General features: G+C 50.1%; 5 protein-coding genes across 9 annotated transcripts in view; 3 read left to right on the top strand and 2 right to left on the bottom strand.

The window, feature by feature from the left end:
* The window catches only part of VAC14 (VAC14 component of PIKFYVE complex), a 62,857-nt gene extending 18,979 nt beyond the window's left edge, over nt 1–43,878 (bottom strand). The window contains exons 1-14 of one of the 4 annotated variants that reach the window (XM_057415208.1): nt 43,765–43,878; nt 40,299–40,449; nt 38,167–38,334; nt 37,432–37,494; nt 36,351–36,458; nt 35,488–35,597; nt 33,648–33,754; nt 32,544–32,678; nt 32,120–32,272; nt 29,745–29,802; nt 23,024–23,168; nt 22,654–22,719; nt 14,015–14,165; nt 2,594–2,726 (exon numbers count right to left, since the gene is read on the bottom strand). In XM_057415208.1, the coding sequence (XP_057271191.1) occupies nt 2,594–2,726; nt 14,015–14,165; nt 22,654–22,719; nt 23,024–23,168; nt 29,745–29,802; nt 32,120–32,272; nt 32,544–32,678; nt 33,648–33,754; nt 35,488–35,597; nt 36,351–36,458; nt 37,432–37,494; nt 38,167–38,334; nt 40,299–40,449; nt 43,765–43,868 (1,652 nt within the window). In that variant the 5' untranslated portion in view covers nt 43,869–43,878. Of the gene's footprint in view, nt 1–2,593; nt 2,727–14,014; nt 14,166–22,653; nt 22,720–23,023; nt 23,169–29,744; nt 29,803–32,119; nt 32,273–32,543; nt 32,679–33,647; nt 33,755–35,487; nt 35,598–36,350; nt 36,459–37,431; nt 37,495–38,166; nt 38,335–40,298; nt 40,450–40,643; nt 40,665–43,764 lie in introns of those variants that run through there. The other 3 variants (XM_057415209.1, XM_057415211.1, XM_057415212.1) reach the window with 3 other exon arrangements.
* A 23,085-nt stretch (nt 43,879–66,963) lies between these two features.
* On the bottom strand, nt 66,964–96,130 carry CMTR2 (cap methyltransferase 2). Of its 2 annotated transcripts, XR_008972893.1 has the most exons (3): nt 92,716–95,688; nt 89,916–90,154; nt 66,964–66,978 (listed from the first exon to the last, which is right to left on the bottom strand). XR_008972893.1 is itself a non-coding variant. In XM_057415213.1 (2 exons), exon 2 carries the CDS (start codon nt 95,061–95,063, stop codon nt 92,769–92,771), a length of 2,295 nt encoding a protein of 764 aa, XP_057271196.1. In that variant the 5' UTR covers nt 95,064–95,082; nt 96,022–96,130; the 3' UTR covers nt 92,487–92,768. The 2 variants fall into 2 exon arrangements, 1 of the variants encoding a protein (XP_057271196.1); XM_057415213.1 differs by lacking the exons at nt 66,964–66,978; nt 89,916–90,154 and adding an exon at nt 96,022–96,130 and having other exon boundaries at nt 92,487–95,082.
* Nucleotides 96,131–104,765: 8,635 nt separating this feature from the next.
* Nucleotides 104,766–114,134, top strand: PNP (purine nucleoside phosphorylase). The gene is made up of 6 exons (XM_057415214.1): nt 104,766–105,187; nt 108,051–108,220; nt 108,504–108,607; nt 109,817–109,992; nt 113,159–113,349; nt 113,777–114,134. The coding sequence occupies exons 1-6, from the start codon at nt 105,165–105,167 to the stop codon at nt 113,992–113,994; spliced, it is 882 nt and encodes a 293-aa protein (XP_057271197.1). The 5' UTR covers nt 104,766–105,164; the 3' UTR covers nt 113,995–114,134.
* A 6,942-nt stretch (nt 114,135–121,076) lies between these two features.
* CALB2 (calbindin 2) lies at nt 121,077–126,880 on the top strand. The gene is made up of 11 exons (XM_057415167.1): nt 121,077–121,199; nt 123,432–123,508; nt 123,701–123,790; nt 123,923–124,003; nt 124,811–124,867; nt 124,972–125,049; nt 125,190–125,245; nt 125,720–125,759; nt 125,887–125,940; nt 126,146–126,217; nt 126,657–126,880. Exons 1-11 carry the CDS (start codon nt 121,109–121,111, stop codon nt 126,771–126,773), a joined length of 813 nt encoding a protein of 270 aa, XP_057271150.1. The 5' UTR covers nt 121,077–121,108; the 3' UTR covers nt 126,774–126,880.
* A 7,448-nt stretch (nt 126,881–134,328) lies between these two features.
* GOT2 (glutamic-oxaloacetic transaminase 2) overlaps nt 134,329–140,661 on the top strand; it is a 6,536-nt gene continuing 203 nt past the window's right edge. The window contains exons 1-9 of the mRNA XM_057415178.1: nt 134,329–134,507; nt 135,704–135,832; nt 136,193–136,252; nt 136,366–136,527; nt 136,738–136,842; nt 137,722–137,872; nt 138,119–138,284; nt 139,224–139,374; nt 140,053–140,661. The exon at nt 140,053–140,661 is cut by the window's right edge and continues 203 nt beyond it. Coding sequence (XP_057271161.1) covers nt 134,373–134,507; nt 135,704–135,832; nt 136,193–136,252; nt 136,366–136,527; nt 136,738–136,842; nt 137,722–137,872; nt 138,119–138,284; nt 139,224–139,374; nt 140,053–140,175 — 1,182 coding nt within the window. The 5' untranslated portion in view covers nt 134,329–134,372 and the 3' untranslated portion in view covers nt 140,176–140,661. The remainder of the gene's footprint in view (nt 134,508–135,703; nt 135,833–136,192; nt 136,253–136,365; nt 136,528–136,737; nt 136,843–137,721; nt 137,873–138,118; nt 138,285–139,223; nt 139,375–140,052) is intronic.

Genomic DNA, 140,661 nt, shown 5'->3' with positions numbered 1-140,661 from the left:
TTGCCTGTTGTTTTAAAGGCAGTTTATTTCCATTTAGCTCAACCCTGTCTTCTTTGGCATTTCGAGATAACCAGCTTGAGACCAAGGTCACTGATGGTGACAGCACCAAATCAGCCCCCAGCTCTACCGGAGCCAGGCTCAAAGGTGAGATGACTGAGAGGGCTGCAGGTGCTTTTTCCACCCATCTCCAAACGTCAGGCAGGCACCAGAACAGCTCTGCATGTATTGGGAACCACAGGTCCCTACAAAGCAAGAGATGGTCCCATCTCCACAAGCTCCTGCAGAGTTCAATGCTAAAACCACACTTGTGTCCTCAAGCAAACAATGTACTATAACCTCTGCCTCTGGGACTGTGAGGCTGTATCAGGAGAGAAACTAAAGTCCTTTCAGAGTCAGCAACCACACATGAACAAGCTTGAGCAGGGTTAGAAATAAACTACTTTTAACCACAGACCCTCCACCTGATCTCATGGCTGTTTGAACTTGCACACCGACAATGTGACAGGGAAAACTGCTGTGCTGTGCTTGAATAAACCCCTTGTTCCCCATTTCCCTTCCCCTGTGTGCTAATCCTGTAGCTGGAAATCACTGCCTAAACTTGACAGGTCTATTTTGCTTCCCTGCTTTGCTATTCCCAGGCCAGTCAGCAGCAGAAATGGGCAGCAGTGGTCCCGGAGGGGAGAGGAAAATGATGGGGACAAAGGGAGCAAAGGGCTTGTGCCAGCGAGGACCACATGGGGGAGGACCACGCTTTAGCACATGCTGTCCTGGTCTCTCAAGCATCCCCTTGTGCTCCCCAGTCCAGGATGAAGCACCACCAGCATCTCCCAAGTCAAAAATTATGCTGGCTTCTCACCCTGCTGCACAAAACAGCTGAGCTGGCCTGTGGACAGGGAGGGATGTAACATGGGAAGTCAAATACGGCTTCAATTGGAAACGTGTCTAAAAATAGCACCAGGAGTCTCCCATGTTCACTGGGTCTCTCTGGCAAGAGATCAGTCTTTCCCAGAGAATCCTGTAAGTTTCCCTCCCCTATTCCCATCTTGCCTTTTCCTGAGGTAGCAGAGATTTAACTAACACCAGCACTTCAACTGCCATCAGTAGGTTTCAGAGTTAATTGCTGGTACCTGAGGGCATGGCTCACCCCTCCCAGAACCACCTCTATCCCCTGTGACCCACGACATGACTTGACAAAGGGCAGAGTCATATAAATATATGTATTTTTTTTTAGCTTTAGTGGATTATTTCGGGCATAAATCACTGTACAAAGCTCCAGCATGTGACTTGCTGTGAGCCAGTCCTGCTGCACTGCTGGCTGGCTGCTGGGAAAGCCGGGCCAGCCAGCCAACCTCATCCTGCCAGAGCCAGAGGGAGATCTGAGGTGGCCATGATATGGGAGAACCTCTAAATGGGCCCCTATTGCTCTAATTGTCCACTCCATTAACACAGAATAGGGCTACTTCCCCTGCCAATGGCTGCTCAAATCCAGGGCTGCGCTAACTGGGAAGACTGGGGATTCTACGAGTAGGATTTTGTCTCTGTCCCATTCTTAGATCCCCATATGCACCTCTTTGCACCCCAGAGCCATATATTAAACCCAACATTTCCAGGCTCCTATCAGAAGAAACAAAACAGATGCTCAGCTAGATTTTTCTGGGAGCAAATGGAATATATTACATTAAAATTTAATGTAAGCTGGGGGAAAGCTCTAAAATTCTCTTCAGCCTAAACAGCAGCTACAACCCTGCCCTGGTCCCCTTTCACTGTTTTTGCACCACTTTGCCTTGATGCTTACCACTCACAGGATGAATCTAGCAGCTCTTGGCTGCCCGAAGGCTTGGGAACAAACTGCTGCCCAACTCAACCCCCAGCTCAGCTTAGCAGAGATAGCTCTGCATGCTTTATTTTGCAATTACAGTTACCACCCCACCAGTACCTCCTGCTCCCCTCCACTTTTGGAGAGACCTTTCTTTTCTTACAGGAGCAGGACTTGGGTTTCATGCTCTCCCCATGTTTTGATGTGACCTCCCTGAAAGCAAGGGATTAAAACCCAGAGTCCTGCCTGCTCCTCCCACCAACCCCCTCACTGATTTCTACACCATTAAGCATGTTATTTCCCAGTGTGCTGAGGAATTGGTGTCCCTTGCCCCAGATTTCACTGCACTAAAGATGATGCCCTGCCAGCTGCCACAGCACTTGGCTTACCAGCCTCTACCACAAAACCTACCAACCCTGTGCATTGAAACATACAGCTTCGGGGGACGACAGTTTTGCTGGGGGAGCATCAAGCTGAGCGGGGTGTAGGGATTCACTTGACCTGGCACCCTGAGTACAAGGCTTCATGCTCTGGCTGGTTTACTTGTTTCTTAACTAAACAGACTCTCACAATGCTGTTTAATAAGGAGCTACATTGCCTCTGGAGATTCGTGTGAGTAATATGGTGCTTTGACACGTGAAAGGCAAATCCCATTTGCTCTGAAACAGTGTACCAGTGACTGAAGGAGGCTTGAGGAAAAGGTTTTGGCTTATTCCCCATCCCACCCTGCCCTGGGGGTGCCTGTGGGCCTTCGGTGAGCTGGTGGAGTGCTCTGACCTGATAATGAAGGGTCCTCTGGTCTCCAGGAGTTTCCGTTCGCTGCTGAAGCGCTTGAGCAGGTTGATCATGAACTTGTGAAAGTAAGAGTTCATGGTAGGAGTGGAGGGCGAGCACTCCAAGCCTTTCATGCCTGGGGAGGCAGGGAAGAGCAAGTTAGAGCAGCCAGGGCCCTCCTGCCAAAGCAGTTTCAGTCAGAGAGCAGACATGCAAAACATGAACACAGCTTTTGGCAGAGGAGCTTTAGGCTTTGAAACAAAGATTTCCAGGCCTCATATAACCTTCATCTGCTCAGTTCAAGCGGCTCCAGCCCTGCCACAGCTCTCTCCATCCCAGGAGAAGTGTCTTTTGATGATCCCAGACCCTGACAGAGCACATGGGGGTAAAATGGGCTTTACAGGCAATCATCCCAAGAGCTGTTCAGCTTCAGTAGCTGATAGCAGAAGAGGTGCCTGAGGCTCTGCATCAACACGCAATCCCATCTCCCTGGATATGGCAGGTACACTCATCCAAAAAACCCAGACTGCTAGTGACTTGAAGAGCCTTTAATCCAGCCCCATAGGCCACAGATACCCCGAGCCCATCATGCACATAGCAGCATCACACACATGTTCAGGCCTGGATCACGGATGGGGGCCATCGTTTTATGCTTGGTGACATGATTTCCCCTGAGTAGGAGCCATTTGGTGCAACAGTGTCACACACAGCTTGCCCTAGAGCTAGCACAAAGTACTGGTCAAACAACAGAAGAGTTTGAGGCTTAGAGACTGTACCAAAAAAATGGATTTTTCTTTGTTCTTCATTTGCAAAGACCCTTTTTAACAAAAGAAGCTGAAGGTAATTAGAGTGGCCAGACTCTGAGCATGGAGGGTGTGGGAAATGCTCTGACTGGAAGGAAAGGATTGGGTGTGAAAGCAGAGACAGCGTGCTGAGGAGAGCCTCAACAAGCTCTGACATATCCAGACCCAAAGCACTTTCAGGCGTTTTCATCCTTTCACCTTAGGCGCTTTGTCTGGGACCGGAGGATTTCCAGTGGTATAGGGGAGGGATGCTCTGCACCCTCTTGTCACACAGGGCACCCAGAGGTGGCAAGCCTCTGCTCACAGCCTCTGCCAAGTGGCCAGCATATCCCTCTGCACCTCTCAGAGCCATAAAATCACTCCTGAGAGACTCCTATTGCTCATGTAACAGCAAACAGTGCTCCAGGTTGTAAGGGGCATGGGCTGCTGCAGGACCTGCTTGGTAAGACATCCTAACATGGTCTTAGTCTTTATGGGGTGGGTAAGCAGGGAGGACTGGCAGAGGGGCATCTCCCAGCTCAGGGTACACAGCGAGCATTAGCCAAAAATATCCCTACAGACCCACAAGTTCAGGGAGCTGGCAGGTAAAGACTACTTTTCCCACAGCAGCACTCCAGGAGAGGTGGTTTATTCAGAAGGACAGCTCTCAGAGCAAATGTTTGGAGAGAGAGTTCTAAAGGTGACTTTGCAATGAGGGGCGCTCTCTCCCTTAATTTCTCCTTCAGAAAGACCACGCCTAACTGGAGGACGGAAGCCAGCACACATGAGCACTCCCAGGCTATTCCCCCCATCCTGAGAACAGCCAGTATTTCCATCAGCTCACTGATGGAAACCTGAAGAGTTTGATTTATGTATGTTGTCTGCTTCTGCAGAGACTCAACAGAGCATGGAGCAGCCAATTAAAGATGTAATCAAACTGCTAAAGCCCAGGAAAGCTGATGAAAGAGCCACTGGGCTGTTTTCCACCCTGGCTGTCCCACTGATACAGGTACAGGCAGGGCAGCTTCCTCAGAATCACATTTAGCATCCAAGAGGACATAGCCAAAGAAAAAGGAAAATGAAATAGTGAATCATCTGGACCAGAACCTGGAGTCTCCTCCCACCAGAGTTGTGTGGTCACCCCCTCTTGGTACATCTGAAACCTCAAGCCAGGCTTTGAAGCAGGCATCTCGAGAACACAAGTGTTTGCCATAGCATCGTGTTTCCCCTCAGCTGTGGGAAAGATGATCTGGGCAAAAAGAAAAGAGGATCTGAGCCAACATGCTCCAAAACAAAGGTGTGCTTGTTCAGAGGCAGGGAGCACCCGGCTTGAAAATACAGCCATGCCCCACGTCCTCACTACAGCTGCTCAGAAGCAGGCTGGAAGAGACATGGTCTGGACAAGGGGACACAGAGCAGCACATGGTGGCTGCCTATCCCTCAGCCTTGTATCTCCCACGGGCAGAGCCTCAAAAGCAAGCTCTGGTTTTCTTTCTGGTGATTAGGGGAGGTGAAGAGCAGATGGAAACTGCCTTTGAAAGCTGCAAAAGTGGTATTGTTTTGCCTATTTTGTCAGCAGTGCTGAGGCATCCAAACCAGAGCTGCACTGCAACCCAAGATTCAGCAGCACACCTTTATCCCCACCTGCTAGTAATGCCCCAGTGCTGTAGCTTGTCCAGGAGAAGGTCTGATCTGCGAATTTCTTCTTTCTCAAGATCCCCAAAATTGGCTCTCTGACCCTCCACCCAGCAACGAGAACATTGCCGCCAGGACTGACGTAACCTGGCAGGAGCACACGCAGCAGCTCCTGCCCAGCACTCCCTCCACATGGCACAGACAGCGTTGCACTTTACCACAGCCTCGCTCGTCTTCTGGTGATAGCCAGAAAGCCCAAGCCTTTACATATTATAAAACACATCCCAAGAGAAAAACAGGAGGTGGTAGCAATTTCTCTCCTCCCTGGAAGGTCCAACATTCCTATTGCTGAGGTGCTGGCAGTGGTGTGCACTGAACAAAACCCAGGAGCCTAGGAATGCCAGTGCAAGACAAACCACCCAAAAGAACCCTCAAATATGTGCTCCTGACATGATGCAGCATCTCCTGCATCTCAGACTGGAGACTCAGAAGGACCCTCTGGGTCAGCCAAGTACCCAAAAAGCCAGAATCACCTTAGAAATCAGATCCTGGCTACAATCTGTAAGACAACCAATCTCCAGTCCTGCTGATTTCTTCCATCAACTCACTAAAAAACCACCGAGCCTGGAGAAAGCCAGGCAGTGGTCAGGAAGCAAGGAGGGACTGGGACACAGAGATGACAAAAACAAATCTTATCCCTGTGTTTTTTAGGAGAGGAAAGTGCTATGATGGTCTGCCCACCCCAGGAAGCTGATCCATCATCATCCTTTGCCTCTGGAAGCACTGACACCAGACTCCAAAGGAATCATTTCTCCATCCCTTGCCCACCTGGCACCCAGTGAACCACTTTCTACTTCATCTCCTTAGGGAAGGTTTCTGCCACAGCATACTCACTGGAGCAGCCTTCCCAGTGGTCTCCAGGGGTGATACTGGGGGTGAGAAACCAGCCTGCAGGAGTCTCTCAGGCTGAAAAAGGCTAAACCAAACCTCAGCTGGAGTTCCAAAACCTCCCAATCCTCCAAACTTCTTGTTTGCTCTGTGTTTACAGGATGCCTGGAAGTGGCTGGCACTTTGCTCTCGTGTAACCCTTCCTGGTGTAACCCAGAGCTCAGGACAGCGGCATCTCTGGCTCAACAGAATCAGAGGAGCAGCTTGTCAAGTGTTTCTATGAAGCACGAGAGACAAGCAGAGAGAAGTGTTAGGAAAACTGCTTAATTAATGGAGGCTTGCACTTCTCCCCCTTTCCCTGAAGTGAGACTTTGCAGATCCGTAACCTGTCAGATCAACTGTTAACGTACCCAGAGAGGGGCTGGTAGCACATCACGGCTCTGCTGCCTGTTTTTTTAATCTGGCATGGAACAGAGAGCTGGAAGAAGAAAGATCCCTGCTCAGAATGATGAAACTCAGCCCAAATATCCACTATAATAGGAATAAATGGGAATTCTGGTCCCACAGGAACATCAGAGCGGTGAAACAAGAGCTGGCAGAAACAGGCTACAAAAGGCACATGGAAATTGCAGCTCCATGGCTGACGTGACCACACAGCCAGGAACCTTGTCAACAACTAGAGGATCCTCCTGCCAGCAGGTCGAGGGAGGGGATTCTCTCCCTCTGCTCCTCTCTAGGGAGACCCCCCCCACACAGTCCTGCATCCAGCTCTGGGGCAACAATACAAGAGGGACATGGAACTGCTGGAGTGAGTTGAGAGGCCATGGAGATGCTGTGAGGGCTGGAGCACCTCTGCTTGGAGACAGGCTGAGAGAGCTGGGCTTGCTCAGCCTAGAGAGGAGAAGGCTCTGGGGAGACCTTGGAGCAGCTCCAGGCCTCTTCAAGGAAAGGCAGTGCAGGGCTTGTCTCTGCCTTCCTGAGATCTGCACATCTCCTTCATGGATCTGCACATCTCCTTATGGGATCTGCATGGGATCAGTCTGAGGAGACCTTAGAGCAGCTCCAGTGCCTGGAGGGCTGACAAGAAAGTTGGAGAGGGGCTCTGGACAAAGATCTGCAGGGACAGGACAAAGGCAAATGGCTTTAACATGACAAGGGGGGAGGTTGAGATGAGCTCTTAGGCAGTTCTTCCCTGTCAGGGTGGTGAGGCCCTGACACAGGGTACTGGGAGAAGCTGCAGCTGCCCCATCTGTGGCAGTGTTCAAGGTCAGCTTGGATGGTGCTTGGAGCAACCTGGTCTGGTCTGGTGGAAGGTGTCCCTGCCTGTGGCAGGGGCTTGGAACTGGATGAGCTTTGAGGTCCCTTCTAACCCAAACCATCTATGATTCTATGATCCCAGGATGCCAGGCTAACAAATCCTTTCCCAGGCAAGCTACTGCTTCTTGGATCACTGAAACCAGCACCGGCATCAGTCCCCCTGACCCACAGGTGCTAGCTCAAGCACAACAAATATCTGCCAAAAGCCCTGCTTCATCCCAAGTGCTCACTGGTGGTTCATGCTGTTCCCATCACTTGTGTGGACATGCTATAAATCAACTGAGACAGGCAATTAGGGATCTATATTAAGACCCTTATAAATACATGTTGTACAGCAGCATGGAAATTCTACCATCTGGCTCCTTGATGGGCTGAGCCATCTCAAGACCTACAGTGGCCAGAGTGTTCCCAAATTGTTCCAGGGGCGCCTGACAGACCCTGACATAACTTGGATTTTTCTGCCTCAACCACAAAGCACCAAACTTCACCCTGACATACAATGCAACTTCCACTAATTCACCATAATTGGTTTCAAACTGGTCTTAATTAAAACCAGCGCGGACTTGCTTAACTTCACTTAAACCAAATTTAAATAAGATTGGACCAGAACTGATTTCCTTCCAAAGCAAGCTAAAGCTGGGTAAGCTGGTTAGAGTATCCACATGGGAATTTGCAGTGGTTTAAGCTAAAATGATTTACCACAATCCCTAATTGAAGCAATTTTAGATAGAGGGAGGGGAAGCTAAAAGCTGGTGGGGCCAAGCATCCTTCCCACCTGAGCATCATGTTTCCAGCTCAGCCCAGAGAACAATCTCCCTCAGCTCCTTTGGGAGCAACAGAATAAACCCAGCAGCAACCAGAGCCAGTCCATGAGTCTTCAACCCGCGTGGGGCTTGGCTCTGCCAGATGGTGCTTGGAGAAAACCTGGGTGGCGACGTGGGAATCTGCGCGGCATCTCCCCTCTTCCTGGGCAGCCTTCCCCAGGATGTTTTGAATTTCAGCTATTACAAACACAGGGCGGTGAAGCCTCATCGAGTGGGATAAAAACAGAGCTGTAAAAAATGCAAATATTTCCCCTTCCTGCTTCCCAAAAACCCGGCGCAGGGTGCAGCTGGAAACAGATGTGAATGTGTCAGCAGCTCAGCTGGGCTCTGCAAAACCTCCTCTCTCTGGACCACAGAATGCTGCTGAGGAAGTAAATCCATTGAAATTATGGATTGCATGGTCAGAGGCTCTGCTCAGCCTGCTTTTGCAGGGCTGCCTGCACACTTGAATGTTTCTCCCCTTCCTACCTGTCTAAAGAGCCATGGATTTGCATTTCCCAAGACTTCAGCATCTTGCTGGCAAGGGGGTCCCCACCGACAGGCCAGGGTGTGCATTTTTCTGCCAAATGAGGTTTTTGCTGCACTGATCCTCTGGATGCCCCCACTCAACAGAGTGTGGGATTCACAGGATCACAAGCATACACCCCAACACAGTGGGGGTGTGTGCTTGTGCCTGCCTTGGAAGAAGGCAGCAGGCAATGATCACGCTTCCTAGGAAGGTTAGCAGACCACTACTAGCTCATTTTTCTTTGTTAAGGTGAATCAATAAGCACAAATGCAGCAGGGGTACAGCTGAGATAACATACAGCACAAGAAAATACCCAGCAGAGCTGAAAAAATATGACTGGTTATGCTTGGTGGTGAGTTTATATTGCGCTGAGGCTACTGCATGGAAAGGTGAAGCATATGGAAGAGAACCTGCAAACACGAACAAGCAGCAATGGGCTTTGTCAGGCCATTTCTGTACCAATATTCATTCATTTTTCTGGTTTCATGGTTCTCATCTCATTCCTCACACCACTTTCCAAATTCCTTGCAACATCCTGGGGAAACTGAGGTAGCCAAGCAAAATAACTGTATGAAGGGCATACGCTTGGCTAGGAGTGGTCTTACCTACAATTTCAATTCTGCAATTCTAGGTTTTCTTTGGGAATCCCCAACCCTTCTGGCCCACCATGTGCTTAACCACCTCAAGAGAGGTTGATACTTGGAGGCGTGCCAGATGAGTTACAGCTATAGTCTGGATAGCCTCTCCTGGGGCTGTCCACGGCATCCCAGCACTGTTGCAGCAGAACACCCAGAAAAGAAATGCATCACCCTTTTGTTCTAACTCTCCTCTCCAAGAGGCAGAAGAGCACTTTTGAAATTCAACCCTCCTGTTCAGCTCCATGCCAGTAGGGAAGAAGATGGTGAAGCCACCAAGCATCAGGACATGAAGCGCTGAGCTCAGAATACTCAGGAGCAACAGGTCTTTCCTCTCGTGACTACCTAGCTCTTCCACTCTTGTTCCTGCAAAAACTGTTGGCAACTGGCTCCTTCAAGAGTGAATGTCCATGGTGTGACGCCAGCTGACTCCTGGCCTTTTGTGGAAAGGATGAGTAAGGAGAAGTTTCACTTTTATCCTCTCCTACCATTGGAAAAGCTAGTGTGGTAAATCTGAGCCATCTGACAACAGGCCACCTTTTCTCTCCTACCCTTCACAGATCCCTGCAGTCTACAGACTCTTGTCTCATGTTTTCAGAGGCCACCCTAACATTTTACAGACTGTCTAGAGGTGGGACCTTGTCCTACCCTGCCACCTCTGCAGATCTATGATTACACAAACAAAGTGAAAAGCAATGTAAAGGGAGTGGTTTGGCTCATTGAGAACAAAAACCTTCAAAAAGCTGTCAATAGGTAACTCCACAGAATATCTCAAGTTTGGTCCAGGCTCTGGACCTATTCTCCTGCAGGGATACAGCAGGTCAGAACTCAACACACTACGTTTCTTAGGGACTTTTAGCAGCCTCCTCTGGAGTTATCCACTGACTCATGGGATATCCATGGACTGCTGTTAGAAACCAGTGGCCACAAGCATGTTAGCATACCCTTGTACAGAGTCAGCCTCCCAGTAAACATCTGGTGGTGCTCAGAGCATGAGGTGCTCAGAGGGTACGCCACCATTCCCAGCAGGAAGCCGGGGGGGAGAGACTGGACTGAGCAGGAGGAAAGCGCCTCCTGTGAAACAAAGGGTTGTAACCACCTCTCCTTACAAAGCTGTGGAGAAAGGAAGGAAGAGATATGTGCAAGAGCTACCCTGTATGAGGCAGCAGATGGTACTGATATCCTTTTGGAGGGAGCTTCCTCCTCCCATGAAGAGCAGAGCTGGAGACCAGGCTGAAGGGTTTGCACTTATGCTGTCACAGAATCCTAGACTGGTGTGGGCTGGAAGGGAACACTAAAGATCACCTAGTCCAACTTCCCTGAAATGAGCAGGGACACCTTCAACTACATCTGCTGCTCAGAGCCCTATCCAGTCTGACCTTGAATGCTTCCAGAGGATGGGGCATCTACCATCTCTGGGCAGCCTGGTGCAGTTTTTTACTCTCCTCATTGTAAAACATTTCTTCCTTGTACCTAGTCTGAATCTCCCTCTTTTAGTTTAAAACCATCATCTCTTGTCCTACTGCTACAGACCCTGCTAACAAGTCTGTCCCCATCTTCCCTATAAACCCTTTAGGCACTGGAAGCTGCTCTAAAGTCTCCCTGGAACCTTCCCTTCTCCAGGCTGAACAAGCCCACATCTCTCAGCCCATCTCCAAGCAGAGCTGCTCCAGCCTTGAAACATCTCCATGGTCTCCTCTGGACTCAGTCCAACAGCTCCATGTCCCTCTTGTGCTGTTGCTCCAGAGATGGAAGCAGGACTGCCGAGGGGGGTCTCCCCAGACAGGAGCAGAAGGGGAATCCCCTCTCCTGATCTGCTGGCCTTGGTGACAGCCACTCTTAGGTCATCTGCTACTTGTCCCAACTTCTATAGGGTTGGCAAAACATTTCCAAAGCAAAGAAGACAGCTGGATTCCCATCACAGAAACCAGAAAGGCATTTGGATCATCATCCCAAAGACTGGGAAGCTCTTGGGCACAGCTCTACAGACCTGGTCACAGAAAAGCAGGCAAAAGATAACCAAGGAGAGACTGAAGGAGGCCAGCAGCCAGCAACCCTCTCCCAGGGCAGTCAGAGCAGGTCGAGAGGAGCAATGTTGGTCTCCCAGGAGGTACTGGCCCCAGCTCATTGTGCTGGAGAAGACGTTAAGGGCAGCTGACCTTACGTAACTGGAGAACAAAGCAGCTAAAAACAAACTGGAGCTGGGAACGGGCTGCGGAAGTGGGACACGGCTTTCCTGACTAATCAACCAGCATCTGAAGGAAATCGAACTCAATGGCAGGGAAACAACTGCATAAACACATCCCAAGGGAAGAAAGGGAGTGAGAGGAAGTGGGGGAAGACCACAGGGGCACCAGCCCCTTCCACCTTTCCTCCTGCCATCACGATTCAGGTGGCAAAGCCTGAAGCGCAGAGATGGAGAGCACGGCATGGAAACCTGCCGCAACCCCAAGGATTTAAGGGGTGTTCATGCTTGTTTACCAACTGCAAACTTGGATGGGCCTCAGAGATAGGAGGGGAGAGAACCTGACATGGCTCAGCAGCTCTCTTCCCACCGCCAGCTCCCATAGCATCTCTGTAAAAAGTGGGATGAAGGGATGAAAGAAGTGCTGGTACCCTGCAATGCTGCAATAGCATCCTACTGCCTAGAAAGCACTGTCTCAGCAAAGGCGTGCTCACTAGGGAGGTGTGCTTGGGGAACACTCCCATACACCCCAGTACAAAACCAGTGACCCCAGAAAGGTGTCTTGCTGGTGTCAGCACCTCGTGATTTTTGCCTGGGAAGGGCTGTACTCACAAACACATCAGCCTGCAGGGCAGTGCTTGGGTTCACTTGCTCTCACCGTACATCACTCCCCCAGAACATGCACAGGTGGAGGGATTTCCATTAGCTCCCCAACCCCCAACCAACCCTCTGACAAAAAGAGTCTTTTTCAGGAGCCTCTGCTTTTCCAGGCATAATCCAGGGGGCTCCTGGCTCAGCTGCGACACCTCCATTCCCATGGAAGCCTGAGCCCAGCAGCCAATCCAGTCTCAGCCCTTGGTGGTTGGAGCCAGATGGGACCAGGGCCACGTTAAACATTCAAGGCCAATGAACCAGCTCCTTTTCTCCTCCTCAAAACCATCTGCTTTGGGTAAAAGCCAGTGACCCTGCAAAGCTCAGCCCCAGATAAATTCCCAAAGAAACAATTTGCTGGGGCTTTACAAGGAAGAGGAAAGCAGGTGAGGAAGCCAGAGTCTTTTAAGACCTGTGTAGGGTCAAGCTGCCCCACACTGGGGCAACAGGGGCTCTGGCCCTAGCAGATCTGCTCAGTGTGGGGAGAGCCAGACTTTTCAGGCATTATACTTGAATATGTGAAGCCAAATTGCTCTTCCAGATAGCTAACAGGGGCCATGGCAGCCGTTCGGATCCATGCCATCCAGCATGCTATTTTTAGATCATCCACAAAGAAGGAAACCTCAGACAACCATCAGTGTGAGCTGAACTGCAGCTCCTCAGCTGCTTGGCCAGCACTGTAGGAGCTGCTCCACCAAGGCAGTCTCAATTCTGACAATGGGAGGACAGATGAGACATGCAGAGGCCTTGGGGACATCACCAACATTGCAGCCCTCACTCCTCCATGGCAGAACTAAAGCTGCCAGCATGAAACAGGTGATCTGCAAAAAAGCTTACAACCCCACACCAAACAAGCCAAAACCTGAGCTGGTTGCTGGTGCAGATATTCCTAAGCCTGGGGAGGGGTGAGCGATCTGGGATTGTCAGTGAAAACAAAGCCTGGGGAACAGAAAGCAAAGCTTCCCTCTCCAGGGGTGATTTAGCAAGGCTCTGTGGCCACATGCTGCACAAGGAGAAGCAGCCTTGGCTCCATGCTTGGGGTGCAATCCAAAGCTGACATGAAATGTGCTTTTGGCTATGACGACCTGGCCTGGGGAGTACAAAAGGGAGGTCCTTAAACAGCAGCAGCAGAGGAGAAGGGCAGCCAAGCAACTGCAAAGGATGAGCCACAGACAAAGGAAAATGGAAAAAACTTCCCGATGTGCTGGGATAATTGTCCTGCCAGACACTCAAGAGCAATGTAGCAGTTCACAGTCAACATGGGCAGCCTTGGACAGATAACATCATCTGCACAGGCCGAATCCTCTGCAGATCTATGTGTTTTGGATACCTGGGTTTGCAGCCACCATCTCACCCTGGACTCAATTTAGGGCTCTGAGGACTTTAAAAAGGAGAGAGGAGGCTAGCACCCAAGGTCCCCTAAAAATAAGACAATAATCACACTGGAGAAGGACTTTCTACAGCGGCCTGCCGTGACAGGACAAGGAAGAATGGCCTTAAACTGACAAGGGGGAAGACTGAGAAGAGCTCTTAGGAAGAAGTTCTTCCCTGTGAGGGTGGTGAAGCCCTGGCACAGGTTGCCCAGAGAAGCTGTGGCTGCCACATCCCCGGCAGCATTCAAGGCCAGGCTGGATGGGGCTTGGAGCAACATGCTCTAGTGGAAGGCATCCCTGCCCGTGGCAGGGGGTTGGAACTGGATGAGCTTCAAGGTCCCTTCCACTCCAAACCAGTCTGGGATTCTATGACCCCTCCACACCATCCTCTGAAGCATCCTGATGCTAAACAGAGTTCTAAATCCCCAAAACATGAGCTAGAGGAAAGAGCGGTAATAATAAAAGTGGTGCCCTGGTCTGCACCATGGCAGACTTGATCCCCAAAGCTATGCTGAGTTGTGATGAATCTACTGATCTACTACTGCAGTAGAGTCTTCTCCTTCTGCCCAAGGAAATCTGACCAGTGCCATGGTGCATCAAAGAACCCAGGGCGAGGGGTCACTCACCAGAGGAGCTCAGCTGGCCGGCCCTGTCTGGGACCTGAAGCTCCACCAGGTTGGGTTGTGCATCGGAGCTGTCGGAGGCACCATGACCCTCTGTTTGTCCCGCTGGAGAAGAAGCAATCTCAGCCAGCACTTCCAGGTCCTTCAGGATAACCTGCGAAGAGATGAACAGCGTGGGGTGAGCTTTTCTGTCCAAACCCATGGCTGGAGACAGTGAGATGGGAAGCAAACCCCAGAGCACATCAAGAAAACTGTAAGGAAAAAAGGCTACCTAAGAAATTCAGAGTGGAAGTTTCAAATTATTGCAGAGGGGATGGGGCAGGAAAGAGAAAAGGGGAGGGGAAAAAGAGAGTTGTGAAATTAAACCAATGTGCATGAGGAGGTCTAGGTTTTGCTTTCCCCCTCCCCTTCACAACCCCAGGTTTGGGATAAGTCCAGCAAAAGCATGAGGATACTCTTGGGCTCTTGGGGACATACACCCATCTGCCTGCCCCCTGCACCTCAGCTCTCCCTTTTCAGGGCAGCATCCCAGAGCAGACAGAGCTGCCATTTGGATTTCATAGCCTTCCTTTCAGAAGTCACTGAATTAACCTATATATAGCATCTCTGGACAAGTTATTACAGGGTTGGTTGGGTTTTTTTTGTTGTTGTCAACCCTTCTCATGCCTCAGGCTATTTTGGGTCCCCCTTCATTCAAATGTCCTTGGGTCTAGATGTTTCATCAGCCATACTCAATACTCTGAGCGTGGCAGAGCTGTGCAGAGCAGAAAGGCTGCCAAAAAGGGCAACTGCTATGTCTAACTCATCAGAATCTAGCGCAGCACTTCCCTAATCACCCCTTGCCTACCAGCGCAGTGTCCTAGGTTTCCACATGTTTTCACAAGGCATCTTTCAGAGGAGCTTCAGTTATATGGGAGTTTTAGCTCCTGAGTTACAAAAAAAATACCCTTAACCCCGAGAAACAAAATCTAATTACATCTTTTCTTTTCTTGATCATGGAGAAACACGATCAAAACAGAAAACATGACCCCTGAATCAGAAGTAGGAGCTCCTAGGTTTTCGAGCAGGCAGCATGGTGCTTGGGAAGACCCTGTGCCTATAAACATAATGAAGTCCCAGCCTACAGCTCCTCTGGGAGGAAATAAAATAAGACAACAACAACTTGCACCGCTATCCCTGAAGAATCTAGCACCTCTGTCATGCTGTCAAGAATGGGACCTTGTGGCTAGCACAGGAGGTCACTGCCATTGCCAGCCTTCATGTTCATCCAGGGAAGGGAGTCTGTAGTTGCTGGCAGAGGAAGGGCCTTGGTCCCATCAGTGGCTCAGATAAAGCAATGCTGATGCTGTTTTTGTTCCAAGCAGAGGATGCCCCTGAGCAGACCTCATGATGGGTTTGGGCTGGGCACAAATCATCCCTTTCAAAGCATATAAAGTCATTTATATGCTGTAAGGCTGGATCCTTAATCCAGTCTCCCAGAGCTATCTGAGACGCTGCTTTGGCTTGGGATACTCCACGCAGGCTGCCTCGACAGCAGTGACCAGCTGAGGGCATGGCTGGACTTCTTGAGCTTTGGAGAGATTAAGGGGTGTCCCCCCAAACCAGCACATAGGTCATAGGCAGAAGGTGGAAAAAGCAGCGTGGGCTGAATTTGGTGATTGAAAAGCATAGAAGAAACAAGAAGCAGGAGGGATGGCTCCATGAGCACCTGGAGGGAAGAGCAGGCAGTCATGAAGGCCTTGTTTTTTCCAGCCGTGGGAAAGAGGCAGGGAACTCTGGCTCCTGCTGCTCCTTCCCTGCATGGTCCGGAGTGGGTTCCCAGCCAGGGATGAAGGAAAGCCAGGAGTGCTTGGTATGCACTGCACATCTCTGCACTAAGCAAAGCTGGAGCTGGCGGCTGGCTTTGTGCGACCCAGGAGGCTGTAAGAAAGCAATATCCTGCCATTGCCATAGCAACGAGCTGGCTGCACCAGGAGAGAGCTGGTCCCATCGGTCAGGAGCCCAGCAACTGTCAGACCCAGCAACGCTGGAGCACAAGGGCCAGAGCCATTCCCAGCTATTGGGCAAGGGCATGACCCGATGAACAGCCCAGAGGAGCTGCCATCAAGGAGGTTTTCCTGGTGCTGATGAGATGTAGGGTGGTGTGCCCCTGCTCCAGGCTTCCTGAATTGGAATGAGCAAGGAAAGCAGCATCACAATGGATGGGGAGACCTGGCTGACTTCACAAGCCATTCTGAGCACTGGGATGGAGCTCTTTGCACAGCTGGGAGATGAAGAGCAGGTTATCAGTCAGTTATAAGCTATTACAAATAAGCAGCTTTCTCCTTGCTGGGAATAGGCAAGATTTCTCCCTGTATTGCCTTCAGAGCAGGAATTTTAAGGGCACACAAACCAGCTGGTCTCTCCTTAGCTCTTCCAGATCTAGGTCAGGTTAATTTGCTGCTTGTTCTGGTTGAAAGGAGCAGAGACTGGCTCTGCCAGTGGCGGTGCAGGGGAAAAGCAGCATCTCAATGGCGTGTGCTGGATGGGATGCACCTCTTGCATACAAAGCATTGCCTTGATGCTCCTCGAGGAGTTTGCCTCTGGCCAAAATTGTGGACTGGCCTGGAATGTTGTAGAGCACGGGGGGGTGTTCCCAAATCTGCTACAGACCCCTGCAGAACAAGACTCAACACTCTGCAGTGTAGCTGGGGCTGCAGCAGCAGCTCCTGGGGCACAGATGAGGTCAAGGATATGGACTGAGCTCCTGAAGATGCTGTCCTTACTGGTATTTGTAGCAATGTCTCAGAGGGTGAGGATTCCCTCGGCAATAAAATAGGGCACACAATACCAGGGGCAGGGTTATTCCTGCCAAGAAGATAGGAATTCAGCTGATGGTGCTACCAAGATGGAAACCAAGAAGGTTTAGGGCTGCAGAGCACTTTTTCAAGGGGGATCAACTGCCTTATATCATCAGGGAGGCTGTAGAAAAGCCTACAGCATTACCAGTCCGGCAATGCCACAGGAGTGACCTGGTGGGGACCAGGAGAGGTGAGGATGCTGCTGGGTGCTTTCTGCTGCTCCACCACTCAAATGCAGCTCCTTGCTGTGGCAGTGTGCACTGAGGCTGCCCCAGAGGACTTTACTTGTTTTATATTTCTATTTCCTTCCTCCAAACCCTCCCTCCTGCTTTTAGAAATCCTCCCTAGGAGGCATTTCTTCATGCATTAGAGGGCAGAAAAGGAGGCAGGACAAGGTCCATCCAGTGGGTAGTGCTGCAGGAAGCTGGAACTGCCCTGGAACATCCCTGTGTGCACACTGTGTGGGGCTGGATACCTACAACCCCTTCAAATTCAGCTCTCAGAGAGTCCCAGAGCTAATAATATGTAAGGGGTTTACTTTTATTTGCTACCTGTCTCCATCCAGCATCTTCCTCTGCACCCTGAGAAGCCAGGTACCCAAAGCCAAGCTCACCAAATCTCACATCCTACACCTTCTCCTCTCACACTGAGCCAGCTTCCCAGGCCAGGACTGCCAGTCCTCCACTGCAGGTGGGTTTAGTCTGCTCCATGATTTCACCCAGGAATGCTTCAGGCATCACCTCAAGCCCAGTCTGCACCTTATCGCTAGTGTCTGGATATACATACAAACCGTATATACATACATATAAGCAAGCCATGCAATTACAGTCTGGAACTGGTGCTGAGCCAAGAAGCTCCCTGTAGATCACACTCCCCACAAGAAACTTCCTACTCCTGTATGATGCAGTGCAGAGATTATCTTTCAACCCAATGCCCTTGCAATACCTCAAGTCCTTGGAGAAAGTCTCATTCCACCCTGCTTTAAGACTTCTGCTTATGAGCTGCTTCCATGTATGGCAGGCTGGGCTAACCACATTTTTCCACCATCCAACTGCAATTACATACCTCTCTCTACATCCCATCATTTCAGCCCTAAGCTCACCCTTAGTGTAACTTCTCTTTTCAAAACAAGCAGCCTTTCTGCTTTGGTATCTTATAGCTTTGAGGCCCAACCCAGAGAAGCTTTACCACCAAAAGAAATTAAAATTAAAGCCAGGCACATATACATGAGAGTTCTTCGCAGTCTTTGGTGTACATCCTCGCTTTGCATGGGGTCACAATATTATGGCCATGGTGGATTAGAGCACAGTGGCTCTAAAACCAACAGAACAAAGCTCCAAATCAAACCACGTTAAGATGGCTATTTGCTTTGGCACAAGCTTTTGTTCAGCTTCATTGTACTGGGAATTGGGAGTGGTGGAAGAAGTTTGGCAAGACTTAGTGTGACAGCAGAGCTTAAAAGAGCAGGGAAGAGACCTGGGCTTCAAAACCTTGCAGTGCTGTAGCAGGACACACAGGAGAGGTATAGGAGGTAACAGTACAGAAGAGAGAAGAACATGAGTATTCCAACCTACAGGGGGCTCCTCCTTTCCTAGTTTAATACTGAAAACCCAAGAGAGGGGCAAAATGTTTCAACTTGTTATGGAGAAGTTGGCTTGAAGGTCACACAGATGTTCAAGTCCATCACCACCTCCACAGGCAGTGGTGGCCCAGGCTCAGCTAATCCTTGTGAGGGAAGGGTACCAACTCTTGCAAAGTACTAGGAGCAGACTTCTGAAGGATGCTCTGTGAAAAACCTAGGGAGTTCCAAGCTGATCTAGTGGAAGGTGTCCCTGTGCATGGCAGGGGATTGGAACTAGATGATCTTAAGGTTCTTTCCAATCCACACCATTCTATGATTCTATGATACAGCTGCAAAAAGCAAGCTAAGAAACCATTTAAATCTTCTTCCTGCGTTTAAAGCCTTGACTGGCCACTGCAGAAACAAAGGTAGTTTTTCATGTTAGCAGAACTGAGAAGAAGCTGGAGTCTATCCTGCTTCACAGCAGACACCAGCTCCACCTCACCTGTCATTCCTGCATGGGTCAGACAGAAGTCCCAGCACAACTTCCAACCCCCAGGAAGATTGAGAGGAGCAGATAAGCAAACAGGAACACACACAGCTGTAAAGAAACAACTCCATTTTGGAGCCAGAGAAAGGCAAACAGAGCAAAGGAAGAAACAAGCAGCATCAGTGCTCCATGGTTTTCCCAGAGATGCCCTCACTGCCTGTTGTGTCCACCCGAACTCAGTACCTGGGTCTAGATGGGAAGGCCCAGGGAACTGAACAACTACCTCAGAAGCTGCCTTTGCATGAAGAGCTTGCAGAGGGAGATAACCCAAAAAACAGGTCTTCTTTTCAGCACTGCCTACCGGCAGTTGTGCTTTTAAACTGTGGGTGGAAAGGTCTAACCCACTGCTCCCAAAGAGCGTTTGGGCTTTAACTTTTCACCTTTTCTAACATCCATTCTTCAACCAGGTGTCTGGGCTGTGGGACTCACAACGAAAGGAGCAGCTTGTGCAGAAAAACGCACTCCCAGCCCAATCCTGTTGGTCTTGGAGCTATGAGGAAGTTTTTACCTACATCAAATTTTAACCAGGGCTTTTAAAGACTGCTTTCAAAACGAGGTCTCAAATGCAGGATGGAGCATCTCCCTGCCAGGGAAGCACAAGAACCAGCATGAGGTGATGCAGTGCAAGAGTACAGCATCTGACAACCAGGAATCCTGTATCCGGACTTGCTTACATATCAAAGGGAACCACTTGCTCCAACTTCTCTGAGTGCCTTTGTGAATCTTAACTAGGTCTCCTGACCATTTCTTTACTGGAGCAGGAGAACTGGGTAGTAAGGGGAACAGGAGAGAAAGCAGAGATGACTCAGGATGCCACAGATGCATTGTTAGATTCTGGCCTCTGCTCAGCATAGTGGAGGTGGTGCAACACCTTGTACTACCTGAATGATAAAAACAGGCATGACAACTTAAAGGGCACGGAACCAGCTCCATCCAGTTCAAGTCTTTCCTTGCTTTGGGCCTGACTGATGGCAAGTACACAGAGAGACTCAAAGCAGCTCAACAAGGCCAGACCTTAAAAATAAGCTGCCTGAGCACAGTCTTTCAGTCTGATGCAAAGCCCTGACTAGCACTGACCCTCCAAAGCCAGATTCTCCTTTGGTGATGAGCTAGTGAGAAACAACTGCTCCAAGACAGCTTCAGAGCACACGAGGAGAGCAACAGCAAGCCTCCAAACTGTGCACAGAGGACAGGAGATCTTCATGCACTGCAAAAGGATGTTGAATTTTGCTGGGAAGAAAGATGGGACTGACACCACTGCCCAGCTGGATTCCCTTTGGGAAGGCAGCACTGCAGGAAGAAGACAGCAAAAAAACCCACTGAAGATGTGTACATACCTTGTGCTACACCATAGAACACATAAAGCCTTACCTAGGAGCTGATGGGTTAGCTTACACAAGATGCCACACCAACCCTGCAATCCCCAGCCTGTTAGTCAAGAGCTCCTGGGGAATCCCAGTCCAGGAATCTACTTCAGGACAACACGAACAGGGATAAAATATTGTACTGAGCAGGGTCTAATGGCTAACAGAGCACCCTGCATCCCCTTTTCTAATAGCCATGAACACTGCAGGTTAGCCACCTCCATCTGTCCTCATGATTTCCCAAAACACTCAGCTCCAACTCCCCTACTCTTCCAGTCATTTCCATTTCCTCTGCAGAGAGCAGCAGATCTGGTTGGGAGCCAGCTGAGCAGTGGTGTTTAATGGATTGATTCGTCTATAGATTTCCTCTAAAAAAATAAAGGAGAGCCAAACATTTCAATAAATAGAAGACAGGATTAAATAAAATCAGCTTAAAATTACTTTTGAGCCATTCCCAGTTATGTCACATGGAGGAAATGCATCACCAGGGTCCCTTCTTCACTGCTTTTTTCAAATATTAATAAGCAGTGTAATTGCAACATGAGTCACTGCGATCTCCTGCCAAGCTGGAGGGACTATCTGCAAGATGCAGGTTTTCTAGAGCCTTGCAAAGGCAGATGTGTGCTTGGGGACTCTTTTGGAAAGGTCTGTATGGTAAGCAGCAGGGTATGGAAAATGGCCAGGCAGTTGCTTGCCTTTGCAAGTCATTCCCTTGCTTGCTCATTCCCTTCCCGCCTCTCTTAATGACCCCCTTGCGCATAGGATTTATTGGGGGGTTGGGCTTTGATGCCCTGAGTGTGTAAGGCAAAGCAGATAGTGTGTGATTTTTAGTTTGTGAGGAAGGTCACGGCTGAGAAACCAGACATTCACAGGTCTGGGCAAGAAGTATTCAGCTGACAGTAGAAGTGCTACCACTGGCTGTACTGAAGCTGCCAGATTCCAGTCAAACACTAGAAATGCTCCAGAGTGCCATGGAGAAGGGGAAAAGATGCCACAGATGCCAAAATGGAGACGACTGGACCCAGAGAAGAGGGGTGAGGAAGTAAAACAAGGAAATGGGAAAATGGTGCAGCACTTCAAGAAAGGAGCAGCCTTAGAGATGAACAGGAGAAGTTTAGATTGGATATAAGGAGGAAATTCTTTCCTGTTAGGGTGGTGAGGCACTGGAATGGGTTGCCCAGGTAGGGTGTGAATGCCCCATCCCTGGCAGTGTTCAAGGCCAGGCTGGACGAAGCCTTGGGTGAGATGGTTTAGTGTGAGGTGTCCCTGTCCATGGCAAGGGGGTTGGAACTTGATGATCTTAAGGTCCTTTCCAATCCTAACTATTCTACGAAGAACACTGCCTTGGGAGGTTGTGTACCTGCAATGTACCTGCACTGTACCTGCAAGGCACAGGGCAGGACAGCAAAGTCAGAGCAAGCTGGCTCACTCATTGCTGCCTGATTTTCTTCGCGCACTTCGAAACTGAGCCAAAATGATCACAGAATCATGGAATGGTGTAGGAAGGGACCTTAAAGCTCATCCAGCTCCAACACCTCCAGGTGCTCCTAGCAAACCAGGTTGCTTGAAGCTCTGTCGAACCTGGCCTTGAAAACTGACAGTGATGGGGCAGCCACAGCTTCTATGGGCAATCTGTGGCTGGCCCTCACCACCCTCACAGGGAAGAGGTTCTTCCTAATGTCTCATCTCAATCTCCCCTCTGTCAGATTAAAGCCATTCCCCTTTGTCCTGCCCCTTGCAAAAAAGCCCCGCTTCAGATTTCAAAAGAATCCTTTAGGTACTGGAAGGTTGATGTTGATGCTACTGGGCATCTATTGCGGCCCCACCAGGCAATGCTGATGCTGCCCCGCTAGCAGAGGTGCTGCTACCATTTGTGACCTCCTCAAGAGTCTGATTTTGCAGTGCTGACTGGACACAATCTCCCACACGTCTTCTCTACAGAGATGCTGCAAGGTGCCCGAATTCCCACTTAACAAAGATCTGACCACAGTCCAGGGAAAGACACCAGTGCTAGGGACATAAAGCCCCAGATCTCTTCCCAGGCAGGCAAAAAGGCATTTTAAGAGCTGGCTTTGAAGGACCAATTCTCAGAGATGGAGAAGAAGGTTTATACAGGGGGCTCCAAACACACCAGCCTAACCGAGGCTACAGAGCTTTCAGCTGGGCACTACCTGCAGGCTCTGCATTGGGCCAAGAAAGTTAAACTCCCCAGTCCCAACACTAGCCAAGCCTCAAAAAATCCCTCAGTTGAACCCCAAAAACCTAAAGTCCAGCTGGATGTGGAAACGGTAAGCTCTCAGGAGGACTTCAGCAGCTGTTGCACTTACCTCATCTGACTCATCTGAGAGGGTTCGCAGCAAGTTAGGGAGGAGGCTGTCGGTGTGTCGGAACATCTAGAACCAGAAAGACGGATGGCATCAATCCTACAAGCCTGGTCACCCCCTGCCATAGGAGCCCTTACCCTGGGGAGGCTGCTGGGGCTTCACCAGCCATTTTCCATCTGAGCTGGAGAGCTCTTCTTTCTTAAGCTACTGGGTATCCAGCAACCAAAACCTTCTCAGAAAAGGAAGAAGGACACTTGGTTGCAATGCTACCAAGATAATTACAGCCAATTCAAAGGCATGAAGCAGGCTGGGAGTGGATAAGCTCCGTCCCAGGGGGGAAGCAGAAGGCTCACAAGCTGAGTCTCTGACCTACCTTACGAGGAGTCTTGATATACAAGTGGTAGAGCCATTTCAGGACTGCAATTCTGGTCATCATCCCAGTGGACGTGTCATGAAGGTGGCAGTCTAGCACCTGAACTATTCCATCCAGGTTCAGGGTCACCTGGATCCTCTCGCAGCTGCATGGAAAGAAGAGAGGCTGGTTCAGTGCTGTAATGCCCAACTTCTTCCTCCCATGATGGAGGGGTCTACAACACACCAGAGGCTGCACCAAACATCTCAACCCTGAGAAAGCCCAAAACTTTGCCTCTTCCTGCCCCATTCAGCCTGGTCATCCACATTTCTTATTCTGTGTACCCAGATCTGCTCAGGGCAAATCCACAATGTTTTCATGTCTTAAAGAGTTATGACAGCCAGGAAGAAAGCTTCAGGCTTGCAAGCCTGGGGGTCATGGCTGGGACTGGCCAGGTTTGCCCATGTGGCACTATGAGACAGGGAAGCACAAGAGACAGCAACACACCAAAAACTTGCTTTGGAGACAACAGAAGTCTTCCAGACTTCAAGGTTTCCCACTTTCCCAAAGCAGCTGATACCTATACATGGCAAGATGCCACGCTAAATGAATCCATCTAGCACATGGCTGTGCTATTGAAGGCACCAGGTTTGGGGTTCAAAGACTAGAGATCCATGAAATGCACTCAGAATCCAACTCAAGTCTGACCAGCTCAAACATCTCCAGAGAACAATAATCTACATGTCCTCAAAGTCCATGACTTGGGGCCACCCACAAGGTGAGGACACCCAGTTTCTGCTAATCACAGCAGACTGATGCTGCGGACTGCAGAAAGTGCCTTGGGTGGCAATGCTTTTAGGATGCAGCTCTCTGCTACAAGGCTGCCCTGAGAACATCATCATTTCTCAAAAGCCATCCCAAAAAGATGAGGATAACCCTTGGTCATCAACCAGGAATGAAAGCAAACAACTCCTTTTGTTAACCAGGACACTGCCTCTTTTATAACACAATCAAGGCTGTAGACCCTTAATTCTTATTCCCCAGATTTCTCCCCAAATAGCTGGGACCTGCATCGGGCCAGGAGACTCCAATGCAGAGGAGGTCATGTTAAGGCTCTTATTTGTCCTGTTTGTGATCCTGAAGACTACATGATGGTTTCCCACCTCTTCAACAGCAGAGAGAGATGGCTGGACCCAAGATAGGTGGACCTGAAATGGAGCAGACTTCCAAGAGAAAGATGCACTGAAGAGCTAATTCACTCCTGTCCTATCCAATCTACTGAATTATTCGAGGCTGGACCAGACTCTTGATGACTTTTCTAGAGTGCACAGAGATGCTCTGCATCTCCTTTGATAAGAAATCCTAAGGGGTAGATTTCTCAGAGTGTAATTTGCAAGTAGAGCTGTGGCTTAACAGGATTTGATCTTCCACAGGACACACGTTGTAAGGGCGAAAGGAGGAGGCTGCAGCCCCTCACAGCCCTGGAGATATCTGACTCTTAATGTGCCTCATGGAACAGATGCCAGGGTCTGCAAATTGCATTTTGAGTTAGAGTAGGTTTTGCTTTGATGTTGCAAACAACAGCCAAACGCTCAGAACTGAGAGGAAGGAAGGGCTCAGAGCACGGGGAGTTTGGGAGAGATGCACAAGGGAGCAGTGTTCCAGGCTATTAAAGCCAGCCTGATGGAGCTCCGTGTCTGGTCTTCCTGCAAAACCAACTCCTGCTGCAGCAGCACAGCCTGCCACCCACCCCGCATGGGACTCCTGATGGAAGAGGAGCATGAATCCTTGATCAATGCCAAAATACACACTGCTTGTGCAGAATGATGAAAAAACCCTCAGGAGAACATGTGTTTTCAGGAGGAAGTGGTCAAAAGGAAGGCACAGAGAAACAGCGCATGAAGCCAGCTTGTTTAGAGGTGGCCCTGATGCTGTCACATCCATCACGTCCATGCTGCTGTGAGGCAGGTCAACAGCACGCAAGGTGACATGGTCTGCCACAGTGCCGTTAGAGGAGGATGCTGGACTTCTGCCAGCACAGCAACAAGCCATTTCCTAAGTTAATTGTGCCAAAATTGTTTGTGGAAATCCCTTCCCCATGAGCCAGTACCCAGGCAGAGCCAAAGTCCACCTGAGCTGACTCCAGGAAGTAGTTGGCAGTGCTATGCTCACCTTGAGTGAGCCAGACCTCAGCCATGCCATGTACCCTCACCCTTCAGCTCCCTGGGCTCAGCTCCTGCTAAAATGGCTGGTGCTGGACAAAGCTCCTGGCTTGCCATCCTTTCCCACATCTGCCAAGATAAACTTTTTGGGGGGGGGTTGCTGCTGGAGAAGTAGCTTGTTTATTCAGCACAAAGCCAGGACTCCCATCTTGAAAGGCAAGAGGTCTCATGAACGTGTGAAATTTGGCTAAAAATCTCCCACCAACCATGCTCCTCTGTCCCTGAGATGGAGCAGCACATGCGCTGCCACCTTTCCAGGGCTGAAGGCAGAGCTGAACACGGGAAGTGCTGCCATGACTGCAGCTCTAAAGAAGGATCAGAGCTTGTACCAGCTCTCCTTAATTCCCACCAGCACAGAGTGGGAGCACCAGTAATGGCATTCCCTTAATGTGATCCTCTGGGCTGCCATGCCAGCTCCCACACCAGCATCTGCATCAGGGCAGATGTCAGACGTAATTGCTTCCATCTAACCCACTACCCCAGATTCTCCTCTGGAGGATGAATGTGGCCCTGGCGCCGCCTCTGTCGTTCATCTGTGACAGCAAGAACATCTTTTTAGAGAGCGCTGAACAATGATGGAGGCTGTACCAGGCTCTGACCTCTGGATACTAGCACCCTTTGCTCAAGCTGAGTGGTGGGGCAGGAGACTCACCACCCAGTACATCCCTCCCATCTCAGAAATAATCTTCAGCATAGGAGCAGAGCTCACTTTTCCACTGCATTCAACCCACGGTGATGTTTTTTACCCCTTATCAATTAATTTTCTTACTTTTCCACTATCAAGGGCTTCTGTGATCTCTCTCCTCAGCAGTTACCTTTTCTCTGCCAATGCCTGAGCTGTCATCTCCCTCCTGGCCTCCTGGCAATCCCAGCTGCTTTCCTGTACCTATTTTCAGACAAGGTTAAGCTCCAGGCCAGGCTCTAGCCTTTAAGCAGGCTCAGTGAAGTGGCCTTGCCAAGGGTGGAAATAGCCAGGTTCTTTCATTGTGGGCCAAGTCACAAGCGCAGCTCCCATACCACCTGGCAGCTGCGCTGCTCAGTGGGCTCAAGCCAGCAGCCAGGAGGTAATGAGCTCTTCTCTGCTATGGGTCCCACAGGCTGTCGCTTTCTCATACTCCATCACTCTCCTTTTGGTGCTCTTGGCTTTCTTCTGCTTACTGTGGTTTCCAAGGACTGGAAATGCCTGCAGTGCCAGCACAAGCCGATCTCCCAGAGAAGCAATGAGGTTAAGGCCTAGGCAGAGGCATCCAGTCTAACGAGCTGTATATCACTATGACAAGCGTGCCTATGGTCCCCTCCAGCTCCATCCAATGGCATAGTGGGAGCAGTGAAGGGAACCCACCTCCTTGCTCCAGTCTGGAGAGGAGGGCCAGGAGAAGCCTCCTCGAGAGGACATCCTCAGCCTGAAGGCTGAAGCACGATGAGCTGCTGGAGAACGGGATTCCAAGGCAGGCTTGGTGCATGAGCTCAAAGCAAGTCATTGTGCTGCCTTTGACCAACCATTCCCTGGGTGCTGTGGGGCACCCAGCACCATCCCTAGCTTCCACCCAAGTGTTCACCACCTTGACAGGCTTTCCATCTTGGTGGCTGAAAGCTGAAGGTGTACCAGGCTCTGTGGATATGGGGCTACAGAAATTTCCGGCACTAGACAAGCAGCAACAATTTTGGCTTTCAACTAAGCCCTAACTACCCAATTTCAAAGTCTGATTTAAACGTGTCCTTGGGCGGTTCAGCCACAATGGCAGCTGTTTGGCCTTTCTGCAGAGCAACAAGCAGCTTTATGTGTCCATTTGCTGCTGAACACCACCTAAAACAAGAAGACTTGCATCAAGAAGGACCACAAAAGGATCCCCCACCTCCTTTATCTAGCTTGGTAAGGTAACCTGGTCCTATCACCCTTGTCCAACTGTCATACATCTAACCCAGGCTGCTGCCTGCCAGCCATGCCTTTGGAACTTGTTTCAAACTGCCCAGATCTTGTACTGAAAACACCAATGCAGCTACAAGAGCCTAAAAGGCACTTTCCAGCTGCTTTGGTCCAGTGACACAGGACAGACATCTGCATCTTCTCCTGCAGCAGTTCAGACTGACAGAAGAAAGCCTGGACTCTGCTCCAGCAGCCATACTTCCCACCTCCCCTTCCTGACCCAGGCTCACAGCAGCCATCGCAGCATCAGCACAGTCAGCTAGGCCACAGAAAAAGTCCACTCCCTCTGAAACACAGTTCTGGTCCACCTCTGGTGAGAGATTTTGCAGACACTGGAAGCAGGGACCTCCACCTGCATGGGGAGCCCCTAATCAACTCCAGCCTCCTGCAGCAGGGCTTTCCCAGGAGCCAGTTTCTGTCTTGGCACACAGTCCTCATTTTCTAGTAACTGCCACCAGGAAGCTCCCTCCAAGTGAAGCTGACAATTACCCTGGAAGCATTTTGGGCTGCCAACAGCACATTTTAGGAGGGGGGGTGGGAGGAAGGGGGCTATGTGTGTCAGTTTGGGGCCACAGAAATGTGCCCAGCATCCATGTATCAAGCACTGAGGCCCTGTCATTTTCTTGGATGACATCTTCATGGAAGACAATCCTCTGCAGATGCTGGGCTGTAGCTCCTCCACCTATGCTGATAGAGATCCTTCTCCTTCACTTCTCTCCACTGCTGCAGTCTATCCCACTGCAGACCTCAGCCGTGCAGGAGGGCAGGAGAAGGGGGTGTGAGAGCTGGATGGCAGGAGCTGGATGTCTGGCACCAGGCCATTCTCCAGCACTCACTGGGGAAGACTGGGGAAAGCAGGGGGGAACCAACAAAAAAAAAAAAAAAAAAAAACAAGCAAAGAATGAATTCATCTTCAAAGGTAGCTGCAACTTCCTCCTTCTGCAGGCCTTCTACCTTTCCAAAGCAAGGACACGATTTCTTGTGGTCCTGTCATGACACCCAGTGGGCATTCAACATGCAGGCAGCTGCCTGCTCCCTGGTATGAATTACAGCTGCAGCTGGTGCCATCTCTCACCTCCCAGCACCAGGGACAAGCCAGGCAGCCTAAGCAACAGATGGAGCACTGGGCTGATGTCCATGGCTCCTGTCAGCCTCCAACAGACTCCAAACCATGACAATCCCCCCACAGTGGATGCCACAGTGAAAAGGTTTCAGGTCCTGATGCGGGGACAGCAGAGAGGTCCCACAAGATGGCCTGAGACTAGGTAAACCCCAGGATAAAACTTGGAGTCTCCTTTTCAAAAAGGCTTAGAATGGCTCAAGAACAAGTCCTTCTGTAAAACCAGGTCTTCTCTTAGAGAGGCAAAGGATCTTGCCAGCTGTCCTGGATGGTTCTCCCTGTTTTTTCTTTTAGCTTGGGCTCTCAGTGACTCTATGACCAAGTCACTCCAGCTCTCCCTGCTTTTATCCCCCACTGGTCTTCTCTCCCTCTCTCCCCCCCACAACTTCTTCAGCACAGAGAAGCAGTTATCACTTGCCCTCCTGAACTTAATGCCTTTCCTTTTCCTTCCCCTTCCTAGTTTCAGTCCTATGTACTCCCACTTCAGTACCTGCTAAACTTTAAGGGCTGAGCAGGGCCGGGACAGATGCAGCAATCACAGGAAAGCCAGGGAAAACCATTTAACAGCTATAAAATGAAATCCAAGTGAAAATGAAAAGACCTATACTATCAAGAGAGGAAAAAAATTAAGGGCATCATTAAGACCAGGGAGTAGCTGGGCTTTGCAGGAATGGAAAAAAGGGAACTGAAGATACAGACCATCCAAACTGAAAAGCAGATGCTTGCATTGCTCTAGGATGCATTATGATGGGCATCACGCATCAGCCTCACTGATACGATGCAGCTAGAGTAGCAGATCCTAGTTTGGGAACCACACCAACCAAATACATGCATCATCACAATAACAGTGTTGGAAATCACGACCTCTTAGGAAAAGTACTGCAGGCAGCAGTAGAAAAGTAAATGCGATTTAAAATCAGATATATTTGATTCCAGATTAACTGACAGCTGGATGGGGAAAAAAGGTATTTGCAGGAGAGATTATTCAGATGAGATATTGTGCCTCCAGCAGACCACACACCGCTGTTCCTCTCCCACCACTCCTCTGCAGAGGCAGGAGGGAACCAAACGCCTCCTGTTTTGGCCAAGCGAGAAAATCCATAACTAAAATGACCATACACCTCCCAATCTTCAGCCTGTCTTCTAGGCAGAGTGACCAACCATGGGGGTTTAAAGATAGGCAAAGTGCAGAATCCTGAGTGCACTGCTGCTTCATCAGACCCACCCCAGGGGGCTTTGCAAAGTCTCCTGAGGGAGCAAACCCCTCAGTTTACGACAAAGTCAAGATATTTTGGTGCAGGTGCATCAGAAAGAAACAGCAACTCCTAAAGCATCCACCCCACTGTGGACCAGAAGACTCCAACTGCTTTCCAGCCCAGACCATCATTCCCCAAAGTTATGTCAGTTGCTGTCTGCACCCTGAGAAATTTCTCCTTCTTTCCAAGCCCCTCTGAAGCAACAAACAGACCCTACCTGGATGCTGTTAAGACATTGTCGCTGAAGCTGGAATCACTGGCTACGTCCAGAAAGCCTGGGGGCAGGTAAATAGGAGACACAGTTAGTGGGATGACAGGGAAGGCAGAGTATGGAGAGCTGCATGACCTTCTGCAAAGCCACCATTTGACAGTCTGGGGACCCTGAGGATCCCTTCTACCTGCACTGAGCCTTTAACACTCCATGCTTGTCAAAGTCTTCTCCACTGCCAGAGGTACTGCACAAAGCTGGCACAGGCCTGCACTTACCTGGCAAAATGCAGGCTGCACAGCTTCAAAACTCTGCCCCAAACTGGGTCTCCTCTGCAACAGAGACCCACAAACATCCTTCTGATGGTTTCAACCACTCCCAAAGAAGGAGCTCAGAATGGTGTCATAGAATCACAAGATAGTTTGGGTTGAAGGGACCTTAAAGTTCATCCAGTTCCAACCCCCTGTCATGGGCAGAGACACCTTCCACTAGAGCAGGTTGCTTCAAGCCCCGTCCAAGCTGACCTTGAACACTGCCAGGGATGGGGCAGCCACAGCTTCTCTGGGCAACCTGTGCCAGGGCCTCACCACCCTCACAGGGAAGAGCTTTCTAATATCTAATCTAAGTAGATAGACACATAGATATTATATATAAATTATTATGTATAACAAATATTAAGTTATCTGACATGACTAGAACTAGTTATTCCAGAAAATTTTGTGTTTCAAAGAGCTTGCAAGATCTCCAGCCACACTTCAACTCACTGGAATTTTAAATTCAGAAGACTCATTAAATTAAAATAGTGCAGAGCTGGCTTCTACTGTACAGATTTCAAGGCCTAGAGATACCACACAAGCACAGAAAAGGCTGAGTCCAACCCAGGACATCTCCACTTGGCCAGCATTGCTATAGCATGACTCCATGTGGAAGCCAAGCAACCCAAATAGCTTTTCAGCCTCTGCTCTGTGCTAAAACTGGGTCTTACAAGAATGGTGAAAACAGGACAGGATGAACTTTACTCTTCATGCCCCTTTGTACCCACGGCCTTTACTCACACATGCAACAGCGCCACCACACCAGCACAAGGGACCAGACCTGCAATAGCATCACAGGTTTATCTGATCCTGGCCACTTCAAGGTACAATCCAACCCAAAAGGGGTAGAGATTGAAGTGGTTGAACTTTCTGTTGATGTTTTAAAGGTCTTCTGCCATAGATTTTAATAAAAGGAGGTATTCTTGGAACAAACAAAGAATAAAACTTTTTGGTGCTGTGCTACAGCCCTGAAAATTTTCCCTTCCAAAAAGCTACTGCATTGGCCGGGAATCGAACCTGAGCCTCCCAGGTGGCAGGTGAGAATTCTACCACTGAACCACCAATGCTTCCCTTTGCAGTATTTTGTGCACATCCATCTGTGGATGCCTGCACAGCTCCTGCCTCTTCGCCTTGCACCCAGCTGCTGCTGAACAAGAAAAATCCTCAGCCTTTCAATTTCCACTTTCCTGCTCCCTCTTGCAGGGAAGTGGGAAACCCTTTGACAAGATTTTCCAAAAGCCACTTGCAGGCATGTTACAGAACTGCACCGGGCTGAAGGTGCAGCCCCAGAATACAGCAGATTAGCTTGTGTGATGTAAATGTTACATGTATTTCACACACCTGGACAAGAAGATGTGCCAGATGCAGCATTTAGTCATGCCAGGACAACAGCATCAAAGGGATGCGGCTGGAAAGCTAAAGCTGCTGCTGTTTCCAGGCATTGAGCCACTGGGAGCTTCTCGGTTTAGTTTCTTCTCACTTGAACACTCTTTCAGGTCTCCCATAACACTTGCAGACTTTACCTTTTCCATTCTGGAAACTTTAGGGCTGGAACAATACTTCTGTGAGGTGATGGCCACAAGAACACCATGAATTCTGGAAAGGACTGAAAATTCTTCTCCTTTCTGTTCCCTACCCTTACCCAACACAGACACCCCCCACAAAGGTGCTGGTGCTGGTGCTCTCCCTAGACTAACACAGCTCCCCAAGCTCTCATTTGAGAGCATCACAGCTCCTTTTAAACCAGTCAGTGCAGGACAGGTGGGCTATTCTCTTCCTGTGTTATGTAGCAAGGCACTAAACATTTTAACTATAAATTATCATTTTCTGGTCAACTTAATGACTTAAGTTGAAGTGCAGCGTGGCAAGGGGATGCTCACCAGGGAGTGCAGCAGTGCCTGCGAACCAGGCCTATCAGTGACTCTGCTACAGCACCAAGGCTCAAAGAAAGCAGAAGGGTCCCATGTGCCCTGAGTTGCCACAGGACACCAAACCAACTCAGAATTTCTCTTGAGGACCTTCCTTTGACCTTCTTCACACTCTAATGGATCAGAATAAGGAGAGACTCACCACTGGATCCTGCCTCTGGCTTGGAGACGAACTCCTCCGAGGTGGGCTCTGCCGATAGGGTTGTCAACTGCCTAGCTTCATCCATTTCATCGTCCTCTGGGATGACAAGCTTCATCAGGCTCTGGTTGCACACATTCGCCACCTGCTTGATATCTGAGTGGAGCCAGTGTAAGGAACACACAGTCCCACACACAGAAGGGGCAACATCCGGCCAGCCACGGAGAAGACATCACAGCCCCACCATGGCTGCCCCAGCCCAGGTACTGCAACTCCCCATAGTTCCAAAGTGCAGATTTCAGCACTTGGTGGGACTTCTGCTAGCCCTGTCCAGCTATGTAGCTGGCCCTGCATCCCAGAGGCAGGGAACAGGCACTTCCCTGTGGGTTGTAGCAGGAATGGGAGCAGCTCCAAGTTACAAGGATACTCTTCTTGCGATCGTCGTAGGAGAGACACGGCAGGACAGCAGTCAGAATTCCTGAGGAGTAAGGCAGCATCACCCGGCCAGCCAGCTGGATGAACTCCCTCATCCAGCACATAGCTGTCAGCTGGATCAGGTCATCTGGAAGACATGTGACAAAGGTAAGGGAAAGGACAGCACTGGTAGCTGAGCAGACTCCACAGCCAAGCACCATCTGCAAGCAGAAATGCCTCAGCTCCATCCAGAGTCACTAGCTCAGAATAACCATAATCTGCGACAGTTTGGTCTCAGAGGAGGTATATAAGACCTAGTCTGCAGTGAGGTTGAGATTAAACAGAAACATTAGGTTTCAGAGTTAACCCAGTTCAATCCATGGTGTTTCCTCATTTACAAGTATTCTGTCAAATTTCCGAATGCATAAGGTTATTTCCTCTGTCACACCCGTAGCAGCTGTTGTGTGTGGGTCAAACATCACTTGTGGCTTTAAACTCCCTAAATTCTGGAATAGGGAGCACTGCTGGGGCAGTCACCCAAGGCAAGGCTGAATTTTAGGCTTAAACACTGTAAATTCATGGGGCATCAGTTCAATCAGGAGCAAGCAGTCTGGGTCTATTTCTGCATTTCTGTCTCAGAAGAAACCCACTCCCATTCAGCAATGTTTAAAGAGCAGCTTAAGTTCAATGAACTCAGCTCACGGGTAAGATCCTTCTCAGGAAATACATCCAGCTGCAGCTGTAACCCTCTGCCACTGCCTACAGCAGACCTGTAGGAGCTAGAGCATGGTGTGGCACACCAAACTTAACTGTCTGCCTATGCACCCAGTGCCAGCAGAGGTTAAACCCCTAAGGAGATCCTTAGATGTACTGGATATCCCCAGCCAGATATTTTACTTTCAGGCACTTCCACTTCAGGAGGATGCCAGAGCTGTATTTGAGGCTGGGGATGAGCAGTACAAGAGCAGTAGCTGCCTGTTCCTCCCTTTCAGTAGGATTTGCATGCATGATGACAAAGAAAAGCCAAGTAGGTGAGTGGTGAACAGCCACTGGAAAACTCCTGGCCTATGGTCAAGCACCACAAAGACGGCGGTGGACACTGCTGCTTGGTCCTTACCTGCTGCCTGGCAATGGATCACCAGGATATTGGCCATTTCTGCAAACTTGACGCTGGAGGGATTCTTCTTGATCTCCTTGAGGAACTCCCCTAGAGCCATCTCACACCTGCAGAAAGGCAAAGCAGCTGGTCAGTGCTTGAGGATCTTGCATGAAGAAGTTATGGGGACCATACAGAGAAGTTACAGATATCAGCCTCCTATAGGCATAGCACGCAGGCTCTGGTGAGATCAAGATGTGCCTGGGATGGGGAGCACGGGGGGGGAGGGCAGAAGATACCCAAAGCTTTCAGTGCTTGCTCCTCAACATGTGGACACTGGGAAACAAAGAAGCAGGGATGATCCAGGAGAACTTGGCAGTGGGACAGACCCAGGCCAGCTGTCCTGGGCTTAGTGGTAGCAGTCATTTTTTCCTCTTTCTTAGTAGCTGGTGCAGCACTGTGTTTTTGACTTTTGGCCTGGGAACAGTGCTGATAACACTGATGTTTTTAGTTACTGCTCAAATGTTTACTCTGACCAAGGACTTTGTGAGCCTCATGCTCTGCCAGGGAGAAGGGGAAAGCCAGGAGGAAGCAGAGACAGGACACCTGACCCATACCACAGCACATCATGCCCAGGATGTAACTGAGAGACCCGGAAGGGCTAGTTCACTGCAGGGTTGGACTAGGTATCGGTCAGTGCTCGGTTGGGCGGGGTGGGGCGAGGTGGTGAGGTGTTGTATTCTCTTCCCTTATTATTTCCTTTATCATTATTATTGGTAGCAGTAGTGGCTTGTGTTATACCTTAGTTACTAAACTGTTCTTATCTCAACCCATGGGAGTTGCATTCTTTTGATTCTCCTCCCCATCCCTCCGGGAGCAGGGGGAGGGCAAAAAGTGGGGGGAGTGAGAGAACGACTGCGTGATTTATGGCTGACTGTGTTCAAACCACGATACCAGTCTCCAGGTGCTCAGGCACTACAAAACAGGTCCAGTTACCCTCTCACAATGCAAGAAGCCAAGATCCTCTGATCTCCCTGAGAACGTGCAGCCACTCCTCCACTTCACAATGCCTCTGTCTTGAGACTAGCAATGGACCTGAGGAGCAAGCTCCCAATGATTGCTTCTTTTCTCCACCCAGGAGATGCTGGGTTGGTGCTCTATCTTGCTGACAGAGACTCACATGCTGCAAGCTTGTTCAGAGAGCTCATACTCCATCTGTGAACCACAAATGAGCCTCTGCAGCTCCAATACTGGGTGCAAGGGCTGGGAAGGCAATGGCTAAACTGAGCCAGAACAATTTCTCCACCAGCACAGACCACAGTGCCCTGCACAGCCACTCCAGCCACAATTCAGGGAAGGGATGTCCTTGCCAAGGACACTTTGATCCACTGACCAAGCCAGTCAGATCACTGTCTCCCACCACATGCATGGGATTTTGCTGCAGTTACACAGAAGAGCAGAAAACAAGTCACAGGATCACAAAACCACAGAACAGTTTGAGCTGGAAGGAATCTTCAAAGCTCATCCAGTCCAACCCCCCCTGCAGGTTCCCTGAAGGAACACCTTCAACTAGATCAAGTTGCCCAGAAACACATCCAGCCTGGCCTTCAGTGTCTCCAGGGACGGTGCATCCACCACCTCTTTGGACAACCTGGACCAGTGTTTCACTCCCTCATTGTAAATAATTTCTTCCTCACATCTACCCTGAATCTCCCTTTTTCAGTTTAAAACCATCACCCCATATCCTGTCACAATAGGCCCTGCTAAAATGTCTTTTCCCATCTTTCCTATAAATGAAGAGGGTGATGGACAGACAGGAAGCAAGGGACAGCCCCTGCACCCAGCCAGCTTCCACACTCACATTTTCCGTATCTCCTTGTTGTTGTCTCCCAGGATCTGGAAAAGCCCGTCCAAGATTTCCGGGAGGTAATCCAAGAGGTTGATGTCAGGCACAGATTCCAAGACCAGGATCTAGTTCAGGGGAAGAATAAGAAACTAGAGGTGAATTTTGGAGAAGCTACCTAAGATCTCCAGCACAAATCTGGCGCAATACTGAGGAATTCAGAGCTGAGCTGTGTGGGATGGTGGGGAAGGACAAAGGGACAGTGTGGACTTGTCTGTCTTGGAAAGAAGCTGGGTTAGCACTGGAAGTAAGCCATCAGCCTGCAGCTACCTTTCCAACCACAGCTCTGTAAACCAGAGCAGGGATCAGGAATGATTTCCAAGAGGCATGCAGGTAGACAGGAGCCAGCAAACAGTACACCTGAAAGAGAGAGCGCAGCAGAGGCACGCATCCCTCCACAGACCGAAGCCAAGCACAGAGAGCTTCTGCCTTGCACAAAAAAAGAGAAAATAAGTAGATTCCTTGCCTCCTGGAGAGCAATAATCCTGTCACTGTTGGGTGACAGAAGCACTGTCCCTTGGGAGACTGTAACCTCCACACCACAGTGTGCCTATTTATACAAGCAATGCTTCGACTTTGTTTTCTAACTTGGTGTGCAACATCCTGCACCAGCATAACATCCCTACAACCGCAGCACTGTCGTGACAGGGAGATGGGATTTTAAAGAAGCAGGTGAAAAATTCTGCTGGCTTAAACCCCCCTGTCCAAGTAAATTCAGGTGCCTGAGCCCACACATCACTGTGGGTATCTGCTGTCTGCCCAGACATGGGATGCTGATGGATCACAGGATTTTGCAGTTCAGACTGGCAGCGTGCACCTACCCAGGATATGATGAACTGGCGGGCATACTGGTTGTTGGAGTAAATCCTCTCACGCAGCAGTGGGATGAAGCTTACCAAGTCAAATTGGTTGTTCTCTGTCACAATGTCCTGCAGAGCCCAAGCAGAAGATGTTAGGAGGGATGGTCACCACCTCACGCAGCCACTCCTATCCAGCCTTTTTTAAGGCATATGACAGGAAATAGCATGACAAGCAGTTGACACATGTGTCTGTGGGTCAGGAGACCTGGGGAGAAGAAATCACACGGTTTATTCAGACCATGACCTAGTAATCTCCCTTGGGCAGGGATTAATGTGGTGTTAATCCCTGTTGTGTGCCAGCTGTGTGCCAGCCCTGCTGGACAGGAGGAGGATAGGAGCTTCCCCAATTCATGCCTCAGTGGTGTTTTGCACACATGAGCAAGCATCTTTGATACAACCATGCACATAAGGGGTGGCAGAGTGCCCTGGCTTTTCTTTAAAGCTCTTCCTACACACTTGATGGATTCTGCCATGTGGCCAAGCCTCTTGCACCAGTGGTGGAGCAGAACTCCCATCAGGAAGGTTTGCAGCAGGCGATGCACATCCTGCATTAACTGCTGTGATAATAAGGAGTGAGGGCAGAATCTGGCAGGGAAATACTCACCTCTGAACAGCAGAAAAAGAACTGGGAGCTCTGTGAGAGTAAAAGCCCATCAGCAGACAGAACGGGAACTGAATCACCCAGCCTGAAGCAGCAGCAGAGTAGCTCTGCTCACATCATTACTCACTCAGGCAAGGGAAGAAAAGCAGAGGAAGAGCCCTTCTGCTGCCTGGGATGGAGCTGCAACCCTGATCAGATTAAAACCTTGCTCCCCCAAACACCGGGCTGCCAAGATGTGAACACTCATGTGGCACTGTGATAACCTACCAGCCCCTCAACCCAGCTGCCCAGGATCATCACCAGGCCCTCAATCTGAGAGGCTATGGCCAGTGAGAGAAAAAAATGTTTTGACAGTAGCCACAGGCTTGAGAGACCAACACATCCCAGCCAGGACATGCCTGCAGCCTGCACCAAGGATTCTCAGGTGGGGAGGAAAAATACCTTGAGAAGGCGATCAAGGAGCTCAGAACCGCTTTTGACATTCGGGTCAGGATCAGCAGCCAGCTGTGAATGACAGACAAGAACCATTGCAACAGTGGGTCCCAGGGCTGCTGCCTGCTCCACAGTGGAACTCCCATCAGGCTCACAGGACTGTTTCTATCATTTGGCATCACAGCGACAGACACAGAGAAGCTCCTTTATCTTCAGCTCTGCATTAGGCTCAACAAATTCTCCTGAGAAACTTCCTAAGGGGGTATCAAGCACCCATCAGCTCCTGCAGCTACACAGGTTTTCATGGACCAGCAGCCACGCTCTCAAGAGGCAGAGAAATGCAAGCTGACAGTGAAAAGCTGCAGACAGGCATGTGTAGACCTGGTTTTGACCCCACAAAGCTTTAGTGCTGCAGAGCCACCTCACCTGCAGCAGTTCTGTCAGCCTCATTTTCTAATATCACTCAAAAGAGAGCAGGAAAATGCATCCTGGAGGTGATGACAGAGAATAAGGTATCTTACAGTGAACTCCAGCACCCACAAAATCAGTGGCTACTGTACTGCTGCAAGAACTACTCATGTGGTCCTTCAGACCTGGCTGAGTCAAAGCAAACAAGTTTACTTGGAAAGAAGACCTCGGACAACTTGGTTTGCTTGATCCAGAGAAGAAAATGACTAGGGGACAAGCCTTAGTTCTCCACTGTGGGAAAGAAAAGCAGATGGGGGTTGTGAAGAAGCTTCTTACCCTGCTGAGGCCATCAAAGAGCACGTCGAAGTGTGGGAGGACAGATCCCCTGGCCACCTTCACAATGTTATAGAGAGCCTCACAGGCGTAGTACCGCAGTCGACTGTCGGCATCGTTGAAACATGTCAGCACTGGCTCAATCAGCTCCTTCAGGTAAAGCCCAGAGTCCTAGTGGGCAGGAGGAGACTGGTTAGTTGAAGACTATGCCAGAAGGAGATGGAAGAGATGCTGCTGCCCTGTAACATAATGCAAAAAATTCAGGCCCATAATGGCTTAGGGCATCCTATGCTGCATAGGATTTATTAATGAGCTTTGGATTTTATTAGTGAAATTATTGTATTTTGTTGTTCAGGTACAGCTGAATTACTCAGCCAGCTGAGTAAGTGTTTCAAGGGAGTCTATGCCAGCAACTGAAATGCTACCTGCAACTTGCCTGGTTTTGATTCCCAGAGATATGGAAGAAGTTTGGGCAGCTGTTCAAGGGCTTGAGTACCCTTCTCTGTGAGTCAATCCCTCCTCTGCTGAAGGCTGATCCACAGAGAAGTCCATCCCTGCCTCTCTGTGTCCTGCACACAGGCCTTGAAGCAGACCCCAGCAAAATCAGCTGTTACCAGCCCTTGTAGCAGTCAGCCAGGATTCATCCCACTTTGCCAGCTGATTTTGTCTCAAACCCACCAAGCTTTCCAGTGCCCAAACAGTGACAGACCAAGCCCACCTGCACCTTCACTTAGGCAAAGAAAGTCTGTTGGGCTACTGTTTGTAACATCAGGAGATGAGCAGCACAGAGGAGCTGGTGACATAGGCTTCACAAAAACACAACCGCTGGTACCCAAAGCACCTACCTGCCCTGTTATCTCCAGAAACACCAACACAGCCGTGGTCCCAGCTACCAGGAGAGAAGCAACTCCAGCCAGTGCAGCTGCTTGTGGACAAGGAGCTACAAGAGCTAGTGAAGTCAAGCTGGACACATCTGTTGGCTGAAGTCACTGTAGGGGCTCTGATTCCCCAGCAAGATTCATTTTATGTGCTGAGGTTTGTCTTCCTGGACCATGGAAGAGCTATGTCAGGTTGATCCTGGTTCTGCCCACAAGTGAATATGTTTGATAAGGTCTCCTCTCCACCCCAAGATTTTTTATTTAAGGATTTAAGATTTTTGCTTAAGGAATCATTGGCACAGCAGGAGTTTCAGGCAGACTTAGAACTGGAGGCAGAATCACCTTCCTTGACCTGCTGGTCACGCTCCTTTGGATGCAGCCCAAATCCAACAGGCACAGGCTGCTCTTCCTGCACTGCTTTCTTTGCTGTATACCTCTCTACAGATCAAGACGACTCCTTCCCTTGGAGGTGCTGTCAAAAACCAGCTGCATGGTTTGACTCAAAAAACTGACATAGCCATTAGCCTTCAGAGTCTGTGCTCCCCTTCACTTGGATCCAGCTGCTCTGGCAGGCACCTTAGAGGCTTAGACCTGGAGGCACCTTACTGAGCTTGTTCTTGTTAATGAGAGAAATGTTACAACGACCTTAACTGGGACAGGAATTACCCAACATCCCCATGCAGAGGGACATCAATATAACCTCCAGAATCAGACTGAGTGATCCACACGTTGAGCAAGTGGAACTTCTACCAAACCCAATAGAAAGCTGCTAGCTCAGACTAATGCATCCTGACACGTGATGCTGCTCCCTCACTTTGACCATGACTCTGCCACTGCTGGGCCCATTCTTCAGCGCTGCTTCCCAAAGGCCCTGTCTGCTGCTGGAGCTGACTGAGCTGGGGTGGGAGTTGGAAGGGTTTCAGTTTTTCTCAGCTCCATTAACACAAATTAGTACCCAACCTGCTGAGTCAACTGCTCAATGCCAGCTGCTGGAGACTGAGGATGGACAGATGCACTTCAATCATTCCTAGGGAGCTGCCAAGATGCCACCCAGGCCAGCAAATGTTCTTATGCCCAAAGGATGTGGCTGGGTGTGCTGGAGATACTTCAAAACAGCCCAGCTGTACGCTGCAATCAGGGAGGGAGCTAAGGAGCTACAAGGCCACCAGCCTGAGTCTCCCCGTTACACTCACAGAGGAAGAGCCACTGCTCTCCCACTACAGCTCACACAAGCCACAAAAACCCACCTGCACTTACCTTGCCCAGGGCAATGGAGCAGGCTGCCAGGCCAATGAGTCCTCCCTTCCGGCTGTGGGGGTGCAGGGAGAGCGCAAACTCCTGTGACAGGATCTGGATCACGTGCTTGATTTGAGACGTCTTGGCCTGAGCTACAAACTCTCGCACCAGCCTGGGAAGAGAAGAGGAAAGCACCCAGGGGGCTTTAGGTCCTGCCAGACACAAACGTTTGGGGGGCCTCAGCTCCCCATGGCTGTCAGAAACAGGGAATTTTCCCACAACAAATACCAAAGAACGTGATACCAAAAAGGGAACCCTGAAGGAACCCACAAGTGAAACTAGAGGTCCTTCCTCCTCCCCACTCACATCCAACAGCTCCTCACTGTCCTCCTGCTGCTCCCAGCATGCAGCCTCCTTTACCATTTGTGAACTCCAAGCCTAAGGTAGACTCTCAAGGGCAAATCACTGCAGCTGTGTGCTTACAAAGAAGTCACCAGGTCTTCAGACTCCCTCTCCAACACCCACATCATGGCACAAGAAAGCAGCAGAGACCTGCTCAGCATGCAAAAGGATCGTGACTAGCAGGTCAAAGGAGGTGATCCTGCCCCTCTGCTCTGCTCTCATGAGACCTCATTTGGAGTACTGTGCATGATTCTGGTGTCCTCAACATAAAAAGGACATGGAACTGTTGGAGCCAGTCCAGAGGAGGGCTACGAGGACGATCAGGGGACTGGAGCACCTCCTGTATGAAGACAGGCTGAGAAAGTTGGGGCTGTTCAGCCTGGAGAAGAGAAGGCTGCGTGGAGACTTCATAGCAGCCTTCCAGTACCTGAAGAGGGCCTACAAGGATGCTGGGGAAGGACTCTTCATTAGGGACTGTAGTGACAGGACAAGGGGTAACAGGTTAAAACTTAAACAGGGGAAGTTTAGATTGGGTATAAGGAAGAAGTTCTTTACTGTAAGGGTGGTGAGGCACTGGAATGGTTTGCCCACAGAAGTTGTGAATGCTCCATCCCTGGTGGTGTTCAAGGCCAGGTTGGACAGAGCCTTGGGTGACACGGTCTAGTGCCAGGTGTCCCTGCCCACAGCAGGGGTGTTGGAACTAGATGATCTTAAGGTCCTTTCCAACCCCAACTATTCTATGGTTCTATGCACTGGGAGTGCTGGTGGCTGTGTGGGGAATTGTGGCCCACCAGACCCACACCACTGCCAAGATTTTGGACCTTTCCAGCCACACACACATCACTTCAGCCCGTATTCCATACATTTAAATATTTAAATAGACTCTCAAACAAACAAACCTCAGCAAAAAGCAAACAGGGTTTCCACAGGCCATACCTGCTCCTCCAGAGAGGCGGAGGCAACTGTGCAGGCAGTCATACAGGGAGCTGGAGCATTGGTGGTTCAGCAGTAGAATTCTTGCCTGCCACGTGGGAGGCCTGGGTTCGATTCCTGGCCAATGCAGCACTGCTTTTTCCCCCTTTTTCTTTGGACTTCTATTCATACCCTCGAATCAAGCATCTCAAAATCTAAGCCTAAAGGATCTTTATGTTCATCTTCAATAAAGGCACACTGCCCAACTCCATAGAGGTGTGTTTTTGACACTATATTGAATCTCACACCAGCCTCTCCCAGATGGGTGCCAAAGGCTAGACACTCCCTTTAAAATTCAGGAAAATCATTATAGGAAGATGTTAATGAACTTTTTTCCCCAAAACCAGTTCATGGCAGCTCTGTTCTCAGCCTGCTCCGAGCAAAGCACCTGCTCCCTTTCTCCCTAAGGGCATCATAGAGTCCCTTCTCACTCTCCCCACTCCAAAGCTGAGGTCTCCAACAGTTACAGCATGACCCCCTCTCACAAACTGCTGCTTTAGGGCAAATGGCTCCATCTCCAGTCCCGCTCCAGCAAGAATGCACCGAGCTCCAGCATCATGGGCCGTTGGGATGATCCTTTTGCTGCCTAGATTTAGTAGACAGAACTTTGTTTGAACAGGAACAACATAACTAGCTTCCTTCAAAAGTTTTAAAGGCTCAGAATTTAACTAATGAGGCAAATGGTAGCAAAAAGCATTGTGCAGTATCAGAGAATCTGCAAGCAGCAGAAGCTGCTCCACGAGGAGGTACCTGAGCTGAGAGGCAGCGAGTACCTCCTTGCTTGATGCCACAGACATGGAAGACACGCTGCTGGTGATGTTCTGTGATGGGTTTTAGCTGATCTAAACCCATGTATTTTCAGAAAGGGTTGGCTCCCCCTCACACTCTTACCAAACTGTGTTTGGGAAAATAAGGGAAAGGAAAACACCCAGAAGAGGCTGGCTGTGTTGGGTTAGTACCTGGTGTGTATGCTTGCCCTGTCCCAAGAGCCATTTTCCCCTCCTGCCCATGCACAGCTTCCCCCACAGAATCCTCTGTGTTGAGGCAAGCAGTTTCCATCCCTCATCCTCCCACATCTCCCAGTGACTGCTACGCAGAGCAGCTTCATCCCCATGGCACAGGCTGCTCCCCTCACAGGCTCACCATAGCCACAGCTCCCACCTGAAACTCACTGTCCTGCCTGGGTCAGCCTGACCCTGGGTTGTCCTGAGGGGATGCTTCAGCTCTGCCCTCTGAGCTGAGCTCCCAGGCAGTGCCCTGGGAGAACACAGTCCTTCCCAGGCAAAGCTGTGGGCCGGAGCAGCACAAAGCACCCTACCCAGCACAGGAGCAAGAAGACACAGCACAGGGCACACATATGGGCAACACTAGACAGGAATGGCCATGCCTGGGAGAAAACCCCAGCTCTGCCCAGATAGCAGCAATGCAGGAAGAGCTCCAGGTACACCCAGTGGCCATGGCTGAGGCAGGAGCTTCCCATCTGCACCGGCAGAACCGAGTACAGAATAAGCTTGGGAGACCCCGGTGCAGAGATGGGATGGCCCCAGGAGGAGACAAGTCCACCCTGACGAGAGATAAGGCGACACACGATGGGCACCGCTGCCCAGCGCCAGACTGCTGCGGCTCCTGCCTCTGCCCAGTGAGCCCCCGGTGTCCCCCAACCCCGGGAAGAAGCCGGGCACCTCTGGGAGCACCGCAGCAGCACCGGGCCCCCAGGTCCAGATCGTTCCTCCAGCTCCGCTCCTCGCTGGACGCACCATCAGACCAGGGACGGTGAATGGAGCCCAGTCAGGTTCACGGTGTCACCCGAGCCGTTCCAGGCGCTCCAGTCCGCTGCTGCCCCGGGGAAACCCTGTCCCCGAACTTCCCGGGGAGCCGGTGCCATCACGTGGGCAGCTCCATGGGTAGGGCGGGACCACCGTGAGCACCAGGGGCCGGGACTAACCCCGAGTACCGCGGCCCGAAACCCCGAAGCACCACAGGCCGGAATCCCATAGGCACCACGGGCAGGAGTCGTCCCCTCACCACGCTTCCAGCCCCGAGGGCGGCCACAGGCCGGCCTTCACCGCTCACGCGGGCTCCCCCCCCAGGCCCGGTCCTTCCCCGCTCTCACTTCTCGATCTCGAGTGCCGCCACCTTCCTCTTCTCGTACAACTTGTCGTTCAGCGCCCGAACCACGCCGGGCGCCAGGGGCGACAAGTCCCGCTCGGCGCTCATCCTTACAACGCCGCCGTCACCGGCACCCGCCGGCGCCGCACACGTGACCGCGGACCCACGTAGTAAGACACCCCCTGGCGGACCGGAGGGCTGCCCGCAACCGCCTCATCAGCTCTTGCAGCTCCAGAGTAACAGAATCCCAGGCTGGTTTGGGTTGGAAGGGGCCTCAAAGCTCACCCAGTTCCAACCCCTGCCATGGGCAGGGACACTTTCCGCTAGACCAGGTTGCTCCACGCCCCGTCAAAGCTGGCCTTGAGCATTGCCAGGGATGGGGCAGCCACAGCTTCTCTGGGTAACCTGTGCCAGGGCTTCACCACCCTGACAGGGAAGAATTTCTTCCTTCTAGCTAACCTGAACTTCCTCTGTTTCACTTTAAGCCCATCACCCCTTGTCCTGTCGCTACCGTCCCTGATCAAGAGTCCCTCCCCAGCACCCTTGTAGGCCCCCTTCAGATACTGGAAGGCTGCTATGAGCTCGCCACGCAGCCTTCCCTTCTCCAGGCTGAACAGCCCCAACTTTCTCAGCCTGTCTTTGTACAGGAGCTGCTCCATCCCCCTTAGCATCCTCGTGGCCCTCCTCTGGATTTGCTCCAACAGCTCTATGTCCTTCTGTTGAGGACACCAGAACTGTACACAGTGCTCCGAGTAGGGGTCTCATGAGAGCAGAGTAGAGGAGCAGGATCACCTCCCTTGACCTGCTGCTCATGCTGTTGGTGATACAGCCCAGGACACAGGTGGTTTCTGGGCTCAAGCGCACGCTGAAGCCGGCTCATGTTCCCACTCCCAGGTCCTTCTCTTCAGGCTGCTCTGAATCACTTCTCTGCGCAGCCTGCAGCTGTGCCTGGCATTGCCCTGACCCAGGGGCAGGAGCCTGCACTCGGCCTTGTTGAACTTCATGAGGTTGGCCACCTCTCCAGCATGTCCAGGTCCCTCTGGATGCCATCCCTTCCCTCCAGCGCATCGACTGCGCCACACCGCTCGCTGTCGTCAGCAAACTTGCTGAGGGTGCTCGATCCCACTGTCTGTGTCACCGACAAAGATGTTGAACAGGGTCTGCCCCAACACCGACCCCTGAGGGACACCATTCATCACAGGTCTCCAGCTGGACATTCAGCCATTGACCGCGACTCTCTGCACGCAGTCATCCAGCCAATTCCTTATCCACCGTATGCGTGTCCACCCAGCAAATTCATCTCTCCCGTTTAGAGACAAGGACGTCGTGTGGGAGGATGTTAAATGAAATTTATTTGCTCCAGAGAGCACGAACATGGCGGGAAGGGCCGCGGGCAGCTGGTCACTTGCAGGTGGAGGGCAGGCCCCGGAGGTGGTAGATCCAGGAGCCCCCAGGGCAAGAGACCACCAGCCTGCTGCTGACAGGAGCCTGGCCCCCCGTGAAAGAGACGATGATGGTGGTGCTGCTCTTGGCGCGCAGCATCTCGGGGGCCCTGACGGTGAAGGCCGGGTGCTTTACTGCATACCAGAACGCCGTGGCCTTTGGGAAGATGTTCCTGAAGGAGACGGAGGTGGTGCCACCGGCTGGGATGAGGAAGGGGCCCTGGGGTGCAGGGGGCAGCGCAAGGCTGATGACTGGGATGCAGTACTGCCCACCCAATGCGGAGCTGAGCTGTAGCGTGGCCTTGGCTTCTCCCAGGTGGCAGGGCTCAAAGGTCACTTCCACGTTCAGGTCTGAGCCCCCAGTGCCGGCAGGTGCCGCACTGATGGATTTTGCCGTCTGGAAGTCGGCACGGTCGGTCTGCGCAGGGGAGACAAGAGACCATGGAGGGTGGGTCACAACAGCAGAGCCAGCACCTCGGGAAGAACACGATGGTCCCCTGGCCCTGGCCTCTCCCACCCACACCACAGCCCTGGTGAGTGCCTGCCCTGAATGGGCACGAGAACTGTGCAAACGTGCCCAGCAGGGACAACCCTGCACCCAAGCCCCAAGACGCCTGACTGCCAGACCTGGGCTGCAAGGGGGAAACAAGCCCAGCCACCACAAAACCCAGCTTCCAACAGAGAGCACAGGACACCTTCAGCTTGGACAGGACCTCTGAAGGTCATCTCGTCCAACCTCCTGCCCAAAGCAGGGGGAGCTACGAGGGTCATGCCACGAGGGTCAGCACGCTGGCCCAGCTCACGTACCTGATGCTTCTTGCACTCAGAGCTCATGCTTAGGGGTCTGTAGGTGACCTGGTAGGCCTTTTCTTTTTGCCTGGCCTCCAGACGGATAAATTCAGGCCCTTTCCAGTATTTCCCCTCAATGATGGGCTGCAGGGTCCAGGCCTCGCTGCTCAGGTTGGACAGGAGGATGGTCTGGCTCTGCCTCTCACGCACATTGCAGCTGAAAGTCAGGGTCTGGAGCAGAAGAGCACAGAGGCTGCTGGCTCACACCCACAACCCTTCCCACTCTTCTCACGCTGGCTCTACATCAGCACCTGGAGCACAGGGAGCAGCCTTCCCTTGTCACGTGCAAAAATTACACTTTGGCCATAGCTTTTGGAGTAAATCGAGCTGCTTGTTGTTGAAGAAGGGAGCAGAACAAGCCTTTTGCATGCTGGCTGAAAGGAAACGGGGAGTCCTGAAAGGAAACTCCAGTGCAAGGACAAGATCTGCAGCCACACAGCCCCTTCCTTCATGGGCAGGATGAAGAGGAGCTCCACGCTCTCTTTGGGAGCAAGAGCCAACAGCTGCCCAGTTGCCCGCTCCCAGGGGTTGGATGCAGATGCCTTGCCCCTTCCTACTGCTGAATGCCCTCCCCTGGCCCGGCAGGGGGGAGAAGTGTGGCTGCGGGTGCAGTGCTGGCATCCAGCGGGGTGGCTCTGTGGGGAGGGTCTCAGAAGAGCCCGGCAGGGTGTTCCCATGGCACGAGTGCTGCAGTGCAGAGCCACGACAGCCCAGCTGCTCACTGGAGGAGCGGCACCTTGAACAGGGGAGAAAGGCAACGACAGGGCTCAGGAATTCTGGCAATCATGCCCAGCACTTTCTCTCTGGGATACCCCGGCACGAGCGAGTCTGTGCTCACAAGTGTCCTTCAGTTCCTGCCCTGGGAGAGATGTGGTGCAAATGCTGGCTCCAGGGGCCCATCCTGTCCCTGCTGCGTTACCTCTTTGGGGCTGGGGGCCTCCACGCAGGATCCTGACAGCGTAAGCCGCAGCGCCTCACTGCCCTGGATGAAGCACCGCAGCCCCTCGCACTGGACAGCCTGGCTCAGCTTCGAGGGGCGGAAGGTTACAATGAATGGGACATCCATCCCTGGGCTGATGTAACCCTTCGTGGGGCTGATGGAAAAGTCCGGCTTGAAGCTCTCCACGTCCCACGTAAACCTTGCCCAGGAAAGCACAAGCACAGGAAAGAAGGATTAGCCACGGGGAGCTCTGAAGCAGGGTAAGTCTCAGTGTGAGGCTCTAAGTCTCTTGCGGGCTTTCCCACCACATGTCAGGCCTGATGCTGAGCCACCTGGCAATAAGGCTTCAGGCTGGGCAGGACCCACTGCACCCATCCCTAAAGAAGCTTTGGCTTGTACCCCCTTGCTAACTGCTAGGGCCTGACTGCACGGCCACGGCTGCACGACTCTCCACCGGGATGGAGAAGCAGAGAGGAACTATCTGGGCACACTACGGCCCCACACAACCCTCATCCAAGCTCTCAGCCCTCAGAGGGGGCGGGCTTCTGCTTTACCTGACTCCTGTGTCGCCCACGTTCTGCATGGCCACGCGCCGGCACGTGTAGCTCTGCTGCACCACGGCTCCAAAGCTGAGCTGCTCCTGGTCCAAGCTCACGAGGCTGCCCTGGCAGGAGCCCCGCACCACAAAGAGCCAGCCCGCGGCACTCCAGCAGCACTTCCCCGCTGGACGGCTGGATGCGGCGCTTCGGGGAGAAGGTCACCTGCATTTTGCAGCTGTCTCCTCTGGGCTTCAGCTTTAGCTCCTTGCTGGGCTTCAAGCACAGAACCTATCCCAAGAAATGAGGGGAGACTATTTCATTCTGTCCCCACCAACACTGCCCCAGTCCCACTCATTCCATCCCAAGCATTCCTAGCTAATACCAAAGGTGTTTTCTGCCATGTGTCCACCCGGTCACGCTGAGCTCAACTCTGTCTTCTAAAGCTTTCATGGAAGTTCCAACAGAGCTGTAAATCTCCCTCTTGCAAGATTCACCTCCCTCACCTTCCCACACCTAAAATACATGGCTGCATCCTGATGTATGTGTCTAAAACAGCTTAGAGGAATTGTGCCGCCTTCTCCCTTGTGGCTCTCCGGGACTCCTGGCACACAGCTCAGCTGAAGCATTCACACTGCAAGCAGCTGCTGGCAGAGCAGCGCCAGCAGGGAGGCCAGGGCAGGCACAGGCAGCCAGGGCAGCCCCCAGCTCTCATTAGCTACTAGCTCCCACCCACAGCTCCTCACCGCCCCCTGCAGGCACACCGAAGTGCTCTGCGGAGAAGGAACGGGCCTTACCCCAGCCTCCTGCAACTCTGGCACGGTGGATGTGACTCTGAGCTGAAAGGCCAGAGGGGCTGCACTCTTGCTGGCTATGGTGACGATCTTCTTCACCGTCTGCCCAATGCAGACGTTTCCTAGCTTCACCACCTTTCCTGGTGGATCCACAACGTCAACCTGAGGCGGTAGGGACTGGTATCAAGCAAAAGGAAAGAAGGAGAAAAGGTTTTCTGCCACTCTCCTGGCAGAAACCCAAACCATGGTAGGCTGGGGAAGAGATGAGGAAATGAGAAAAACATGCTGCTTGCCACCTGGAGTTTTAGCGTTTAGATTTCATCTCACCTTCACTTTTAAGCCTCTTCCTTGGGCCTCACCAGTCAGCTTCTCAGCCGGGGCACACGGGGGCAGCAACAAGCTGTTGTGGCTGTTGTCATCTTTCGGTGTCCGTAGGAGCTGTGCGCAGAGGAAAGAGAAACCATAGACAGGATGAGTTTCTTGACCCTCACCACGTGAACAGACTCCCCAGCCAAGCCATTCCCTCCCACATTCTTTCCCCGCAATGGCAGCGATTATCCAAGTCCCTCGGCAGCCTGCCAGCAGAGCTGGCTAACCCTGCAATGCCACCAGGCTATGCCCTGTGCACTGCCCTCGTCTCCCTGGCACAAGCCTGGGAATGCTGGAGCGCTGGGAATCTACAGGAGTGTGCACAGACCTTCCCTCTCACCTGCTCCTCAGCAAGGCGCTGCTGGTCAAACTCCAGCGAGTAAACCTCACAGGGGGGCTTCACCGCCACTGTCCCCTCTTCCCCATGGCTCTGTGGCAGCAGCGGTCCCAGCTCGAGCTCTGCGGGGCTGAACTCCAGCCGTGGCTCCAGACCACGTCCCAAGACCCGCACCCGGAGGTGTTGGCTGCTCTGGCAGATCTGGATCTGCAGCTCGCCCCGGTAGCGCTTCTGCAAAGAAGCAGCACAGAAAGGTCCTCCGTGAAGCCCCAGGTCACAGCGCCTCCAAGTCAACAATCGCCCCAGGGTCATCAGGGGTCTTGTCAGCACCTCTAAGCTGAACCCAGAACAGGTATTAGAGCAGGGGCTACAGCATCTGCATGGCTCGGAGTAACTGCGGTGAGTCCTGCTGTGGAGTGTAACTGGAGAGTTGGCTACCAGGTGGATCTAAAATGCGCCGTCAGAGGTTTTCACCTAGTCACAGGGGAGCGCAACGCTCATGAGAAAGGTCTGCTTTCTCAGACACAGTCCTGGCACTGCAGCACCAGGCAAACATCAGCTGTGTGAAAGAGGCAGCTGAGCTCTCACTGGACACAAATAAGGATCGTCTTCTCTGCTCAGTGCTCGGCTCTGGTCAAAGGCAGACACGAGACGGTGAAATCTCCACGAGCAATTGAAAGATCCCTGGGACTGTCCCCTGGCATGGAAGCACTTGCGTCCATCCTGTCACACGCTGCCAGTTTCCAAGTCACGGTGGCCACATGCAAACTGCCTTTGGCAATGCTCCATCATTTAAGCTGACTCCCGAACTGCGTGGGAACGTGCAGGGGAAACTGAGGCACGGTGGGCACAGGGCTGGCAGAAAGCTCCACGCGGAGGCAGAGCTCAACCCCCGCTCCCTCTGCTGGCCTCCCCTTACCACACTGCCCTGCCAGAACTCCTGGGGGTGACACCCTCCAATCTCACCTCTTCCGTGGGTGAAAAACGGACTTGGACATGGCACTGCTGTCCTGGGGCGAGCGTTCCAGCTGACGGCAGCACCTCGAAGCCACAGGGCACGGACTTCATCTCCTCGAGCAGCTTCTGATGCTCGCTCGCTGGCAGATGTTTGTCCACCTGCGCACAGAAACCAGTCGCGTGAGGTCTCCTTGGTCTGGGAGGACAGAGCCTCGGCTCCTGCAGTGCTCCGAGATGCTGGCACGGTGCAGGGAGCACCCTCATCCCACCCAGACGTGGCCACCACTGCCTAGAACTGGAGGGCAAACATGTTGGCAGGGCAGGCAGATGGGGAGGCAGTGTCCTCAGAGGAGGAGGAATGGGTGAAGATGGCAGGCAAGTGAAGCATCAGCTAGTGAACAGGCCCAGGTGAACCAGCCTTGCTCTGTACCCTCAAAAGCTTCCTCAAGCCAGCTGCAGCCCAAGTGCTCAGGCAGCCAGAGGGGCAGGAAAGGCAAGAGAGGCAAAGACAACCCACCCGAGAAGCTGCGTGTTACACCTTGTCCGTGCTTTACCTCCTTAACAGGCTCATTCACGCTGATGGACCATTGACAGGGGACCTGGAACGTGTTGTGGAGCTGGACGGTTTCTTCCTGGCACTGCCCACACTGGACAGCGGAGAACTCCAGCCTGTCCCTGGAGAGGCTGAGGGACGGCTCAGCCACGATGGCACGGAGGCGGACCTGCAATGAGTCTCTCTCCAGTCATGGAAAACCAGCCTTCTCATTGAGCAGATCACATAAGCCATAAACGTACTGCTGACGTGTACATCCCTTGGTGCAAAGGCAACGGAGACCTCAAGGCTTGCAGCTAAACTCCAAGGTGGGTCATTTCCCTTAAATTTGCTAGAGATGACAGAGCACAAGATCTTCAGTCTGAAAGCTGCTCTCAGCCACTGAAGCAGCCTAAGGTGCCTGAATCCTGGCTCAAATTTTGGATGAGGTCTCACTGCCATCCCATTCTACTCTGCACACAAGCGAGGAGAGAGCCACTCAACAAAGACTCATCTTGGAGGCAAATGGTCTACAGGGGCCTGGTGCTCCTTCACTAAAGCTGTGTTGCAAGTGCTGGCAAAGCCAGGGCAGGAAAGCTTATTCCTTCACTGCTTTGTCTCTTCCAGGATCAGGAAGCCAGAGCCCTGGTCTCGGACAGGAGGCCACCAGGAACCGCAGGGACAGCGGCATGTGCCAGCACTGCCCTCTTGAGCCCTCCAGAACTACATGAGATCCGAGCGGGCTGGAAGAGTGTTTGTACCTCCTCTGCGGGAACAGGAGCAGGAGGAAGGAGCTGTACCTGAGATGTCACAGTAGACTGTCTCTTGGTAGACTCTGGCTTCTTTGGGCTTAAAGATCACATTGATTTCAAGCGAAGAATTTGGCAAGATATCTCCCTCCTGAAACAGAAGTGACAGCAAACCTTTTTATCTTCAAACATCACATTCTTGTTTGCGCTACAGCCCTGTAAGCCTTTCTTTAGAGCATCAGCAAAGAGCGAGGAGCAAGCAACACTTGTCAACAGAATTTATAGGAGAGCTTGGAAGCAGCTGCAGAAACACCTTCCAAGTCCCTCGCCTTTACTGGCACCCGCAAGGAGCATTTTGCTACCCTCAGAAGAGATGGAGCTCTTGCTCAGGGATTTAAGTCTGGGCCACGCTACCAGTTTCTGCAACTGTCTGCTGCTTCCTCTGGGTCTTCTCTCTCTGCTGCTCTCCCAGAGGATCCTGGCACTGGTGCTCAGTCCCAGGAAGCCTTGTCGCACATTTCAGGAGGCATCCCTGGTTTCTATAGGCTCTCACTTCCTGCAACTGGTTTAAGCAAAGGCACCTCTTACAGCCCTTCAGCCCCTAGCATTACAAATACAGTTGACGTAAGTAGCTACACCTCTGGCAACTGTAAGAAGGCTCTACAGGAATTAAATATTTAGCTTACGGAAGCAGATGAAAAGAGCAGAGTCATTTTTCTATCAGCACAGCCAGGCTTTGATTCCGCTCTGCTGCTGGGTATTCTCAGGAATTTGTCCAGAACAGCCTCGAACTGCGTGGAGCCTCCAGCACTCGTGCAGCATAAATATTCTCTAGCTACGGTTCTTCCCACTGACATAGCACTTACAGCTTAGAGGACAGCCCCCACAAAAATTAAGGAACTAGAACACGGGAAGTTATTGGCCTGCAGCTGCAAGGAATTCCCTAATGCACAACCTGCTCTGAGTCAGGAGAACACAGGGAAGGACAGGTATGTAAGCGGCGAGGAGAAGCAGACAGGCCAACCCAATATGGGTGATAAGCAACTTCTACTTTATTTGTGATGCAGTTCACATATATAGAGGAGTGGTATTCAGCCACTCCTCCTTGGTACAACAGTATTGGTTAGCCCCACACAGCTTCCTCCACGTTCTCCTCCCATGTCCTGTCTCCGGTTACCTGTGGGGGCCACCCCCTGGCCTTGCCCGCACAGTCCTCCAGGGCTCTATGGTCCTGCTCTTAGAGTCATTCTGCAACAATTCCCCCCTTTTTCTTTGTGCGAGCAAGGGATTGTGGGTTATTCCGTTCACCTGTTGTATCACACAACTATAAGCAAGTCTAATAGCTACGATGATTAACCTAACAATGATACAAAAGTGCAATACTTTAAACAGCAGTGTTTGACTCAACCTGTAATGCCCGGTGAAGACAACCATCTAGTTATTCTTAGGATATTGCTCATTTACTATTGCCGGGTAAGCTGAGCCAGGGTTCTCAGCTGTGCGTGCATCGAATTAGCATAATCAGAGAGACTCATACAGCACATTCCATCAAATTCTTCACATCCATGTCCCTGTTCCAACAACAAAAGGTTCTGCAGTGTTGCATGTCTTACAGAGTCAACATTAAAACAAGTCAGAAATTGCCTTTGATGTAGAATTGTCTGCTTAGCAACTCAGCAACCCAGTCTGCTTAGTTGAGCCAAGGCCCCGGCTGAAGCACTTACAGTGATTTGGCATATTATGATTGGATACATGTTTTGAAGACCCTTAGTGACTAACATATAATTGGTTAAACACAGGTGTGAGAACTCAACCTTGAAAGCTTGCCAACAGTCCAGAGTTCTCATTAACTTGGGGAATTCCAGTCTCTTATCTTGCTTGCTTAAGCTTCTTCGGGCCTCTCATGGCCTTGCTGTATCTTTCAGGACTATTCAGAGTTCATGTACCAATTATGCGTTCTCCCGTGAGAACACTGTCTCCACATCTTCCCCCTTTATGTTTTATATATGGTTTGGGTGTCCCTGCTGGAGCAGGGGATCTGGGCTAGATTATATCTCCAACATATGCCAACTAGAGGCTGCCTGGGCCTGCCCCTTTTTTCTGCTGTATGGCTCTCTGATAACAGGCTGTATAGCTCTCTGATCCTTCCCATCAAGGTCTGGCATGGCATGTGTCCCCACCGCTCCACGCCTGCTGGGTTGCAGCCAGCAGCGGAGCTAAAGGTTCTTCTTGGTGGCAAACACAGAAGCCAACCCAGTCTTGCCCTTGATTGTGGTAGCAGGCATTTGGTCAGCCTCAGTCCTTGCACCTTGTTGTCAATGCACAGTTTCACCTGCTTCATCCAGTAACAAGTCGCTACTACAGCAAGGCACGCACAAATTTACATTAGCAGAGTAACTATTACAGGGTGCAGCGGCATGTTGAAGATGCTGATGGCAGTGAAGGACTAGCCAAAGAAATTTCTTACCAGTGGAATTCTCCCCCCCTCTTAATTTGTTCCATCACCTGCTTTATAGCACTACCATTGTATTAAAATCTTTCTAGCTTTTGCCTTAGCATTTTCTAGCAGCTACTGCAAATTTCCATACTCTAACATCTCTTTTACAAGTGACAAATCTATACAATACAAGGTGCAATTTCTTATTAACAACTAGCTAGTAAATACAGGTGGTTTTATACACAAAATCACAGCCTCTAATAATAGCTACTTTACAAGCACACATATTCAGGATGTTACTTTTCAGTTGCCCCCAAGTGATGTTTTGCAGTTATTTGTTCTTTCTCTTCCTCTATCTCATTCTGCTTGGGGTAATCACGGTCAGCTCCTGTAGCTGAGGCATCAGGTTTATCCATTCGTCCGTCAAGCTCATGGCAGGGCTTCACAAACTTTGCAGGCAGTCGCCATGGACCTGTAGGCAGGAGGACACAAATGTACCCCCTCCCCCAGGTTATCAGTTCTTCAGTTCTTGAGAAGTAGACAGGTTAGGTGCAGCATCATTACTCTCTCTCCCCCCCTTTTTTTTTTTTTTTAGTCCCTGCAAAAGCCATCATTACTCCCACTACAGTGGCCCTGTGGAGACTAACAGCAAACCAGCTCCGAGAAGCATCACTGCAGCGCGAGGTGGCAGGCTCAACCTTAGCGGGCGTCCCCGCAGAGGCTCTGCCTCCCCCACATCGTATGAGGCTTGGGCTTTTATACTGACCAAAATGCACACTCATTCCAACACAGGTGGCCAGCCTGTGCTGGAAGAAGTGGCCAGCAGTATCTACAAAGGTCTCCAAGGGTTGATAGAAACCTGGACATACTTATATTTACCAACTTCTAGTACATGAGTATCACAGAGAAACTGTATGGGCTCCCCCTGTCAATTGCAAGAAAAAATCATAACATATACAGCTTGAGTGTAAGAGGATTTTAACGCATACGCGGTCACTGTTTGTCAGGCCTCCTTAACTATTTTGAGATCAAGAGCTTCCCACTCTTTAGCCCCCTGCTGTGTGGTAAACACAGGATATGCAAAGATGCCCATTGCAGAAAATTCCCCAGTAATGATCGCATCCTTGGTTACCCATTGTTACAACTGAGCGTCTCCAGGGCCAGTGAGTCTGAGCAGACCGACCCGGGAGACGAAGAGTCAGGGTCTGGAAGCAGAAGATATAAATCTGGCTCGGATTCAGGGGATTCGGGGGCTGATCCTGCACCGAACTCAGGGTCTCCGTTGCTCGCAGCTGTGTGTTTCTCATCAGATGTCTCTCGTTCGGTATGTAACCATCTGCAGACCTGGCTCCTCCGTGACTGAGTTAAAATTTTTTTTCATTCTAGGGCGTAGTGGGTTGGAGAGGTTCGCAGTTCCTTTAAATCTCCCGCTCGCGCATGATCTCTGTTTTCTACTGCGTGCTTCAAAATGGCGCCGCAATCGATCCGGCGCCGAGGCACCGCCCTCTTTCTTTCGGATTCCTCGACATTTATCATGCGTATACCTTCTAATGTACTTTCTCTGTCCTTTTCAAAGTCCCTACTTTCGGAACTGGGGTGGTGGGGGAGCAGGGGGTTACACTTCCTCCGCGGCACCTTCTGATGGAGGGGGAGAAAAGGAAGGGTGGGAAACCCTGTGCTCCCGCGAGTTGGGGGGAACGAGTTGTAATCTTCCCCCGGTTTCAACCGACCGGAGACGTCTGTTCCTAGTTTCTCCGTTGCTACCGCGGCAGGTTTCTTTTCCGCCTTGTAACTTTTTATGCAATTTATCACTTCTCTCCAAGGTTTACCGAGTTTCTTTGCCGTTCTATCATCATTAAGCATTGAGTCAAATAACTCATCGCCAAACTTTCGCCACTCACTCTCCTCAAATACTGTATTAGGATCTGCAAAAAATCCGTTAGCCTCCCCTACAGCCACCAGACCCGCTAGCTGCTTTAGAGTTTCAGGCTTAATTCCCCACTTTTCTAAAAAGCGCTGTAATAAGTCCAGGGCTACCTCTCGGTCCATTTTCATGGCGGCTTTTTCCGGATCGTCTTCTCCTGGATCGTCCTGTAACCTCGGTCTCCGGATGGGCCTCCCGACGCAGCAGTGTCTGGTTCGCCCCAGCGGCGGATTCCTTTTGGTTAGTCCAAGCACCCAGGTCCGTCACGCCACCGCAGCAGCATTGCCCGCGCTTCCCGGCCGCTGCCGCCGGCGCCGCTCACTCGCCGTTCCGGGTCCCTGTTAGCCGGGGCCCTGTATCCGGGTCCCCGTTAAACCGGTGCCCTGTATCCGGGTCCCCGCTAGTCGGGGCCCCGTATTCCGGGTCCCCGCTAGTCGGGGCCCTGTATTCCGGGTCCCCGCTAGTCGGGGCCCTGTAATCCGGGTCCCCAGTGACTGGGGCCCTGTATCCGGGTCCCCGCTAGTTGGGGCCCTGTAGTCCGCGTCCCTGTTCGGGCGCCATTTGTAAGCGGCGAGGAGAAGCAGACAGGCCAATCCAATATGGGTGATAAGCAACTTCTACTTTATTTGTGACGGAGTTCACATATATAGAGGAGTGGTATTCAGCCACTCCTCCTTGGCACAACAGTATTGGTTAGCCCCACACAGCTTCCTCCAGGTTCTCCTCCCATGTCTGGTCTCCGGTTACCTGTGGGGGCCACCCCCTGCCTTGCTCACACAGTCCTCCAGGGCTCTATGGTCCTGCTCTTAGAGTCATTCTGCAACACAGGTAGAGAAGAACCCTTTCAAACACCAACCGACCAGGAACTGGAAAAGTCTGAAAGAATGAAGTCACTTGGATTCTTCTCAAAACCTAGAGAAACTCTCCATGTGGGACAGGAGACACTGCCCATGACACAAAGCCCTTGCTCTCCCGGCCTCCTCCCATTCCTGCATCCCCATTCCTCTTGCCAGGGCAGCTGGAGCTGGCTCAGTGCCTCAAGGCATCTGACTCTGCGTTTGATCCCGGCCCCACATAACCCAAACTTAACATCACAACGGTGAGCTGCCACTGCACCAAAAAGTACAGCTTCAGCAAGAACCCGCAGAACACTGCAAAGGTGCATCTCAAACAGTGAGGAGTGCAAAGGAGTCCTGGCAGGGTTACTCAGAGTGGCCAGGTCCCTGGGGGCATACCATGCTCCGTACCAAGACCACACTGATTGCTGGGATCGTTCTGTACACACTCTTTAACTAGTGCAGGAGGGAGCTTAGAGCTTTGGGCACGTGCCATTTCTTCCTTTACAAGCTAATCAGAGGAGGGCGCAGCACACAAACCCCCTTGCCAGGGATGATGTCTTGCCATCCACCAAGCCCCAGGAAGCCATCCAGTGATGCATCACGATCCTCACAAGGCACACATCTCCATACATCCAAGGTGCTGCTGGGTCCCAAGGCACAGCAGATGAAACTCCTCTAAGGCACCTGAGGAACAAGCTTATGGACTAGCACTAAAGCCTCTCCTTTTCCAGGGATCAGCACAGCTCTCAGGAACAATCCTAATACAGCACCCCTACTGGAGCCTTGCATTCATATCCTCGCTCCCAAGAGAACCGACCCAGCAGTTAACAGGCTCAGGTCTCTTGAGCTCCTGACAGGAAATCACCATCCGGCGGGATTCAGTGTTTTGGGGTGGAAATTTCTGGCAGTCCATCCACAGAGACCTTCCGTGCATTGGCAGTGAAGCTGTAAGCCAGAGCGTTTGACTCTGATGGCGGAAGGCCAGGAGAAATCATCACTTTATCCTACTATTATTATTATCCTATTTATCCTACTATTCCATGGCCAAACCACAGTCTTTAAAGACAGAACTATACTGGGAAACCTTCGTCACTTCTCTCTTCATTACTGCGCTATGTCAGACTATAAAAGCAGAACGTTATTGCTCTTGGGAAATTCAAATAGGCTGTTGAAGAGGTTCTTCACATGCCTGCTACTCCCCAGGAAAAAGAACTGCTGGATAAAAGGATGTGCTTCATCACCCACCCTTGCACACTGCTGATACATGCGGATGAGCCTCGGGACACCTCAGGAGCCAGCGCTCTGCCCACGACAGCGGGTTCTCTATAGGATGGCAGCTGAGGCAGAGTACAGAAAACTACCATGGATGCTACCCAGGGCAGCAATAAAGCTCTGCAGTGCTCTCAACGTGACACTGCAACACTCCAGGCTTCGCGTCAGGCTCAGGCTGCAACCGGCAGGGGGCCTAAAACACAGACGGTGGCTGCATGCTGATACAGCACAAACCCCTCAGCTCTTGTACCCCGGCTTTGCTGCAGCATAAAGCAACGTCACACAGGAGGGGCTGGCACACCACGACTCACAGCTACAGAAGTGATCCCTGTGCAAGAGCCAACGCTAAATACACACAGATCCTATTGCTCCTTCCTCAGCCCCTAAATGGTGAGAATCTGCGAGACTCCCACCAGGCTGCGTAAGAAGAAGCTGGCCTTGAAAAGCTGCCCACCACCAGCTGGGGTTGGCCAAGTCACTTGCTTTGCTTTGCAGAGGTGGAAGGTGAGCCACGGAAACCAAGCCAGTGCTCACAGCAGACAAAACCCAAAGACAGTGCTGGCAAAGGCAGTACCGAAATGACATCCAGAGCTCATCCTGTTAGCTCAGGGCACTCACGAGAAAGGCAGTGCCAAAGCCAACATCTGCCTCTTTCCATAAATGACTGAACTCTCAGCTCCCACTGAAAATGGGGCCTTTGCCAAAACCTGAAGGGCTCTGCAGGATCCTCTCGTTTGGATGGGGACCGGCTGGGCTCCTAGCTGAGGTGGAGATCTGCAGGAGCCAACAACACTGCTACCTCCTGGCCCAGCCTCTGGATCAACAACAGCACCAGTTTCGCAACCTGGACGTCTGGAAGACCACCTCCACCAGCTCAAAGTTAGCACATGGCACTGGGGAGTCACTGACAGGCAATCCCAGGGCATGGTGGCTTGCCAAGGTCAGTGCCATGGTAATAAATCCTTGTCCTCCCTTTCCTCCGGTTTCCATTTCCAAGGAGTCAGCTCCCACGTGTCGCAATGTGACTACTCACAGCTAAGCTGTGGTGGGGAGGATGCAGCACAAAGCAAGGACTTTGTCCTGTGGTAGCCACCTGAGCTTCCACCACAGCTGCTTCTGCTGACATCTCGTGGGTATTTGCAGAAAGAAATTAAATACAACGTGAGATGTGCTCGGAAAGTCAGAGCTGCACACCAGCTCCTTCCCCACGGGCCTGGAAGCTGCTCCAGATGTTCCTGGTCACATGGCAAGTCCTAAGGCACTGCCTCCTCTCTCCTGTTCTGATCTGCAGCCGGGACTTAACACTAGATACGCTGAAGTGACCTGCTGCAGCTCCTGCAGATAGCAACACCTGAAATACAGGCAGCTGATGCTACACTTAGCAAAGCTTCTGCACAAGCCCTGCAAAGCCATCCTGCCCAGAACGCACTTTCAACACCACTATCCCTCCGCCAGTTTCCTAACCTCTGCAAGCAATCACTTCCTCCAGTCCCTTGTCACCAGGGTTTGATGATTTCTAGAGGGTGCTCCCAGAAACCATGGGCAATAGGTGCCAACCAGAGAGCAGCCGCTTCTGGCCAGGAGGTCCGAGGCAGCAAGGTCCCACCTCTGGGGGGCCCTCCCCAGCAGATTCAAGGGCAGTGCAAGAAGGGTACTGGTCCAAGCTCAAAGTTACAGGGCCATCGACAGACAACACGCTGTGGAAGTCAGTGGCAGGGGATTTTCAGATTCTACGTGTGTAAAAGAGGAGAAACTACTGTCAATTGGAGTAAAGACACTCACATGCCAGGGGGAAGGCAGACACCAGCGAGACTCTCAATGGGGAAAGGACTGTTCCATAAATAATGGAATTCATGGAAATCAAGAGACTGATAACACTGCACAAGACAGCAGGGGGAGAGACCCGTGTAGGAGCCTGCTTTGATTCAGCCCTAGAGCAACTGTGTAACAGGAACACGGCCATTTAGGACAGGTTTCCACTCACAGCTTGGGGCCAAGCTACGCTTCATGTCTCTACAGCATCACATCTTGATGTGGACAGGAGTCAGCCAGAATTCCAGACCTCCCCTTAATGCACCTCAGGGGCTCAAGAGCAGGTTAAGCTCATTGTGGAGACACAGTGACTGTAATGAAGCAGGAGCCCTGGGGCACACTCCAGAACCGGAACCAGCTCTGACACACCACAGGACGCTCTGAATGCTCAGCTGAGCAGCTCCCACTCTCCCCAATATCCCTGCTGCTCTGACATAGTCTCTTGGTCACATTGTGCTGCTGCCAGCTACAGTGGTGGGAAACCACACTTGTGCTGGCACTGGTGGCTCTCAGCCTTACACGGCCTGCAGGAACAACCAAGAAGAGAACAGCAGCCCCTTCCTCGGAAAACAAAACAAATAAACTAGTTTCACCCACTGTAAAAGAAAGAAGCGGTTGGGATTATTCCAGGCTTTACTCCAAGATGAGAAGGGATGTTGCACTGCTCAGACAGCAGGCATTCTTCATCTCAGACCATGCAAACACTCAGAACGACGGCTCTGGCTGATTGAAGGACATGGGGGTTTTGCTTGCATCACCAGGAAAGGGAGCACTTTTCTCTACCTATCTGCAGTAGAACTCAAAAAGCCTGTTTAAACCTGCCAGCCTCGTGTCCAGGCTCACAGACGACACTGGAAGGGAGACTCAGATGTGGAATACATCCAGGTTTTAGGAAGGGATTGCTGTTCCCGTGATTAAACCTGGGCTCAATTTGGCCTCCTTTCCACAGGGGACCATTTCGTTCTGCAGGTCAGTGTGTGAACTAACAGTGCACCAGTGTCCTTTCTTCACCCCCATGCGTGAAGTGGAAATGCGTCCTTACAGAGAATAACTGATACCTCTAAACGCTGTGAGGACACTCACAAAGTGCCCTTAATTCACAGCCCTTGCAGTAGAGCCCAGCCTGGGGTCGGCTCTTGCTGCTGTTCAGAAATGCTTTTGCAACAAGCGCCCCCAGCCTCACCAGAAACCTGATGTCTCCTCTCCTGGCACATCAAGCAGCTGACGTGGGATCTGCCAAGGGACCTCATTCAGAGATGAGAAGGAGGAGGAGCAGGAAGGGAGGTTCTCAGCCATCACTTACCATGGGCACAATGGTGAAAGTATCATTGCAGAAAGGCATGAAGCCTCCCTGCACCTCTGTCCCCTGGTTCTGGGAGGTGCAGATGGGAAGGGAAGGCTGTTCTCCGAGAGGGGGGACTACCCCGTGCTCCTTAGGAACACCAACCAGCTTGTCCTCTTCCTGCCTCTGCAGCCTGTGCCATGGGAGAGACGAACCAAGCAGATAAGTGAATAAGCAGCAGATTTGCAGAGCCTGTCGTGTCAGTGCACGAGCAGCAAAGCACTTGGGGAGGAAGAGCAGCAGCTCAGCACGGGGCTGACCCTGAGACACGGGCTCCCACATGGATCCCATTATTCCCCTCGTTCCCAGCACAGCAGGGAGTTTTACTCCTCACTGACAAGCTAACACGAGGTTTCTTAAAGCTGGCAGCCCTCCAGAAAAAGCCTCCTGCACTGGGAGGGGAGAAGCAACTGGGTTTCAGCTGCACGTTACCAGCATCACACTTTCCCCCTTCCATTTTGCAGCCACAGGGATGAGGAGACAGTATCTGCACTGCCTTCCACCAGAGGATCCCGGTGCACTTCCAAAGCAAATCAATGGATTTGGGAACCCCATCACTTCAGTGACATGAATGGGTTTCTGTGCATGAAAACAGAGGTGCCAAGAGAGGAAGGGTCTTTGCCCAGCATCACCCAGTAAAGAAGTCAGGACCAGCATATCTGAATGCAAACCCTATGTTGAGCCTTGAACCACCTCATCTTTTCCCTCATTTCGGCCTCCTCTGCAGAGCTGCGATGCAGTTAACCTCTCCCTCTCCCTTTATTGGTGCTTGCAGCAGAGATCACTTTAGTGTTTAAAGAGCACAAGCGGGAGATGTAGAGGGGAGCACTGCTGCAGAGCGGTTGCTCCTTGCTGGCACACTGCTGTCCCCCCTTCACGCTCCAGTCCCCTGGCCGTGAAGAACCAGCGGGTGACAGCACTGGGGGCCCAGGGGAAGGCTCCATGTGCAGCAAATCGAGGCAACGCCGTATGAACGATCATCACCCAGCTAAATCCAAACACAAAGAGAAAGGGAACAGGCAAGGACGTTACTTGCTGCGCACACACAGAGCCTCGCGCACATGCTGTGCATGACGAGGGCTTCCGCACACTGGGATGAGCAGCCCTCAACTCAAGCTCCATCAGCAGGCTATAATTACATCCCCAAAAGTGCTGCAGGAGGGACACCTTCTAATGAGCCATGTCTTTTGGGGTCACATCCCAACACAGGCTCCTGCACCGCCTCCTCTCAGGAAAAGGTCCTCTCTCCTCTGAGATCTCAAAAGCTTCTCTGACAGCAGGACAGTGGCCTTGGAGCTACGACCATCCCCAAGACTGCCAGGAAGGAAGAACAAAGCGTCGTGGTCAAAGTCTAGGACAGAGACCGGCACGAGAGCAGATCTCATGTAAAAAATCAGGTTGAAGTGAACTGTGGGGAAAGCTGGTGGCTTCCGAGGGGGCAGAGGATCGCCCAGGGTCCAGTCTGAGACAGGCAGGTGGGGAGAGATGCTAAAGAAATCGTCCAGGGAAGTATCAAGGGAAGGTCATGAGATTTTCTTTTAACTCAGTGCGTTTGCACAGAACTCGCACACTCTCTCATTGAAAACAGACAACTGTGGAAAACTGGTTCTGGCCTTCAGGGCATTTCTGACCTAACTACGCTGAACTTGATGTGCTCAAAGCCCTTGAAAAGTGCTGCAGTTCAAGGCAGTTTCCTGATCAGCTCTGGGTTCAGACTAACTCCTCTATGCCTGCACCCATCCGAGCCTGAAAGGTCGCGCAGGGATTCCCCAAGTCACATAAGCTTTTAAGTGTCATTTCCAATTCATCCCCCCAGGCTGTGAGTATTTCTCTGCTGCCTGAAATGGGAATTTCAAAGCTTCACAAGATACACCCTTGGAAGAACGTGCCCCATCTCTCACCACCAGGACGACACAGGTTGCTGAAGCCCAAAAGCACTTCCAAGTCCTGGCTGCCCTCCCTTCCCTGCAGAGCCCTCCCCCTCCACATCTGCCCAGCCTATGAGGAAGGGGAGAAACATCTCGTTGGGCCAGAAACCAGGACACTGAAAGGCAATTCTCCAGCCTACAGCAGGACGGCCTCCACCTTCTGGGCCAACCAAGCACTCTACCCTGCGTGTGACTGGAAAAGGAGCCTGCCAGCTTATCAAAGAAGAAACTGCTTGACTATCACAATAGTTGTGCCACCTGCAGCTCTTCAGTGCTACTGCTCAGTGCAGTCCCAGGTCCCGAGCGCTGACCCCTTCCTCAGCCTCACGGACCCTCCGTAGTGCACGGATCTCTGAACTCAATAGTTTGCGGCTCCCAAATGTGAATTTGCCCTCTGAGGCAGCCCAGTGATTGCAACCAACCTTCTCTCCCCAAAACATCATCCTCAGCTGTAGCACGGGTGGGACTGGAATGGCAAGGGTTAAGCTCCACACTGTGCGTGGGTTCATGTGCCCTAATCCGTTCAAAAGCCCCAACAGCCCTCTGAGGCCATGTGTTAGTTTTCCCCTGGGGCATCTATCTTTCTGAGATGAATCTCTCGAACAAACCTCAGCTTCTGCCGCTCCTCCTCTTCCTGATCAACAAAACGCTTCCACTGGAAGTGGGCCGTGATGGCACTCTGATTGCGGATCACCAGGGATCTTTGGTTTGACAGCGTGAGGGAAGTCTTCTCAACTGTCAAGGAGCTCTTGTCAAGCCTGATGTTGACATTTACAGCCGTTCCACAAAGGCTTTTGTGAACATCTTCACCTGGAACAAAGCAAAGGCAAGTCTCGGCTCATCTCACTTGCTGATGGAAGTACAAGGAACAGAGCAATCTGCAGGCAACAGAAGGAAGAGCCGCAGCTTTGAACTGCATCAGCAGTTCCCCGGATCAGGACATTTATCATAACCTGACAGCTGCACGCGGTACAGCATGAGGATGTCCTGGCACCGCCTTAGGCACCTTATTTTGGGGGGATGTTTGTGGAGATTTATCCCCAAGGTGACAGCATTTACAGTGAGACTTTTCAGATGTGCCCGGGTGCCTTTGGGCTGCCATCCCACTCAGGTCACAGGGAATTCTACATCCAAGTCACTCAGTGACGCTGAGGAGCCTCACCTCAGTCAACCCTTGCCCCGGGTCTCCTGCAGGCAGGAGATGCCCCCAGTGTCGTGTCATCCTCGTCTCCTGGTCCTGAAATATTGGGCATAGCTCTGATCTCAGAACCCAAGCGGGAGCATTTGAAATGAAATGGAGAAGGGCAGAAAGAACAACGGAAAGTACAGAGCAGCTTCTGTGCTGAGCATCCGAGGGTGCTACTGGGCCCTCGGATCCATCTGCCAACTCCTTCTTTTGCTCCTGCTACTATCACAGCCAAGTGCCTCACCACTGCCAGCCCATTCTTCCTTGTCAAACGTGCTGCTGTTACCACTTCACCACTGGAGAAGTGAGTCCCTTCGCTAGGGTAAGTGTCCTCTGGAAAGCTGGAGACTTCCGGCACCAGAGCGACATGCACAGCAGCACAGCCATTTCAAAGCGTTTCCCCAAGGTGGTGTTCGCAACCTACCTTCAGACATCATTACAACCGCACATGACTGACTCCAGCCCTAGCAGCAGCTTGTTCATAAACCTCACCATTAAATAACTGCTGCTAACAAGAGGGTTTCTACAGAATCATTCCCAGGCTACAGCAAAGCTCAGAGCACCCTAATGGCTACCGCTGCCACAGTTACTGCTCCTCATGGTCGCAAGTCCTCAGCATGGCCCAGCTCTCAGCAGAGCACCCATTGTACCCATGCAGCACATCACAAGAAGAGGGTCTCTACCTCAAAGGCCTTGCCAGGAACTGTAACACAACAGATCGGGATGAAAAGCAATGACAGGTCAGGAGAGCTCTATGGGACAGGCTGCAGGCTCTTCAGACAGCTCTCTTGCACGTTAAAAGCCATCTCCTTTTCAATCAGGCTCCTTGCTATGCGTCCTTCTGCAATGGAGCACGCAGAATATTCGCCATCGCCCCCTGTGCACCGTGCTTAAGAAGATCTGCCTGCCTTGTTACAGGCTGAAATATTCCAGCACGGGAATATCTGGCAGCCAGCATGGAAGCTTTGCTCTACCCGGCGTGAAGGAGCCTTGCAGAAGGGATTCAACGGGACAATGAAGCCATCGGATGATGGCAGACAGCGCAGACCCCGCTCTGTTTGGAAAGACACACAGAGGGTGCACCACGCACTCACCTGTGTCATAGTGAACAATCATGGGACTGGAATAAACACCGGTCTTTGGCGGGTGAAATTCCACTGTGACTTGCATCGCTTCTCCAACGCCAAGAGTCCCAATGGAAGGATCCACAGAGAACGGGCTGCAAGGCAAAGAGAGAGATCGGGACTGTACGGGAGATCTGGGCCCTCCGTTAATTTTGCAGGTTGTTTCACTTCAGCTCACTTGTGCAAGCAAGGAGCAAGCAAACCACAGTCGGTACAAGAAAACCAGAACATCCGGGATCAGAAACAGAGCGGGTGACTCTCCCTGCTGAAGAGAACCAGACTTCAGAAGATCCCGTGGTATAACATGACCTCAGCCCCCCATACTCTGCACCCAGTTCTCAGCTCTTCACCTCTGCACACGTGCAATCCAGTTACTCAGAATTCTACTTTTTTGTGTAGTTCACTTAAAACTGTTGCAATGCTTCCCATTTCTTTATTGCAAATCGGGACTGAAATAGTTCATTGCTGAAGTTCGGGAACTCTTAAAACCCTTGTCAAGGAGCTCTCAACACACGCTCTATCACCCAATAGAGCAGCTGGCAAGTGCATTGCAAATAGATGCTACACTTCACTGGGTGTTTATTGAGGTGGTGACAACTAGGCCTGGAAATCCCAGAAGGAAACTGTACAGTGATTTACAAGTTCCTGCCCATGTAGCTCCCTCCACAGGGAAAAGCAGCAGCCTGCTTAAATAGCATCCTAGAAGCCTGCTTAAACAGCCTTGCCAGCCTTTGGCAGAAGCTCCTCTCAGACCCTCGTGCTTCACTGGAGACAAGTTTAAAGTCTTCTCCTGAATCCCGTTTCCTGGAGAAGAAACTGAAGTAGCTCAGGTGCACCAAGTCAGACACAGCAGGTCTTTGCTGCGTTCTTAACCTCAGCCCATGTCCAGCACCTCAGATGCTCTGCCTCCTTTTTCTCACTGTTTACAACTCCATGACCACGCAACAGTGTCTGCACAAGAGATGAGCTCCTTTACCTCAGAGTGGTGATGCTGTAGCAAGCCTCCCGCTTCCCCACGTTGCGCACCAGCAGAGTTTTCTGGGTCCTGAACCTGACTGGACAGTCGGAGAAGTTCAGCTGATCAGGGAAGTCCAGGGTGGCTCGGGCACCTACGGCTCGGATAGGCACAAAGAACTTCTCCCTCTCTGTGATGATGGTAAGCTCGTCAAAGTAATCCTGCAGGGAAAGAAACAATCTCAGCACAGTGCGTTCAGCACCATGCCCATGGCAGAAGAAGAACTGCTGCTTTCTGTGACTCTCACAGTAGCACTCGCACTTTTTACCTTCATGGCCTTTCATTACAGATTATTTCACAAGCAGGGGCAGCCAGGGACCATGGGGCAGATCTTCTTTAGTTTTCTATAGGCATGCTGCTTGAGGATAGGTCAGAGCATTCAACTACATTTAAGCAGCAGACAGAAGGTGAGTAAAAGGCCATGCACAGGCAGCAGACTCTCAGTCCTGAAGCCAACAGACATTACACTAAATATTCCACCACCGAAGGAGAAAACAGCCTGAAACAGGCAAGAGCCTCCTGCCTACGGGAGCACAACCTTCACCACCGGGAAAGAGTCTCCCTCAGGTCTAGATCCAGTGCAACCCCACTGAACCCAGGCCAGTTCTTCAAAACCCACACCAGATGCCTGGTTTGGAATCCAGCCCTGCACGTTCACCTTCCCCTCAAGGCGCCATCTCTCAGGACCTCCAGTCTCACCTTGTTCTCATCAGGTCTGAAAAGGATGCGGTAGGTTGAAGACATGCCCGGTGCTACCTTATAGTCCTCATCACTCGGGCAGATCAACTCGAAGTACGGAGAGTTCCCCAGGATGACGTTCAGCAGACGAGGAACCTGCAGGAAAAACACAGAACTATGATTTTGTCGCTTGTGGAAACATGAGAAGGGACCCGGACAGGCCACGTGACTTCCTTCCTTACCACCTTTCCAAAACACTTTTAGCTCTGAAGGTACACGCACGTAACACACAAGGGAGGACTTGAATCCCTTCTGCTGAGCTACATGGCTGCAGGACAGAGGCCGTAGGAACAACATGCCCTGCTGTGAAGGAAGCAGGAAGGAGATGCACTACCTCAAGTCATCTGCGTATTCAACAAGCCCAAAGAACATGCTTGCTTCTGCCTGCACACATCCATGCAATCATGCCTCTGGAGGGGGAATGTATTATCTGAAGGCAAACCAGCGTGTGTTATGTGCAGGGGGAAGAAAGTCACTTCTGACACACCAGGGTGGAGTGGGGTGGTCAAGCTGCGGTGCTAGTCGTGAGGGTGGACCAGCAAGAGAAGGAGACCACGAACACTCTGCCCTTCCTGAAAATAAAAGCTTACCTCAAGAGCAAAAGGACGAGCACAGGAACACAAAAGAACAACCCCAGGAAGAAGCAGATGGCTAAGAGAATTTAAAGGGGGCTGAAAAGCAGCAAGGGAGATCCATAATACAATCTGGTGCAGAGATGAGAACACCCAACGTGCTTGTATGATGGAAAGCCAGACAACCCCCCCAGGCTGTGCCTATCAGTTATGGTCCTCAAAGGCACTTTCTGCTTTGAGATACGTGACCAGCACTGCCTCACAGCGTGGCATCATTACTGAAAGCCACCCTGATCTCCCTGGAGGCTCTTGCTGCCTGGTGACTGCAGCCAGGCCTCTGCCAGTGCAGGAGAGCCACATTTCTGGGTATCCCTCCTCATAGCCGGGCCTTCCTGCAGGCATCCTGCTGCAAGTGTCTGTCCTCTGGGATGCCACAGGCACGGAGACAGCAAACAGGCATGCTCTAGCACACAGGCAGCAACCCCGCAGCACCCAATCTCATCTCAGAGAGTATAACAGGGAGAGTTTGAATGACAGGCAGCTCCACTGATGAACACACGAGGCTTGCGCAAAACGGAGGTTCATTCTGCACCCCGGCCCAAGCGTGATAACCCATGGCCAAGGCAGCCCTGAATGCTCTAAACACCCTTTGCTCCCAGCAATGCCCTAGGGCAGCAAGCTCCAGGAGCCCATTTCCCACTGCAGCCACACGTTCTGGTCACCGAGTCCCTTGGTACGTGAGCCCAGGTGGCAAAGATCTTCAGCAAGAGCCACCCAGGACACCTCTGAGGGTGGGGAGGAGCAGCCTGAAGACAGGAAAGCAATTCGACAGCAAGTAGGCAAGAGCAGTAAGCATAGAGTGAAGCACTTCCGTATCGGAGTGCTTACAGAGCACCTACTGGGCTCGATTACACTTTGCCTTTGTTACACTTTGCTGCTAGCTGCAGTTTTAGGGAGCAGACAACTTCAGCGACCATGCAGGATACATCAGTAGGATTCAGAGGAGTCTGGGAAACTCGTGAGACAGAGCACAGTGTTCCTTTTCTCCAGGACATGACCAAAACCCAGCAAAATTAGAACATTATAAGCTCTCTTGGGATTATCATCTCTATCTTTGTGCATTGAAATATGCCAAGGGCTTTCCTTAGAGCTGAGCTTCCTTTTACACCAGGGCTGTCCAGTGCCTGAGGTCGTACTAGCTTGACAACTAATTCATTTTGGGTAAAATCAACAGTTCACACACTGCCTCCCCTTCACAGGGCATAGAAATCCCAAGCTGCAGCTGTACCAGCCTATTACGTTTTATTGGGAATGGCACCAACATCCATGCGGATGTTGTTGTCCACTTGGGAAGCACGAATAGAGCAAATTCACCGTTTGCCTCTTTGCTGGTACTTGGCAAAGGCAAACATTCTGAGGTGCTGCATGGATGAGGGAGCAGCTGAAGCCAAAAGACACACTGGGAATGAAGCAGAGCAGTAGGAAAAGAGAAACCGAGGCCCATTTTAATAAGCAAAGGGCACACCTACAGCAAAGATTGCCCAAAGTCACTGTGAACCACACCAGTGGTGTCCCTTGGGCACAGGTATCCGCACTGCAACTTCCCACTATTCCCAAGCTACACCAGGAATGACACACAACTCTCTGGGAGTAACTGAGGGACCGTACCTTCATCCTTCCTTGCCAAAGGGTCTTCCATGCTCTACCATGTCCCTGTAAAACCTGTTATCTCAGGAGATACTTTTGACTTCTCTTGCTCTTCTTCCCCCTACATTAAGGCCTGACAGTGTCACTCCTTTTGTCCCCTTCTTTCTTTCTCCCAACAGGGAGATTTGAGGAGGGGGTTAATTCACCCGCACACTTCCACCTCCCCCCCCGTGCCCTCTTCTCACGCACACATCTTGCTCTTTCTTACACAACAGGATCTTGAATTACGCCTGTTTCTGACCTTTCTCTGCTTCCCGCACACTTCCTGTTACGTACCAAGAGAATCCCTGTGCGGAAGAAAGTGCTCCGGGACAGGACATTGAACTCAGCCCCTTTTCCTCCCTCCTGTCTTTTCCCACCAGCTTGCTCTTGGCACATGCCTCACTGGAGCAAATGTTTCCCCAGCTGAAATTAAGAAGGTCTCCATTTCCCCCTTTACAGCAGAGCAGAACAAAATTGCTGACATTTCTCAACTTCTCCCTGATCAAGTTTCTCAAGAAATCTCCAAAGGATCACAATCTTTCCAGTTCAAGTTGGAGACCTTCAGGAGCACATTACCCTGCCCGTGCTGGGATTCTCCAAAGGGAAAGCACAGCCACGCTGGCTTAGAAGCGCCTGAGCAGAACTGAGCTAAGCTTAGCAGGAGCCTCAAGTGTCACCTCAAGTCCTCCCCTTTAACTGCTCCTGCTAAGCCAGCCTCTTTCCACTGCTCTTCCAAAACACCCAGCCTGGAGTGCTAATGCCAGCAGTTACAACTTACTCCAGCACAAAGCGGAGATGACTCAGCCCCTGTGCTTTGACAGGGAGCTGCACACAGGTGGCTGAACAGGCTGAGAGAGGGAAACATGCCCTGCCAGAAACCAAGATTAACCAAGGAGCCACCGGGACATGGTGCACACTCGAGGTAAAGCATGACAGCAGGCAAGAAGTGCACAGCCCCTGACATTCCCATCAGTCCAGGGCTTTCAAGGGGAAGCATGCCGGCTCAAAAAGCTCCTTTGGCTTAGATACCACCACTGCACGGCCAAAACCAGCAGGAGAATCCCCAGCACGGGAACATTTCCCCATCTTGCAGAATAACGCTGGTGAGACATTGGATTCTGCATGCGCTGTGCTGCAGCAGGTAACTTGCTCTGCTGCACACCATGTGAATTCCACTGCTCTTCTCCTCCAGCCCAGCGCTCAACCTCCACAGCCCAGCACTTACCCTGTCCACGTTCCTCAGAGCTAGCGCCGCTATGTAGAACTGGTGGGGAACGTAGTTCTCAAACACCACCTCGGATGGGAAAGGCTGGAACAACCTCTGGTCCAGGTCAACTGCTGAGAACTGCAGATGCAAGACAGAGCAGAGAGAGCTTCAGCTGCTGGCAGAAAGATTAACGAATGAAGATCCCACACTGATCTCCAGTAAATACAGTCTCTTGGAGAGTACATCTGCCCAGCTCACACTAGGAGATGGGAGCTCACCCACCTCTGCTCTCAGCTGAGCAAAGGTTTCTGGACCATGTTGAGCAGCCTCAAGCTAAGAAGCTCTTTTGGAGGCTGTTTCTCCAGGTTGCCTTCTCCAAAAGGCAAAGCAGCGCTCACCTCCAGCAGAGCCCTCTGCTAAGGTGCTCACTCAGCTCCAGACACTTGCTGGAACAGCCACGAGCACTCAGGGAGCAAGCAAAACCCACGAGTTTCCATGAGCCTCCACAGGAAACAATTTGCGGGTGAACTTCCCTCTGAGACAGCGAGACTGAGCCCCACACAGCCCAAATGTCTTTTTTTTTGACGTAGAGCCCAGAAACCAGTTGGAAGACACCAGTACCAGGAAGGAAAGGCCAACAAGAAAGTAACAGGGCAGCTGGGAAACAGACAAATGAGGTGAATGCTGGATGGGGATGAAGTTCAGCTCTTTCCCCTGCGTTACTGGGCAACTGGAGCTAGACTGCAATTCGTATCCCCTTTCCCCATGAGCTTTCAGCTTCACTGTATTCTATTACTGCTGGTTTATTTAATACCACTGCAGAAGCGGCTCTGAAAAATACACACAAAGACCAAACGCTGACCCAGCAGAGGCATTACTCGGACATAATTCCTCCCTGCTTGGTCTCCCCTCTCCCAGCTGCACTGCTGCCACTCGAGAGACACAGGCAGGTCTCCTGCTTCTCCACAAAAGCCACGGTCAGGCTGAGGCCAGTAGCTGTAGCACTGCCAGTTATTTGGGCGCCCGTCTTACGTGTTCCCACCTCGTGTGCTGTCTGGGGCAACCCTTAACTGATGTGCTACAGGTCTCTTGCTGGCAGCTTTCTGCTCAACAGCCTACCTCAGTCATGCACCCACCTGCACTGTGTGTTAGACTGAGCACTCCTGCAAGAAAAGCAGCTTTAAACATCCATCTAAGAGAACACTGATCCAGGTAAAGCGCATCCACTCTCCTCTGCCCAGGGCGATTCCCCTGGGTAGCCAGCAGCCTGAAAACTCAAACACCCTGGAAGGGTCCCACGCCTTCTTCCCACCCAAGGCATTAACGCAATTGGGTTTGTTACAGCTTAAGTAATTGCCACAGGCCCTCAGCCTCCAAAGGCCAGCACTGCCACCACTGAGGGAGTCCTGTGACCCCAAGCACGGGGCAGTTGACTACACCAAAGCAAGAGGTGGCTGTTTGAAGAGCAGGGTGAGGAACAGCAGCTCCTGCCCTTGTGTCCTGCCCCAGCCCTCCCCCAGTAGCGTGATTTAGCGACGGTAGCTCAACTCCAGCAAAACCCACCAACTGCAGCAGAGCTTCCATTGGCTTCGTGCAGATCAGGACTTCAATGGCTCACTGGAGAAACATGGTTTGCCTTTCCCCCAGCAGAAAGAAGTCCACCACCACCAGTTGGAAATGACAACAGGACCTAATCACCAAGCTGCTTGGGTGAGCTGGAGGCAAGCCTGCCCCAAGCACGTGCCCTCTTCAAATGTCACATCAAACAGCAAGGAAAAGGGCAGGGAACGGCTACCTTTTGATGGGAGACTTCACCCATGCCCCGAAGCTGGGTAGTCCGGGGCCGCCTCATCTCCCGAGGGCTGGCCAGCCTCTGCTTGGTGGTGAGAGACTCTTCTGCCTCTCTGACCACCTTCGGATTACGAGATGCTACCACTCTGCTCTGGAATCCATCCGCCCTTCTGGAGGACCTCGTGGGCCGGGGGGTCTTGCCACTGGCCATGGCGCAGAGGTCACCTGGAAGAAGCAACAGTTGGACAATCCACAACCCCAGAAGCTTAAAAACCTAGACCCATGGAACCCTGGAACCCCGCAACCTTAGGCCCTTAAAACTCACCCAGTTCCAACCCCCTGCCACGGGCAGGGACACCTTCCACTAGACCAGCTTGCTCCAAGCCCCTGTGTCCAACCTGGCCTTGAACACTGCCAGGGATGGGGCAGCCCCAGCTTCTCTGGGCAACCTGTGCCAGGGCCTCGCCATTCCTGGCACAGCCAAAGGACACAGCTGTGTCTCCAGCCTCTGGCATCCTTCCTAAGCAGAGAACACCGGGCCTCCCCACCCTCACTCATCATTAGACCATATTTGGGCTCCATTCATAGACGTAAAACCCCACAGCAAACAGCCCCCGAGCCAGAAGAGCCTTTTGCTGTGGGTGCAGTCCCATGAGCCACAGAGACACTCCAGGGGCTGCTAGCACTTCTCACCCTTTCTGCAAGGAGCCTGCTGATTAAGAACTAGAGTTTCTCAAGGCTACTTTGCCTGCTTGAAGGTACGAAGATTATCTGGCAAAAACGGCTCCTTCCAGGCATGGAATCACCCCACTGCCCAAGAGCATTTCTCCATGCAGAAGGACGCCCTAATTTTCACTTGTTAACACCCAAACTCGAGGCTCCCTACAGGCATTCCAGGCTGCCACAGCAGGAAAAAAAGCAGGAAACCATCAAAGGCACATGAGCAATTAGCTCAAATCTAAGTAAAATCCAGGATGATATTCCCTCCTGCTTCCCTGTGTTCCACATCACCTCTGTTGCGTGCACTTGCTGTACACAGCAAGACAGCATCTAGGCAAAGATGGCCATTCCCTGCCCCTCGACTGTTCCCCACACCCGGCGAGGAAGGCAGTCACTACATTCCTTTACTCCCAAGGCAGCTACAGCACTGCACGTGTTTGTGGTGCTGGGCCCTTCCCAGCTTCAGGAAACAAGGCTACCGTTTCCTTTTGTTCTTGCAAGAAACACCAGAGCTCTGCACTGCCCTATGGACAGGAGGACCTGCTGCAGCAAGAGCTGGGATTTAAAGCTGGAAATAAGTACTTTTCAGGGGAGAAACCTAATGGGGACGATCCAACATTAATCTGGATTTCAGTGGTTTATTATCGGGTCTTAAGAACAACTGGCTTATTCGCTCCAATTCTCCAAGCTGTGATTTCACTTCACTTGAAACGAATCCTGTCGTCACCCCCATCAACGCTTATTTCCAGAGGGCTTCCAACCTCCACACCCCAGCCAGCCCAGCAGCTTCCCCCCGAGCCCTGGAGCAAGGCTCTTCCACAGCCCCAGAGCCCGCAGGGACCAGCCTCCCCGAGGAGCAGGAAAGGAGCACAACGGAGCAATCGGGCACATCTCCCTGCAGGGGCAGGACAAAGCAGCAAGCAGGACACAGCACCCCTCCAGCCCACCACCCCGTGGCTCCCTGCTCCCCACCTCAGACAGCCAAGGCTCCCTTTGCTGCAGGACCTACGGCCTAGCTCCAAGTCTCTACCAACACTGCAAGTTGCACGGCAATTGCAGAGCCCCTTCAAGCCCTTCTACCTGCCCAGCCCTGCTCTTAGGCCAGGGATGTTTAAATCCTGCCGGCTGTCACACAACTGCCCCATTCCTGCTGCCAACGGAGCTGCCTCCTCCCTGCTGCCCAGGGCCAGACGCTACCTGAGGACGGGTGATTCACGCTTCTCCTGGAGGATTCCTCCGTGCAGGGCCCAGCCTTGGCTCCTGAATGCCCTCGCGCTGCTCGGCAGCCGTGGGCAGCTGGAGGGACACGAGCTGCCCAGGGACGCCTCGGTGTGGCTGTTGCCCACCAGCACAGCAGGTAACTGCTGCTGGGCTGCCAACAGCCAGGGGAACGCGGGCAGCAAAGGACAGGGCTGGCACCTGGGCTGCCCAGCCCCTCTGCTCAACACTCTGGCTTTGCCAGGTAGGGCAGGGTTTCACCCGCGCCTCGAGGAAGCAGAGCTCAAAGCCTGACAGTAGCTCAAGCCCGCTCCTGTCTCAGCGGCTGAGCAACTCCTGCTCTGACTGGGCCACGGCTGCTGCTGGCACTTAACAGCAGCAGCTCCCCTCTACGTCACAATAGGCGAGCTCCACACGCGCCATAAAGAAGGTGCTCACCCCCCTGGCACCACTTCCACACCAAGTCCGCCACCACTTGTGCCTCTGGGATTTCTCCAGCTCCAGGCTGGGGTGGAGACTGTGCTTCCTGCCTTGAGCTCTCCCGGTATCACTGTTGGCCGCCTTGTCTCTCCTCTGGTGGGCTCCACGGCCACTGCAGGGCCTTGCTAAAGTTACAGCCTTGCAGATCCCTGCAGCCCCCCTACGCCTTCAATGTCTCCCCCGCAGCGAAGGGCTGCAGCAGGATTAAAGTGCACCTTACAGCAGCACTTGTTCACGCTCCGTGAGCGTCAGGTAACTTGGTTTATACACTGCAGATGAGCCAATAATTACTCTGCTTCAGGAGTACAGAAAAAAGACTCCCCACTGACTACGAAGCAACGATTTAATTCCTACTTCGCTGGCCCCGGAGGAGCCCAGTCACACCAGGACCAAGGCCAGGCTGCCGTTGGGGTGAACCCTGCTGCTGTCCCTGGTGAGCACCCATCGATGAGTTTGCACCCAGTAAGGCTGCGCACACGGGCACACGCACCAGCCAAGGCCACCCAACTTCCCGGGGCATCTCAGCTGCCAGGAGCTTCACACATTTTCAGCACAGCATTTGCCAGAAACCAAAGCTTCCTGTGAGACTCTCGGCCACAGGCAAAGGAAATCCTCACATCTGCTTGGCGGGGAACGTGGAGCCCTCGGTTTGAAACCAACACTCATCATCTGGGGGTTTACAACCCACTCAGGCAGGATATGAGCCCCGAGCGCTAACCGGCCCTCCAGGCAGCCAGCCTGTGGAAAGACTCCGAAACATGCCCCGCATGATGTCCAGCCACGAATCCAGGTGGAAACTGGGGAGCTCAGGCAAAGACACCTCAGGTGTGACACCCTTGGTGCTGAAGGCACCAAGACAGAAGCTCTGGAAGTAAAGGAAACCTGTTACAAAAGCCCTACCACAGCTGAGATAACTAATAGGAGCCCAGTATTAGAGCTTCCTGCTATTTCTTTGATAACCTTCAACTGCCAGCCGACGCTGAGACAGCCCAAGCTCCCTTCAAGGGTCTGCTGGAGGCTCCCCAGCTCCACATGGCATCATTCACAACTGTGCCTCCTGCCTTCAGTCCTTACACTACTACTGTCCCTTTCCCACCTGCCTCTCCCAGCATCTGCTCTCTGGATCCTGACTTCGCAGCTCCCTTTTAACCTCTTGTTTTCTGGCATCTGGATGTCGTTTCAGAGACTCAAAGAGAGAAAAGACCCTTACGACCAAGTCTCACCCAGTGTTGTGGTTTAAGGACAGACGGTAAGTCAGACCCATGCAGCCGCTCACTCACTGACCCCCATCCCAGCTCAGGCTCTCCTGGGCCCCAGCTCCTTCGCACCCAGCACTGCCAAGTCCACCACTAAACCCTGGAGCACCGCATCTAGAGGTCTTTTGAATGCCCCCAGGGATGGTGACTCCACCACAGCCTTGGGCAGCCTGTTTAGGCCTTGACAGCCCTTTCTGGGAAGAAATTTCCCCTCATAGCCAATCCAAGGTTTTCTTTTCCCTTCACACTATGAAACCATTTAACCCAGCAGCTGCAACCCTTCGTGTAAATTTCAGAACATTCAAGAAGTTACTCACAGTTCGGGGGGAATCTCTGACACGAGCAGGGCAGCAACTGAGGCTGTGACTGCCAGGAGACAATGCACACAAAGATGGGTGCATTCGGGACGGAGGTTCGGGCCCAATTCAGCAAGATACTGGCACCACGTCTCAGTTTAAACAAGAAAGGGGACAGATGTCAGGGGCACTGAGAACTCTGTGCTTACAAAATGGTTCAACAGTCGTTCCTGGGGCTGACACTGCCTTCATCCTAACTGCCTTGGCCTCGTGTCTCCACTGGCAGCTAAAAACCATCTAAGTCACCACGATACTGAGGACAGAAACATCCTACAGTACCCCTAACACTGCAGGACCAGGGCTTAGTCAAAGTCACGCAGGCAGAGCAGGGCTCAGTCTCTCTTCCCTCACACCCAGCTCTTCTCCCCCTCCTGCCAGGGCCTTCTCCATGCCACCCAGCACCACGGGACACCACAGGCTAGGGAGTACAGGGTCCTCCTCTCCTCCTCCCGACATACAGAGCTTCCTTCAGAGCTTGAGCACATGGCAGCTCTTTACTTCCTGCCATCACACACATTTGAAACCATGGTTACACCCCAGCCAGCACCCACAGCCCAGCAAAATCCTCCCATGGTCAGCTCCAAGGACCACACAAAGTGCCACAAGCGCTCCTTTCCCCCACCTTCTCCTGACCAAGACAAAAAACAGCCCTCACGTGCTTTACCTGGTCCACGACAGCTTGGTTGGCATTTGCAGCTTCAGACATCCCGTGGCAGCTCCATTTGCAGCAGGACTGCTCTCCTTGGCTCCTGCCTTCGCAGCAAGCTGCTCATCCACAGCAGGGCTACTACTTGTGCTGCGGGGCACCTTCAAACACCAGCATGTGCTTCTGTGATTGGAAGCAAGAGAGAGAAAGATCAGACCAGGAGACACAGGGAAGGGACAAGCCCAGCCCGGGACGTGCCTTTCAACCTGAGCCCACAGGAGCACCGGGCACAAGCCCAGCAGCTACCAAGCCCCACAGGCTCTTCAGAAGCTGTGAAAGGAGCAGCTTGGCTTATTTCTCACTTGTGAAGCACTGCAGGGACAGGCCCATCTCTTGCTGCTGCCAGGCAGCTGGGGCAGCTCCCTGCAGCACACACGCTGTGCTGAGAGCTGCTGGGCAGGCTGCAGGCACCAGCCCTGCTGTGCAAGGAGCTTCCAAACTGAAGCAGGCACCAAGAAATAAAAGCAAAGCTGAATGTGGCTTTACCTGCTGAGGGCAGGTGCCTTCACAGGCCCATTACAACCACGCGACAGCCACAACCCTCTCAACTCAAGCCAAACCCCAAAGCAATCGCTGCTCGCTGAAGAAGGGACCACTGCATTGCCTTTTGCTTAGCCAGCTCTTTGACTGCATTTGTACCTGAAAGTCTTTTGCCAAAAAGACTGGGAGTTTTGTCAAAGAACAGCCCTGCAGAGGCTCTCCTGGGCTGGAACCCGAGCCAGGGCTTGGATTTTTAAACAGGGCAGCCAGTGCATCCCTTACAAGAGCGCTGGGAGTTGGCAGCACTGGGATCTGAACCCCCACCATCCCTTCAGAAGAGGTGTCCCCCGCTGGCACTACAACTGTCAGTCCCTATGCACTAATGCTCCGAGAAAGAGACAGCTTATTTCCTCTGCCCTTGCTTGGCACATCAATACTTAAGCGACAGATGCCTCTAAGACAGGCAGTTAAGATGACACCTCTCCCTTGAGGAGAAACAAGGAGAAAGAGAGAAAATGTAGGGCAATATACCTTCCAAAGAGTAAAAGAATAAAGGCTTCACAAAACCCATCTGTGTTGTAGACATTTGTACAGATGTGACTGTACTTGGAATGGCAGAACAGGCAAATCCATGGCACATGGAGAACAGAGAAGCTTTGGAGCAAACTCTTTAGGGCCAGCAGAGCACACCTCCTCCCGGGGGTGGACAGCTCTAATTGCCACATTGCTTCCCGGGAATGACAGGGGGAGAGAGTCAGCACAGCTGCAAAAAGTCAGTGAGACGTCTCCAAGGGGGAAAAAAGGAAAGGGAAGATAACCAAGAGCTTTTTACCATGTTATTTGTGACAAGAGCCATCAAAACATGAGTCGGTGATGGACAGCTGGGGAGAACAGTCAGGATTCCACAAAACAGTTCAGACAGCTGGAAACCAGGCTGAAAATTAACATCTGTCAAAAGAAAAATGTAGCGTTTCGCTCTGCCCTAGAGCTACCTCTAGGCAAACATATCATCCTGCTGCCCAGACCCAGACCAAGAGCATTCCTTCCCCAAAGGAGACTGTCTGGCCCCTGAGGCAGGGTGAGGATGGGACACCACCGTCCCTTTTCCAGCTCACACTTGTGTATGCTGGGATGGCAGTAGCTCATGGGCTTGGCAGAGCCACAGCAGAAGAGAAATCCGAAACTCAGTCACACCCACCTTCCTCTCCTGCTCTGCTGTTACAGAGGTATTCCGAGCTCTGAAAATAACTCCACACGACTCCACCTCTGTGCCACTGATCCCGTCCTCAGTGGGGTTTGCTCCTTCCTTAAGGAGCAAGGAAAGGGCAGGGGGCAGACTGAGCCAACTGTTTCCCTTCTGTGGGGAGCATTTGCTCAGCCCTCCAGCACTGGGAGGCAAATTATCCTCTGGTGCAAGGGCACAGAGCTCAGCACGGTTCTGCCAGCAGACAGCTCGACCCAGGGCTCCCTCTTGATTCCTGCTTTCTAACAAGCATCCCATTGCTGAGCCAGGAGTCCAACGAGGGGCACCCGCCAGCTGAGGAGACCAATGCTCCCACTCCCTCCTCCTGCAGACCTAACACCTAGGAGAAAGAAGATCTGGGAGTCACCAGCCATAACATCTCATGTACTCCTTACAGGTGCCACTCTTCTTTCCCCCATGTCATTATGGTCCAGGAACACAACAATTACAGCCCCCGCTGTGGGTACATTCTCCACAAGGTTTGCAGTGAGCTCTGAGGCAGACCTCCATCTCAACAGAGCCAGCTTTGAGATCTGCAGCCCAAAGCTCAGCAGGCAGTGGGCACATCAAACCTTGACAAAACATCCTTCTTCCCTCACAAGCCACCCAGGACACAGGTTTCCAGGCCCTCTGCCCTGGGCCCAGAAATTCGGTTTGCCACAGAGGTCTGAGATACCTGATGGTGTCAGTTAACAAACTGCTCCCTCTCCTGGCTTCACAGCGCTCCTGTTGTCTCAGTATTGCCTCCAAAGGTTCCCAGTTCCCCGACACAGCAAGGCCACCCCAGCCTTTAAACATCAGGCAACATGATTAGACATTAGGAGGAAGTTCTTCCCTGTGAGGGTGCTGAGGCCCTGGCACAGGGTGCCCAGAGAAGCTGTGCCTGCCCCATCCCTGGCAGTGTTCAAGGCCAGCTTGGACAGGGCTTGGAGCAACCTGCTCTAGTGGAAGGTGTCCCTGCCCGTGGTGGAGGTTGGAACTGGATGAGCTTTGAGGTCCCTTCCAACCCAAACCAGTCTGGGACTCCATGATTCTATGTTTACCTGACGCTAAGGTACAGATCAAACCCTGCAGTTTGTGGTGCTGCTGGAAGCTGGGGGCTCCAGATCAGGTAGGTGTGCATTTAGACAAATCCCTTCTCCAGCACAGCCTCATCCCACCTGCCACAGCTCCCCACACACGGACCACTGAGCCTGAAGGCACATTCTTCACTGCACTCCAAGCCCCAAGCTCCAGAAGTTCCATTCTCCCCTTTCTCCAAGCATCCATGTGCCCAGGCACTTGGCGGCCCCCAGCACCTGAAACTGTCATTATCCACTCTAACTAACTGTTGGGCACTGGGCTCACATCTGGTTTAGAGCCTTCTCCTTTCCCCCAGCTTGCTACAGCCACTCTTCTAGCTTCCCTACAGAACAAAGTTCAGGCAAAAGCACACAGCTTTGACCATTTTCTTCTGCAGGGAAGCTGCACCTCAGATCCAGGCGTGACCCCACATCTTTACAAGACCAGCTGTGCTGTGACAGTCCAGAACTAGGCATCTGTACCACACTAACCCACTGGGTGTCTAGGCCCCAGTCAGTACCCCCAACACACGGTAAGAACAGACAACTCTTCAATAAGCACATTTCCCATTTCTTCTTAGCAAGGAGCAGTGTGCTTTACACAGCGTTTTCCAGACAGCTCACTACAGCAGACCAGGGGCCTACACTTCCCTCACTTCCCAGTCCTTGCTGCCAAATCATGCTGGGAACAGATTTCCTGGGTCAGAAACACCAGAGCCAGGTAAGATCCACTTGCTTCTCATGTCCTGCCTCGTAACTCCTTGTGCAAGGACTGCACAGTTAAAACCAGGTTTGTGGCATGGGATGTCCCACCTGGGCACATAGGCAGGTGAGCAGCAGAGGCTATTCCCTGTTTCCAGAGCTGAGCAGGTATCAGGCAAAAAGCATCATAGTAGCATAAAAGAGACAATTCCATGCCCCAGCATGAGCTCAGATGAAGACATCATCAGCCATGTTACCATGAAGGAGCACGAAAGTTGAGCAGACCAACTTCAGACAAAAGGCCAAGATTAGAAAGGAGCACTCTAGGGAGTGACCCTGGCTGTAGTGAGGGAAGAAAAAAATAGTCAACAGCATAACACCTCTTCCATTAAGTTTCCAGAAATCCTCAACAGCGGATGAATATTCCACTAACTAAAGGCTTTTCTACACAATTACCTCTGCAGCTTGCGGCAATGCAGCTGCACACAGGAGTATCTGCACACTCCGTGTGGCCACACTTGTAGCTGAAAGCCTTGCATCCCTCTCTCTTCAATGCTGCTCAAACATTTTGACTGCCCAGCCCTAAACTCTGCTCCTGCAATAACCGCCCACAGTGTCAAACTGCAGTTTCAGGCATATCCCATTACCTGCTGAGGGTGCCATCCTAAAAGTTCGACTTTTCACACTTTAGCTTTGCCCGCTAAGAAACAACAGGATGGAGAGGAACGTGTGCAGGCCCTTCAGAAACACACACAACCCAAATGCACAAGGATAGCACAGCGTGGACACATGGCAGATGGAGAGACAGAAGCTGTCTCTGGGCTTGCCAGCTGCCAATTCAACACCTGGGAATGACAAAGTAAAGGCAATTCTGCCTACTTTTAAAATACCAAGAAATGCCCGCTCACGTGCCTGAAGTTCAGAGTGGGAAATCCCTTCATAACGCAAAATTCACCTTCATGACCTCGCGGTGGCCCTGTCTGACCCACCTGCAAACAGATCACCATGATTCTGAGAGACCTCAGCTGCTTTACCCACGATACTCAACACCTGATAAATCCTTCACTGCCAGTGCTCCTGCTGCCTCCTCCAATCCATTACATTGTCATCATCACCTTCAGATGCCTGCTGCTCACCAAGCTCAACTAAGGATGAAGGAAAACAGGACAGTGACAACAGCAACCAGAGCAGGGTATTAAACAGCTGACAGCAGAGCTCTGGAACACAAGTGACAGATAGCGAGGCATTACTGTGCACAAGCTTTCATACTGCAAATGCACTGCATACAGGGCAACAATCTGCTTCCAGCTCTGGGAAGCCCAATCCCCTCTGCAGGCGCAGCGCTGCTCACACTGCAAGCTTCCTTCCCTAAGTTTTAAGGACAGAGGAGCTCCACCTTGATCCAGCCCCAGCCCATCCAGGAGCTGTACTGCCCTGTTCAGCTGTTCTCTCTGCTACGGAGCAGTCTCAGTATCGAGGCACAAAAACCAAGATCACACCTATGCACGCAAGCTTGGGTGCAAGGCATCCAGACCTACTATTCCAAGAAAGTCTGTCATTCTCAGAGAGCTTCCAATAAGCATTAAGAACAGGTGTGCTGCCACTTTCCCTGCTTAGAGGAATCCTTCCCATCCCCACTGTCTGGTTCACTCAGAAAATACCTGCCCTGCAACAACCCCTCCTTATTACCTTCCTTCTCCAGCACTGCCAGGTCCAGGTTGGACATCATTTCTCTCCAGTCAGGACTTGTTGTTTTCTTTCACTTTTTACATTCTCTACTTGCTGTGGTACTCTCTGCTTTTAGGCTGGTGTTTTCAAATTCTTCCCAGCACTTATGGGCACTAAGTAAAAGAAAAACCAAACCAAACGGGTCCTTTAATTGTAACACAAACAGCCAGGAAAAGTCCAGTGCTGAAAACAAGTGAGGAAGATTTCAAAGGCTGCTTTTCTGCAATGCAGGCAGATTCCTCAAAAATAGCACAGCACAGCCATGGAGGGTCCCAATGAAACGTGCAAAACTCTAATTCACGCCTTGCTTCTTTTTAACCCTCAGCTTCACAGGAAGATCAGAATTCGTCTCCATGCCCACCACGCCTCCTCAACAGAAGCTTTCAGATACATGTACCTCTTCCACTTGGTTTGCCAGCAAGACCATAGGCAAGCAGCGCCACTGCATGCTACTCTGCTACACTGGGTCAGACGTTACCAAACTTATCTGTCCATGTTTCTAAGCCCATTCTATACCGCAAGGACCTGGGAAGATTTCCTGGTACAGACAGAGCTCCTCTGCAATTAATCCATCTTGCATCAACACAGGCTAGGCCTCAACATTTCAGTACAACCAAGACTTCACATGCTGGCCCCAATCCAGAACCTTCTGCTTCCTACCTCACGTGCGCCGGAATCCAACAAAGCAGTATGGTTCAGTTCATTTTTTCTGCTCCATACACCTCCTCAGGCAAAAGAAACAGGCTCCTGAAGTTGAAATGGAGCCTCTGAAGTTTCTGCAGCGCTTCACTTCCCAAAAAGACAATATTTATATCCACTAGCACTTGCTGCCTCTTTTCTCCTCCATTTCATCACCAGATGCATTTTGGTACATCTGCTCTATTAGTGAAAACTGATTTACACAAGACAAAAAAGAATCCTTAATACAACACTGCAGTGGAAACCAGTGACATCTAAAATTGCACCGACACCTCCCAAAATTCTCGTATCCCATTTTCTTACCTTTGCTGCTTGAAAAGTGTTTTGCTCTGTTCAGATCCGCAGGGCATGTCTATAGCTGAAAACAAGACAGCCCAGCCTGACTCTCCTAACTCGCTCCTGGCTCCTGCCATCCATGGGGAACACGGTGGGGCTGAGGGGAAGGCAGATGCTCTTTGGTTGGTTGTTTTCATGACCTGACCATCTCTCAGGCTCTTCTTCACGAGACCAAGGAGTGGTGATGGAGTTTGGCTTCTGACCTCAGCTGCCCTTCCAGTGCTCAGCAAGGCATCAACCAGCAAGTGACTGGTAAAGCGAAGCACCACAACAGGTCTGGGGACAAAGCAGCTTCGCCACTGTGCACCACCACCACCACCACCACAGGCATCCTCTTCCAGCAGAGAGTTACTGGCCTCTGGCTCTGGGGTTTGCCTGCTGCTGGTAACCCAGTGGTAACTTCAGCTCAGAGAGTTACTCAGCAATCCTTGCCTTCCATTCTCCCAGTATTGGGAAGAACTTGGCATCTTCCAGACACAGCCCAGAAGGGCTTGGGGTGGGAAGGGGAGGGAAGAGAAGATAATACAGAGAGAACAGCCTCAATCTGTACTACCTCTGGAAACAAGACAAAACCCTCCTGCAAACTACAGAGGAGGTTCTGTCCATGTTTTTCCCAGTTCCTCCCGGATCCCAACACCTCTCTGAGACCTTGCTGCCTGTTGTGCCCAAACCTTGCCCTCCCAATCCTCTGCAGGATACACCTGCCACAAAGGTTGTCTCAGTCCCCATATCTTAATTCCAGCTTCAGTTTAATCTCTGTGGTGAAAAGCCACAGAAGCAGACTCCTTAAAACCCCATCTGCCTCCAGGGAGGGAAAATAGGTGTACAAGTTGCTCTAAGAGCAGATGGTGTCTAAAGAAAATGACGGTAAGTAAGCTTCAGGGTTGCAGCTTCCCAAGGGACTGCTTCACCCCAGCAGCAGACCTCTAGGCCAATGCACCAGTTAGTAAAATTCTAAGTCCCACCACCTTTCATTAGTTGCTATTTACCAAATCACTACTTCCACTCATGCTCCCGAGACTGTATTTTACTACAGACCTTCCACAAAACTAGTCACAGAATCACCAGCCAAAACACTTATACAAATATATACTTATGGGCCTCTAACCCCCTCTTGTGGAATGGAAACAGAGCCTATTTGGGGTTTATTCAGTGCCAGTGCTATTAACTGTGGCTCTTAGGCATAACTGGACCTCTCTATAAATCTAAATTTCATTAATTGCCCCAAATCCATTCCTTAGCTTTATAGTTAAGGCCACAGCACTGACAGTTGCTAACTCCATTCCTTAGCTTTATAGTTAAGGCCACAGCACTGACAGTTGCTAACACCCAGCCTATCTTGGTATTTCAGTGCAAAGTGCAAGCTCAGCCTAGTTGAGGACCGGCCTCCCCAGTGCTCCCACACAGCAAAGGTTAAGTTTTTGAACCAGCTCCCCTCTGGCTCCCAATGAGTCAGCTGGCTCCAGTCCCATCCAGTCTGTGCTAACACCCAAAGCCAGGGCTCTTTCCACATGCAACAGCAAGCCTCTGCTGCTGAACATCACCATTTCCACCAGCCAGGATCCTACAGCCCTGCCAGTCCCAGCTGCGCCAGTCCCAGACACCTCCCGTGCCACTGATGGATGCCACACAGGGCTCTCCACGCTGTCTACGCAGCTTGCAGCCTCGTTTCCTCAGCCTACATAGCTGGGTACCACCAGTGCTGGGGCAGTAACACATGCCGGGAGCCCCGGCTGCTCAGAAGGCTCCTGTGGTTCAGATGTCCTCAGCAGTCCTGCCCCATACCCGCACTCCTCAATTGAAAACTCATCTCCCAGGCAAGCATCATTATCTGAGGGAACGTGTAGCTACTCAGCAGCCACCTTGGGGTTCAGTTGAATTGTGACCCCAAGACAGATTTCATTACATTTCCACTCAAGGGCATCGAGCTGTGCTCTGTCATCAACCTGGGGCACTCAACTCATTCTAAAGCAAGGATTTAATCACCTTAACTCTCTAGAGACCTACATTAAGGCACTTCACCACAGTCCCTTTGTTCCTTAGTCTTAACTGAGCTTCCATTACCAACTGGCTACTGGGTCATAGTTTTGATGCACAGGTATCTGACAGCTTAAGACCTTGGGGTACCTCCGTATGAGCTTTCATGGGTATGGGGCAGCATTTGTCCAGTCACCTCTTCACTACACAGACCATGACCTCTAGCTGCAGCAACAACTAAGATTTGAATATCGAGTCTCTTTCTCCCTGCTGTCCCCCACTCTAGACAAATCAACTCACCAACAAGTAACAGTCCTTCTCCCTGCTCTCCCTCGCTTGAGGCAAATCAGTTCTTTACCAAGCGACAGTCACCCTCATTTAGTAAAGCTCTACGAAGAGGCACTTTCATAAACAAGTTCGAGATGCCATATGGCAGAAAAACAGCGTTTCAATAAACAGTTTCATACGATCGCTGTAATAATGACCTAGTTCAAGTGGGACTTGCATTACGGGTTAAACTTCACCTCCCCAGTCTTGCTGGGGGACACTGAGGACGTGACACAACCCAGAACAAAAGAATTTGCCAAATATCTGTTCAGGCAGGGAGAGCTGGTTTGCTTTGCGCTCAGGGACTTGGCTTAGCTTTCAACACCAGCTACTTCAACTCAGAAACTGGCAGCCACGCCAGCATATTAAGCTCTATCCAAATTCAGGTATGACACACAAGCAACATCATGCCACGTCTAAATTGACTTTAAGGCCTGAAAAAGCTACATACGCAGTTTTCTAAAGTCTGTAGCAGCAAAAGGAAGACACCCATGTTTCCTCTTTACTTTTTCATCTGCCGTATCATGTTTTCAGATAAACTCTTCTGATACTGTTATACTGGAAATACAACTATGTCATAGACCTTTTTATGAGTCTGAATACAATCCCAAGCATTTACATTTCCCTGTAATTCAGTAAAACCACATTAAATAATAATTTCCACCAAAATCAACCTGACAATTCTTCTAACAGGCTTGTCCATCCCTGCCCCCCATTCCAAAGACCATTCTCTTCCAAAGCCCTCATGTCCCCTAAAGTACGTTTGGACATTAACAACCAAAGCTTAGTCTAGAGCTCCACTAAAAGCAAGTGAGACAACACCGTCCCACATTTCATCCCACATTCCACACCACTTATAGTTTAAACATGTCCCCACCAAACATCCACTGCTATAAGGGTCAGTAAGGAGCGTTTCTTGTGTCGTTGCTTACCTCTCAGACACAGAATTATCTTCCCCAGCTCTTTAATTTGGAGTTCACTTCCAAAAACAAAGGCAATGAAAAAAACACCAACCATTAGCATTAATAATTGCAACCAAAATCATTTAGCAGTCTCAACACAAATGGGAGAGCCAAGCCAAAGACAACCAGCTGGAACCCATGTCAGTATAGCAGAGCCAACCCTGAGGAATAAGGCTCACTTATTCTCGTCTTAAAGCTTATTTTCAGCTTTTTCTTAATTGCACCATTCAGTGAAGGCAAGCACTTAGTATAGAAAAACATTTGGATAAGGATTAAGAACAGACTCAGTGACAAAAAGACAGTGTATAACAGCCGTGTCCTACCAGAGTGCCTGTCACAGCCAGGAGAAACTGAAGATCCTTAGGACAAAAATCTTCGCTGGTCAAGAAGGCCACAGCAACCATGCAAGGGGACACAGACTGCAAGGCTCGGTGGCAAGGCCAAGGGCACTGTGTGCAGGCTTCCAACACACTGCTGTGACAATGTTTGCAACTGGAGTCTCTCTGTGAGCTGGTAAACTGCAAAGGGAAAGAAAGTTAAAGCAAGTGAGAATCAAACACCACCCCCACTGAGCAGGCTGCTCCTGTGCCCCTCTATCCTTCCCTCGGTAAGGATGGAGCAAAATGGAAAGATGATGAAACCCTGGCACAAAAATACAACAACGACAAAAATTAAACCTCCCCAGATTTCTCTCTGCTGTGTTTCATTGTCTTGTTCCATATTTGGTAAAGAAACATGTAAATGGCAACATTTAAAACTTTAAAGATAAGACTTTATTTCTTCCAAATATTTATTTCCTTTTCTTTTTAAAAAAATGATCTTCCATTACTCACTTGCAGGATAAATGAAAATAAGCAATAGCCACATATATCCAGCATCCTTCATCTCCTTAGAAAAACATCTCCATCTTTCAAAACAAAAGCACACAAGGATTAGCTACGGAGCAAAAGCTTCAGTGCTCTACAATGAGGGGATTCCATGCTGGAAACATGAATATACCCATCTATACAGGAAAAGCAGCATACAACTGGTGAGCTCTCTGTTCAGGTGCTTATGCCTCAAAGCCTTTTTTTAAGGAATTTTTAGCAAGGAAGGGCTGGCAAATCCCATCAACTGCATGTTACATGAGCCTCTCCAGGCTGGTGGAAAAGCTTCCTGCATTTAAATGTCTCCTACAGGTTCTGCTTGTTCTGAGCGTCTACAGGCAATGGCTAATTCTTTGAGCAAATGTCCTTCTGAAGACTTCGGAGCCACAAGGAGTCACAAGAGAGGGGTCGATGGCCATCCGAACCATGGCCTAAGGAGGAACAGCACCAGGCTGAGCATTCTTCTGGCATCAACAGCTCCACCTGCTCTGTCTGTCAAGCGACTGAAGTGCACGAAGAGCTGCAACTGAGGAGATCAGCACGGAATTCATGAAAACAGTTGCAAGAAGGAGATGGAGCAACAAGTACCACATTTTGGCAAGAAGTTTCCATCTCAGTCCCCACTCATCAAAGTGCTAAAAAAAGAGACTGAGATTCAAAGGCTACTAGGTGAAATTCAGAGGCGCTTGTTTAAAAATGAGGAATGGGGACAAGTACTGATAAACACCGTTTCATACCACCCAAAAGGGTTAAGACCAATTGCACAGGATTCCCTCAGCTTCACCATTAAGAAGTAAAACTACTGTAAATTAAAGGGATGTCAAAAGGCAGCTTTGAGGGATGGTAACAGGAGGCTCTGAGGCTTCAGCCTACTGATCAACCCTTCCTTCCAGTGAATCAAGGATTCAATGCTCTTCTGTATCCTAAAGCACCCAGTTTAGTGGTCAGAAATCAAGGCGGGGTTTTCTTTTCTGCTGCCTTCTCCGTGGGCAATACTAATCCCTTCCCATTAAGTCCCAAGTTGGTTTCCCAACAGAATGCAATTCTGCTACATATTCTACATTTACAACTAGTAGTTTGATAGATCCATCTTAAATCAAGACAAAGAGACACCAGTTAGTGCCGTCTTAACAGACGACCGGACTTCATAGGACGAATCTCTGTTTTGTAGAAATTCAACTGGAAAGCCAGTGGCAAGATCACAAACAATCTGCGCACAGCCAAATGAATCTAAATACGACACAAAATCAGTGAAAATAAGCAGCACATCTCTTAGCTTTAATGGAACTCAGAAAAAAATCCCCACAGCATTTTCACTCAGAGGAGCACCCAATTCATCCAAGCCTCAGGCAACTGATTTCAAAATGTTACGCTGGCTCCAAAAAAGTTTCAGAAATATCATGCACCTCACAGCTGATCACCAGGCCTACATATCTGTCCTTCACTGGAAACCTGCAACAGCAGGGCTGCAAAACTAAACTGACCTCAAGTTGCATGACTCTCGGGAACATCATAACCAACTTATTCCCTCCACCCCCTTTATTTCCCACAGTGTGCAACCTGAAAGCTCCCAGTTATGAAAACCAATACCCAGTTCATCTTCCAACAGGTCAAAAAAATCAACTAAAAACAGGCAGGATATTGAGACACTTCATTGGGTTCCACCCAAATCAAATTGGTCAAAACCTGACAGCCTCAATGAAGGCAGGAATCATCAGATGCTCTCCACTAAGTTTAATATGCTCTTCCTGCTCTTTCTTACATATCCCAAAAGTCACAACAGAAATTAAGTGTCACTTCCCTCCAAAACCTGTGGTCAAAAGACAGACAGGACAAGGAAGGATTCTCACCATTAAATGGACAAGTGTCATTCCTAACTTTGAAACTCCTGCCATTAAGTCAGCAATAATAATAAGACTCTCCAAATCACATCCTTTATTATTAACAGAAGGAGCAGCTGCTATCAAAGCATTTCTCTCATCATCTCACTGTGTCTGCCAACAAAAAAGCTCCAGCATGTATCAGGCATCAGGACCCAATAGGACATGGATTTCCTTCAGTTTAGAGACCTGCCTTTGCAGAAGGGCTCGCACACATTTTTGGGGGGATACCTCCAAACAGCTGGATTACAGTTCCCCACTAACTCAGTCCATGGGATCTTGAAGTACACAATCCTAACTCACCCCAAAGTTCTGTGACCATCTAAAAGCTTTTCTCCTAAAAAGATTATGAAGACAGGGGGACTGATACCAAGGCAAACAACGGGACAGAAGGAACCTCAAGGAAGTCTACAGAGTTTGTCAGATGTACAGAACAGATCAAGGAAAGTCTGAAACAATAAATGCATTTTCTCTCACGGTCCACCAGTCACCTCAGGGTTTTACTTCACCTATAAAATAACTTTTTAAAAATATTAACCTTAGTGAGGAAAAAAAAAACAAGGTAAGTACCTGCTAGAGGAGACGCTTCTGCCCACTCACAGCTCCGTGGAGGAATACCACAGTGTAACCACAGCCAATGCACTCAAAACACCTCATCTCCCCAGCTTTAAGAAACGGCTTTTCAAATGCCAAAGCTCAGTGGGACTCTCAGAAGTGTTAATCGCCTCCGAACAATGGCAGAGACATAGGGGTGCCTGTGGTAGACAATCCCCTTACCGTACTTTCTGTTTCAGATAACGCAGGCTTTTACTGGCGATCTTTGACACTCTCTCATCATCTATTCTTCTGCAGTTTCTTCCCCCTTAGTTTGTTTTTTAGCCTTTCTTTTTTATTCTTCAGTGAAATGCACCTGCGGCACTGCTTGCATTCTTCCATTTACAGGTTCAAAAACTGATTCACAGGAAAAGCTCTCACTGCATGTATCTCCCAGCCTGTAACCTCTGTTCCCCACCTGCCTGGTCAGACAGAGAAAGCACAACTCAGCTCACAGCAAAAAAAGCAAAGTAATTTTAATTAATTAAAATGGACCATGGCCAACCCCAGAAGCTTTTGTGTAGGGCAGCTTCTACTTACAGGCAAACATAAAAAGCAAGATTTTCAGACAATGTTATGAATGAATCAGACCTGAGACACCAACTCATTCACCTCTCAAGTTCTTCAATGAAAAATGAACTGTTAAAGGCATTAAACTCTGCCCCAATCAAAGCGGCAGGAAAGGCAATTCAATGGGCACCACCTCCAGACAAAGCATGTTTTCAGCAGTGCCTTTAATCCCTTACCAGTGATCAACTATCCTTCAAGCTGCCACATTCTATAATGACAAGTGCTTCCAGAAGGTGGCTGGTAACTCATCAGGAGACTACATTTTCATTCTTTTGACGGTTCTCTACAGGATCATGCACATAATGACAGCAAATCCGTGTCTCCTTTAAACATCATTTCTCCCCAAGCAGGTTTTTCCATATATGCTACAAACTCAAAACTGTTAAGATACACAACTTAGGCCTCAAAACTTAGCTCTCAAAGGAGCAATGTCGAAAATAAAACTGCAACAGTCAGTTACCAGTTAAAGCAACAGTCAGTTACCAATTTCATCATTTTTATCTTTAAGGGGAACCTACTGCCGGCAACATGGACAGTGGGATCGAGCATGCCCTTTGCAAGTTTGCTGACAATGCCAAGCTGTGTGGTCTGGTTGGCAGACTGGAGGGAAGGGATGGCATCCAGAGAGACCTTGAGAGCTGGGCCAATGCCAGCCTCACAAAGTTCAACAAAGCCAAGCACAAGGTCCTACACCTGGGTCAGGGCAATCACAGACAGAGATACAGGTTGGGCAGAGAAGTGATTCGGAGCAGCCTGAGAAGAAGGACCTGGGGGTGTTAGTCAAATATAAATGGAACACGAGCTGGCTTCAGTGTGCACTCGCAGCCCAGAAACCGAACCACATCCCGGGCTGCAGCAATAGAAGCGTGACCAGCAGGCTGCAGGAGGTGATTCTGACCCCCTGCTCTCATGAGACCCCACTTGGCGTACTGCATACAGTTCTGGTGTCCTCAGCATAAGGACATAGAGCTTTTGGAGCCAGTCCAGAGGAGGACCATGAGGACGCTAAGGGGGATAAAGTACTTCCTGTATGAAGACAGGCTGAGACAGCTGGGGCTGTTCAGCTTGGAAAAGAGAAGGCTGTGTGAAGACCTCATAGCAGCCTTCCAATATCTGAAGGGGGCCTACAAGGATGCTGGAGAGGGACTCTTCATCAGGGACTGCAGCGATAGAACAAGGGGTAATGGGTTTAAATAGAAACAGAGGAACTTTAGGTTAGATAAAAGGAAGAAGTTCTCTACTGTGAGGGTGGTGAGGCACTGAAACAGGTTGCCTAAAGGGTGGTAAATGCTCCATCCCTGGCATTGTTCAAGGCCAGGCTGGATAGAGCCTTGGGCGATGCAGTCTGCTCTGAGGTGTCCCTGCCCATGGAACTAGATGATATTAAGGTCCTTTCCAACCCTAACTATTCTATGATTCTACAATTCTATGATTCTATGAAGTCTTCACCATACTTTCCCAAAGACAGTTATCACAAACTCCTTCAGCTTATTGTTCCTCCAATGGTACCCAAAGCATTTCTTGATACACAGAAACACGCATGATCACATTTTCAGCCTGAAAAACATTTGCAGCTTCTTGTTAATAGACAGATGGAAGTCTTCTTTGCTCAGGCATCTCAAACTATTCTAAGGAGTCTGAAATTATTAGAATAATTATTCTAAAAAGCCACACAAAACCACACCACTCAGCGTTCTGGCCCAAACCTCATGTTTCAGATCCTACAAACCCTGGAAAAGTACCTATGTGTCAAAACCCCCATGGTTTGCTGGATCAATAGAAGAGGGCTAACGTCACAAAACAGGGTCCCCCATCATCTGGCCTGATGTTACAGGTATAATGCACCACCACACCTACCATCATAGAATCACAGAATCATAGAATTATAAAATTATAGAATGGTTAGGGTTGGAAAGGACCTTAAGATCATCCAGTTCCAACCCCACTGACATGGACAGGGATGCCTGACACTAGACCATGTCACCAAAGGCTCTGTCCGACCTGGCCTTGAACAATGCCAGGGATGGAGCATTTACTGTTTCTCTGGGCAACCTGTTTTAGTGCATCACCACGCTCACAGGAAAGAACCGCTTCCTTGTATCTTACCTGAACTTCTGTTTTAGTTTGAACCCATTACTCCTTGTCCTGTCACTACAGTCAATTCTGAATTAGATGGCACACAAAGAAACTTGCTCAGAGAGAGCCGGGACAGAAAAGAAACAGTTTCTCCACTTTATTCATTGTCCCTCCCATGTCCCCTACATTTGAGATTAAGCCTCAGGTTTCTGTACAACAGGCAAATGTGGTGCAAGTGGGACTGATAGCTCAAAACATCCCCCCAGCACTAACATCACACCAGGGGTTTTTGCAGTAACATCACCTTCACATTCACAATGTTTTTAACACCTTCTACCTGCCTGTGAAAGAAGGTCTAGCAGCAGCAACTTGCTCAATTCTAGAGCTATTTTAAAGTGAAACATCACTAGTCATTTGCTGCTGCTTAGCTTCCACAATCAAGTGAAGCTGTCTCTTGGCAATGGCTGTGTTTAAATCCCACAAGAACTCCAACAGCTTGCCCTGGAGGAGAACCTCCATGGGCACAAACTGCAAAACTTGCTGGGGAGAGTCTGTGTCAAGCAAAGAGCTCATTAGCTCCTTCAGATGCTGCAGGTATAGGACAACTGGATTTGGGAGGCCTCGGTAACCAATGCACAGCAAAGCAGCGCTGCTCCTCAAGGGCTCAGGGCAGGCTGGACAAGTGAATGTGATGCGTCTGAAGCAGCAGTGCAATATAAATACCAGGCCAGCTGTGAAGCGTGTAAAACAAGAAAGAATAGGCAAAATCAATGCATCTCCCACTGTCAGCTGATCCAACGAATGCAGAACACAGTCCAAAAGCTGCTGCTGGTACTTTGGTTCTCCATCATAAAGCAAAGAGAGGCTGAATGTCAGCAGTGTGGATGAGTCCAGGAGCTTTGTTTCTATGTTGGGCGGGCTCTCAATATCACAGAGGGATGAGAAGTCTACCACAAGGCACGTGAACTGGTCACCACATCTTCCCTTTAGGACTTCCTGGCGACATCTGGAGAGATCAGACACTTCTGCCAGTATCAGTTCCCCAGGAAGCACTTCACACGACTGACACGTCTGCAGTATCTTTCTGCTCTTCATACTCCCCCCCATCAATGTGTTCAGTGCTTCATTCAGATTTTCCAAGACTTGACTATCACAGAATGGGGAACATTTTATCACTGGTAATCTTTTTCCTTCCAAAACATACCACAAGCTACACTCGAGGTCAGAAGACAATCCTTCCAAGACACACATTTTCCCAGCAGTATTTAAACTATGCTCTTCAGCCCAGTGATTAAAATAGCCCTTTGCCACTTTATCATTCCACGTGAGGGTTTCCAGCATCCTCCTTTCATTGTACGTACTAAAATATTTGCTTCTTTGCCCAAACCATTTTGTATTCATGCTGCAACCAGTCCGAGATTTCCTGACAAGCCAGTTCTTTCTGGAAATGGGTTTCAGACAAAGTCTCTGCATGAAGAACTCCACTGCACAATCTCTTAACTTGTTCAGTTTTGTCTGCTCCGCTTCTCCCATGCACTCAAAGAGACGGATGTTCTGAGAGATAGTTTCTACCTGGCACTTGTGGAAGAACATGCAACACTCTTCATGTAGTTTAAGAAAAGACTCTGGCAGCACATGCTGGGGGAAAAGTGCTTTGTTGACCATTTCTGTTCCAAAGTTCTGTATCATCTTAGAAAGCAGCGGATGGATGCTCTCTCTGCCCATGTAACGAAGACAAATCACATAGGCCTCTGAGTTGCCAGCTTTGCTAGTGGCTGGCTTAAAGACATGGACCTCCTCAAAAGAGCAGTTCAGCAGAAAGAGCAGATTGACAGAACAGTGTTCAAACAGCGTGAACATTTTCAAAACAAAGGACCCTCCAGTGCCCAGGATCATTAAAGCACTGACTGTTTCACAGTAATGAAGGGGTGAGACAAGAGCCTCCTGTTCTCCCGGATTCCCCTGGCAATCAAAGCTGCCATCAGCAGTCACCAAGTGAACTATGGCCATGTTACTTATAAAGTTCTGAAGTCCTGTTAGGTGTTTCCGTGTCATCACGTCACCAGTGTTATCTGGGCCAAAGTACCACCAAGGCAAGGTATTTGCTATGAGACGGTCATCCATTATCATCATAAGAGTGTCATTGGCTTCATGATATGGGTTTAGAGTGTTCGCTACCCAATTCCAGTCACATTGGACATGGTGGGATTTCAAGTAGTGGTTGAGGCTGGCTATGAAAGCTCCAGGTGCTTCACAGAGGTGGACAGTATTCAGTTCTCTGTCCTGAAGAGCTTCTTCAGGGAGAAGAGGAAAACTGCACAGGATCTCATGGAACTTGCACCACGCCTGGGTACACAGCTCAGCATTCACCCATTTCTTCACATGAGGAATTATTTTCCCTGCTTTATTGGTAAACGAGGTGTGCTGATGCCATTCATCCAGGTTCTTATCACTGAGTTGATTCTTCACGTCATTCATGGAGATCTTCAGAGCCAGAAGTGAGTCGAATTCCTTGTGATCGCTTGTAAAAGCATTGCTGGGATCTGGAAGCTGCCACTCATTATTCACTGGCTTAGTGTAAGTAAACTTCTTTGCAAAGAGCTTCTCAATTTCAGACAGAATTTCAGGACTGAACTTGTCAAGGTTTGTAGTCCGGTTAACATAAGACTTCTTACATTTGTTCATTCTTGGATTGATTCAAGACCTGGAGAACAGCACAGAAGAATAAACACTGTCATGCCAGTCACATATGTATGTAAATAGGCAAAGCTCTTCTTAAACAATAAAGATCTCTCCTGCTTAACCTCTGTATTGCAGAACATGAGAAACTCTTCACAGAATCGTGTATGGGTGAAGAAAGTAAATGAGGGTTCTCCTGAATGAGGCTATCTGGAGATCAGGAGATTCACGGGTTCAATCACCCTTCATGATATTTACATAACAAGTGAAGAAGAGTTAGCTGCTGCTTTGGCTCTTCACTGATCTCAGAATGCTCTGCTCACTCTGTAGGTCTGAACACTTAAATCCAAGTCTCTTAGTCACAAAAGAAACCATACCACAAGCCATACAAATTAAACAAGTGCCCAAAAAATCTTTTCATCTGATTATGCAAGTATTTATCCAGGAGTTCAAAGTAAGGAGACCAGAGAGCCACAAGGCAAGGGAGCTTGGAAAGGGAGCCCAGCTTCTCCTCCTCTTTACCAACTGCTATCCCTCATACCTCTTCCACAAAACCCAGCGTGATGCAGAGCGAGCCCCTCACCAGCACCCAGGCCCTTTGCTTAGGAGACCCTGGTGAGAGGTTGAAACCCAGCCTGCAAGCAAAACCCTGTTTCTGTGCTCAGCAGTACAGCCTTACTTCCCCTACTGGAAAACAGAAATAAATCCAAAGCAAGAAGAGACTTTGTTGCATCCACAGTCAATCTTAAATCATGCTTTATATTAAAGGAGGAAGTAGTGCGAAGTGTTGTGCTTTGAGTGCATACACGCAGGTATCAGAAGCACACTCTGCACAAAGCTAAGGAGCTCTGTAGCCATCTGCTCCAGCACACAAGCAGAAGTTAGGTTCACTAACCAGAAATCTGCCTGCAATCTATTCAAAACTAAGACGCTCATTTAAGTAAAACAATTTAATCAAAATTACCACAAGAGACGGGGATCACAGAATTGTTTAGGATGAAGACCTTTGAAACCACAGAGTCCAACAGTTACACTGGAATTCTTTGTTTTCTGAGACTTTTATTATGGATTTTTCAAGCAGCTTCAAATGGTCTAGCAGAAAGCAACCACTCAAGCCACACAATAACTGAGCAACTTCTCAACAGACACCAACTTCTCTCACATGTAGTTACAAGGTGCACAGACACCACCGAAACTCAGGAATCATCCTTGTCACCAGAGACACAATGACAGAGAACTGCCTGTCAGGACTTAACAGTGATTGTGTTTACTTCTACATCATTTTACAACCTACAAAGGTGTAAGCCTCCAACAACAGAAAATACAACCTGCTCCTTTGTGGGGCTGACACTGGAAAATCCCTCAGCATATTATTTTAACCACCCGTCTGCCTCAGAAGCAAATAACAATCTTCAGTGTTACAGTTCAATGTAATAGAATACTGGACTAAAATTGAAACAGTTGAGAAACTTTGGAAGCAAACAGAACAAACAATAGTCAACTGAAACACTTTTCCCCTTGAAACTATGTAGCACCTCAGGCAGCAGCAACAGGGCGACAACAGCTCCTCTCATAAGCACCAGGTCTCCGACGGCTGAAGTTTCACCTCCAATTTCCACAATTCCACTTACTTTCAATAAGCATACTTAGTTTCACTTCCCTTTACAGATATTCTGCAGCTTTAATCTCGTCCTTTCTCACAAGCTGTGCTGAGGGGACGAGGAAAGCTGAGGGAAACACTTAAGACTGCTGTGCCCTAAACCAGTTTTAAGTCGCTTTTAAACACGATCCCAGAGTTCACACCAGCAAACCCCTGAACAAGCCATCACCCAAAGCACGACAAGGAAAAAGCGATAGCCTGTTTTTTCCGGTTTACAGTTATTTCAGCCCCCACCGCCTGACTCGAGCCGCTGAAGGGCGCCTCCGGGCTCTTCCCGCCCCGCAGCTCCTCACACATTCCCGGGGACTGCACACCAGCTCCCGCTCGGAGCTGCCGCGCAGCCAGACCCGGCACACGCGGGGATCGCAGAGCCCCGGAGAAACACGCCCTCCGAGCCAGCCGCCGCGGCCCAGCCGCCTGCCTCCGCCCCAGCCTCTCGCACAGCCGCGGCCTCTCTGCACCGCCCGCTTTCTACGCGAGACCGCGGCTCCCGCGCGGCGCAGATACGCCCCAGCTCCTACCCGGCGGGCTGCGGCGGAAAGCAAGGCAGGCCCCGCCCCCGGACCCTCGCCTCGGTGGGGCGCAGGAGGCAGGTGTCACGTGACAGGATGCGTGCTGCTGAGTTCGTGTAGGACGTAGGGAGAGGGTTCCGCGGGGAAGGCCCGGAGCCTTGCCGTGCCAAGAGATGGCTCCTGGGGCCGGGCAGGAAGCACGGCAGCCGTTTCATTCGCAGGAGCAAGGAGGCTGTTTTTCACCAGGAAACCCTGCTCACCTGAGTGGGTTGTGCGAGAAGGGAGCAGAGGAGCTGCCTCCATCGGTAGTGCGGCCCAGTAGGGACGATAAGCATTCATAGACGTTATTCAGCTAGCACTTACCACATGATCATTCATACATACATACATGATCAGGTTGGTCAGAGAAAAAATAGGAGGAGCACCATCCTGCTCCAACCCTTCGGAGAGGAAGGGCTGGGGCTCAGGGCCTTGCATCCTTTTGCCTGCAGACGTGGGACATGAGCCCTGCAGAGCCAGACACAGCTGACCTAGGAGCGTGGCCAGGGCAAAGCACCATCCTCGCGCAGCACTGCAGATGCCACATCTCACACACACTCCCTAGGCCAGCCTTTGTCTCTGGAGGCATCAGTGATGCTCCTCCAGAGTTTGCTTTGGTCTCTCTAACCCACAGGCAGACACTTCAGAAGTCTCTTGCACTTGATAACCCTTTCTAAATCCCCAGGAGACTCATTACACCCACCTTGGCTTGGCAGGAGACAAATACTAGTTGAAATACTAACGGAGCAGTAATGAGTGGAATCAAGTGAGCATTGCAGCATCCCTGGAAACGCACTTTCTAGACAGCAAAACAGTATCTAATCTGCAAGCAGAGGCAGGAAGGTCAAAGCAAATTAATTATTACAGCAGACAGCAGGTGTGAGCTGCTATTGAGATTTTAAACATTGCAGGGATTTTCCTGTGCATAGGTTAGAGAATGAGGCACTTGCCAGCCCTTTTGGAAACAAACAGCCGGCAATATAGCATGAGTTAGCATAAATCCTTTCACTTCAGTGCCAGGCTTTCTGCTATTGACTTCTGTACTGTCACAAATTTCTTCTTGATGATGCTCAATCCAGCCCTAAATCCAGAGTAACCTTAGCATAAAAATTCATTGCCATGAATACAAGGGAGCTCCAAACTGATATAACAAGGGGATTTTTTTCTAGAAGCTCAGTAATTGGCAAAGAAATATTTTCCATCTTAAGGACATAATAACAGATAGGTAAATAATCTTTTCTTCTGTTGTAGGCAGAGAATTCCTAAGTTAAAGTCTTAACTGAGAATATAAAACTATAAACAGACAAGTTCCCACACATGCACTTTTAAGCTACTTGCTTGTTTTCTAAAATGAAGCAATAACTGCTACAAAATAGAAAGAGTCTTAAACAGAAAGAAAACTACTTCTATGAATAAGTACAGGACTAAAACTTTTTAAATCCCCTAGGGGGTGATATTTTTAAACTTAAAATTGCCATACTCACCCTATTCAATAACATTACAAAAAGATACTGGCTACCTCACAGCAAAAAGTTTTACCCGTGGAGGGAAGTTTTACATGTAAATCTGCAATGCCTCTTCACCCTTGGATTGGCCTGTTTGAAAATCACCTCCCAGTCAATCAACATCTTTGGCTACTTAGGGATAGGAGGCAGAGTGGGGACAAATTAGTTAAAGCAGCTGAGTAGTCTGTGGGTAGTTGAGGGTTTTCTAGTGCATGATGTGGTTTCTTTGATTGTACTGGGTGTAAAGTAGTTGTATTGCTAAAATGTTTAGCTTAAGAGGATTTGAAGTTAATGTGTATTTCATTCTGTAATGCTTGCTTTTTGTCTTTGTAGTAAAAGCCTGGCCACATCTTTCCGTTACTTCTGGCTCTCTGATATCTCCAGTGATGCTCTGGTGTTTCAATTACTTTTCTTTTCTTATTCCTGCTACACAGCAGTTGCAAAACTTGTACTGAGTCCTGTGGAAAACAGGCTATTTAAATCATTGTGTTTAAGAGATGGATTTTTGTAATCTCCTCTTAAACACGTAACTCACCTTTTTATGTTCTGTTGGGTTCTTAAGTGTTTGATTATTATCAGTAAGGGAGCAACAACAATTAAGCATGTAGGGGAAAGCTATATGTAAGGAATACTCTTACCTTTTAGCATTACCCTGCTAAGCTTTTACTATAGCTTATAGCTTCTCAGTGTCGTAGTCTTCTGCGTTACTGAAGATAAGGCTTCCCCAAAATACAGGGGAGAACAGCCCATCACTGGTCACGCAACACTACAAGATTCCTAGCTAAAAGAAATGTAATCTAATAGCAGGCTTCAGAAAAACATATTTTTTTCCTGAAATTAAACCTTCAACTCAGCTTGTGAGCTTCAGTTTCCTCCTTGATTTTCCTAAATCTTCATGTTAAAGCAGAAGTCCAAGTAGATATGTCAAAATGCTGGTTATTGTCTTTTCTGTCAGTATGAGACACTCAAAATGGGAACACAGCACTTTCTTCCTGGATTAGTCCTGCTTTTGTGGAACTAATCTGTTGGTTGATAGATAGCTGAATTTTTCTCTCACACATCATGAGATGTGTGCACAGCTGTGGCATTATTATAAGCTTCAAACAGAAGCATCTGTCTTTAAAGGAACATTGTGCAGGTAAACATTGGAAGCTAATTAAGAGCAAAGTAATCTCGTTCAGGCCTCTGACTTTTTTTTTTTTTTTTGTAATTAAAATAGCAGAATGCATATGCAGTAAAAGCATGCTATGTGATGGAGCTGTGGAGTTGCTGGTGTGTTCAGGAGCTCTTTTCATCATACTGGCTATGCAGGAAGTCTGCTGGGAGGACTATGCTGAGCCCTGGCAGAATTCTGTGTAGAATTCATAGATGCTACAAGGCTACAATCTGTACTTCTCACGCTGCTTCTAAAGATAAACCCCAGAAATGTGTAATTTTGCATCAGATCTCACCATAATTTTTGTTATCATTGTGAAGGATGCAAGAAACATTGGTCTCCTAAAGACAGGCAGGTAACAGCCTTTTTTACTTTTTGTGAAAGTGCAGCTGGAGTGCCAAGGGTAAAGGAGACATTTAGAGATTTACAGAGATTCTCTTAGTTTATAGCTTCTCTACAGGGATTTGCAAAGGCCCATCACAAATCCCACCTTGCTTCAGCCTTCTTGAGATGTCTAGAGGGTCTTGCTGCACACTTACCTATCAGGCTGGCTATGCCAGCATGTTTTTAAAGCTCATTAGAGGCAGCTCTAGAAGAATACTCTGGATTAAAACTGAAAGGCCACCAAGGAGCTTCTGTGTTGGGGTTAAATTACGATATGGGTAATCTGAGTCTGTGCCAGCAGGAGGCAGCCATCCAAATGGGACAGTGAAGTTAATGCTGCTGGTTTGCCTAGAACCAGTTGCACAGATAGCCGAGTCCTCTCCTGCAACGGAGAGGGAGTACTATTATGGAGCCATTGCTGTCTCACATCCTTTGACCCCATCAGGGGCCATGTCTCACATCTTATATACATCTCAGCTGCATCAAGAAACGTGTATGTGGTGCATGACACTGGGAGGGCCAATTGTCCTTAATGCAGTGGCTTTGTGAGACTCTAGGGACTAGTCCATAAGGGCTGTTGTTCTGCGTCTGGCCCACTGTCCAAAGTCAGGCAGGCTTGCCTTTCCCTTTCCTCACTGGAGGAATTGAAGCCAGTCTGTTACAGTGAAAGTGAGTTGTGAGACTTCAGTAAACAATTTCTAATGTAGGCAACTAGTACAATGATCTGCAGGTGTCTAATTGTTGCTTCTCAAAGCAAAAATCACTGAAATGGAAATGAAAAGGAAACCCTATAGACTATTCAGTACTGGAGCATTATTGCACCAGAAATGGGATAATGAGACAGTATTGATCCTATAGGAACAGCATAAATACACCACGATGGACTGTGGCTACAAGTGATAGTTTGTTCACCTCCAGAAGGCAGTGCTTTCCAAAAAGGGGATCTGTGGATATGGGAACATGGTCCTGGAGACAGGTGAAAGGTCTGGCCTCAAGCTCCACTGCGTGAAAGATATCTTAGAATGTCTCTGCTCTTTTCCTAATCACTGTGGTATCATTTGTTCACAGATGTAGTCAGGTTGCTTTCTCTTTCTGCCCAAGTCTTACAAAGGTGGGGAGTTGTTACAGAGATGGCATACAATTTGTGAATGCTAGGTCTACTTCCCTGCCAGTGAACCTGAGGCATCCCTTTACTTGAACTGATCTCCACCCTAAAAGCCTTTTTCCCCACTGCCTTTATGGAAGGGCTTTTCAGGATTGCACATTTTGGGTAGCTAGAAGTTTTTTTATGGTGTCTAGCTTGCATGAGAACCCATCTCCCCAATTCTCTGGTGCCTATCTTAAGTTTCTGTATTTCTCCTGCCTCCATGGCGACATTTTCAGGCTGTCATTGGAGCATTGCTTAGTTTTCATTTTCCTCAGCTAACCATGACAAGTTTTCTGAATATCTTGTTTTCTGTTTCTTGTTCATCCTTTCTCTGCATTCACTATGGCCAGAGGTCTCTTTCCTGCAGCTGTGTTACAAGCAACATTCACATCACTTCAGGCAGATGTTCCTAAAGATACCCATTAAAGCAATCTCTGGGAAATAACTTCTGGTGTATAATTTTATTTTAGTTACCTAGTAATACTCCTGTGGCTATTAAAGATAAGTTTCCAAATTGCTGTGAAAATCCTGATGTTTCTTTAGAGTGTGTTCAGTAATTAAATCAAACCTTGAACCTGCACTTTAGGCAATCAGCAGAAAAGCAAAACCTTCCTCCAAAACAGAGGCAGAATCTTGGCTTGTCTAAGTACAGAATTCAGGGAGGTGCCCCAGACAGAGATGGTGAGCACTGCACCCATGAGAGCATGGTGATGCCTGTAGGAGTATGGGGGCATGCTTTCTCCTGTACTAGGCTGAATTGAGTTTTGTAGACACCCTGTTTATCTCTCTGCAGCTGTTCCCTTTCCCAACAGGGTGATGTGCAGTACATGTGAAAAGACTACAAGATAATTTGATTCTGTGATAATGTGAGCACACAGGGAAGTGGAAGGCTTACCCTAAATCATTAACTGTGTCGATGAAGTGCTTGCAAAATACTTCATAACACTTGAGACAGAAATAACTGTAAGAATGTAAAATGTTGTTATAAAAGTCTTTCAAGTGACTGTATCTGCATCCTGTAGCAGTTGAAGTTCTAGCTGTAGAAACATGATTTGAATGACACCCAAGTCAATAATATCAGGTTTATAGATAAGTTTGCTGCAGACATACAGACAGTAAGAGGTGACTGAGTTTGTTTCAGGATGGAAGACTGTCAGTACTGTTTCTTAAGGACTATGCAATCTATTTGGTAACTTATTTGTTTTGCTAGATCTGCTTTGTGGAGTACTCTCCACAGTATTATTGGCATGAATGCCCTCAGTGCTCAAGTTAATCTTTCTAGTAGGAACCTTTATCTAGTACTTGTTCAGCCAGTGCAGCATTGCAGGTTAAAACTCAAGTAACTTTTGTTGCTGATAAATAACAGACACTGCAGAAAGACTGATAAAATGGCCCCTTTTTGGTAATCCTGTTTTCTGTGTAAATTGAAACTAGGGAGGAGATTGAGATGAGAACAAATTGGGAAGAACTTTCAGGCTGTCTGATCTCTCCTGTCTGCTTTGCAAAAAAAAGAATCAGATTAATGAATGTAATCAGATTAAGGCTAAACAAGGGAGCATATCTGTGGGGCATCAGAACTCTACTGATACCAAAGAACTGTATGGAAAAATCAGTGTTAAGGGCCTAACATTGCTCTATCATTTAATTTAATGGCTTTCAAAGAAGTCCTGAGTGCTGGCAAGAGGGACATGCTTTTCCAGAGGGCAGAAAACCTTGAGGGAGCTGGGAAGTGGTTCTGAGATCCTGGCTTTAAGCAGGTGTTGTTGGGGTGACAGCAACTTTGGCACATTGGCTCATGTAGAAAGGTAAGAGGTAGGGGTCATCTTTGGACACAGGATTTGATGCAGTTAAATCTACCCTAAACATCTCTCAGCCTGCTGTGTTTTGTATAGAAAAACGATGCTGAAGGAAAAGGAGAATGTTCATGTTGCAGCAGGCAGAGATGGACATGAGTGAGGTTCAGAAAGACAGGAATGAGAGAATGATAAAAAAAGGGTATATCTGAAAAAGAAGGGGAAACGTAGAAACAGAATGAGAGAGAGGGCATAGAAAGGAAAATGATTCATAGAGCAGTAGTAGACCCTCTGATTTTCACTGCCCACAGCAAACTGAAAGCAAAATGCGCCGTGCCAGAGTGGCAGTGTACTGTTCCTGCAGTTTCAGCACTGCTACCTGCTGATCTTTGTGGAAAAGGCATTGTAAGTTTTCCAAGAGAAAGTAAATAAGAAGCAGAAATGCAAACATGAGGGGGAAAAGGAGAAGCTCAACAACTTGATGGGAAGGTGCACTTAAGGTTTCTATTTAAATCCGATTTCTACTTCTTTGGTGCCAGTTGTATCTTTCAGCAAATACCTGTGGTGCGCAGAATTTGGTGTTTAAATCCTGCTGGTTACCACCAGTGCTGGCATTGAGAGGTTCCTCAATGTGTGGATTTTTGTTTTCCAGTATGAAGTATATCTCTCAAAATACCCAGGTTTTTCTTGCTGCATTTATTGCCTTGTTTGTATTTTAAGTTCTCTGAGAGAGTTTTCTGGGGCAGCCAAGGGGATGTTTGATGTGGTCTTAAAGACTAACAAGCAAACATGAATGAAAGTAATAAGAAATACTGAGATGTGAAACTGGTGCTGCCTGATTTTGTAATTCTTTTTTTTTAATGTCTGGCTGATTTGCCCTAAGAATTGTCAAGTTCTAATTGAGGTTTTCTTGCTGCTTGGGATGTCTATAAATTCTAGCCACATGTGTCCCTTCTGCATCTAGTAAACTGTGAGTGCAATATGTAGCTGTAGCCTTTTACCTGGGGCATGTAAAGTCTGTTTACTCATCACTGATTTTCTTGAAATTATTTTGGCATTGATTGTCTTGGAAACATCTGTGGCTGTGTAAAATGTGCTTCACATCAGCTGTCAGGATCGGCTGCTGTTGCACAGACAGACCCATATGACAAGGGTGTTTCAAGTTTTGTTTCCATAAGAAATAATGTGAGGACTAGAGAGGCAGATAGTGGGGCCCCTGATATTTTTTTTCCTGTCTTCCATAATGCAGTCAGCTGAACAAAGATTTAGCATATCTCATTACAATATTTTCTTTTGTAATGGGTAAGGCAAATAAATGTGAGGGAGGGGGAACCAAATGGGGGAAGCTAATAGGACATTACCTGTTGTTACCATGTGAGAATGGGAAGATGTGAGCTATGAAAGTGTCTCAGTGCAGTAGTAGCAGGTACAGGTTATCAGGCAGAGCTCTCACCATGCTCCCAGAGGTTTGACTTGCAAAGGAGCAGGTGACTCCTGTTGCAGCCTGGTTCCTAGTTGATGCAAGCATATTCTAATCTATGCAGACCCACTGTCAGCTGCTCTTCTCTGGGTGGCTGCTGGAAAGTTGTGTGTGTGCACATGTGAACTTTCCAGTCTTAATCTACATTATAAAACATGTGCGTGTGTGTAGGCTTTCTGCAGAGCTCTGGAACATATGTGTCATGAGCAGTGAAACCAGAAAAGCAGATGTCCTGAACATGCCCCTCCTACCCGGGGATTAGAGACGATCAGGGTAAAGCAGAGAGAAGCTGGGACACACCTCCCTGCCTCATCACCAGAGACAGCAGCAGTTCGTGCAGGTTCAATGGGCTTCTGCTCTTTGGTCAAATAAACCCCTGCAGCTCTAGCCAGCAACTATCCCCTTCTTTTGGTTAACCAGGAAGGAGGAGGATGGCCTATGCTGAGGAAGACAGGTAAGGTGCTGTGAAACGGGATGCAGAGACATCCAAGCTGGAAGGGGCTGATGAAATTACATCACTTTTTCTTGCCTTGTTTTCCTCTTCTTCCTATTGGGCACTCAATAAATGTCAGACAAGGCTGCTCAGAAGTAAACATCTTATTGCTGAGGAGGAGCCTGGCTGTCTGCCTGTGTCAGGTGCTGGTATTATGCAATACAGCGCAGAGCAGGTGACCCTGGGAGAAGGTTACGGCCCAGAAGAGGTAGATGTGGTGGTGTGGAGAGACATACACTGCACATATGTATGGTGGTGTGCCCCTCTGAAACATAATGCTTGCTTTCTTTGTTTGGATATGTCTGCTTTTTACATGGATTTGCTTTCAGCCATCCTGGAAGCATAATGAGGGTGGGGTTTTATATGCCATAAAAGATCTGTCATTGGTGACAGTCGTGTGTTTTGCAGCAGATGTGTTTCTGCAGTGGATGACAGCAATCACAATAAAGGGGATTGTGTTTTCAGCTCATCCTGTGATTTAATCCAAACTGAGCACTGTTATTAGGTGTGCATTGTTGGAAACAGGGGAGCTATAGGGAGCTTTGTGCTACATGTATTAATTCAGGCTGCCAAAAAGCTTGCATAAACTTCAGATTCTTGCAGTTCCAGGCTAAACATTGCATTTGATGTCTCACAGGTCAAACTTTTCCTCTGTTCCTCTAGAGCAGCAGGTATCTTTTCACATTCAGGAATTCTCTGTGCCTGCCAGTTCCTTTGATGCTGTGCATCTGGTAGATTTCTGAAAACTAAACAGTGCAAGCAGGACACTGAAGATGAATTTTGACATCACTGTGCTCTCAGCACTGTTGTACCCAAAGTTTTTGGGATGGAGAGGGCTCTGCAAGGCCCCTGCCTGCCTGCTGAAGCTCCTTTCAGGCAGGGAGGGTGACACAGAGCTGCAGATCTACTGCTTTGGTTAAGAAATATTTTAACATCATCTGTTTAGAAGGGAAAGATATTTCCCTGAAACCTAGCACAGCTCAGTCAATCCCAATGTCTTCAGCAGGCATTGAATGGGATTCATCCCACACTTCTAAAATTTCTGGGGATACAGGAATAATATCTCTAATGTTATTTTGCAAAGGTGTATGCACCTTAAAAAATACTTATCAAGAGGAAGAGCAGATCCTGGTGACCTCATTCAGTTCTCATGCCTGCTGCAGGTACATCAAAAGCTCAGATGTTACATTTAAATTCTCTTGGTTCCCTCTAATTTCTAAGTAAGGCTGAAAGTTACTCAGCAGTGAAATTGGTGGGAATCATTCATTCATGTATGTAAAGCTCTTTTAGAGCTTTTATCTGGGAGGAAGGGATAATATAGTCAGTTAAGTGCAGGCTGTACTAATATCACTTCCATAGCTTTTGCTTATTTCAGGAGCTGCTCATACACTTGGCAAACTCAACAGCATGTTATGCTAAATAAACTTCCTCATTTCCAGCCTTTTCTTTTGACAAGTATTTCAGCTAAGTGTGACTCTTCATTTTGTGATGCCTATGGAAGTTATTTCTTCTCACTGGATTGCAGGTTTATGACATACTCAGGTATTTTTGATATTGTAGTTTGTAACAGGGAGCATAAGTTTGATGTATCAGGCATTGGAAAGGCCTTACAGCAGGAGACAGACAGCTAGGAGATGAAAAAACACTTAGCTAGAAGATGCCCGTGCAATAACTACCTGCCTTGTCAGTATAAAGAAATTAAAAAAGTAGAATTGAGGTCCTTTTTTTGAATAGCTGTTATATCAGTCAGAGGAACCAGCAGCACATTGACAGTCAGATCCTCTCCATCAGTGGTCTGAGACCTCCTGGGGTGTGGAGCAGCACTTTGACAGCTTTTCTGTAGGTGCTGTAGACAGCAGAATCGCAACACAATCAAGGTTTGCACCTCTGGAAACAAACTTGATTCCAAAAATAAGAAACATTCATGAAGTGACAGTTTGTCAGCATCTCCAGTCAATTTTACATTACCTTCAGCCTTGAAGTATCCAATTCTCTCACCCCTTAATAAACAGATCAGGTTTTTGTACAGAGAAAATTCTGTCCCTACCTGTGTTGCTTCACTCTGACCATATAGAGTCATGAGTTCTACTCATCAGTGGTAATGATTGAGTCACTAACAAGAAACGCTGTCGCTGCCCTTGCTTTTGAGGAGAGTTTGCAATCAAGCTTGGTGTTGCCTTTTGGAAAGTATCTATGTTTTTCTGTTGGAAACAGGATTATGGGATTATTCTGCTATTGACTGTGTTTCAAAACTGACTAATGCATCTGATGCATACTGGACTGACAGGCCTAAAAATTGAAGTTGTCTCCCTTGGCTGTGCAATGCCAACTTCTATCCTGCTTTCTAGCAGTGTGCCTCAGTGCTGGAAAAGACAATTTTTTTGCCAATGTGTTTGAGCAGTCCCCCTCTTAAATCAGACAGGAGCAGGAGCACAAATTTCTGGTTTTCACTTGTGTTAACAAAAGCTGATCTCATTGAGCCTCTTGACCCACTACCCATCCTGTGGGAGAGGATGAATAAAATCTATTCAGCCTTCTGTACTGAAACCACAAGGGTTTGAGAAGGTGAATATTTGACATGTGGTACCAGTCCGGAAAGAAAGCACTATAGAATGAAATTAGTAAAGAGGATTCAAATGCTTGCCTGTGTCCAGGAGTAAAATATGAGATTAAAAGTGAAACCTCTTCAGTGATAGCAATGAAGCCCCTATTATTTTAATCTCAGTGAAACTTCTTTTTCCTTGCATCTTTCTAGGACTCTTACCCTTTGAAGCTTGTTCTTTGGATGGGTTGATAGACTCATTGACCTGTTCTCCTTCTGCAGAAACAGCTATGAGATGTGTAAGGAAACAGCAGATTGGTTGCATGCCCGCACTGCCCACTGCCCAAAGACTGCCATCATCTGTGGATCTGGACTGGGAGGCCTGGCTGATGTGTTGGATAACAAGACAGTCTTTCTGTATGAGGACATCCCTCACTTCCCACAGAGCACAGGTTAGTACATTCCAGGGTATCAGAATCCCATGCATCAGCAGCCTGCAACAGCCCTACAGAAAGATTAGTCAACATGCACCACTTGGCATTGGTCTGCAAACCAGCCTCTGGTGAAATGTGTGTTCACAGTAAAAAAGTAAATTAGAATACGTATTCCTGTGCTATGCTATTTAGTTGACTTTCAGCTCTTAGCCCTGCTGTAATGCATAATCATCAACTGACAAATGCTTCTAAAGTCAAAGACCTTGCGACCCGTAACTGAAATGGCAATATTAATTTCCAGTTGCAGGGCATCTTGGCAGATTGGTGTTTGGGGAGCTGAATGGACAGCCCTGTGTCTGTATGCAGGGACGTTTCCACTGTTATGAAGGATACTCTGTCAGCATGGTGAGTTCTCCTTGAAATCACCCACACAGGGGGAGGTGTGCTGTAAAAGATGCAAAAGGGACTGCTTGCTTTGATATCTAGCTGCAGGAGGTTACCTCTTGCAGTGAACTTACATTGCTCTTGTAATTGTGCTTAGATTTGAGATTTCTCCCCCCCCCCAAAAAAGAAGTAAAACTGGCAGCTCAAACCAAGAGGTAGGCAGCTTCTGCTAGGTGAAGCTGATGTGCAGCCATGCAGAGTGGCTAGCCCTGCTGTACTTTAGGGGAAAATGGCATATCAGACAAGGCAGATTAATATACACAATAATCTTGTTTTACTGGCTGATAGTTCTGTTTGTTGTTTTATTTTGGTAGCTTTGAGATTTTACTTGTGGCTGAAGTCAGTTTGCATTCAGATCTAAACTGTAATACTTGGCACTGCTCAGCTTCTTGGCAGGGAGGAGAAACTATTTTAAATGCACTTGACACAAATCTAGGTTTACCAAGACACGTTTGTCTATTAAAATTAACTAATTTCTTGAAGAAGGGATGTCCATAGTTAGGAAATATTTCTGCTCACAGCTCCATTAGCATTTCAGAGGTAGCAGATACCCCTGATTTCTTCTTGATTCCTTGAAATCAAGCTTCTCTTTTTTTTTTCCAGTTCCCAATTGTTTCTTAATTTTGGATATGCATTTTATTCACTCATGTGAATAAAATGAAATTAATAAAAACTATATGGTGCTATAAAATGGCATCAGTGCTGTAAAAAGCTGGTTAATCAATTACCTTCAAAGTATTGAGCTGTAGTGTTGAGTTTAACTACTTATGCACAAGTCCATGTGCATAAGTAGTTACTTCAGTCACCACAGTGGATTGATTTCTGCAAGACCTTGGCAGCAAGGAAAAACTATCTGCATATTAGAGTTTTAGTTTGGTTTGGTTTTTTGTGTGATGTTTATTTGACCACAATGAAACTCTAGGAAATATGGGCTTGAATTTTAATGGTTTTCATTTAAAAAACAGGTTTTAGTATGTTTAAAAACACTAAAATTCTTTCTATTAAAATTAGAGGAATATTTAAAATTGCAGAAAGTTTTGTCTTCTTGTAGCCTTATGTAGAGCCTTCTCTGCATTATGAATGCTATCCACAACTTGTGATAATGCTGATGTAGCAGTAGCTGTCTAGTAATTGTGATACTCATGGTATATATGCCTCTGGCTCGTGCAGGTTACTTTTCCCATCAGGGTCTTGTTTCTCCTCGGGGTGGAGATCTTGATTGTCACAAATGCTGCTGGGGGACTGAATCCCAACTTCCAAGTGGGGGATATCATGTTCATTAGAGATCACATCAGCATGTTTGGCTTGGGAGGGCAGAATCCACTGCGTGGGCCAAATGATGAGAGGTAAGAAGGCATCAGCTCTACTACCAACTAATCCTTTCTTCCTCTGGCTGCAGGCTAGGACTGCCAGCTGTGTCTGCTGGCAAGTGTTTACTGAGCGGTAGAGTGTGGCTCCGGGTACACACAAGGGAAAAGTTAAAGCAGGGAAAAGTTAAAGCAGAAGCAGTAGGTTTGTGTGCTGTATCACCTCCCCTGTCTTCCACAAGCACCCTTCCTTGCTGTTGCTTACTCTTGCAAGCCTCTAAGGAATTTATAAGCAAGCCTCCAGAAGGTTTTGTTTTACAAAAGAAGGCTTGTGATTCCTCTCCTGACATGGCCAGCCATACCATCTGCTGTAGAGACCTGCTTCTTTCTCTTCTTGTCAGTCCCCCTGTGTGCCAATTCCTCATAATTGAGCAGTCTGAACTGCAGTTTCCAGCCTGCATTTATCAACAGCCATTTCTGGTGTGATGGAACTGATACAAGAAAGGCCAGGCAGTAAGCTGATCTCAGAGCAAAGATAAAAATTCTAGACATCTTGATAACCACTTTCGTAGCCAGGTCATTAAACTGGTGTGCCTTTGTTAACATATATTCACTGAAGGCATCAGTCTGAGAGGCAGTTGTCTTGTCAGCTTCGTAAGAGACCTCTAGATCTGAGATTGACCTGCTGCTGGTTCAGCTGGGAAATCAGGTTTCCTATAGTAGCTGTGTAGTAGGATCTTTACCCTGTGGATGGGGCACAGAGGCTCTTTTGGCACATCCTCACCCCTGGACTGGTGTTGCCACCAGAAAAGTTGCTTAGAGCAGAAGGTTGGACTAGATGACCTTGAGGTCTTTGCCAGAATTAATCTGTAATCCTAAAATCTCTTTCAAAGGCACCTTTCAGACTGGCAGGGTGGAAGGCAACCAGTACCCTCAAGGTCATAGCAGTGCTGGGGGACAGATGGACCAGTGTTTACAAAAAAAAGCCCGTTGGCACTTTAATGGGGCTAAAAAGAGCATCAGGACGCATCCACTGGAGACTCAGGCTGAGGAAAGGAGAGCACATCAAATGTCAGGGTTGTCAAAATGTAAGCAGTAAAGAGCCAAGGCTGTCAAGAGCCTTATGGAAGGAAAGAAAGAGGCTGGACTGTGAAAAGTTGGTAAGAATAGCAAGAATTATTTCTTAACAAGCTGGCAGGAGAGAAGCCAGATGGAAGCCAGGTTTGTGAAGTCAGAGGATGGGTGAAGGAGGTGGTAGTTTATGAAAAAAGAGTGAGCTTAAATAACAATATGGTTAAATCTGTTATTGGGTTACTGCCTTCATTTGTAAAAAGAACATATTTACAGGACAGGCATCTGGAACTTCCTGGTTTCTCTCCAAAAAGTTCTGTCCAAGAACAAGGTGATCTGCCTAGCTTCCTTTTACAATCAGTTTTCTGGATGTAATGCCAGAGCTGGTTCCTATTTCTGAAGAAATAGGAAAGGTGCTAGCAACTGCCTCAGAGATAAACACTGTTCTGTGATTCAGATGTCAAGAGAACAGTACCCATCTGAAGAGGATTACCTTTACATCTTCATAGGTATTGGTGTGGTTTGAAGGAAAGAATGATAAAAAGCACAGAGGCCACATGGAGGAGTTTTTAAAGCTGTCTGGACTTGCATAATTGATGTGGAACAGAGGGAGAAATACCAATCAGTTGCACCTGGACAGCATTCAAAGGAAGCGTAGCTGTGATGTTGCCTCTCCAAAGCAGCTTCCTGGTGAAGACTGCAGTGCTCTGGAAGGTGACTTTTGTCCTGCTGACCAAAATAGGCAAAAGGTCTTTGTGAATCAGCTTTCAAAGTATTGCAGAGCTTTAGCAGAGCAAACTTCTCCTAAAATCCAGTCCAGCTCAGCTACAAGGAAGGGTTTAAGCCCAACAGAGTAAAATCAGACACAGTATGAAGTGGAAAGGGAATGTACCACAAGAATCTGAGGACTGACTTCAATGAGTTGGAGATTGGCTTCTGCATTGCTGGCCTTCCTTCAGGAAAGAGAAGCTATTTCATGGTTCTAAGTAGTCACTGCCTCAGACCAAATGGGAAAGTTTTATTTTGTTTATGTAATACTTAATTCATATAAATATAAAATAAGCCACCTTACTGCTCTAAACATTCAGCTGGAAAAATATGGAAACAGCAGGAGATTTAATAGCCCAGATGAGTGACTGGTCCACTCCTATGGAACTGGGTTGGTGAACATGGCTGGGAGCCTATTTTCTAGATTTCCTCAGGAGCAGCATGTCAGTCTTCTACTCTGGGGCTGGCAAGTGCAATGTAAGACCTACAGGATGGATGCATACTCTGGATGGGCATCTCAAATGGGCAATTTAATTGTACTTTCATCCTAAAGAAGCTTCCAAGCTTGTGCTTGGTGTGATTTTGTTATGCCAGTAATCAAATGCAGAAGTGGATGCTCTTTCCTGGGATGTATTTTCTGGCTATGAAACTTGGTTCATCTTCCTAAGAGAATCTTTCCTTGAAGTCCCTTCAAACTGGTCTAATGTAAACAGTAAAGTGGAAAGATCCAAATCTCATCTGATTTATCCAGTGCATCCAATTCTTTGTTTCAAGCATACGGCTGTCAGTGTGGGGACAGGACAGCCCTTGCTGCTGTGGTACAGACCATCCCTGCTGTGAGCCTGGTTATGTAGCTGCCTGCTGCCATGAGCCCTAATTGTGGTAACTGATACTCCATCAGGCCCTGCTCAGACCCTCTCACTGGGCTGTTTTTTGTACCTTGGTGCTACAGTGACCCTATCTGCAAGCTCTTGTGCAGGAGAAGCAAAGAGCAGCATCTGTCTGATGAACAAGGTTTAAAAGCCACCATGGGCAGTTACTGGGGAGACAGAACTAGCTGTCAGTGCTCCCTGGAGATGGAAGTCTCTTGGAAGACTATTCCAGCAGGGTTGGTGCAGTAGGAAAGCAGTGCCAGACCTTCCAACAGTCATAACCTCTGCACATTGAGTGTTTCGAGTTATTAGATCTAGGAGGAATGCCATGATGGCAGAATTACCTGATGGTGAGGCTAGAATGAGAGATTGCATCCATGGCAGGTCTGTCCTTTACATTTCCCACTTCTCTAAAGGATGAGCATCCAGGATCTCTGATGGAGGGAAGGTAGCAGTAGCAATATCTCATGGCTACGCCCTTTCCTGATTTGCAGGTTTGGAGTGAGGTTTCCCTGCATGTCAGATGCTTACGAACAAGACCTGCTTGGCCTGGCAGTAGAGAGTGCTCAGGAGCTGGGCTTTGTGAGCTTCACCCGAGAAGGAGTGTACTGCCAGCTGGCTGGTCCCTCCTATGAAACCATTGCTGAGTGCCGTGTGCTGCAGGCCTTGGGAGCAGATGCTGTAGGTAAGATGCCTGGGCTGGGAAGTTTGGTTGGGCACATGGATTGAACAATTCTGCTCAACACTGAGTTTCTTCAGTCTTTGACTCTCTAAGTCTCCTGGGCCCAGAGAATGAGCTCCGTGTTTCTGCTTAGTTTTGCAGTGTCTTAGTGCAGCTTCTCGGGTGGATCTGCAGAAAGCCCCTATGCTTATGGCTGCCCAGGTCAGGGATCTGAGAATGATGTTTTATTTCCCATGCTCAGATGGCTTAACTTCAGCAGGACTGAGTGGGCCCCATCTGAAATAGTCATATTCTTTTTTTTTTTTTTTAATCCTGATACTGAAGATTTTCACTGTCTCCCTTCCCTACAAAGCAACCCTCTGCAGCCTTGGAGAGATCTTGGTTTTGTGGAAATCCTGCCTCATTCTGCTCCTTTTCTCTCCTACCATAGGCATGAGCACAATCCCAGAAGTAATTGTAGCCAGGCACTGCGGCCTCCGTGTTCTTGGGATCTCCCTCATCACAAACAAGGTGGTGATGAGCTACAACAGTCAAGAGAAAGCCAACCATGAGGAAGTGCTGCGCATCTCGGTGGTCCGGGCTGAAGCCTTGAAGAAACTGGTCACGCACCTCCTTGGCAAACTGGGGGAAAGCACAAACCCTTTGTGACCTCCACCCTTTTGTTGCTTGTATCCTAATGTGTGAACACTAACAAATGGTGTTGGTGAGATTGTTGTCTGATGTTGAATAGACCTGCTGATTTTTGTACCTGTGCTTTAGCTGTTCAGGTGCAGAGGCTTGCTTTGCATTTTGCCAGACTGATCCCCTTGTTAGTAGCCAGTGACCAAAATGGCTTTCTGGGACAGAAAGAGTTGGACCTCTGTCAGATTCCCAAGTCCACATCAGCAATGAGTCCCTTGGTGCTGTGAGCTCCATCTCCCCCATCATTTTGCTGCAGAGCTGTTTGTGTTTCTTGCCCATGGTACCGCCTCTCTCAGCGCAGCATCTTCCTTGCCTGAGTGTTCGCTCCCCCTATGTCATGGGCTGGATTGAGAGCTGGTCACAAGGCTTGGTGCTGCTGCGTATGTTTCAGTAGGGCCTGATCTGAAGCCAGTGGAAGACCACAGAAAGACTGAGTTTTGGGTGAGGACCTGGATACAAGCCATGCTGTAAAGCAGGTGAAGGATGCCGCATAGGGATTCTTCTATCAGTGACTGCAGCAACAGGACAAGGGGTAATATATTTACACTTAAACGGGGGAAGTTCAAGTTAGATATAAGGAAAAAAAGTTCTTTACTGTGAGGGTGGTGGGGCCCTGGCACGGGTTGCCCAGAGAAGTGGTGAATACCCCATCTTTGGCAGTGTTCAAGTCCAGGCTGGTGACATGGTCAAGTGTGAGGCATCCCTGCCCATGGCAGGGGATTGGAACTAGGTGATCTCAAGGTCCTTTCCAGACCAAACCATTCTATGATTCTATAATCACAGATGATTTTTCCAGCTTGGGAAAACACTGCATCCCCACGTGCGGGTTGGTGTTTCCTTTCCCTCCCAGAAGGCCTCCCCTAAAAGCCCTCTCTTTACCCTCTTTTTGGCTCTTCATGACTGGTTGACAGAGCCTGCTGCCAGCATCCCCTCACACCTCTCTGCTCTATTTTGGGCCTTGTTGCCCCTTTTTAAAGGGGGTGAAAGCAGCATGACTTATCCATGCACCATATAAAATTAGCCAAGCTGGAAAGAGGATCCAGGTCCAGCTTGGCCTGGTTTTGTTCCTTCTGTTTCTGACTGACTTGGAGACCAGCAGCTTGGACCGCTTGCACTGGGTACCGGTTACATTTTGGTGTCTCAAAGAAGAGATCAGTTTGATCCAGTGTTTCACCCCAGCTTTGCCCTGCTGCAGTACCTGAAGCACCAGATTTGTGTTGGAACACCAATTGTTTATGGGGTTTAGTGATGTGAGATTACAGTGGGGATTATTTTGGAACAGGTATGATACCTTTCTGACTATCCCACTCCCCTTACGTGGAGAAGTTGAGCCTAGCAGAGAGTAAAAGAAAAGCAGGAGAGGCCACCATGATCTTTTTTACCAGTGTGGTGGTGGTCTATCAAGGAAAGGTGAATAGCACCAGGACGGTGTGTTATACATTGTTGCCCAAAGGTCAAGCTGAGCTGTGGATGCAGCTGGATGTAAAACAGCAACTATAATTATTAGGTAACCTTTTCCCCTTCATTTATCTTGGAGCTCTCTGTAAAGCCCATCACTGTCATAGTTAAATGTTTTCAGCTGACACAGTGGTCTGAACTGAAGACACCTAACTGGTCATGGGAGCTCCAGTCTGCCTTCCTAAATTTAGCTGATCAGTTGTTTACCACCGATACTTTGCTCTCCATCGCAGCCTTCAGACTTCTGTGACATTTCTTTAGGACATTGTGGCCTGGTGAGTTTTTATTCCAGATGGGTATTTGCTTGAAGCCCTTATGCTGCAATTAGTAGCGTGAGCTGTTGTATTAACAATGCAGATGTTGCCTCCAGGAGGAATAGAGTTGTGCTATGCATGTTTTTTCTTAAATGGTAGCACCTCAGGTACAGGAGAAACCTTGGATTGGCCACTCTATTCCCTTCTCTCCTGGGCAGGGCTACCTGTGCTCAGACCCAACAAGAATCTGCCCAGACTAGTCTTGAGGACTTGTGAAGGGGAAGTGTTCCTTGCCTGTGCTCTACTCACTAGCCAAGTAGCTTGATCAGCAGCTCCTAGCACTTGGAGGAACCCTCTGACACAGCAACTCTTCCTATTTGGTGGGTTTGACTGTCAAGGCAGTCTCAGGGCCCAGACCTTTGGTGGTAGTATGTGAAGGGAAAGAAAGTCCACCTCCTTTTTCCATGAAGCTTTTCAGATCTATCAGCTCTGAAGTGCTCCTCAATAGTGGCTGTGAAAGCAGTGAAATATGAAAAATGGCAGATGTGCAGAGCAAGAAGGAACCACTTCTACCTGCTCCCTTTTCAGACTTGTTCCCAGTATGGACTTGTTACAGAATAGAGAGAGAGCAAGTAATTTCCTGTTCCTAGAAAATGGTGCTTCATATTCATTTAATACTTGGTAGATACAGAGTCTCTGAAGGCTGAGTGGAAAGCAGCTGTGCAGCTAGAGAGCAGGCAGAGTAGCTGAGGCTGGGATTTGAGCAGCCTCCATTCATTACCCAGTCAGGCTGGACTGCAATGTGAAGGGAAGCATCCAAAACATCTGCTTTTGCACTGATGAGGAGCTCAGCACCTGCTTTTGGTCTGCTGGATCTGCTCCAGCTGTGCCAGAGGCAGTGTGGAACCCATACCATACAACTTAAATACAGCTGAAAACTTGACCTGAACATTGCCCTGTGATGAAATCTTTGGCAAATTGTGTCTGGTTTAAAAACTATTTTGTAAATAGCATTTCAACTCTTAAACACTTAAGGGCTCTTCTTTCTGCTGTGCAAGAGCAACTTGTACAGTTCAAACTCTGCATGAACATCTTGATTTTATCCCTATAAATGAAATGGAAGATGCCCTGGGCACTTTGGAAGGCGTCTTGCCATGGTTTAGGGGGAGAGAGGGGTCATCTGGCTTTGGAGATACTCCTAATCCAACTGTTAGTTGTTTTTTACTGCTAATGCGTTTCAAATGCTGACATACAGTGATGCCAGGGAGAAGGAGAAACTGGGAGGAAATAAAACCTGCTGTGCTCCTGAAACTGTTTTTGTTTGCTATGCCAATACCTTGGAAGGAAGGATTTCCTTGGCTATACACCTGTATCCACACACCACCCTCACCCGCCCCCCCCCCCCCCCCCCCCCCCATGCAGAAAGGCAGCCCTGAGAGACTAGGGCTCAAAGTTCAGCATCAGCAGGACCAGCATTTCCCTAGTGCTTTGCACAGGTATTTCTTACTGATCCCACTAAGCCAAGGAGCTCTTGGAAAAAAAAAACCTGGAGGACCAAAGGATTACAACTAATTCTTTAGCAGCTGAAAGGTGCGATGGGCTGTGGCAGTGCCAGTGCAGCCGGTCATCTGTGCTGGAGGCAGGACACAGTTTCTTTGGTGCTGTGCCTTTTATTTAGTGTTCTTGCTGCTTTCTGACAGCATCCGTGGCTGAAATTAGTAGATTTTGAGACAACCTCAGGTTTTTTTTCATTCCTGTATTCTGTGACATTTATCTACTGCTGAAATTCAAGTTGTTGTGGTCATAGGAGTAAGTTGGAAGATTCAAACAAAGCTAAAAAAAAGTGGAAAGTGCAGAAAGAATCCCAAATTACATGACTGATCCTGGTACTGTGGGTACCAATAAGCTCAGGTGCTGCCTGCTTAGTGAATGCCAACACTGTAGGCACTCCCTTGATGCCATACCCATGGCAGGGGGATCCGTGAAAGCCTTGTTGAGTGTGATCAGAGCTGGCACAGCTCCACCTTCTCTCTCTCTCTCGCAGCCATGGTTCTATGAGCCACCCCTTTCCTTTTCCTTGCTCATCAACCCACAGAAAATTTCTCAGGTCATGGGGTCCTGCTGCTTCCAGTCCCTGGAGAAGATGGAGATGTTCTAGTGATGCCCTTGTCTGTGATTCACATAAAAGGATGATGGCAAGAGGAAAAACATCTGATCCAACCCTTGGCTGGACGATATCATAAAATCACCAAATAAATGAGGTTGGAGAAGACCTTTAAGATCACCAAGTCGAACCATTCCCCAGCACTGCCAAGGCCACCACTAAGCCATGTCACAAAGGGCCTCATCTGCATGGTTTGTAAGCACTTCCAGGGAAGGTGACTCCACCACTGCCCTGTGCAGCCTGTTGCGATGCCTGAACACCCTTACGGGAGAAATTGTTCCTTGTCTCCAGTCTAAACCTCCCCTGGTGCAACTTGAGGCTGTTTCCTTTTGTCCTACCCCTTGTTACGTCAGAGAAGAGACTGACCCCCACCTCATTACAGCCTCCTTTCAGGCAGTTGTACAGAGCTATAAGGTCCCCCCTAAGCCTTCTCCAGACTAAATCCCCCCAGGTCCCTCATCCATGTGTTTTTAAGCAAAAATCTGCTGTTATCTGAGAAACAACCCTGCAATCTCCCTAGAAGGTGTGACTGTGAGATCCATCCCATTTCCTTTGCACTCATTTCTACATAAAGGCAAAAGAGAAAGCTTTTAAAAATGGTGTTATATTTCTCACCTCAGCAACTGAACATATGCTAAGCTTCAAGTAACCAAAATTTCCTTAGAGGTTTCTCTTTACTGAAAACCTGCAGTTGAATCAAGGAGTTTTTCCTATGGTGGTGAGATGTTTTGGGTTTGTGGTTATTTTTTGTTCTTTTCAAAAGCTTAAGATTTTCACTGCTGGTATTTCATATGCTGGAAAGAATTAAGCTCCTCCCTGCCATGCTGAATAGGCAGGGCAAGGGGGAGCAATGCAGGGCACAGCAGTGAGATGGTCTCGGTTTGTTCCCGAATTAAAGCCTGACACTGAAAGCAGTGAAATAGTCTATTCTTTCCAATATCTGATGGCACTTGCAGCTAGGAGCTGGTTTAAGAGCCAGGACACAGGTGAAGGCCAGATGAAACCATCCAGCCTGTTCTTCAGCAGAGGGAACATCCCCTCCTGCCCCTGGCTATGCCTGGACACCCATGCAGGGAGATGGCAGGCTTCTAGGTGCCAAATTGAAGCAACTTCGGGTCTTCATCAGCAGAATTGGGTGTCCTGGAGCAGCGTGATTGTGATGGGCTGTTGATCCAGACAGACCCCTGCTGTGGGTTGGGGCTCTGCTCCCTGCAGACTGGGTGATGGACCAGTAATGGGGACCCCTCTGCCCCTTCTCTCCCCTGCCCAAGCACAACTGGGGAGATGTCCTTAAACCCTGCAGTAGCAGTGAGTGTCTACCCTCAGCTCCAGGAAAACTTTGCTCTGGAGGGAGTGGGACAGCAAAGAAATGGGTTCTGCTGGGGAAAATCATGCTCCAATAATAAGAAAAAGAAGATCTGGGGGCTCATCTCCATGCCAGACTTCAGTAAATGTCAGCTGAATGTCTAGTACACCCTTTGAGCGTCCCTGTGTGTGCTTGAAGGCTGTGCTGTGCAGGAAGAAGGAGCCATCCCATTGCTCTTTGTCCCAGCATAGCTCTCCTCCCATACCCAGAATCAGGCATCCTGCCCTGCTGCAGCTTCCTATGGTGTTAGACTGAGGCTTGGGGCCACCTCCGTGGCAGTAAGCCCTTCCACTCTCCAAGCCTGCTCCCTCTGACACTAAGGGGGCACCGAGCACCCCTTTTTCTCCCAGCCAAGAGGCACCAGCGCTGGTACTACAGCAGCTGCCTGCTGCCAATTACATACCTGCATCCAATTACACCCCTGAAGCACATTGCCAGAGCCTTCACACTGGATCTGGATTTATCAGTTCCACACACGCTCATCCCGCCCCGCCCCCCCCAGTCATGGCAATGCTTGCCTTGGGCAGGCTGCACTGGAGCCGGTGACAAACCTCAAATGTGGCTGTTTGCTTGGGCCTGGAAATTTCCCTGCCATCTGGGAAAACTTGGGAAAAGAAATTCCCCCAATGAACTGGGAGCCAGGGTGAGAAATGTCCCTTTTTTGGGCTGAGCATTGCTCCCATCCCTCCAAGGAGACACCCTCCAATAGAAATGGCAAAACCTTGATCTGAGTGCTCCTTGGGTTTTCCTCCAAACGACGGGGGAATGTCCTGGGGGTGGTGTCCTAGTTCTGTGTCCTTGCCCCAGCCATGGGTTGGGGTTGACAGCCCTGCTGTGGCCATCGCATGGCCCCTTGGTGGCACTGCCTCTGACCGGCTCATCCTGCTGGGACCAGCAGATCATGGTCTATGAAGCTGCAGTCAGAAGTCCAGGGGGACAGTGACAAGGCACACAAATGCAGTGACGCAGGGCACAAATGTGGTGGCAGGGGTAGGGCTGGATGATGTGCGTGAGGACTGGGTGATACGGGCAGGGCTGGTGGTTTAGGAAGGGATGCAGGGACTTGGGAAAGAGATGGAGTGACAGGCACCAGCAGGAGGCAGCAGGGTAGGGTGACAAGGCAGGGCTAGGTGTCAATAGAGGGGTAGGTGACATCGAGCAGAGCAGGTGACATAGGACAGGGGTAGGTGAGAAGGCAGGGCAGGGAGCCGGCTGCTAACACTGTGAACTGTGCTGTCCCGGTGTCCCGATACCCGCCCCCGTGGTGGTGCCGGTGTTCCGGTCCCGTCTACCCCGCGAGGTTCTGTTGTCCCACTGTCCCGGTGTTTGTCGTCCCTCCGCGCCGCGGTGCTGATGTTCGGTGTCTGGGTGTCCCGGCGCCCCAGTGTCCTGTCAAGTCCCCCCTCACCGTCCCGGTGTCCTCGTCTCGGTCCCCCTTCCCTCCCCTCTGTCCTGGTTTCCGGGTATTCCTGTGTCCCGCTGTCCCGGTAAGTCCCGGTACGTCGCGGTCCCCCTCCCCACTGTCTCTCTGTTCCGGCGTACCGGTCCCCCCGCGCTGTCCCGCTGTCTCTGTTTAGGTCCTGTTGTCCCCCTCCCCTCGCCGCTGTCTTGGTGTGTCCCGGTGTGTTCCCGGTCCTCTCTCCCCTCCTCTTCTGTCCCGGAGCGCCCCGGTGTGTCCCTTCCCATCCCGCTGTCCCGCTCCCCCCCAACCCTGTCCCCCTGCCCTTCCGCTGTCCCGGCTCAGCGCGCCCCCTGGCGGTGGTGGGCGGCGGCGGCGGTTATAAAAGGCGGAGGCGGGCAGGGGCGGCTGCGGCGGCAGCGGCGCGGCGGCAGCGGGAGATGGCCGGCCCGCAGCAGGCCCTGCACCTCCACCTGGCCGAGCTCACCGCGTCCCAGTTCCTCGACGTCTGGCGACACTTCGACGCAGACGGTCAGTCCCGGGGCGCGGGGGAACCGCCGTTACCCGCCCCGGCCCGGAGAGCACCGGGCTGAGCATCCCCCTTAGCGCGGGCGCGGGCCGACACGATGTGTAGTCCCAGGTTACCCCGTCGGGGGTAGTTCAGAGGGGCAGAGCCCGCGGAGCCTCCGGGAGCAGCCACGTCGAGGGGAGCTCCGGGATCGGGGAGGCTATCGGCATCCCCCGGGACCGCCCCGTCGGGGAGGGATGCAGAGCTCCGGCACCGGGCCCTGCGAGAGGCCCCCGCCCGTGGGCCCCTGAGCCCGGGGGTGCCACAGGTCCGTCGCACATCCCCCAAGAGCCGGGGTTCGCTCGGGGTTGGTGTCACCTCTGCGTGCTGGTCGGGGGGTTCTGCCCTTCCAGGGGTGCCCCCCCCTGCTTCCGCGGAGCCCTGTCCTTGGCACCTGGGGTGCCTGGAGGTGGGGGTGGGGGTAGGGAATAACAGCGCGGCTACCATCGTGGTCCTGGCCCCCTCCCCTGTCCTGAAGGATGGGAGTGACAGAGGGTCTGGGTGAGGAGCGGCCACCCCATGGCTGGAGAGCACCGTCCCCCTCATCCAGCTCCACAAAACCTCTTCCCGGGGAGGCTGTGGCAGCGGCCATATCCCCAGGGGGGATGTCACCTCCCCAGGGAGTCGCAGCTGGGCATGCCACCTCCCGGTTCCCATTGCTGCCAGCCCCCAAAAGAGGGGGAGGGGGGCAGAAATACCAAAAGCAGCATCGTTTTGGTGGGAAATTAGTTTATTCCAGTGCTCTGGTGCCATGAAGGAGACTTATCCCGCTGGGACGAACAGCCCAGGGGAAAGCTCCTTCCCCATGTCCTTATCCCTGGGGAGGGTTTGGGTACCAAAATCCTCCTGGGAACTGCATCACGCAGCACCCCTGGCTGTGCTGCTGGAGCCAAAGCTCATCCTGTGTTCAATGCCCTTCCGGCCGCCCTGTCGGGTCCCTCCTGCAGCCTCGGGGACCTGGGCATGGCTGTCCCTGTCACCGCTGGAGCTAGCACTGCAGCAGGTTAGGGCTTAAGGATGGTGGGACGGTGGCAGCCAGTGGGAATCGGCAGCTCCTGGAGTATGTGTCCGGCTGCCTTCCTGCAGCGTGTCCCTCAGAGGTGCTCTGTCATCTCCAAAACAGAGGCAGGCATGGACCCAGCTTGGCATGTGTCCCACGGCAAGGCGGGTGCGTAGGTGAGGGGGGTCTCGGGAGCCACAGGAGATGGTGGTCTTGGTGAGGGTGATGCTCTGCAACACCGGGTGGGAGCTCCAGCAGCCCAAGCTGCTTTCCTCTGCCAATGGGAAGGGGATGATAGAGGGACCTGGTGTTCATTCCCCTGCTGAAGGGGCTCTCACTCAAACACTTCCCTGTACTTAAGCTCCGATAGGGCTTTCACTTCCTTCCTGTAAGGCTCCAGAAGTGTCCCCTTGGGTGCCTTTGCTGGCAGGGAGTCTCCACAGTGCAGCTGCATGGACCAGACATAGCTCTCCAGAGAGGATTTTCCATGCACCCTGCCACTCCACAGACATGGGTCAGACCTGTCCAAGCTGCTGCTTGGAGGAAATCCAGCTGCCTGCCGTGGCTTTTCTTGATGTTATCCTTCTTCCCAGCACTGAACTGAAAGGAGCTTGTGACTCTCCCACACCTGCAGAAGCAAAGCAGAAAGCCGAGCCCCACTGCAGTTCACACCAGCACCCAGCATTGCCCGAGCCCCTCATCCTCTCCTGGGAGGGATGTTGCTTATTTGTCAGGATGCAGTCATCAAGAGGAAGGTGTCCTGGGACTTCCCGAGGCGCTTCCAGATGGGATGTGGATGGGTTGGTCCTAGACACTGCATTGCAGAGGGAAGAAGGGTGCTGGGGAGCCTGAGGGTGTTGATGCTCAAGGTGAATGAAGAGATTTAGTTAAACCACATGGTTAAAGCAGCAGATGCAGAAAACACACCGAACACTGGGATGGAGATGGGAACAGGGACAAAGTCCCCTGTGCCCTTCAACTGGGTGTGGGGAACATGTCAAGAGCTGTGTCCCCTCGAATGGGGCTCTCTGCAAATTCAGCCACCACCATGTTTCTACCACACTAGGCACTAGCTTCTTTGCTGCCTCAATCACCGTGAAGCCATGTCCCCTTGCAGAGGGGAAGAAGCGCTGCATCCTCCTGAAACATCCTTCTGACACCAGAGGAATATTACTGTATTCTTTTCCTTCCCCAGGAAATGGCTACATTGAAGGCAAAGAACTGGAAAACTTCTTCCAGGAGCTGGAAAGCGCAAGGAAGGGGGCGGGAGTGGTAAGGGCCTCTCCTGGTTTTGCTTTCTCCCTCCCCTGTTCCCTCTTCCCTGAAGGTTCAGGCTCCCATCAGTCCCATCTACTCTGGGAACGGCACCTAGGAGAGGGATCGGGGCCCCTCCAGGAGGAAATAGGGGCAAACACCAGCATAGGGAGGGGGATAAATGCTCCCATCTCTGCTCCTTGCTGTCAGGACTCAAAGAACGACAACTTGAGTGACAAGATGAAGGAGTTCATGCACAAGTACGACAGAAATGCTGATGGCAAAATTGAGATGGCAGAGGTGAGGGGAGCTGGTCTCATGACCCATGGGGTGCTTGTGTCCCCTCCCCCCCCGATGCTTGTACCCCCCCAGATGCTTTTATCCCCCCCCCAGTGCTCGTATCTCCTGTGATGATGCTCGTGTTCACTGCAGCTGGCCCAGATCCTGCCCACGGAGGAAAATTTCCTGCTGTGTTTCCGCCAACATGTGGGCTCCAGCTTGGAGTTCATGGAGGTGAGCAGGGCAGGCTGTGCCAGGGTTCACTGTGGGATCCACTTCCCTGATGCAACTGGGAGCAGGTATTGCCCAAACCTCTCCCAGTCTACCCCAGAATCTTGGCTTTAAGTCAGCACTGGGAGGTGGTGCTGGTTTGAGGAGCGTGGTGAGTTTTCCCTGTCCTCATCGTCCCGTCAGCACTCCTCAGGGCACCTGGGACCTCATCCCAGTCTTCAGGAGGGGTGACCTGCAAGGATTTGGAGCTGTTTCTTTAAACTTCCAATCTGGGGTGGTTGGTCCTTAGCACCCAAGGGATGTGCTGAAGCAGACAACACTGCTCTGGGCCACCCCAAAACCTCACTCTGCCCTTACATGGGGTAATCCCATCTGCAGGGTGGGAGAGAAGTTGCCCATGGTGACTGAAATGTGGCTGGGGTTTGGAGTGGGATGAGCAGCATCCCAGGAGGCGAGAGCTTGTGCTTGGAAAATGAAACCAGGGTGGAGGTGATGGCTAAAAGAGGAGCACCCAATGGCATGGAGGGAGTTAAGTGGGTGCTATTGTTTAATTGGGGGCTGCAATTAAATATTAAAGACTGGTCTTCCATGCTGGGGTGAGGATAATAGCACTTGAACTCTTGGCATGGCTGTGGACAAAAGTATCCAGCTCCGATGTGGCACTGGTGAGACCACCACCAGCCAAGAGCTGACTCCAGCTCTGCCCGGGTGGTGAGAGAAGCTCCAAGTGGGGCTTAGCGGGGTTCGCATGTGTTGGTGGGGAACATGGGACACAAGCCCACACCAGCATTGGAGATGGTTCCTTCACAGGCTTGGCGCAGGTACGACACAGACCGCAGCGGCTACATCGAAGCCAATGAGCTCAAGGTGGGCTATGGGCAGGAGGTGGGCTGAGCTGGGTCCCTTGTGGTGGGATATCACTGCTGGGACCACTGGGGATGGGGACAGCCAGCACAGCCCTCTCCCTTCAGAGCTTCCTGTCAGACCTGCTGAAGAAGGCAAATTGCCCCTGTGACGAGCCCAAGCTGCAGGAGTACACACAGACCATTGTAAGTGGGACCTCATCCCAGGGGACCACAGCTCTCCTGACACAGGGTGGGTGCCCCCCAGGGGTCTTGGCACCACACAATGTGTGGGGTGAAGGGGAGGAGGAGGCAATGGTGACCAGATGCTGCTTGTGTCCCGGCAGCTGCGGATGTTTGACATGAATGGCGACGGGAAGCTGGGCCTCTCGGAGATGTCACGGTAAGGTCATGGGTGACAAAAAGGAAGTGGTGGTGAAGAAAAGACACCCTGAAACACTCACAGTGGGAGCTCCAGCTTCCGAGGAGAACAGTTTTCCTCTTTAATTTGCTCATGTTTTGGAGTGAAGAGTCATGGAACACTAGAACAGTTTGGGTTGGAATGGACCTTCAAAGCTCATCTAGTCCAACCTCCTGCAGGAAGCAGGGACACATTCAACAACTAGACCAAGCTGCCCAGAGCTACGTCCAGCCTGGCCTGGGATGTCTCCAGGGATGAGGCATCCACCACCTCTCTGGGCAACCTGGGCCAGTGTTTTATCACCTGCAATGCACAAAATTTCTTCCTCACATCCAGCATGAATCTCCCTCTTTTAATTTAAAACCATCATCCCTCAACCTATCCAAAACACATTTGGGTTTTAAAAGTCTTTTCCTGGCTGCTTCCTGCTTATCCCTGAACCCTCTTGTCTTTCAGACTTCTGCCTGTGCAAGAAAACTTCCTTCTGAAGTTTCAGGTAAAATAAAATTAATAAAAATATAATATTAATGACATTAATTATAGTAATAATAATAAATTAAATCCTGTTCCCTGCTTGCACCTCATCCCTCCCTCATGCCCTGGTGTCCCATGCTGCTTCCCAGGGGGTGAAGCTGTCCTCGGAGGAGTTCAATGCCATCTTTGCCTTCTATGACAAGGTAGGGGGCTGGATCCCAGGAAACTGCCCCAAATAAATACAACTTGGGGAAAAAAAACATGTGTTTTCAGTTGGGTCAATTCCCTGCTTCGATGTGGGGTGTGAGTGCTGGTTAATGGTCTGGGGGTGAACCCTGCACCCATGCCCAGGGTGGTGGGGCTTGCTCGTGTCCTTCTCCCTCCTGATGTCCCTCCCTCCTTATCCAGGATGGAAGTGGCTTCATTGATGAGAACGAGCTGGATGCACTTTTGAAAGACCTGTATGAGAAGAATAAGAAAGTAAGTGGAGGACAGAGCCCAGGTGGCCCCCCCTCCCCCCACCCATGCTCCCCAGTACATCTTCTTCCAGCAGCATTTGGAGAGGTTTAGACTGGAGATTAGGAACAATTTCTTCCCCAAAGGGTGTTCAAGCATTGGAACAGGCTGCCCAGGGCAGTGGTGGAGTCACCATCCCTGGAAGCGGTCACAAACTGTGTAGACGAGGTCCTCAGCGGCATGGTTTAGTGGTGGCCTTGGCAGTGCTGGGGAACAGTTGGACTTGAAGATCTTAAAGGTCTTTTCCAACCTGGCTGATTTTATGGTTTTATTATCTCCCACCTGCTGTATCCACACTGCCCAGTGACCAGGAGAGATGCTTGGTGATCACAAGCTGGGGGTGCTCCCCAGGGAGAAACAGGGTCCCCAGCTCCCACCACCTCCCTCCTCTCCTCCTCTGCAGGAGATGAGCATCCAGCATCTCACCAACTACAGGAAGAGCATCATGAACCTGTCTGACGCCGGAAAGCTCTACCGCAAGGAACTGGAGATTGTGCTTTGCAGCGAGCCCCCTGTGTAGGACCATGTAGAAACATCCCACCCCATCCCACCCTACCCCACATGCCTCCTCCTCCCCACAACCAAGCACAACAGGGGAACACCCATCACTGCAGCGCTCCCTCAGCAGCTCTTGAGGTTGTTGTAGGTCACTAAAGCCCTAATTCTGGGGGGAAACTTAATTTCATCCCATTATCCTAGTTGGCATCATGATCTATATTATTTTGGGGGATTGTTTTCATTGTTTTGGTCTTTTGTTGGTTTTCTCTGGTTGACCAAAGAGAGTTTACAAATAAAGTTAAGTACTGGTACAGCAAAGCCTTCTCCTGCTGCAGCAATGGGGCTGGGGGGAACAGGAGAGGTGGGTCCTGTACCCTGACCCCCTACCTGGATGATGGGTGGGAGAGTCCACAAGGCTTGTGGCCCCTCCCAGTATGGCCCAGTGTCGTGGTTTAAACCCAGTCAGGTAACTTGTTCGCTCACTCCCCCCCTTCTTTCCCTCCCCCTACTCCCGGAGGGATGGAGAGGAGAATCAAAAAGAATGCAACTCCCACAGGTTGAGATAAAAACAGTTTAGTAACTAAGGTATAACACAGATCACTACTGCTACCACCAATGATAATAATGATAAAGGAAATAACAAGGGAAGAGAATACAACACCTCACCACCAACCAACCAATAACTCGCCCCCCAGCCCAACCAAGCACCAACCGATACCTCCTCCAACCCTGCAGTCCCCCAGCCCTTTCGGCTAACTCCCAGTTACATCCTGGGCATGACGTGCTGTGGTACGGAATACCTCTTTGGTCAGTTTGGGTCAGGTGTCCTGTCTCTGCTTCCTCCCGGCTTCCCCTCCTCCCTGGCAGAGCATGAGGCTCACAAAGTCCTTGGCCAAACCAAAACATCCTTGTTATCAGCTCTGTTCCCAGGCCGAAAGTCAAAACACTGCACTGCACCAGCTACCAAGAAGGAGAAACATGACTGCTACTGCTGAACCCAGGACACCCAGTTAAGCCCTGTACAGCCCAGGATAGTGCAGTGCAGTCCTATATGGTGCGGTGCAATCCTGTATGGCCATGTATTACCCAGTACAACTCTATAACAGTGCAGGATAACCCAGTTCAGGTCTGTACAGCCCAGTATGGTGCAGTGCAGTCCTATATGGCCATGTATAACCCACTACAGCTCTGTACAGCCCATTATGGTCCAGTTCAGCCCGGTATAGCCCAGTGTGGTGCTGTACAGTCATGTACAAGCACATATGGTACAGTAAAACCCTATGCAGTCCAATATGGCTCAGTACAGTCCTGTACAGCCCAGTTTGGGTCAACACAGGCCCATATTATGCTATGTAGTCCTATACAGTGAAGTGCAGCCCCATGGAGCAATACACCTGCACAGCCCCAATAGTCTTGCATATAGTCCTGCACAGCCCTGTGAAATACGAACTCACTCCTCTAAACGAAATAACAGAGTTTTATTGAGGGGCAAGGTCAACGAAGCAAAAGCCCCAGCGCTGGGCGCATGACCGTAGCCAGAGGCACAAGCGATTAGCATTTGTTACAGGTTTATATACTTTCCCTATTGCATTAGTGACATGCATATTCATAATTCCCACGTATAGGCAGGGAATATTATAACTAACTCCCGGAACTTCCTATCATAAGCCTCCTCCTCTTGGCGTCTGCAACTGCTCTCCGGTGACTGTGGGCGGGGGTCTTGAGGATGACGTAAGCAGCCTTCCTCGCGGCGTACTTTTCACCTTTGGCACAGTTGGACGCCCCAGTAACCACACAACTACCTGAAACCGGCCATATCTGTAATTCTTCTGATAGCTGGCAAAGATTTAAAACAGCGTGACCTTCCTGCAAAATTGATTGCAGGATAGGCAGACGAGGAGCATCCCAAGCTAGCAGATGTTTGGGAGGCTCTGTCTCTTAACTGATAACTAGAAGGATGGTGTGAAATAACTCATTCATGTTTAGTGGGGCCGCTAAATCCCGTTGTCTCATCACAGGCTTACAACACAAACATTCCTCTTTAAGGCTAAAGATACTTTCAAAGACTAGTGTGAAACAATTAACTCATGTTTAGGGGGGCCACTACATTCCACAGACTTACAACATAAACACTGCTCTCTTTCCACAACCTAAGTTAAGCTAAAAAGTGCTTTAACTCTATGTTCTCCAGGCACTAGATTTTCTTATATCGAGTCTTCCTGGCCCGTCCCCTCCTTCCTTTTGCCTTTACAAATTCTTTTGCTATGTGACTCCGTTTTGCTCAACAGTTCTGGCCCTTTTTAACTTGTTGTCTAATCTTGTGTCTTTAGCGAGCTTTGTTTCTGTTATTGTAAACTGGTACAGTTATATCCACATAACCACACCTATGATTTGCGAAAACCAATACATTTATGCGTTTATCACAGCCCCATATGGCCAGGTACAGCCCAGGATGGCCCACTACAGCAATATGGCTCAGTAGAGTCCCATGCAGTCCAGTATACTGAAGTGCAATACAGTACAGCCAGCACAGCCCTGTATGGTCCTGTACCTGCACCACTCGTCTGGGGCTGTACAGTCCTATACATGTGAGCACAGCCCACTACAGTGCTGTACAGCCCAATATGGTTCAGTACAGACTTCCATATCCCAGCCCAGTACACCCCACTGCAGCCCAGCACAGCCCAGTACAGTCCAGCACACTCCAGTACACTTCAGCACACTCCAGTACAGCTCCATACACCCCAGTGCATCCCAGTACACCCCAGTACAGCACAAGCATAGCCCAATACAGCCCGGTACACTCCAGTACAGTCCAATACAGCCCAGTATAGGCCACCGCAGCGCAACACCGGACGGCAAGGCTGCAGAGAGCCCTCCCGTCTGCCAGGGGGCGCATATCGGCACAGCAGAAGGTAGGGCGGCGCATGCGCGGGGCGGGGCGCGGGGCCGCAGCCGTCGTGTGAGGTGTCCGCTTGCCAGCCAGCCCGTTCGCAGCCTGCCCTTGAGGAGCCACCGTGGAGGGCGCGTGGGCGGGGGGGAACTGTGCCCCGAGAAGGGGGCCCGGGTGCGCCCTGTGCACTGAGAAATGGGGCTGGGGGGTGTGCAGTGGGGCATGAAGGGCCTCATGCGCTGCAAAATGGGGCTGGGTTGCTGTTACCTTGCGTGCACCGTACAGTGGGCGCAAAGGGACCTTATGCACCATGCAGTAGGGCTGGGGTACCGCTGCTAGAGACATGCTTTTAGGTGTGCAAGCCCTGGTGTGAACAGGATGGGAGTAAGGATGTTCCTGTGGTCAGCTCTGGGCTGCACTGTGTCTGAAGCCAGGGAGGAATGGGCAGGAGGATGTAGGGTGCAGCTGGAGCCCTGAGGAGAGCCCAGAACAGCCCCACACAGCACAGCTGACCCCAGACACACAGACCACTGACTGGTAACACCACTGTGACCAGTGTGGAGAAATCTGGGCAAGAGCCTTGCTGCATGTCTGCAGAACCCTTTGACTCCTGGACCACACTGGCTCTGAAAACTCTTAAGGAACAACTCCCAGCCCTTGTCAGAGCAGGAAAGTGGTGGGTTATTTTCCATTCCAGTAAATAAGGCTTTTAGCTATTGATTAACCCTGTTCTGTCAAGCACAGTCCCTCACTGCCTTGTGAGACAAATACTCTCAGTGCCTGCTTCTTCTACAGCGGCCTCTTCTCACTGGATATGGAAGACAGCTGCCTAGAACGTGTTTTTTGCCCCTTGAACTGTAGCAGGCCTGTGAGAGGTGTGCAAGATCACTGGCAATAGCTTTGCTTTTCTCAAGCTTGTTACACAGCAAAATATAAATTAACAAATTGAGGTCACCTAAAAGACATGTGAACTATCCGTTTTTTACTTAAAGAACCTTTGTGCACAGCCACTGTTGCTCCCAAAGAGTGGCTCATCATCCCTGGACAGGGAATGCCAGGCAGTGATTAGCAGTTTCTGTGTGCTTCAGCAGCTTTGGTGCTCTGTGCTGGAAATAGTCTTTCTGAAATCAGGATGGAGGTGAAGAGGTACTGACCAAATGATTAAAGGCTCCCTTGACACACAGATGCTAATGAAGGTGATAACTCACCTGCTGCTCTGGTGTATCACTAGACAGCTATTTTAAATGCTTTTCCTGGTGGGAAGCTTATCACAACTCACTGGGGCAATGAATATTTAGGCTTGAAAGGACCTTAGGAGCCAGCTAGCAGCCTGTTGGCTTTGTACTTGTGTAAATATTTGTGTTAGCTGTGGTATCCAGAGAGTCGCCTTTGGCCCCTTACTGCTCTGCTCTGGCTTGTAGAACTGCTGTAGGGGTTTTGGAGGAGGTTTGAAATCCAGTATCTTACCTGGCTGTACCACAGGGAATGTGGACTGGCCTCTTCCCAATGGAAACCTTCACTGGGCTTCTGAACACTTGTGTAGTTGCTCTCTGGGTTTGGCTTGAGTCTGTAAGCATGCCCGTGGGTCTCTGCAGCTCAGGCCATAAGTTCCACATACATTTTTGAAGGGTGTTACTGTTTTTTGCAGTTCCTGGTACATTTTCCTGCCCTCTCTGTCTCATCTGTCACAATGTGCTTGCAGCTGGGCATTAAACTGGCTCAGAAGATAATCCTGGCTGATGAGTACAGAGAGTACTTGAATACCAGCTCTCATCAGCATCTAAACTCCGACTTGGGCCACCTCTGTTCTGGTCCTGTATATGGAGGATGTGCGTTCTTTGCCCTATACCTAGGATCCCTCAGCTCAGACTTCCCTCTGGTTAGTTTTATGCACTGGAATACCTCCAGCCTGGTAGAGAAGACGTGCAGTTTATAACTTTGACCTTTATTTAAGACCAGTGCTCTTTTAATTGCTCAAAGTAAAATATAACACGGTGGTAACATAGGGGTAGCAGTGTGTCAGGACTTGTGGCTTTGGATCCGTGGTAGATCCCTTTTCCCAAACCTCTATCTGGAAAGGTTTGCCTCTGTGATCTTCTGGGTGTCCTGATGTGTGTGGACATCTCAGTCTGGGCTTTCTTCCCCTGTTTCCTTGAAAGCTCACTGCCTTGGAAACAGCAGTCTTTCTTCAGCCTTCATCTGAAAACCTCCAGGCTGAGAAGGGGAAAATCAAGTCCTAAACCTAACCCTTCGCTGCCTTAAGCTAATGGAAAGACCAGCTCAGAACAGAAGTACTTAACTCAGTAGTGCTATAGCTTAGGTAAATGCCCACAGGATCAGCAGTAGTTGTAGCAGTATATTAGAGCCCAGTGACATGCTTAAGTTTTTGAAAGATTGGGCTCTAAATACCCCAAACACTGTAAGCTGCTTAGTGACAAGCTGAGCAGAAAGAAAGTGCTGCCCCACCTCCAGCGCAGCAGCAGTTTGAAATGGATGGCCAGGCTCCTGCATGCCTCAATACCAAAATAATCCTAGACGAGGTAAACTGCAGTGGGATGTGCTCCTGTGCAGTGTGTTTCTCTTTCCTCACCTCTCCATTGCCAGGAAGGTGTTGGGAGAGGTTTTCCAAACCTGCTGCCTGAACCTGCAGCAGCATTTTGCCCTGTGCGCTGTTCAAGTTGGCTCCCCAGGCTGCTCCCTTCCCGCTGGCTGCAGCCCATCTTCCTTTCTGAGGAGTGTTGTTGGCACGACTGACTCATCCTCCTTTCTAAGTTGATCCTGTACTTTACTGGAGAGGTAATTAAGACTTGTTAGTGGTCTAGAAATGCTAAGCACATCTTCCATTTTTAAACTACCCATGATGGTTCAGCCTCGTATGTATTTGCTGCTCTTTTTGCCTGTCAAGGGGAGAAATGGAGGCTTTATTTTGAAATATTGTACTGATGGAAGAGCAGCTACGTCTAAAGAGAGCAAATGATGTTAGAAGCTCCGTGAGATGTGATCTACATACATGACAGTGCAAAGTATGTTTAGTGAATAGTTAGCTAGAGCAAGTCCAGAGGAGACCACAGAGAGCTGCAAGGGCTGGGGCAGCTCTTCTCTGGAGATGGGCTGAGAGAGCTGGGCTGGTTCAGCCTGGAGAAGGCTCCTTAAGGGGAGACCGTAGAGCAGCTCCAGTGCCTAAAGGGGCTACAAGAAGCCTGAAGAGGGGCTTTGGACAAGGGCCTGTAGGGACAGGACAAGGGGGAATGGCTTTAACCTGACAGAGGGGAGATTGAGATGAGCTCTTGGGAAGAAGTTCTTCCCTGTGAGGGTGCTGAGGCCCTGGCACAGGTTGCCCAGAGAAGCTGGGGCTGCCCCATCACTGGCAGTGTTCAAGGCCAGGTTGGACAGGGCTTGGAGCAACCTGGTCTCATGAAAGGTGTCCCTGCCTGTGGCAGGGGGTTGGAACTGGATGACTTTTAAGGTCCTTTCCAACGCAAAACATTCTGGGATTCTGTGAACAAGTCGGGTCTAAATAGACCCAAAATTGGGATAGATTAGAGGGAGAAAATGATTTTGTGAGTTCTGCTGATCACATTAGTGCTTCCTTAGCCTGTTTGGCTCTACTGACCCTGGTGTCTCCAGGCTGCCAGCCTTGCCTGAGGCAGGATCCAGTTCCAGGACTGCATTCCGAAGTTGAAAAGGTTGTTATCTTCAGGTGAGGTAGGTGGCCTCCTCCAGGCTTCAAAGCTTTGTGAAGCTGGTATGTGGAGCCATCAGACTATGAGTTTTTCCTTCAGCAGTTAAGACTAAATCCTGCCCCAGAGGAGATAAACCCAGCCTACCTTTTGCTGGGTGCTTTGTGCCCTGCTGAGCTCAGGCGTCTGCGTAGGTCGGGATGCTCCCAGGATGTGCAGTTATTGTCTTTAGTAATCCTACGTTCAGGAGGGGGCTGTCTGTCAGGCAGGTTACAAACTACTGCAGTGCTTCTCTTGCACTATCTACAAGCCTGCAAGGCCAGGAAATGGGACTTTGGCTGTGGCCAAAGAGAGAAGAACAGGTTTCTTTTTATAGCATGGTCTGGTCTGCCCTTGACATTAAGAGAGCCTCTCCATCTTCAGGATGTCCTACCAACAGGACGGAGGCAGGTGGTTTGTAGAGCAGGTGCTGTAGAGTGGGGCACAAAGCTTCTCCTTGGCAGCAAGGGAAGGGGCCTTCACATCGAGTTTCACTTGTCACACCAGGAAGAAAGTGTTCTCTGATTTCCATGAAAAACAGCATCTGGCAGAGTTTGTAGGGCAGGGAAGGGTAATGTCTGCATTGGCTCAGCCGATGTTGCAGGAAGAGCAGATTAGTCTTCATTTACATGAGCCCTTCCAGGAGTTGGGAAGCAGCCCTGTATTGGTGCAAAGGCTTCTGTTTCCTGGGGCCTTCCTGATGTCAGCACATGAGACAAACAGAATGCCTACATGTTAATGACTTGCAGGGAGTCAGTTAATCTTCAGGCACAGTGAACTAAAGCTCTTTGACCGTTCTGCAACATAAAATGCAGTGCCAGCTCATGGAGCACAAAGGATTGGTTCTTTTTTGCCTTGGATATTTCTCTTAGCACTTCTTGTTCCTCTTCCAGGGGTTTAAAATGAAGATTTCTCTCTAGCCATGTTGATGCACATCCCTGGCCAATTCTCAAGCCTGATTCTTAGCTTCTTTTCCTTTGCCTTCAGCTCGTGGTGGTCCCATGTGGAGATGGGTCCCCCCGACCCCATCCTGGGTGTGACAGAAGCTTTCAAGCGTGACACTAACTCCAAGAAGATGAACCTGGGAGTGGGGGCTTACCGGGATGACAGCGGGAAGCCGTATGTCCTGAACTGTGTTCGCAAGGTGAGCCTGGTGCTGGTGTTGGGCAGGGCCACACCCAGGTCTTGGACACCTAGGATTGTCAGGGAGGGGGAAGGCTTCTTAGCAGGGGTTGCCTGTTGGCCCTTAGAATAAGCTTTGTCTCTAACAGAGCAGGACAGTGTTCCTGGATGTCTTCCTTAGCAGTCCTAATGCTTTTGAGATACAACAGAGCTGTTAAGTAGTGGGGGATAAAACAGGGAACGCATGGCCTGTTCCCATCCAGGTAAATCTGTTTGTTGCTGATGTCCATGAGTCCTCCAATCCAGCTGTCCTCTGAACTTCAGTGTTTCTTCAATAGGCTGGTGTTCCCTGGGCCAGCCCACATGGTAGGAAAGAGCTGACACTGTCCCCTCTGTGGGTTAGTCTTAGAAATTCTGCTGAGTCAGTGTTAGCAGTTTCTCTGTAAGCCAGGCTAAAACTCCAGCTCAGGGAGCTGGATGGGGACACTGCCCTTGAGGGGATTCCGGAGCCTTTCAGGGCTGCCAGCGAGGAAGGGAGGATGTGCTGTTGATGTTCCTCATCACTGTCAGGTTTAAAGCCATCCCTTGCCCTTGCTCTCCCCATGTCAGCATGTACTGCAGCTGGGTCACAACCAGAGAACCTTGATCGTGGCACAGGAACAGTTTCCTGGTGGTATGTGAATGTTGCCAGTGCCTGTTCCACTGCTCTGGGAGCACAAATAGGGTTCCCAAAGTGCTCCAGATATCTCTATTGCTCTATTTTTCCTGAGCATTGCTCCTTGTGGCTGTTCTTGCCTCCACTCTCTGATATTTGTTAGGTAGGGACTTGGACTGTTTTCTGAACAGTCTGTTGTTGTCTTCCTGCAGGACAATTCCTGCTTGGGCAAAGAAACATGTTCCTTGTGTAGCAGCATTGACTTGTGACGGGCTTGAAGTGATGCTCTCCTCTGGTGTTGGGTTTCTGGGCTCTGCTATACTGACAGTGGCACCCACTGATGGCTCTGGTAGCCACTGGGCACCTTGCCCCATGGTGAAAGGGCTTAATCTGAAATGCTTACTCCTGCCCTGTGCTTGGAACCAGCCCTGATCTCTGAAGGGAAGGTCCTGTAAAACAACCTTAGCACCTTTTGAGCTAGCAGATATGAAGTAATCTTGAGCTGTCCACCATCCTCCCCACAGTGATGCCTTCCTTGCTGACTTATGTGTCCTCCTTCCCAGGCAGAGGCCATGATAGCATCCAAGAAGATGGACAAGGAGTACTTGCCCATTGCGGGGCTAGCAGATTTCACTCGGGCATCTGCAGAACTGGCTCTGGGTGAAAACAGTGAGGTTCTCAAGAGTGGCCGGGTAAGGAGCAGGATGGGAAGCAGGGGTTGGCAGCACCTTCTGATGTATGGTTGGTTAAGTAGGTTCCCAGCAAATGTGGAAGAACCAGCAGGGTACTTATGCCTCTGAGCTGCAGGCTGGCTAGCCTGGATAAGTAAATGCTTCCTCTGAAAGCTGAAGTGGGAAACAGCCCTTTCCAAGGAGGGAATTTGACCTTGTCCCAGCTCCCTGCCTTGCAACTGGAGTTGCTGACCCGTGTGGTCCCCTCCAGCCCCATGTCCCTGTTCTGGTGTGCTTCTGCCAATGCTGATGTAGTGACTGGCCTTTCTCTGTATCATACCATGGCTGCTCACACTTGGGTACTTGTTTATTCCTTTGCAGTATGTCACTGTTCAGGGTATTTCTGGGACTGGATCTCTGCGGATTGGAGCCAGCTTTTTGGTGAGTCCCTGGCTGGTGCAGGAGAGAAGGGACCAGAGCTGAATCTTTGGGGTTTTCTAACAGTCTGAAGCTGTTCAACATGTTTCAACACTTTATGTCTTTGTCTTGATCAGCAACGGTTCTTCAAGTCGAGCCGTGATGTGTACCTACCCAAACCGTCCTGGGGCAATCACACACCTATTTTCCGTGATGCTGGCTTGCAACTGCAGGCTTACCGCTACTATGACCCCAAGACATGCAGCCTTGACTTCTCTGGAGCCATGGATGACATTTCTGTGAGTTGCCTTTCATGCCTGGAAGCAGGGATGAGATGTGAGAAGATGGGCGATCTTCTTGCTTTAGCCTGTGATGTGTGAAGGCCCCAGATCAAGGCTAGAAGCCCTGCAGAGCTCATATCGGCTGTCTGGGGCAAGAGTCTCATCTCGGCTGCTGAGGAGAGTGCTCAGATGTCATTAATAATTCATGTTTTCTGATATCTTCCTTAGAAAATTCCAGAGAAAAGCATCATCCTCTTGCATGCTTGTGCTCACAACCCCACTGGGGTGGATCCTCGGCAGGAGCAATGGAAGGAGGTGGCGGCTCTGGTGAAGGTGAGCAGTACAGCGTCCCATGGGTACTGTGCTGTTCCTGGGAACACCATCTCTGGGTCATTGCTGTGCTAAAGGTTATTCCTTTCCGTGAAGCCAGGATGGGTGTCCTGTTCCTGTTCTGAAGACAGGTGCCACACAAATACAGCCATATACTTTCTAGCTGACCATCAGACTTTCTGCTGACACCTTCCCAGGTAGGGAGACCTGAAAGGAGAGCAGCAGGGTTGAAGGAGTGAGCTGTGAGAGCTGGAGGGGTGCTCCCAGTGCTGATGTATTAAAACTGCTGCAAGATCTTTCATATGCTTGGTATCCTCTCACAAGGTTCAGCTGAAAACAGATGGGGCTGGTTCTACCTTCATCATTCTCCTCCTCCCTGCTGCTTCCCCAAGCTGTAGCCAGTGAAATTTGGCTTTGGGATGCCTGCCTTAGTCACAGCCTGAGCACTGGTCAATATCAGTGGCCTACAGATGGCCTACAGATGGCTGCAGGTCTCCTGACAGAGGGGCAGTGTGGCTGGGTTGTCTGCCTGGAGGCAGTGGAAGGGCTGGCATCTGCCTAGAGAGTTCCCGGCTGGTTTCTGTGGAAACTGATAGTACAGGAGACACAGAAATGGAATAATTTATCACTACTGAATCTGCTTCTGTCTCCTGGGCCAGACTACACATCCCATAAATGCACCAGGAGGGTCTTTACCTGCTGTTTTGGTGCATGATGGGTAGCTGTGGATTTTGGGCTGCTTTCCCTGTGGCAAAGGGGAATGGCTCTACTTCTGGAGTTGCAGTGAGCAGGCTGATGCCTGCATGGCTCTTTTCAGCCTGCTGCCCTGCTCCCTGGAGGGGTGTCCAGCTCCTCTGATGCTCTCTCCCCTCTCTGCTGCAGAAACGAAACCTCCTTGTGTACTTTGACATGGCCTACCAAGGGTTTGCCAGTGGGGACATCAACCGGGATGCCTGGGCTGTGCGCTACTTCATCGACCAGGGCATCAACGTCCTCATATCACAGTCCTATGCCAAGAACATGGGGCTGTATGGTGAGTAGGGCAGTTGGCATGGAGATGGCTTCACCTAGGCTGGCTCTGGGGTTTAGCAGCCACTGTCCTTCTGCTGCCCATGTTATTCTGCAGTAGTGATCACGGCACAGGAGATCACCTGCTGGGAGCTGGTGGAGGCCCTGCTGGAGAACAGGGCTCTACTAAAGCTGGGTGGCACTTGGATAAGTCCTACCCCAGCCCTGAGTATCTAAGGGCTGAGTCTGAGACCTGATCACCTTCTTTCAGGAGAGCGTGCAGGTGCCTTCACAATGATCTGCAGCAATGCAGAGGAAGCCAAGAGGGTTGAGTCACAGCTGAAGATCCTCATCCGTCCCATGTACTCCAACCCACCCCTGAATGGAGCCCGCATTGCCTCCATCATTCTCAACACCCCTGACATACGGAAGGAGTGGTAAGAGGGAGCCCTAATGCTCACAGCAGCAAGATGTGAGGTCTCTGTGGCATCCCTGTGCTGTGCTTACTCCCTGCTGCTGTCCTGGGCAGCTCTAAGCTTCAGGGTTGCAATCAGAACCAGGGGTCCAGTCAGAACCATGTGCTGCCCCTTTCCTCTGGAGACATTGCTGCTCATGTCTTGGCATCAGCTGGGATTGGTCCTGCCTGACACAAACAGGTTTATCTTGTGTTGCCAAGTCAGAAAAAAGGAGGGGATAAAGCTCCCCTAGGATTGAGAGCTGCAGGAGCTGCCTATCCAAGCAGTGGAAAGGACTGAGGCATTGGGGGAAGTGGAAGCATAAGCCCCTGGGAACAAGACCCGGGAATGTAACCCTCATGCCCTAAGCCTGCTTCCTGGTGTCATGCTTTCTGGTGTCATTCTGTTGGTGTCAGTCCCTGTGGGCAGCTGGCCTGGCAGAACAAAGGCTGGCAGTGTGCTGTGGCCTCACTGGTAGCAGGGTTCCATTGACAGGCTGATGCTTGTGCCTGATCCAGGGATAAGCAGAGATGTCTCCTAGCTGTGCTGCCTTGGAGCAGGGAATGTCTGCTTGCCCTGGATGTATCCCTGCACTCTGTCAGCAGGTGCTATTTTATATGGGTTTGGGCAGTGCTGCCATCCGGCCTCCTGCTGACCCATACCTTTCAAAAGAGAGATGCCTAAACTCCATTGTCCAACAGCTATGGAGTAAATAATAAATAGCAGTCATCTTCAGGTAGCAGGAGAAGGAAGCAGCTCCCCAGCTGGAGCTGCAGGCTCACAATCCCTGGTCTTGGCTCATCTGCAACCCTGAATGAGGTCTCTCCAGGTGAAGAGAGCTGATTCCCTGTAGTTGGGAATGGGGGGCGGTGTGGGTGCATCCCAGCCCTGCTCTGAGCTGTTCCTGGGTTGGCTTTTCAGGCTCGTGGAGGTGAAGGGCATGGCTGACCGAATCATCAGCATGCGGACTCAGCTGGTGTCCAACCTCAAGAAAGAGGGATCCTCCCACAACTGGCAGCATATCACTGACCAGATTGGCATGTTCTGCTTCACGGGGCTGAAGCCTGAGCAGGTAAATGTAGTTCCTGTGGACTCAAGGTGTCGTTTGCAGTCCTTGTCAGTAAGATCTAGACTACAGGTGCCAGACTGAGCTCTGATAGGCGGTTGTTCCTCCAGGAGGAACATCCTCCAAGCCCTTGGCATTGGAGTGTCATGGGGACCCAGGTCGTGCTCTGTTCCTTGCTGTGCTTGTGCAGGTTGAAAGCAAACAGCCTGCTTATTTGTCAAAGGAGGCAGTCACGTGGTGCCACTCTGAGGTGACCTTAAAGTCAGCTCAAGTGAGGTGACTGTCCTGGCTGAATGTCTGCAGCATTCATGTGTTGCCGAAGAGTTGAGCAGCATCTCTCCTGGTTTACAGGGCTTGATGCTGGCTTCCCATTAGAGTCATAGAATCACAGAATGGTTTGCGTTGGAAGGGATCTTCAAAGTTCATCTAGTCCAACCCTCCTGCAATGAGCAGGGACATCTTCAACTAGATCAGGTTGCGCAGAACCACATCCAGCCTGGCCTTGAATGTTTCAGTTATTGTGCATTCCACCACCTCTCTGGGCAACTATAGTAGCTCCAAGCAGGTGGATGCCATGTCTGCTGGCACACAGGCTGAGCTCAGTTCTGGCAAGCTTTGTGAGTTTGCCTTCTGTTGACACTGTGGAGGTTGGCCTGTGGTTTGACCTGTGCTCTTTCACCCTAGGTGGAGCGGCTGATCAAGGAGTTCTCCATCTATATGACAAAAGATGGGCGAATCTCTGTGGCAGGAGTTACGTCGGGCAACGTAGGGTACCTGGCTCATGCCATTCATCAAGTCACAAAGTAAAGACACAGGTGTGCCCTGGAGCTGGGGGCTTTCCCTTCCCTACCAGTCAAAGATGGGGAGGGAAAGAAAAGAAGCAGAATACTTTCAAGCACAGCATTCAACGCCGCTGCTGAATGTATCTTGTAGATAAGTTGTTGTAGAAGCCTAGTGAAAACCACCCTGCAGTGTGGAGCAGGGATGTCGTTGCTGGCTCCTGCTTGTCACAGCCGTTTTCCCCTGCTGTCCATCAGCCCCAGCACCCTCACAAGCTGGAGGAAGCTGCAGCTTCACACTGCCATCCTACCAGCAGAGGCATCAGAGGCTCCCCCATGCTCAGTTCCCCAGGAGAAGGCTTTGTGAGGCAGCAGGAAGGGGATATGGGAGGCTGAGTGGAAGGGCTGCTCAGACCTGCTTCTCTGACCTCCTCACAGTCCCTGCTGCCCGCAAGCTTCATCCTCCTTTATCCCCCTTCATCCTCTTCACCCAGGGCTGGGCAGCACCAAAGCT

The sequence above is a fragment of the Pezoporus wallicus genome, unplaced genomic scaffold, assembly GCF_028554395.1.
Source record: "Pezoporus wallicus isolate ANWC-B61680 ecotype Strahan unplaced genomic scaffold, APGP_CSIRO_Pwel_v1 contig_7896, whole genome shotgun sequence".
In the NCBI taxonomy this organism is placed as follows: Eukaryota; Metazoa; Chordata; class Aves; order Psittaciformes; family Psittacidae; genus Pezoporus; species Pezoporus wallicus.
This window is presented reverse-complemented; position numbering and strand designations above follow the sequence as displayed.

Bases quoted from the DNA above. Each gene is read 5' to 3' on its own strand.
- CMTR2 (XM_057415213.1), bottom strand. From the start codon at position 95,063: ATGAACAAATGTAAGAAGTCTTATGTTAACCGGACTACAAACCTTGAC.
- PNP (XM_057415214.1), top strand. From the start codon at position 105,165: ATGGCCTATGCTGAGGAAGACAG. The intron at 108,221-108,503 runs GTTAGTACATTC...ATTAATTTCCAG, and splicing joins TCACTTCCCACAGAGCACAG to TTGCAGGGCATCTTGGCAGA. The intron at 113,350-113,776 runs GTAAGATGCCTG...CTCCTACCATAG, and splicing joins CTTGGGAGCAGATGCTGTAG to GCATGAGCACAATCCCAGAA.
- CALB2 (XM_057415167.1), top strand. From the start codon at position 121,109: ATGGCCGGCCCGCAGCAGGCCCTGCACCTCCACCTGGCCGAGCTCACC. The intron at 123,791-123,922 runs GTGAGGGGAGCT...TGTTCACTGCAG, and splicing joins GCAAAATTGAGATGGCAGAG to CTGGCCCAGATCCTGCCCAC. The intron at 125,050-125,189 runs GTAAGTGGGACC...GTGTCCCGGCAG, and splicing joins AGGAGTACACACAGACCATT to CTGCGGATGTTTGACATGAA.